General features: G+C 40.5%; 1 protein-coding gene and 1 pseudogene across 2 annotated transcripts; both read right to left on the bottom strand.

Annotated features, from left to right (window-relative positions):
• Window positions 1–1,819: 1,819 nt before the first annotated feature.
• LOC148038942 (uncharacterized) lies at window positions 1,820–8,356 on the bottom strand. 2 transcript variants are annotated; one of them, XM_087674814.1, is made up of 4 exons: window positions 5,683–8,356; window positions 5,225–5,535; window positions 3,431–3,779; window positions 1,820–3,223 (listed from the first exon to the last, which is right to left on the bottom strand). In XM_087674814.1, exons 1-4 carry the CDS (start codon window positions 6,586–6,588, stop codon window positions 3,032–3,034), a joined length of 1,758 nt encoding a protein of 585 aa, XP_087530940.1. In that variant the 5' UTR covers window positions 6,589–8,356; the 3' UTR covers window positions 1,820–3,031. The 2 variants fall into 2 exon arrangements, with proteins under 2 accessions (XP_087530940.1, XP_087530939.1); XM_087674813.1 differs by having other exon boundaries at window positions 1,823–3,223; window positions 5,225–5,538; window positions 5,683–8,351.
• Window positions 8,357–60,074: 51,718 nt separating this feature from the next.
• LOC148038941 (uncharacterized) lies at window positions 60,075–129,710 on the bottom strand (annotated as a pseudogene).
• Window positions 129,711–144,179: the final 14,469 nt, after the last annotated feature.

The following is a 144,179-nucleotide window of genomic DNA, read 5'->3' as shown; positions in this document are numbered from 1 at the left end:
CAGGGCCCCCCTCCAATGGCCATTGGACACAGGCGACCAAGAAGGACATGCCCGCCGACAAGAAGGTCGATGGACAAAAACACAACGCGAGAAGATCTTGAGCATTGACCAATCAATGGCCATGAATGAAAGAATGCGCCGCTAGAAGTCTGTTTTTGGCCATTGTGTGTCCTCAAGGAGCTCTACCATGGCCCCCGCCCGGCGACGCCGTATAGAATGAATTAGAACCATTTTGGGGCATGGATGAGAGCAGAGCCAGCCAACTGGGACGTATGAAGAGGAAGGTTCTTTCTCACGTAGAAGCTCTTGCCCTTTTATGTAAGGTCAATGGATGGTACGAAGCTCGCCTAGGCTCCCATTTGGCAGCGTGGCCCAAAATCCACAAAGATCCCCGTTCGGGTAGGACTACTTGACTTGCCGATGTGGTTCCCCTTCTTCACCGAATAAAGTGGCTAGGCCCAAGGGAAAAATCAACGAAAGAAACTATTGATTAAGAATCTAAGAACCATCTCAATACCAAAGGCCTTTCAAATCTGAGCCCATCTAAAACAATTAAAAAATGGCTCTACTAAAATTCTTTGGTCCCTTGTGTATATTTGTAGAAAATCAAAACCATGAGATCAATCTTTAATCAAGAATCTTAGAAATATCTTGTTGTTCATATTTGGCACACCACTAACCTTGAAAATTGGAAGCAATAGCATGGCAATTGGTTCCCATATATACATCTATCCAATATGACACATGTATTGATCCCAGGAACCAATGGGTTGCTACTCTAATTAAAGTTGCTAACAAATTTGCTCTAATCTCAATTTATGCCAATTCTAAAAAACCCTCAAAAGGAATGTTTCATCTATCAAAGCAACGGAAGGAAAGAGAAGTGTACCTCTACTCATGGATGATGATGGCCACAAGATGCAATAGAAAGATTCCTAGAGCAAGCTGGAGCCCTCATATCTTCCCCAAGACCTCCAAATAGCTAATTAGGGGAATTCACAACTTCTCTAAACAATAGGCAATACTCTTACACAAATTTGTTGTTCAATTCAATAAATACTCTTACACAAATACATTCAATTTAGCATCCACGACTATATGAAGTGGAAATATATTTCTATCACCAAAACCTTTGCCAATATTCCCATTTCAATCAACAAGTCTTTCCCCTTGCTAAGAGAATTTTGGATAGTTAGGTTATAATGTAGGAATAAGGCAAGTTTCAACACAAGAACAAACTTTACAATGCCTTGGGCTACCTACGACTCTTGATTCAACCTATCCTATGGGAACATCCTAGAGGAACTTCTCCACACAAACTAGAGACTTTATTTTTAAATAATGAAATCCAACTTTGGGAAGATTTGTGGGATTTTGACAACCAATGGACTAGTCGAGAAGCTCTTAAGACAAAATATAAACTTAGAAGGGGTGACCATCAATGTCCTCATGCAAAGAATCAACATGAGGAGTAAGAGCTTAACAATAGCCATGCAAATGAGAGAGCAAATCAATATTGGGACCATAACGTGGGACATGGACAAAACCTTCTCCCTATGCCTAATCTCCCACCTACCAATTATAAACTCAACAAGCTAAACAATAAATGACACAAATCAACCAAGGGGCATACAAGTTTACACATACATCTGTTTGACAAAAATCTGAGCTTAAAAAACCCACATTGATCTCGCAAATACTCCATAAAGGGATTATGGATAAGAGAGCAAAAATGTCAATATTGTAAAGGAAACATAAAATCTAATTTACTAAGGGAGATTTTCTACCTACCTACACAAATTTAGACTTATATCATGGCATATTTTCTATGGACCATCTAGCTTAGAAGAAATGAAGCCACTATTGAAGGTAATTTTGTTTGGCAAACTGCTCATGTTAATAGAGGAATTGTGATCCCATATTTTCAATAGGCCATTTGGCTTCAAAGAAATGATGCAATTTTTAAACGTAAATTTGATTTTTTCCTTTCATAAACTTTACAAAATCCAATTGTGTGCCGGATTACTCATGTTGAAAGAGGAATCATGATCCAGTTGGCCAAACATGCAACCGCCGCCAAGAAGAAAAAGATACACCAGTGTTATCACTCAAAGGAAGCTTAACCCCAATTTACTTCGCTTCTTGAGGGGCTTTGCCTTGACCCTAAACACACTCTTAGAAGCTCAAGCCCGATTTACGGCACTTCCTGATGAGGAATACGACTCACCTTCACCCCGAGCGCAATCAAGGATGCTACTCGCTGCTTATTGACTCTATCCAATCAACAGTTCCTTTTGTATCAAGCTACCCTTGAAAATATTTAAATTGTGGCCACTCGATCCAAATGGGATTATGCCTCTCAGATAACATATGTACACGTGACAATTAACATAGCCCACCTCTGCTATCCAATGGTAACTAGCTATAGTAATGACTCCTGGGTTTTGAAAATTTTTTTTAACGATTGTCCGTACGTTGTAAATACTTGGATCAATACTTAGTCTACCAAAAAAAAGGGCGATGCCAAAAGCTTCCAAGGAGCAAATCAGGTGTACTGATTGTTGAAAGTGTCGTAAGTGCATGCACCTTCGTCATTCAAAGATTTCTGAAGCCAAGCCACTGCAGCCAGGTACATGTAACCAAAAGTGTGTAGTACTCCATCTTCCACTACATACTTAAACAGAAAGTAGATGTATAAACGGCTGTCGAAATAAATTTATACAAGGAATGTACCATGGAACGAACGTAAGGGAATGCACCCAATCCCTTTGGAAGGAGTACCTGGCTAGGACATCTAGTGAAAAATGTCATCGGGGGCTGGATGAAAAGCCTTTGTGTGACGCACTACCACGTCACGAGTGCGTGGAAGATTCCAAGCGCTGGAAGTATGGTAGCAGATGCTCGGGTTATCAAAACTGCGAACGACAAAAAGGCTGTCCGAGCTTGAGCCTTGACGAGAGAGAGAGAGAGAGTGTGTGTGTGTGTGTGTGCGCTTGTGTTGGGGTGTTTGAATGTGTGTTAAATTTCTGTGTCAAAGCCTGAGGGTGAGATCCAATGTGGCGTTGGTACTGCCGCGCAAGTTGGCGTATCCGCAGGATCGAGCCGTGGTAGTGGTGGTAGTGGCAGTTGTTCTAGCAGTGGTGTAAATGCTGCTGGGGGGTTTGCTCGCGTTATGAGCGTCCCCGGACGAAGACCCCGACAATAGCATGTTGGGGGCCGATTCCTGTGACACGACTAGTGATCAGAAAATTAGCAATCAAACAATCACGACTCGCGAGCCTCCAATTAAAATTGTAGTTATAGCAATACGCCATTATGCATAACTAAGAAAGCAAGAAACATTGGTGGCGCTTTAAGCAAATAGCATCCGGCACTACTTCTACATGGCTACATTTCCGGAAGGTGATTAAGCCTTGGATGAAATGTGTACCGAATTAGAGGTTGGGGGGGCAGGGGCCATAGCCGGCGGCCGGTCGCCACCAGAGTTGGGCGCGCTCTGGAGATTGTTGTGGTGAGGCCAGCTGGAGGGATGTTGAGTGGACGTAGTGATGGCGAGGGAGAGGAAGTTCCGATGGCTCTCCCCGCCACCCTTTCGCTCTTCCTCTTCGTCTTTTCCTTGCCGCCGGTGCCTCCTCCTGCCATGTCGCGTCACGTCGCTGTCGAGATGCAGACTGAGTGTGGTCTCCACGCAGACACCCGGCGGCCTCAGCGACAATGCACACATGTCTTCCACGCCGTCCCCCTCCTCGCCCTTTGACGATGGCGGTGTGCAGCCATCCCTGTCGACACATACACACATTAACTCATTATGCGGTCCTTTCCACATGTCAGCGATCATTGGCCGGGAATGATTCCTTTGAAGTTTGATATTCATGCAACTCAATGACTTTGACAATCTCGTAAGCTTCCCATCGCTCCTTTTGTTGTCTCCTATTCCTTCACACGAGAAAGAGCCCACCCGCCGTTACAAAGAAAAAAGGCCAAATTCACACCAGGCCATTCATTCCCACGGTTTGATTGACGAGCGCACAAGGCGCAGTACGTGGGTGCCCACAGGCAATGCCCATTCCCAATTCCCCTGTTCCTTCATGCATGACATGGTTCGGTTTTATGAAGGCCTATAAGCATGCCAGGTTTCAACCCACTGTGATCCCCATTGATGGCATGCTGATACTCTACATCAACTAAACAATTAAGATCCTTCTGACAATACAGTTAACCACGTCGTGACATCTCAAGCTTTTGCTTTTGAGAAGCCCGTTTGACAAACTTCCATTTCTCCTGAACAACTCACGTCCTACATGATTGCTACAAGTCCTATCTTCTATTAACAATGTGAACTCTTCGCACTAGTCAAGAAGGGTCCTAGTCTGATACTGGCAACATAAGGAACAGGTGACCAAGTCCCCACCATCGGCAATAACCAAAACAGTGTTGAGCCTTTGAAAACGAAAGACTAAAAGTCCGTGACTGGGGAGTTAGGCTTGGGTTCATATCCACAAGCTGTGCTGGGGAAAATACAACATTAGGGGATTTATCATTAAAATATCCACCAAAAAAGCCGAGTTCCATAAAGGCAAACTTGAATTTCAATCAGTTTTTTAAAAATCCAGCAAGTACACTGTTAGCACTGTTCGCAAGGTTGATGTTCCAAGTCTTGTTTGGTTCACTACATGCACACCTACCGGCGAAAGCTTCGTGCCTTGACATCTACGGGCGAAAGCTTCGTGCCTTGACACTGGACAGGGTCATCGTTCCAGTGTTGCATTTTATACGACCAAAAGGAAAAATGTCAACGTGGTTATTGCCTTGCTCACTGTTTCGATAACAGAAGCATGTATATGTGCCCTTAAGGGCTTGATGAGCCTCACACGTGAATACTCGCCAACGTGTCATGCTAAAGCTTAGCAAAAGGTTGGATGTTGGAATTTCCATCATCAGGAAACTGATGATAGATGTCTACAACAGATCAGCTCAGTGCTCACATTCTAGTGAGTCTTAACCAAAACTCACTGTAAAAGACGTCTCTGACGACATGCAACGATGCAGCATCTTATAACCCTAGGCCCTCAAAGCGTCTTCGATATTCGGTAGACTCGAAATCAGAAGCCTCCCGAAATCAGCGTGCCCAGACCAGCAATCCGACAAAATTACTCGCTACTAGAGGGTTATGATGCATGTCATCGCCACAACTATGCCAGAGCCAGCTTGTGAACGAAATTACCTGAGGGTAAAGCTGACATGCTCAAGGGCGGCGAAGTCGTGATCACCATCCTCGTCCTCATCATCGTCGTTGTCAGCGAGGGAACCGCTGCCTAAGAGTGCGCCCGCTGTAGGTGTCGATGATGGGCTTCTCCAATTCTCAGGAACAACAGCGCAAGCTCGCCTTTTGATGCGTCCGGCCTGCATCTGCTCGCAATCATCGATGATATTGTTGGCGCCAGCAACAGCAGCCGATGACGCAACCCGATGCACGCTTTGGAAAGAAGAGAGCTCCATCATTCGCTCGAGAGATGGTGGAGGCGGAATTCCAGCCTTCTGCGACAAAATCCAAAAACAGACCGATCAGCACTTAATCGTGCACTTCTTTCGCAAATACCACTACAACATATACATACTGCACCAAAAGAAACAGGCAACCAAGCCAAGTAAATGAAATGAATACAAATAAGTGAAAATTACCTTGTAACTCACTGATGAAGGAGAAGCCTGCTGTGCAGTTTGGCGTTGAACGAGGCTTCTGTCCGGAGGAGGTATGGCACCGCTAATGTTCGACCCAGGAAGGTCGATTTCTCTCGCAGACGTGTGGATAGAGCCTGTGAGGGGCTGCTTGCGGTTAGAGTCAGCGTTGCCGGCATGATCTGGCAGCTGCACGCAACTGCGCGAGACTGAACTCAGAGAACGAAGATGGTCCAACCCTGCATTTAAGCTATCCAAGTGGTCCATCGTGGACAGCTGGGGATGAGGAAACAGGAAGTCTGTCGACTGGACGTCATGGACGCAGGAAAACAGGGGAGGACCCCTGAGGCCGACATTAAACCTGGCTGGAATTACACGGGCGGAGTCGAGAAGGGACGACAGGGCCGGAGAATTAGATGCAGCAGCAAAACGATTAGCTGGGAGGCGGTGATCGTGATGGATGACTGCCGCGGCAGGATCGCGGAGCAGCTGGACTCCGCCATGGCCTCGCTGACGGAGCTCGACGGAATTAAGATTGGAGACCGCCGTCGCAGCATGAGAGATGACATCGGTCGCCCCATTGATTGGGGCATAGAACAAACTTGTGGTTGAGGTGCCGACTGGGCCAACGCACCCTTGATGCTGGAGCTGCCGCAAGGCTGCCAGATGCTCCTCCGCCCGCCTCTGCTCCTCCAGCCGAATCTTCTCCAGCTGCGCCACTCCCAGCCCCCTCTGCGGCTGCTTCTTCTGGCCCTTCTTTCCCCTCCTTGACTTAGCCCTCTCTGTCCTTAACAGCCTCCTCTGCGCGTCCACCTGCAACGCCACGTGTGTCAAACTCGACAGCAGTATCTCGCCTTCCTTAGGCCGATGGTCAGGAGGAGGAGGAGCGCGAGATAACAGATGAGCCATGTGCACGATCGAATCCACCACCAGTACCAGACCTGCGTATCGCTAGAATCCAGTTGTACTACCTGTTATATGCATGCGATGTTCGTCCTGGCTAGAGAGTACAAGGAGTGCAAAGGTGTGGGGGCATCAGCGAAAGGGCTGATTCGATATGGAGGCTACCATAGATTCAAGGCGGGCGACTGAGGCAAATCGACCTTGCCATTTCGGTTACAGAAGCGACACACAGAGACAGAGAGAGGGGGGGGGGGGAGGAGGGGAGGGGGGGAAAGTGTAATAACAAGCAGTTTTGGGAGAAAAAGGAGGACTAGGAAGCTTACAGCAGCCTCGATATTGTTGTGAGAATTGTGAGAAATATGGTAGGTGGGGAGTAAGGATTTGATGGGAGACTTCACACCATATCCTGCAACGAGGAGCTGGATGCTCTCTCTCTCTCTCTCTCTCTCTCTCTCTCTCTCGCTTTCTCTGCTGATAATTGAATCAAATCGCTATGGCACTGCCATGGCAGATTGTACAACTTTCTCCATCATCAGCTTCCTGCACCCCGCATTCCCTAAAGGCGGCAGGATGCAGGCAGCGATTCAATGGAGGAGAGGTGGAGGGAGATTGTGTGTGAGGCTTCTACAGCTCTGTGTGGCAACAGTGATGGCTCTCACGCGCAACCTTAAATAAATGAAGATGATTTCACTTCACTCAACCATACATACATGTGTGTGTGCGCGTCCATAGATATATGTTAGCAGCAGCATACACTATACGTAGTACGTACATTTCAACATCTAATTCATATTATGATGATGATGATATGACTATACACTGTAAGAATATACAGTAGTCTGAACCTGTTAGAAAGCCTAAGGCGGAGAACGGATCGACCGCCAAGGCTAGCTAGTGTGTCCCTTTTATTTTACAAAGGTTTATGTCGACGTTGCGTGAGTAGGTAACCTGGTTTCCGTTCCTTCTTGGGTCAGGAAGAGTGGGATTGCGTTGGGTGCTTGTCCCCCCGAAGAGACAGCACAAGGTCCCAACAAACACAAACCTGAGAGAGATAGAAAAAGAAAGGGACTAGGAAAGAGTGAGAGGCCTCCGGAGTTCCGGGGAAGCGCTTGTGAATGCGGGGGAGGGTACGTATGGAAAAGTCACAGCAAGTCTGGATGCAGCGTACGGCAATGGTTCCTTGCTTGTGTGGAAGTTGCAGGCTGCTATTACCACTAAATATTCACCTGGCCTAGCAGCAATAATACAAATAATAGAGTTAGCTAGAGCTACAATGAGTGCACTGCATCCATCTGTTAGCCACATCCAGCAGGCTACGATCTCGACAGGTTGGGTTTTGGCTGCTACACTAGAAGCTATATATCTGTATAGCCTATGCCTAAAGGTAATCTCGTTGTAATATATTAATATTGATATTGAGATCGATTGTAACAAATATAAATATTATAAACAGTGTATATCTACGCCTATGTACCCTACCTAGTGGAATTAAATTGGGTCTGTCGCTGTCCGGCAAGCAGATCGATATTTTTGCCCGGACGGCGGAAACTTCTGAAGTCCGTCGCCAAAACCGGGGCTCGATAATTGCCCTTCAAAAAATGTTTTCATGGCGCCAGTCCATCATCATCGACTCTCGATTCGCATGCGGTCCAGCACAACATTGTAACTTATAGGTGCCCCTCCCCCCCTCTCTCTCTCGCTCTGTCTCTGGGCCCATCCCTGATTGCGTTCGACGACGCCAACAATGGGCTTCAACGAGAGAAATCCGACCTGAGACCTCAGTAGAAGAAATGAGGGTTACCTGTTTGAGAAACTTCAAAGCTCGGACCCTAGTAGAAGAAATGAGAATGGACTGTTTTTACAACTTCAAAGGTTCACACCCCATAAATGAGTAAAAAATTGATCATTATTGCGATCCGGGTAGCACCCATATACTAATATCCAAAAATGCGGATTGTTCTAACTGGACAACCTTTGTGAGCGAATCCTGCGTCCTGGATGTGCGGCCAATACCGTCGTAAAGACCCACACGATCCTAGCTTTTTCAGCCTTGCGATGGAACCAATTTGTATAAAGGCTAGTTAAATAACTAGGATCCCCGCACATCCGAATTATTTACCAAAACATTAAAGAATTCACATAAATAATTACGATCCCCGCACCTATATATCCTTCGTATTATTTATCGAAACAGTAAAAGAATATCGAAACGCAAGTGGTTAACGTTTGACGCGGACGAGAGAGAACACGGCCGCCTTCGACTTTACAAACAGTCCTTCGACTGCGGGAGAATTCAAGGGGCTATGGGTTGACAGAATCCCATCAAAAATTAAAGTAACTCGGCTAACATAGAAAATTGACTAACGTTTGACAACATTAGCATCAAAAAGTTAGTAGGTCCACAAGCGACCGGAGACATGGAAAGCCATGTCCTAACAGCGCGTGGTTTGTGGGGCTTACAAAAGAAGAGGTCCTCCATCATGATGATGATGATGGTGAGGAGGAGGAGAGTGGGTCCTCCTTCCAAATGATAGATTGAGATTCCACTAACATAAGCTGTCACACGCATTATTCACTTGCTCACAGATGTCTCCACATGAATCATGATACACACAACCTACGACTCTATCGATTATAAGTACTTTGCTGCACACTCTTGGAATCGGATAAGTGTTCATTTTTGCAAGTACCCTCGGTTTCATCATGTGAAAGGCTCGTTAGCAAAGTGCCTTTCCTGTGGAAAGGCTTTATCAAAACTTTGCCCTTCGAGAGTCGCCTGTTCTAAAATTTGCCTTTTTAGCTAAAATAATACTATTTGATAAACTCCGGTTTAATCCATGTACAATCTACTTGAGCTATTTTCTCACCTTTTTATGTTCATTATTCTTTTCAAAACTAGAATATCAACAATGATACAATAAAATTTTCTAAACTTAGTATACCAATCAACTAATGATTTTAAGCATAACAAAATAAAATTATAAATGATATCATGAGAATAAAATATAGTGCTAGGAGCAAGACTAGAGTTCAATTAAGCAAGATAGTTCTACAATAATCCATGGTCACATATCAAAATAGCAATACAATCAAAGCATACCATTCCTCATGCTTTCTTACAACACCAACTTTGTTGCTGTCACATTAACACTACGGTGAGCTTTCAATCCATCCCACGTGGCATAGATGGCATCCCAATCAACATCCAAAGGGTCTTTAGCACCATTATATGAAAAAAACATGAGCTGATTCAAGGTCCCCAATGACATCCTATTGCAATCATTGGACTTGATATGACTCATTTTAGAGAATCCTCTCTCACAATCAACTGTGCTTGTAACAATAAGTAAGCATGAATGCCATAACTTTTTCATCTCTCCAAAGGTTTGATTAAACTCAATATCATATCCACATAATTGCCATGCAACATGAATATTTTGACATGGACATGTCTTTTTTAACTTCACCATAAAGTCTCCATACTCAAGCTTGCATGTATCAACATCAACAAGGCTCCCAAACTTTTCTAATAAGGCATTTATCCAAATCGCACCCATTGTGAAGCATCCACAGATGTCATGTGGGTAATCCTTAGGGCTATATATATTTGCAGTCTCAAATAGCTTTAAATAGGCAAACCTCACATATAGTGCAAATATAACTTTATGTACAAATTGCTTGCCGATTGGCTACATTTATCCTTAGGTCCTAATTGATTATTATGAAGAGCATGCCTTTCCATAGCTCTAGCATCATTGATTGGAAAATGCATGTATTCATCTTTGACTTGCTGATAAAAGTTTGTGAGATATTGTGTTCCATTACCAAAGTCTCCCAATAAGATGTGTGCCTCCAGAATATCTAAAGTGACCATAAGCTCTATTCCTATTGAAGTTATGTCTACTTGTTCAACTTGGAACTTTTTATTCAAAAGGTTTAGGTAGTGTAGCACATAAGCTCTAACAGATGCAAGAGGAATTCAACCTTGAATGAGGTGAACAACATGTACAACTCTGCATTTTTTCTCATCCATATATGCATTAAAGCTTACATCAATGTAACAAGCCTTTTCACTACTTGTCCTCTTGAGAGCCAACGAATCTCATGTACCTTAAAGAGCTCATGAACTGGTACATCAAATTCAATTGCTAAATCATTCATTTTTCCATGCCTTTTGTAAGAAATATTGAACCATTTGTAAGACATTCGAGCGGTCATTTCTACTATGTCAAAGATAGACAATGTAGACAAATCATCCTTAGTTGCTAATGCATCTCCATGTGATATACAATGGACTCCAACTAGATGTGGTACGTCTCGTGCAAATTGGTTGACTAATCCATTTTGCCCAAGCATCACACTGCATCCACCAATGGAAAATCCTACAAGCTTAGATTTTGATAAACCAAAGCTTTGTAAAAACTCTGAGTTGACTAATCCATTTTGCCCAACCATCACACTGCATCCACCAATGGAAAATCCTACAAGCTTAGATTTTGATAAACCAAAGCTTTGTAAAAACTCTGAGAGCCCATCATACAATCCCTTTGTTGTTCCATTATGTGTTTTCAATAATGAAACAAACCTATTACGTACATATCCATTGCCCTTATCACATAAATATGTGATACATACGATCATGTGGTGATCATTAAAAACATCCGCGCTCTCATCCTGGTGCGCAGATCGGTCGTAGAATGCTCACGTAGTGAATCCCGGAAGGTCCCCAAGAACAATGAACTCTACCTTTTTGCACAAAAAACCATGTAAAAGCATGAACGACAAGAAGCAAGAGACCAATTGGGTTCAATCTCCCCCCATGCCTTGTGTGAGCGCTTCACAAAGCATGTATTTTATGTATATTTTCATCTTCATGCTCAATAATAGCCCAATTTACAAAAATATGACAAGCTTTTAGCTTTTGAGTTTGCTTTCTACAAAAATAGGAAAGTAAAGCTAATGGACGGTGCCCATAGAGTCTGGCACGCCCAATCTCAATGTCCAAATAGAAATAACATATCCGTGCGCATAGGCACATACAAAATAATAATCAATAATCGATGTCTCAATAGACATAACAAAATATAGGCATGGCGCCTATCAAAATATAATCCAAAGGTCAAATACTCGCTAGACTCCAATGCTTTCCTCTGCCACTGCTGCTATCTCTACACATCAACTGAAGCATTCACAATCGTTAGTAAATTAATACAATTAAACCGACAAAAGTGAATACCTAGCAGTCTTTAGCTACATAAATAAATCAACTGGTTAGAAATAAATCCTAACCTTAATTTATTACGAGTGCGCACTCTAAACTCATAAACGTTTATTAATTTAATATGCATTTTGCGGAATCACCCGCTATGGAATCACCCATGTACACACTAAATTAATGAAACGCCCAAAAAGGACAGGTGTCCCCATCAACTTCTCGCACAAAGAATCCTCTTTGTGTATGAGCCCCGGTCATCTAAGTTTACGGAATCCACCGTAAAACCTCACGGAATCCACCGTGAAATATGCCTCCTGGCATCATACCCCCGGGGTGGGATAGCAATTGACCTCAATTGCTATTAGCTCAATGTGGAGCTAACAGAGTGGGGAAAGCATTTAAGTCTCTAGCGTGCATCCATTGTGCTTCCTCTATAGGATGGTTCTTAAATTTTACTAGATATCTAGAATACCTTCGGCCAGTTCTAGTGGTCATGTAGTCAGTGTCTATGATGGCTTCTGGTTCAAGTATTTCAGTCTCTTCCTCTAATAAAGGTGGGTTTTCATAAACAGGGTGGATAGGTAATTGGCCTCTAAATGGTCTCAATAAACTAATGTGAAATGTATCATGAATTTTCCAATGAGATGGCAATTCTAACTTGAATGCGTTATCATTAATCTTATGAATGATTCTAAATGGTCCATAGAATCTAGGAGCTAATTTGACAACTGGATGTCTATCTACACTTTGCAGTCTACGCTTTTCTATTCTAAGCCAAACATAATCATCAACTTTGAAATTCATGGCTTGTCTTTTCTTGTTGGCTTGTTTGGTATATGATTGTTGGGCTTTAGCAATCATATCCTTAACCTCATCAAAAATACTATTATGCATAGTAGCAATATCATCAGTACTCTGAATTCTATTAGACAAAGATGCAACAGGTGTAGATAATCTATATCCATAAATGACTTCAAAAGGTGCTTTCTTTGTAGATGTGTACTGTGTATTGTTGTATACAAACTGTAATAAATGCAAATGAGTGTCCCATGTCTGAGGTTTAGAGATAGTATATGCACGTAAAAGATCTAAAATGGTGCTGTTTGTGGCTTCTGTTTGTCCATTTGTTTCTGGATGAAATGCAGATGAGAAATCAATCTTTGTATCTAGATTTGCAAAAAGTGTTATCCAAAAATTGTTACAAAATCTAGAATCACGATCTGAAATAATCACTTTTGGCAATCCATGGTTAGTAAAAACAATTTTAAAAAATAACTGTGCTGCTTGTGATGCTGTTAAAGTTTTCTTACATGGAATGAAATATGCTTGCTTACTAAATCTATCTACAATTGTCCAAATCATGTCATGGTTAGATTTAGTATTTGGTAAACCAGTAATGAAATCCATAGAAATATGTTTCCAAGGTTTAGATGGAATAGAAAAAGGCATTAGTAATCCATACTGTTTACCATGATGTCTCTTTATTCTTTGACAAATCAAACATTCAGAAACGAAATTAGATACATCTGCATCCATATGCGGCCAATAAAAATCTTCAGTTAACATGCGTAATGTAGATATGATACCTCTATGACCTTGATATGGGGGACAATGAATTTCATTCAAAACACATAGTCTCTTTTCAAAAAACATAAATCCATCATTATATGACAATGAATCAACAGGAATGAAATTGTTTTGAACTAATTTTTGCCAATTAGAATGAAAAGTAATATCCTGGTGATATGTATCTTTCATAGCAATCAAAGAATCAAAAGATATGATAGAAATATTATGAATTGCAGGTCTTCTACTCAATGCATCAGCAACTACATTTTCTTTTCCAGGTTGGTATTGAATAATAGGATGAAAACTTTGAATGAAGGAAGCCCATTTGATATGACGGTCAGAAATTTGGGGTTGGCTAAGTAGATGTCTAATGCTTTGCTGGTCGGTCTTTATCATGAATTCTGAACCCATTAAATAGTGCTTCCACTGTTTTAATGCTTGTACTACTGCTAATAGTTCTTTGTCATAAGTGGAATATTTCAGCTCAGAGGGTTTCAGCTTAGAACTAGAATATGCTATTGGATGATTGTCTTGTATTAGTACAGCTCCTATTCCTGATCCGCTAGCATCGGTCACAACTAGAAAGAATGGTATGTTAAAGTCAAGCAATTGTAGAACTGGGGCATTAGTTAATGCACGTTTCAGTAAGTCAAATGATTTCTGCTGAGTTTCAGTCCATTGATAAACAATTCCTTTCTTAAGAAGTTTGGTTAACAGTAAAGCAAGTAATGAAAAATTACGTACAAACTTCCTATAGAAACTAGCAAGACCAAGGAATGAGCGTAATTTATGTACATTTTTAGGAACATGCCAATGCAATATTGCATCAATTTTCTTAGGATCAACTTTAATTCCTTCTTTTGATACAATATGACCTAAATATTCTATTTCTGTCTTAAAGAATTCACTCTTTTCAGGATTTGCAAACAAATTGATTTTCTTTCAGTAATTGAAAAACTAATGATAAATGCTCATAATGCTCTTTTTCACTTTGACTAAACACCAAAATATCATCAAAGAAAATAATCACACAATATTGATATTTCAAAAAGATACGGTTCATCATTCTACTGAAAGTAGCAGGTGCATTGGTCAATCCGAATGGCATGACTAAGAATTCGTAATGGCCAAACTGTGTCCTGAATGCAGTCTTAAATATGTCGGATCTATCTAGCCTCCCCTGATGATATCCAGACTTAAGGTCAATTTTACTAAATATAGAAGATCCTTGCAGTTTGTCCATAAGGTCATCAACTCTAGGTATAGGATACCTATTCTTGACAGTGATCTTATTTAAAGCTCGGTAGTCAATACACATACGATAGGTATTATTCTTTTTCTTGACTAAGAGTACAGGTGCACCGAATGGAGAACTGCTAGGTTGAATTAAACCTCTATTTAGTAATTCTTCAACTTGACTCTGGATTTCTTTTTGCTCTATTTGATTGTGCCTATATGGTGCTTTGCAAGGTGGTTGTGTGCTAGGGATTAAATCAATCTTATGGTCTTCTAGTCGTGAAGGTGGTAAACCTGGTGGTAGGTCTTCTGCAAAACAGTCCTTAAAATATGTAAGAAATTTCTTATGCCTAGGGTGTATATGATTTTCCTTTGCTTGCAATTCATTCACCCAAATGAGATATGATTTAGTATTCTTGCGTAGTGCACGTTTTGCTTGAGTATGCGAAAGCAGTGGAAAAATACTAGATGCATGCATACCATATAATGTAATAGATTTTCCTTGAAAATTAATATTCATTGTGTGTGTGGAATAATCTATATTTGGATTATGCTGGTGTCTCCAAGGCATTCCTAAAATAATGTCGCTTGACTGTAATGGGACAACTAAGAAATTTCTTCTTTCAATATATGAACCAATTTGAATCTCTAAATATTGTACTTCTTGTGTGCCATTGTACCTAGTGCCTAAAAATGCAGCTTTTATGCGATAATGCGTAGGTACAGTCTGTAATTTCAATTCCTTTACCAATTTTGCTAAAATAAAGTCATGAGTACTACCGTAATCATGCAAGATAGTTCTTTCCTTTCCATGCACCAAACATTTCATAGTCAACAATGAATGTGGAGTAGGCATACCTGGTAAAGTGTCGGAAGTAGTAGTAGTATCATCCTCATCTTTAGTGAAATCCGGCATATCCTCATGCTCGTCTTCGTCCATGGCTCCAAGATAGTTGATATGTGCTGGTGGCTTCTTTGAATGACAATTTGCTGCGAGATGCCCTGGCTGGTGACACATATAGCATACTATTGGTTTGGCTTTGGTTACATTATTTGCAATGGCTGGAAGTCTGGGTACATTTGGATTTGCTTGTGGAATAGGCTTAGGATTTGGATTGACATTGGATGGTAATGCAGGTGGTTTAGCCCAATTCTTGCGGAAAGATGGTGATGAGAAACGACCTGGATTAAACCTTCTAAAATTGGAATTGAATTGTTTAGATCCATAATTACCATTGGCTTGGAATTGCTGTGGTCGTCTGTCTCTTTCGCGTAACTTATCTTCAGTGTCGTGAGCTAGTGAGATGGCGTCTTCAAGGGTAGCAGGCTTGAACATGTTCACTTCAGCGTAGTAATGTCCAAGAAGTCCAGACATATACTTCCGCTTATGTGTCGTCTCTGGTACGTCTTCAAGTATGTGTAGCTGTAGAAGTGCATTCCAAAAACGCTCTATATACTGTGGAATAGGCTCACGATCCCGTTGTTGAAATAAATCCCATTGCTTGATAGCCTTCTCATGAAATTGCGGTGGAAGGAAATTCTGCATAAACTTCTTCTTGAAATCTTCCCAAGTAGTAGGACTTTCTATGCTCTTGCGTACTACAGTCCACCAAAGTGATGCTTTGTCTACCAGATGATTAGTAACACACTTGATTTTATCTTTTTCTGGATAAGTTTCCTCATGGAAATAGTCATCAAATTGGCTAATAAAGGATAAAACAGTCTTTCCTTCTCGTATGCCATTGAAAGTGCGAAATTTGAAACTTCGTTTACTTATCTTGGATTCCTTGCGAATGGTTTGTGCTTCAAGAGTGGCGTCGATGGTACGTCGAATCAAATCTTCAGCTTGAGGTTCTTCTTTTTCGGTAGACGCTCTTTGTAGTTTTGTCAATTGCGCTTGCAATGCTTGCCTAGCCCTTCGCTCTTCTTCCAATTGTAACATGATTAGATCCAGCTTTTGTTCCATGGTAGGTTCAGGTAGGTCGTCTTCAGTCATAGGATCATCCATATGTGGGGTCGTCATCCTGTAAAACTCAATAAACCTTTCTCACTCAAAATCAGGTTAGCGGGATGAGCGTAGCTCAAATTCGAGGTTACAAGGCTATGTATTTTTGGGTATTTCTTCCTCAATTTTCAGAAAATCTGCATTATTTCCATCTTCGTTTGCCGAAAATACTTCAGCGAACCTGTAGATAGATAGAACACCTTGCCACGAACAACTTTCCAGTTCAGAGTTTTTGCATAGGAACAAGCCTTCTAGGAGTTTTGAGCATTAGTCAGTTCTGACTCCAGTTGACTAGTCTGACTTGCAGAGTTGCAGACTTAGCAGACTTACAGAGTTGCAGACTTGCAGAACTTAGGCCGACTTGATGAACTTGCAGGACTTGATTCCACTTGACTTCAGAAGTGCGAGACCCGGAGTTTGGTAATTTTGTTGCCCTGTGTGACTTGCAGAAAGCTTAGCTTGATTTAGGAGATTAAGCTTAAAGAGCTTAATCAACAGTCGTCGTGATTTCATGGGGGGGAGGGGCATTTTTTTCCACGTCGCGAAAAACGCGGGCCTCCTCTGATAACTCGATGTGAAATTTTGAAGCTTATTAAGCTTCTTAAGCTTTCTCTTAAGCTTTTTGAAAGAAGTAATGAGAAAAATAATGAAGCTTATCTCTGGTTTTTCCACGACTTGATGAAGGAGATGGATGCGTGGTCCTCCGCCTGCCTGGTCCTTCGCGATCTAATAGTAGAAACAGGGGTTCTTGATCGCCAGAAGTCTGCCTGTATCGACGGTTCGCGATGAGATTGACTATAGAGCCCGATCGTTCTTGGAGCTCCGCCTTCGCCCGAGATTGGTAGCGATTGGAAGCTCTTGATCTCAGCTCCACTCTGATACCACTGGTGCGCAGATCAGTCGCAGAATGCTCACGTGTTGAATCCCGGAAGGTCCCCAAGAACAATGAACTCTACCTTTTTGCACAAAAAACCATGTAAAATCATGAACGACAAGAAGCAAGAGACCAATTGGGTTCAATCTCCCCCCATGCCTTGTGTGAGCGCTTCACAAAGCATGTATTTTATGTATATTTCCATCTTCATGCTCAATAATAGCCCAATTTACAAAAATATGACAAGCTTTTAGCTTTTGAGTTTGCTTTCTACAAAAATAGGAAAGTAAAGCTAATGGACGGTGCCCATAGAGTCTGGCACACCCAATCTCAATGTCCAAATAGAAATAACATATCCGTGCGCATAGGCGCATATAAAATAATAATCAATAATCGATGTCTCAATAGACATAACAAAATATAGGTGTGGCGCCTATCAAAATATAATCCAAAGGTCGAATACTCGCTAGACTCCAATGCTTTCCTCTGCCACTGCTGCTATCTCTACACATCAACTGAAGCATTCACAATCGTTAGTAAATTAATTCAATTAAACCGACAAAAGTGAATACCTAGCAGTCTTCAGCTACATAAATAAATCAACTGGTTAGAAATAAATCCTAACCTTAATTTATTACGAGTGCACACTCTAAACTCATAAACGTTTATTAATTTAATATGCATTTTGCGGAATCACCCGCTATGGAATCACCCATGTACACACTAAATTAATGAAACGCCCGAAAAGGACAAGCGTCCCCATCAACTTCTCGCACAAAGAATCCTCTTTGTGTATGAGCCCCGGTCATCTAAGTTTACGGAATCCACCGTAAAACCTCACGGAATCCACCGTGGAATATGCCTCCTGGCATCACATCCACTACCATTAGTGAGTACAATGGACTTTCACAAATCTTTGTTTTTCCTTTCTCATACAAGTATTTGTAGCATGCCTTCAAAAACATATGAGCAAAAGATGAAGAAAGATAGGATGCATAACTTGCTTGACTAGGTATATATAGTGCCCCAAAAAATACTAATTCCTCAACATTCTTTTGAAAGTCTAAAAGAGGCTTATCCCTGATCACAATGAAATACATCACTTGAAGCAACACTCTGATCCGTGCAACTCTTTTGTCTATCTCTGCTTGATCCATATTATGTGAATGTGTATCAAGAGGTAAAGTTGATCTCTGCTCTTTCTCTGCCCATAAGAACTTTGCTTTGATATGTTCTTTGGACTTTTCATGCATCTCCAATGATGGTCATTGGAGAAGTGTGCTACCAATATTAGCAAAAACATTGCTCATCTTAAAGTGTGTACATGCCTTACAATGAATTCTTTGTTTGCAATATGTGTTATGTGTAGTATAGGTCCATGGAAAATACACCTTCCAATGTTCATGATACACAAGTTAGCTGTTTGCTTTTTTTGACATTGAACCTTCATAATCTAGAACTTCATCCACATGTGCCTCATATTGTTCTCTTACTTCATGAATGCTTTGTAGTACATTCACATTTTGTTCCATGTGAATGTTATCTTCCTCCTTTTCTAACCTCACATTGAGGTCCACACTCACATTCCTTGTAGGATGTGTGTATGCACTAGAGCTTGCATTTGGAACATCATTGTCCCCAACACTATTGGGCATATCCTACGTTGATTTTCTCTTTTGCATAAAAGCCATTGAGAGGCTTAATTGTTGAGAATCCTTTTTAGGGTGCCTGTTAATTCTCAAATGAACAAGGTGCAAAAGCTGAAAAATCTAAAGTAGAAGACAAGGTCAAGGCAAAAGTGAAACAGAAGAAGAAGGCGCACCATGAAAAATATGGAAACACAAGAAGTGCAGAAAAGTCCTAAATAAAGGAAAAAGGCGCACAAGAGAAAGCTCAAGTCAATACTTTTGTAAAAGAGTGCAAGCGTATCATGATTTAATTTTAAGAGTGCTGGGCTCTCACCCGTGCAATTTGTAAATGTAGATGGGCGATGGAAGAAAGCTAGGAAGATAAGAGGACAATGAAAAAAAGGGCCTAGGCCATGGCCGACCGTGTAAAAAAGGGGATAAGGGGATGACCACCCAAAATGGATTTAGGGTTTTGTTTATAAAGTTGAAAAGTGAATGAAAAGCTCATTCTTGTGTGTGGCCAAACCTGATGCTCGATCCACACAAGTGAATGCTCAAAGGGAAAAAAAAGACATAACCACTTCCGATTGGTCTAAGGACTTGACACCACAATCCACCAATAGTGGCTAGCCCACTGAACTAGTTGCTACTACTCCCAATCAGGAATCACAAAAGTCACAGCCCTTCACCATGACAATGCCCCTTGCAGAATGTGTCCTTAGCCATTCATGTGTGGAGGAGGTGTCCCAACCAATGTCCTTGACAACTCCAACACTTCCAAAGCACCTAAATCCTAGGCTTGAGTAGCTAAACAAAGGAGAATTAGCTGAAGAGCTAGACTCTTCAAAAAGAGAGGCAGTTGTATCCTCACAACCTAGCAGGGCTGTTCAGCAAGCCGCAGCTATGTCCCATGAAGACACACTAGAGAAAGAGAGTGCTAAGGCACATCCAAGCACATCAACGATTGACCTAGTTCACGATCTTGAGTCCTTAAAGGAGACACTACAATTTCCCAAGAAAAAAAGGACAAAACAATGAAAATAACAACGGCAATTGCAAGTAGTTGTAGACCCCAAGAAGATTGAGACCAAGAGTGCCGAAGAGCTAAGGAATAAAGCATCGAGTCCATCCACCAATGAGCCCATTGCCATCTCTCCTAACAGCAGTGAAACCTCAGACACATTCATGTGCTCTAAAAAATCAAAGCAACCATTACCATCAACAGTTGGTTGCAACACTCAATCCATCGACAACAACAGAACTCGCATTGACCAATCAAGAGTGGATACAACACTATCACAACAGGGTGACAAGACTATACCAGTCACATCCAAGGAGAACCATGACACAATAGCAGCAAGGCCTCAAGAGAAACATGGAAACCCCAAGAGTGTAAGTAATCCTAACTTTGACCAATCTTGCTCATTTAGGCCTGAGCCCCCAGCTATGCTAAAGCCTAGGGAAACTCCTAGAACCTTGCATGAGATAGCAACCGAGCAAGCCCTCATTGAATATAGAAGTGTCGTAGAATGCTTAACTAAGTTGGATGCTAAGCTCAAAGTATTTTCATGTGTCTATGTCCTTGCAGACATGGGCACATTCCCTAGGGAGCAACTTGAAGAACACTTATCAGTTCCCCTATCCTGGGAAGAGCAAGAACATCTTGACGAGCACTATGATAGGCTCTTGCATGAATGCATGCGACTCACCTTTGACGAGGAAGTCAATGAACTACGCTTAACTGTAACATTCAATGATGTGCTCTGCCAACTAAATCTCTTAGAGATAGAGCAACTAAAGTGACAATCAGAGGGTCAAAGTCAATTTGAAAAATGTTATTTTGAAAACTGCATTGCAATGGCCAAACAAGGAGCCCAGATTATGACAGTCTCAGAGGAGCGATTGGCTAAATGGTGTTCTTAAAGAGACCAACTCTATGTGGCACCGAATTCCTTTTGAGTACTGATTGCCATTCGGGGTATGGGCCAAGAGAACTCTCTAACTGATAAGGTTCTCACTAAGGAGGAGCTACATGTTGCAAGTAGACTCGGACAAGGTACCATGATACTTGACGCTGCAAAATACCTGATGTTATTAAGAAGGATACCACGTGTACAAGATGTATGTGCCATGCTCGAGTACAATCCTGAGTTCTACAATTGGTTTTTATCCTTATGAAGTGACATAGATTCATAAATATGTACATAAATAAACAATGAGTTTTGTGACCTTGTATAGATAATATCAACACACACAAGCAATGATAGTCAAGCGCAGGGAGAAGAGTTGGGTTTGATAGGCTGAGCTCCTCAGGTCCTCCTCTCACCACACATCTAGAAGTCGCGTGACCATTCCCGCCTGTAGGTGGAGGGCATGCAACCTTCATTACCACCATAGGAAGCCCTGACCAACATCTTTGATGCCTAGATGGGGCATCCTCCCCTTCTATAGACCTTTCCCCTTTTCGGTCTATCTTTCTAGGGACAAGCCCTGCTCCACTCCATGACAACTAGTCCATATAGCTTAGCATAAGCCAAGATTTGCTATAGTTGGAACACACCTTGCAGTTAAAGCAGGACGAATATCATCATGGGGGCCGTCTCTCTACAACAAACACTACATGACTCACCTCACCGCACTCCTCCTCATATGCGCTTGATAATCCACTATTTAATCCCTTCCATGAAAATAATTCTACCCTGCCTCAAAGCCTAAAAACCTTGGTACACATTTTGCAGATTCCTCTATAGTAGCTGTCATGGAGCACCCACTGCAATTGGCTTGCAAGGATACTATCCACCGTCGGAGGGAGCATGCGGCACAAGCTCCTCTGCCAGAACGCTATGTACCTATCCTTAAGAGGTATATAAAGAAACAAGGCCCCAAGTGATGCCCCCTTGGACGTGAGCCAAAAACTCCCTAGGCTAGGAGAACAGAAGCTCAGGGGAATGCTCGGGGAGTGGCAACCTCGGCCGTGCGGGCCCTCCCGAGAAGCTTGGGCAGCACCAAGTGCTCAAAGGAAGATAAGGAAGCTAGAAACAAGAAGAAATTTGATGAATTGTTTAAAAACATTCTCGAAATAGGTATAGCTAGGGACTACACCATATGGATCTCGCCCGATATCCTCCCTGGCCAGCCTGACAGGAGCCCACTACCGGCACAGCCCTAGTCGTCCTGTAACATGGACTCACCTTGTCTCACACAAATAGAATAGCCCCATGTTGTATAAAAGGCTTATCAAATGCTACCTGGCCATGATTGTTTGTCTTTAAATGGTTAAATGCTGACAGGTTTCCCAATTATACAAACTTTTCATATCTGTGTTTAATATATTTCACGTCTTTAGCAAAAGAAAAAGATAATTAAGCATATGTGATAAGTATCTAAGTCAACAACATGGAATTCAGATAAATGATGTCTCCTTGCATTGCACTTGTTTATTATAGTTGCAGCATATGCCGTGCATGTACTCTCACGAGTTGTCAAGTGGATGCAGGATGACATAGGTCTCTATATGAAAGTGTTCAATGCCCAAGATGCCACAGGACCACCAACCCCACTAAACGCTATCACAGAAAAGGCAAGAGAAATACTAGGAACAAAGAGTCTCGATGGAAGCCTCACTGCTGAAAGAGAGAATCACCCTTGCAGACTGTCCACATCGCATGGCCCAAAGCATAGTCATTGGCTATGCTCTCTTTCTAGGTCAACCTCTACATTTGGCTCACGGAAGTTGTTACCTCAATTGTACTGACATTGCGTGTTGCAAAGAGGGTTGCAAAATCTCAAGTGGGTGTCCCCATCTCAATAACTGTTTCTCTAGCAATGAGGCTAGGACATAATCATCGATGTAATATCCATTTCCTGAGCCTTCGAATTTCGACATTTCCCAACCCATTGAAAGGCTAATAGCCTCATATTGCAATGGTTATACTCAAGCAAGTCCAAAAAAAAAGAACAAGAAAAAAAGAAAAGAAAAGAAAAGAAAAGAAAAGAGACGAAAAGATAAGAAGCATCCATGATCGCAACACAACACTTAGAGGTCCACAAATTAGGTATATCAAGTGATCTTGGTCGGTTGGCTCCGTCCCTAGTCCCCTAGCCCTTTAGCATCGCCCACAATTGTTTAGGGCACATTAAGGGTAGGACATACCTAGGGAGCTTGTCTTGCCTATGGTTAGACCTGTCACCCTGACCCATTAGCACTATTCCTTTTTTTGCACTCTGCCTTAATACCATTGCAATCAATTGTGGTAAGTAACGCACGAACATCTATGGAAAGTACACCGTATTCGTCAAGCAATACAAGTAGCTATCAGCTACCGAAAGTTCGGTGTCAATGTGTTCAATTATGCTACATCGTGATGCCACAACGTAAAGGATGTCTCATACATCTTCATGTATACTTCTCCTCAACATGGATAACTTTGCTTCATCGATTGTTATGAGGAGGAACCAACCCACGGTCTTTTAACTATGTAATATCTAAGTATACACGATCACTCACATAAATATCTGCACCAAAATATATACACAATTTGGGTTCTTAAGTGTAAGACAATACTCTTAGCTTGCTTGGAGTTAGACCTGTCTCCCAAACTACTCACACTATGTCTTGTGCATGATAAGAAGACTAGATCTACCCCAGGAAGAGACCACATATGAAAGGTTTTCAATTGTAGGTATTGTAAACTCCAACAAAAGTATCGTTCGCTCTTGATCAACACTCAAATTTGAATTCTTATCCTTCATCATCGTGCACTCCCACCAACGAATCATCGCTCGTCCCAGAATCCCCAGAACATCAATATCTGTGCCAACCGATAAGTGCAACTCCCAATAAATGCCAACCCTATCCCCCACTTCAATAACCCTATCACCAACCACCTAGGCCAACAACGTGCCCCAACGACCTTTCTCCGCACCACCACAAAAACTTCATTGATGATAATTTGAATACACGCTATTCTCCAATGCTTCCCACTGCCACCACTGCTTGCTCTACACATCAACTGAAGCATTCACAATTGTTAGAAAAATAATACAATTAAACCGACAAAAGTGAATACCTAGCAGTCTTCAACTACAAAAATAATTTGGTTAGAAATCAAATCTAACCTTAATTTATTACGAGTGCGCACTCAAAACTCATAAATGTTTATTAATTTAAATATGTATTTTGCGGAATCACCCGCTATGGAACCACCCACTATGGAACCACCCACTTACACATTAAATTAACAAAACGCTCGAAAAGGATAGGCGTCCCCATCGACTTTTCGCACAAACAATCCTTTATGTATATGAGCCCCGGTAATAAAATTTTACGAAATCCACTGCAAAACCTCACTGAATCCACTGTGGAATATGCCTCCTGGCATCATACCCCCAGGGTGGGATAGCAATTGTCCTCAATTGCTATTAGCTCAATGTGGAGCTAACAGTGTGGGGAAAGCACTTAGATCTCTAGTATATATCCATTGGGCCTCTTCAACAGGATGAGTTTTAAACTTGACCAAATATCTAGAATATCTACGGACATTTCTAGTGGTCATAAATTCAGTATCTATAATAGTTTCAGGCTCAAGGATTTCCATTTTATTATCTAGCAAAGGAGGATTTTCGTAGACAGGGTGTACAGGTAATTGGCCTCTAAAAGGTCGTAATAAACTGATATGGAAGGTGTTGTGGATTTTCCAATGTTGTGGTAGTTCTAGTTTAAATGCATTGTCATTGATTTTGTGTATGATCTTGAATGGTCCATAGAATCTAGGTGCTAATTTGACAATGGGGTGTTTATCTACACTTTGTAATCTGCGTTTTTCAATTCATAACCAAACATAATCATCAACTTTAAAACTCATAACCTGTCGTTTCTTGTTTGCTTGTTTTGTGTATGATTGCTGGGCTTTGGCAATCATATCTTTAACTTCATAAAAAATAGTAGTATGCATATTAGTAATATCGTCAGCAGTTTGAATTTTATTTGATAATGATGTAACAGGTGTAGGCAATCGATATCCATAGATAACTTCAAATGGTGCTTTCTTTGTAGCTGTATGTGGTGTGTTATTATATGCAAATTGAAGTAAATGTAGATATGTATCCCATGTGTGTGGTTTTGAAATGGTGTAAGCACGCAAAAGTTCTAAAATAGTACTGTTAATAGCTTCTGTTTGACCATTTGTTTCAGGATGAAATGCAGATGAAAAATCAATCTTTGTTCCTAAGTTAGCAGACAAGGTAATCCAAAAATTATTGTAGAATCTAGAATCACGATCAGAAATAATAACTTTTGGTAAACCATGGTTAGTAAAAACAGTTTTAAAAAACAATTGAGCAGCTTGAGATGCAGTTAAAGTTTTCTTGCATGAAATAAAATATGCTTGTTTGCTAAACACGTCTACAATGGTCCAAATCATATCATGATTAGCTTTAGTGTTAGGTAGACCAGTGATAAAATCCATTGAAATCTGTTCCCATGATCGTGATGGAATGGATAATGGCATTAGTAAACCATATTGTTTACCATGGTGTCTTTTAACTCGTTGACAAATTAAGCATTCAGATACAAAGTTAGATACATTAGTGTCCATATGTGGCCAATAAAAATCTTCAATCAATGTACGCAAAGTAGATATAATTCCTCTATGACCTTGATATAGAGGACAATGAATTTCATGCAAAACAAATGATCGAAATGGAATTGTCACACATAATCTTTTTTCATAAAACATAAATCCATTAGTGTAAGACAGTGAATCAATAGGAATCCAGTTATTTGCAACTAGTTTATTCTAATCAGCTTGAAAAGTAGGATCCTGATGATAAGTATCTTTCATAGGAATAAGGGAATCAAATGATATCACAGAAATATTTTGAATTGTCGGTCTTCTACTCAAAGCATCAACAACAACATTCTCTTTTCCAGGTTGATATTGTATAAGGGGATGAAAACTTTGAATAAAAGTGGCCCATTTAATATGTCGGTCATATATTTGTGGTTGACTAAGGAGATGTCTAATTCTTTGTTGGTCAGTTTTGATCATGAATTTAGATCCCATTAAATAATGTTTCCATTGACGTAAGACTTGTACTACGGCTAGCAATTCCTTATCATAGGTAGAATATTTAAGTTTAGATGGTTTGAGTTTACAACTAAAGTAAGCTATGGAATGAGAATCTTGCATAAGGACTGCTCCAATTCCAGATCCACTAGCGTCAGTAACTACTAAGAAGAATGGTCTATTGAAGTCAGGTAATTGTAATACAGGAGCATGAGTTAAAGCATGTTTCAACAAATCAAAGGACTTTTGTTGATTGTCTGACCAGTTATACACAATACCATTCTTTAAGAGTTTTGTCAAAGATAATGCAAGTAATGAGAAATTTCTCACAAATTTTTTGTAAAAGCTAGCAAGACCTAGAAAAGAACGTAATTCGTGCACATTTTTGGGTATGGGCCAATTTAAAATTACTTCTATCTTTTTAGGGTCGACTTTAATACCTTCTGATGAAATAACATGTCCTAGATATTCAATTTCTGTTTGGAAGAATTCACTCTTTTTGGGGTTAGCATATAACTGATTGTCTTTTAACAACTTAAAAACTAAAGACAAATGTTCATAATGCTCATTCTTATTTTTACTGAAAACTAATGTGTCATCAAAGAAAACAATGACACAATGCTGATGCTTTAGAAATATGCGATTCATCATACGACTGAATGTGGCTGGTGCATTAGTTAAACCGAAAGGCATAACCAGAAATTCATAGTGTCCAAATTGTGTTCTAAATGCAGTTTTGAATATATCAGATTTGTCCAATCTTACTTGATGATATCCAGATTTAAGATCTATCTTACTAAATATGGCAGATCCTTGTAGCTTATCCATAAGATCATCTACCCTAGGAATCGGGTATCTATTCTTAACAGTAATTTTATTTAGGGTATGATAATCAATGCACATGCGATAAGTATTATTTTTATTTTTTACTAATAAAATAGGTGCACCAAATGGAGAACTACTAGGTCTAATTAATCCTCTGTTAAGAAATTCTTCTATTTGATTTTGAATTTCTTTCCGTTCAATTTGGTTATGTCTATATGGTGCTTTACATGGTGGTTGTGTTCTAGGAATTAAATCTATCTTATGATCTTCAGGACGTGAAGGTGGTAATCCAGGTGGTAAATCAGTAGTAGCAAAACAATCTTGGAATTGGGCAAGAAATTGTGTATGCCTAGGATGCATCTATTTTTCTTTAGCTTGAAGTTCATTCATCTATATTAAATAGGATTTGCTACTTTTACGTAATGCATGTTTAGCTTGAGTATGAGTAAGCAATGGAAATTTATTGGAAGTGTGCATACCATGCATTGTGATTTATTTTCCTTGAAAATAAAATTTAATTGAATGCGTAGAATAATCTATATTAGGATTGTATTGATGACGCCAGGGCATTCCTAAGATAATGTCACTAGACTGCAAAGTTACAACTAAGAAATTTCTTCGTTCAGTATATTCACCAATTTTTATTTCTAAATTATGCACCTCTTGTGTTTCATTATATCTCGTACTTAAGAATGCAGCCTTGATGCGATAATGTGTAGAAACAGTGTGTAAATTCAATTCTTTGACTAATTTTGCAGAAATAAAGTCATGTGTGCTCCCATCATCATGTAAAATAGTCTTTTCTTTACCATGCACAAAACATTTCATGGTTTATAAGGAATGGGGAGTTGGCATACCTGGCAAAGTATCCGAAGTAGTACCAATGTCGTCATCGTCTTCCGTAAAGTCCGGCATTTCCTCACGTTCTTCATCTTCTATTGCTCCCAGATAATTGATATGGACGGATGGCTTTTTGGATTGACAATTGGCTGCTAGATGTCCAGGTTGATGACATTTGTAACAAACTATGGGTTTGGCTTTGGATACATTATTGGTAATGGCAGGAAGTTTAGGAATGTTGGGTTTTGGCTGAAGAGATGGCTTAGGGTTTGGATTTGTGTTTGATGGCAAGACAGGTGGTCGTGTCCAAGATTTACGAAATGAAGATGGAAGAAAATGACCTTGATTGAATCTTCGAAAATTTGAATTGAATTGTTTGGAACCAAAGTTACCATTAGTTGGAAATTGTTGTGGTCGCTTGTCTCGTCCGCGAATTTTGTCTTCATTGTCATGGGCCAAGGAAATTGCATCTTCAAGGGTTGTTGGCTTGAACATATTGACTTCCGCATAGAAATGTCCAAGTAGGCCAGACATAAACTTGCGTTTATGAGTTGCTTTAGGTACATCTTCGAGCATACGTAGTTGCAATAGGCCATTCCAGAAACGTTCAATGTATTGTGAAATAGATTCGCGATCCCTTTGTTGTAGAAGATCCCATTGCTTGATTGCTTTTTCGTAGAATTGAGGAGGAAGGAAATTCTGTAAAAATTTCTTTTGGAAAGTCTCCCAAGTAGTGGGATAATCAACGCTTTTGCAGACCACAGTCCACCATAAGGATGCTCGGTCAACTAAATGGTTAGTGACACATTTAATTTCGTCTTTCTTAGCATATGTTTCTTTATGGAAATAATCATCAAATTGACTGATAAAAGCAAGTATAGTTTTCCATCGTGTGATCCATTGAAAGTATGAAATTTGAAGTTTCTTTTACTTATCTTTGTTTCTTTTTTAATAGATTGGGCTTCAAGTGTTGCATCGATGGTACGTCGTATAAGATCTTCAGGTTGCGATCCATCTTGGTCAGTGGTAGATCATTTTTGCAGATTGGCCAATTGAGCTTGCAAAGCTTGTCGTGCTCTTCGTTCTTCTTGAAGCTGCATCATAATCAAATCCAACTTTTGCTCCATTGTTGGTTCGGGTAAATCACCTTCAACCATAAAATCTTCCATGTTTTGATCAGTCATCCTGCAAAATTCCAAAAGACCTCACACACTCAAAACCTTGTTAGCGAGATGAGCGTAGCTCAAATGCAGGTTTACAAGACTTGTATATATATATATTTATTTGGCTTTTGTAGTCTTTCTCGATGGTGAAATTCGATGTCACAATCATCTTCAAAGAAAGTAATTTTGTGTGTAGACTATGTATTTTTTTAATTTGGCTTTTGTAGTCTTTCTCGATTGTGAAATTCGATGTCACAATCATCTTCCAATAAAGTAATTTTGCGTGTAGACTGCGTATAGTCTGCGTGTGAACTTTTGCTTTTGCTGAAACTGGTTCAGCAAGACTGCAAGTGTGAACAGGGACTTCCAGAGTGAGTCGCGTGTTGCTGAATACGAATTGCCGCTAATATGGTAATCGTTGAAGATGACTTGTAGGACCTTCATGACTTGGGCAACTTAGAGAACTTAGAGTTTTAAGCTTTAATGACTAAGCTTGATTTTTGTGGACTAGGGGATGTTTTTGGCGGAATTGACGGTGACCAGTTCATACTGCCCCCGGAGGCGGATTAAAACGATTAAGTAAGCTTTTTAATAAGCTTATTCTTTGAAGCTTATAACTTATCCCTTAAAGCTTTTGAAAGATTTGAAGCTATGGAGGAGAATTTCTTATCTGTAATCAACGACTTGATGAAGGAACTATCCGCGTGGTCCTCCACCTACAGAGATTGGTCCCTTGCGTTCTGAGTGTACAGCAGGGGGTTCTTGACTGCCAGGAACACGCTGGTATCGACCGTTTGCCATGAGACTGATTATAGAGTTCGATTGTTCCAGGAGCTCCGCCTTCGCGCGAGATGGTAAGCGATTGGAAGCTCTCGATCTCAGCTTCGCTCTGATACCACTGGTGCATAGATCGGACGACGTATGCACGCGTAGTGAGCGTCAGAAGGTCCCCAAGAACAAAAGAACTCTACTTTTTACACAAAAACCAATGAAGAAAGCTTGTACGACATGAACAAGAGACCAATTGGGTGCAATCTCCCCCCATGCCTTGTGTGAGTGCTCCACAAAGCATGTATTTTATATATTATTCATCTTCAAGCTCAAAAAATAGCCCAATTTTCAAAATAGCACGCTTTAGCTTTTGTGTTTGCTTTTGTGCCACTAAAGAATTAAGCTATTGGGCGCCCAAGAAGTCAAGCGGTACCCAAATACAATGTTCAATACAAATATTTAAATCGTGCGCCCATGTGCATACAAAAATAATAAATGAATATCAAATGCTTTAATAAATAAGCGCGGCAAAATATAGGCACCATGCGTAAGATACACGCCCATAAAAAATTGATGATAATTTGAATACACACTATCCTCCAATGCTTCCCATTGCCACTGTTGCTTGCTCTACACATCAACTAAAGCATTCACAATTGTTAGAACCGACAAGAGTGAATACCTAGCAGTCTTCAGCTACAAAAATAAATTGGTTAGAAATCAATCCTAACCTTAATTTATTACGAGTGCACACTCAAAACTCATAAATGTTTATTAATTTAAATATGTATTTTGCGGAATTACCCGCTATGGAATCACCCACTTACACATTAAGTTAACAAAACACCAGAAAAGGATAGGCGTCCCCATCTACTTCTCGCACAAAGAATCCACTATGTGTATGAGCCCCGGTAATAAAATTTTACGGAATCCACCACAAAACCTCACGGAATCCACCGTGGAATATGCCTCCTGGCATCAGTGAAACGAAAGATGAAGGCGCGCCATGAAAAATATGGAAACACAAGAAGTGCAGAAAAGTCCTAAATAAAGGAAAAAGGCACACAAGAAAAAGATCAAGTCAATACTTTTGTAAAAGAGCACAAGCACATCATGGTTTAGTTTTAAGAGTGTCGAGTTCTCACCTGTGCAATTTGTAAATGTAGACAGGTGGTGGAAAGGAAGCTAGGAAGATAGGAGGACAATGGGAAAAATGGCCTAGGACACGGTCGGCCATGTAAAAAAGGGGATAAGGGGATGACTGCCCAAAAGGGATTTAAGGTTTTGTATATAAAGTTGAAAAGTGAATGAGAAGCTCATTCTTGTATGTGACCAAAAGTGGCTCCTCTTCTTCTTCTTCTTCTTCTTGCTAGCTTGAGCTTGTGCTTGAGAGAGGGAGTGTGAGAGTGTGAGGGTGAGGGACCGGGGAGGAGAAGCTCTCCATCTTCTCCTCTCTTCTTCTCTTCTCTTCTCTTCTCTTCTCTTCTCTTGCTCGTGGCAATGGAGCTTGAGGTGGAGCTTGCTTGAAGCTTGCACTTGGATCGTGGAGCTACCGGAGTGCGAGGGAGAGGAGGTAACTCGATCAACATGGAGGTAAGCTCACTACACTCGTAGATATGGAAGGCATGTCGGCTATGTAAGAGGTAGCCATTAGTGCTCGGCTTGGAACCCTTGAAGCAATAAGCGATCAGTGGGTCTTGGTGGTTGAGTGAAAGCTCCCACAACGCCCAATTCTTGTTGAGAGAAGGCCATAACTTCAAATGCAATTGATGACTATCAATAACAATAAGCTCGTAAGCTTCAACTAAAGAAATAAAATTTTAAAGCTCATATAAACTATTTTATGTCATACATATATTAGAAAGATCAACAAGGTTTCACCCATCCATCTCAAAGAAAAGTTGTTTCATTTCTTAGACAAATTGGAATTATAATACCATGTTTTTTCAATGAAAAAAACAAACAAAAGAAAAATGAGGATATCCTTGATAGTAAATATAGAGAAAAATGATTTATTATTTGCTCAACTTATGATTGAGGTCCCACCATGAAGAAAAATCAACTTTTTTGAAGACATAATGATGGAGCATACAACTATAAAGTGTATACTAGCACGTGATTATTCCAACTTATTTTTCTAATCTCATGAATGAGTTTAGAAACATGATGGCATGATACATGATACATATATATGTTACTACGCAATAGTCAAACTTATGCATAATCGAGATGGTTTCTACTATAAGGATTTTCTTATCGAAGCCACCATGTGACTGATTTGACTGAGGTCACCAATCAAAAGATTTCGAGTACCTATGTTTTGGGGATACATGTAAAGATTTGATGATATATGAAAGTCACTCTAAGGAGTTTTCCTAATATCTCTTCTTGCTAAGCGATTTGACTACTAAAGATAGTGACTTTCATAGTTATGTCTTCTAGGTTGACAAAGGTTCTAACTCCATATTTCATCCCCATGTTGTGTAAGACTTTGGTCTTAGTGTATTTGGGTTTTTTCTTGATAGTATAGTTCAAAGGACCTAGAAAAACTTTTGCATCCATAGGGCCTATGTTACACTTAAATAAACTAACATTAGTTCAATCCTAAACATTGAAATATATGCCTTCTCTCTCAACCAACTTTAATTGAGACTATCTTAAAGTTGCATAATCATATAACAATTGATGACTAGTTTAGATGACTCACCTGTCAAATCTTAGATGACTTGATTAACAATCAACTTGCAATCTAGATCTACACTAAAGTATGTTGTCTCTCTCACTCTTGTTCAATAAACTTCAATAATATGGATGCTCCAATAGACCCATGCAATAAATTTATAGCCATTTTTAGTATCAAACCTTAATGATAAGAAATAATTGCTACAACAATATCTAAGTAAGTTTTTTTTTTGTTCTAGACACATCACTAGATGCCAAACATTCCCAGCACATAATGTCATAAAGATTAGTAATTAACTACTAGTAGTCTGAAAATCAAGAGCATGTATATGGTATAAAGTAAATTCAAGAACTCCACTTGGATAGTCAAATCAAGTGGTTATAATGAATCAAATACTTAGATTTGGGATGGCAGAATTGGTCTTGTTAATTTGCACTTAAACAAACTTAAAAAATCAGAATTGGCTGATTTAGATGATGGGCTATTGTGGAGTGAACTGGGAGCCTAGAGCCTCACCAGTTTGGCACTTGAGCCGGGAGCCTGGCTGGGAGCTTTTCGACTAATTTGGATGGCCAATTTGGATGGACTAATGCACCATAGAAATGTCTAGTGGCCAGGCTCTTGGTTCAAAGCACTCAAGTTTGATGCATCATACAAATGTTGGAGTGAACCATTGCAATTTACATGTGGCTCAGCTAGTAACAACACCCTCAGCCCTCAATCAAAAGCATGGATAGAAATTTGGGGTCAACCTTGTAGTCGACTCAAGATTATCGAGCCTTTCATTTCATCTATCTCCTATTAAGGATGATCCTCCATGGCACATTGGCAAGATGCATCATGCACAATAGCAATGCCACATGTGCCAAATCAACTTCAAAGTTCCATGCATCATGCGCAGGCCTGAGGTTGCAACAGAAACGTGTGCCAAATCTATAGTGTAGGCAATGAACATTAGCATTTTAAAGTGTTATAATGACAAATCATGATTGTCAAGGAAGCTTTACCATTCATTATTCTGAATATCACTATTTTGTACAGCTTTAATGTTATCAAGATTTAAGGCCTTAGGCTACTGTGGCACTGCCTCACTATTGCACCAAATTCCAATGAGTCACCATACCTAGGATGTTGAGAGGAGATTCAAGACTAAAGTATTTGACTGAGTTGGACCGACGGCAACAAGAAGCATGCTAGCAAGCAAAATCTTGATGGAGATATAACAATATTGAATAGAGACTCGACTCTCGAGAGGCAAAGCTGGGCCTTCAGGGATTCACATGTCACTACCAAGTTTCCTCATCTCTCGTACTCATGACTCTTGAGAAGTTGACTCCTCACTTGAGTGTATTGCCTTTAGGTTAAAAATCAGGGGTTTCGAATTCCAATCCTTGTGAGACTTCAAAATTTGGCCTTGGTTTTTGGGCAGGTCAAGAGTCACAATAGCTAGGCCTTGGCCCTTGGCTGTTCAAAAGTCCAAATTTGGCTCTTAGAGCATAATACTATAGTGATGATAAATAAATAATAATACATTAATTAATTCTTTTAAAAAATTACCCTTCTAAAGCAAGGTTAGAAAAAACTTGCCTTTCATGTGATGAAGAAGGGAAATTTTTTTCTCTTGGCCTTCTATAACAAGGCTTTAAAAAGTTTTGCCTTCTCTTGAAGGTCAAAATGCTTATAGAAGGGCTCAATAACCCTTTTTAAAAAAACCCAGACTTGGATCCTGTTATAAGATTCGAGATACATGCTGTACTTTCTTATATACTTAAAATATATATGGTGAATGTTATGCTAGCGTAGAGAGAGAACATATGAGAGAAAAGAAAGATGTAGAGAGAGAGAGAGAGAGAGAGAGAGAGAGAGAGAGAGAGAGAGAGAGAGAGAGAGAGAGAGAGAGAGAGAGAGAGAGAGAGAGAGAGAGAGAGAGAGAGAGAGAGAGAGAGAGAGAGAGAGAGAGAACACACTAGGGACTGGAAGATGGGCCAATCCCCCCCTTGTGGAGTTATATTATTGACAAGGAGCAAGCTCCTCCATTACACAGGAATCAGTTCTCACTTATAGATCTTGGAAACAAGATTACGGTTCCTTGCATGGTATACAACCGAATAACACTTGCACAACTTGGAAGTTAGCACCTTTTGATCCTTCTTGAGTCTCTCCTTCTCTCCTACACAATATGTGTAGGGATCTCCTCTTGGAGCTTGATTTCAGCAAAGCTTCCGCATCACTTGCATCTTCTCTTCTACACAATATGTGTAGGGATCTCCTCTTGGAACTTGATTTCACCAGAGCTTTCACAGCATTTGTACCTTCTCTCTTCCTCTTGGAACTTGATTTTAGCAAGGCTTCTGTAGCACTTTCTTCTTCTCTTCTCCTCTTGGATGCATGTAAAGTGATGCTTCCTTCACCCCCCCACACCCAAGGAGAGCCTCCTCTTTTATAGGCTTTCAAGAGCTTCTTTTCTTGGAGAGAGACTTGAGTGCCAAGATTGGAAAGGTTGATCTTCATGCAAGATGTGGTTGTTCCAGGATCTACTCTGTAGCACCAATTTCGAGATATCTCTTTGTGCGTTGCTCAAATAAAAAAACGTCCAACACAAAAGTTGTAGATCTCATTGGGTTGGGGGTAAAGGCGCCTTCGCCTAGCCGCTCGTGTATTACTACATTGATAGTACCCACCACTGCACACTGCACGTGGCAGGCATCCGTCATAGTCACTTATTCTTTATTCTTTTAGTGACAGTTTGAATAAAGGAAGGCCCGGCCACACATTGTGGTTATTGGAGTTTCCACTTTTGAGTCTTGCTCTCTCTTGCTCTTGCTCTCCATCCACCATAGCTCTCACCGCCAAGCTTCTTCCTCTTGGATTCTACTTTCCTTTCAATTGGTATCAGAGCAAAGATATTGGAGCTTGCGCGGCATTCTCTTCAGCCTAGATTTGAAGAGCTTCAACTCGAGCTTCAATGGCAGCCATGGCACCTTCATTCGCAGGTATGTTTTGATCTCCCGCCTCCTCCTCGGCCTCCTCCTCGACCTTTCGGCATTCATTTGGTACCTCGCAAGGCTGCATCGGAGCCCCCTCATCATTGCCAAGTGCTCAGTAGCACTGCTGAAGACCCCCCAGCCCCTAGGAGCAGCCAATGCAAAATGTAGTGCATTTGTAGGGGGTTGGAATGATCTCCTCCTGGAATTTCCAACTCCTTCCCCGGCTTCCCGGCACTGTTTGCAACCTTCTCGATCATCTTCGAACTCCCTGGCATTGGATCTTGGCTCCCGGCGATCAATACAAGTGCTTCCACCTTCAACCATTGCTGTTTACATAGTCCCAGGATTGTCACAAATAAGGTAGCACTTGACATTTAATGTTTGATGCTTCTTGGCATTACCGTTTCATGCCTATTGATGCCCGGTGATGCCCGGATATTATGGGATTCTATGTCTATGCTTTGGGATTGATTTGGAGCAGATTTGGGCATTGATTGAGCTTCATTTGACAATGAATATGCTGCTATTAATATAGTGGATTGAAGCTCATTTACTTGGTCTATGCATTGGTTCTTGGATACGGGGTGCTTACCGGAGATTTGAATGATCATATTGATGTATTTAGAGATTATCAAATGACATGCATACTAGAAATATGCATAAAAAGTCTGGTAAGAAACGCATGGGTGAGCCCTTGGCTCTTGTGCACTCATATGTATGTGGGCCCATGCCCTGTCAATCACTTGGTGGGGCAAAGTATTTTGTTACTTTCATAGATGATTACTCAAGTAAGTTTTGGGCTTATATCCCATAAAGAGAAAATCTGATGTCTTAGATACATTTCAACATTGGCTTGCATTACTAGAGAACCAATCTAGGAAAAGGCTAAAATGCCTAAGGTCCGATAATGGGGGTGATTATGTATCACATGCTTTTGAGCAGTTTTGTGATGACTGGGGTATTAAGAGTCAGTTGACCGCCGCCCCTTACATCCCTCCCCAGAATGGTATGGCTGAATGCATGAATAGGACCATTCTGGAAAGGCGCTACAAGGATATGGAGGTATAGCGACGACAGTTTTTGACGCAAAATAGCGGTGTCGCTATTTGTGTTGCAAATGCGATGCTAATAGTGACGAAAATAGCGACGGTATTCAGACGAAAAAAACATGGGACGAAACCCGAGCACATTATTTTGTGCGCATATATGAAAGAGAGAGAGAACATCTTGCATTTAAGAGAGAGAGAGAGAGAAAGAGAGAAGAGGGAGAAGGAAAACTTCTCACCGTTGCCGTCGCCATTTGTGAAGAAAAGGAGAAAGTGTACGGAGGGTGAAGAGGAGCCGCCAAACCCTTCTTCGAGCCTTTATGGTGAGTGCATTGTTCCTTCTTGCTTTGTTTTTGTGTTTTCTCTTTCTCTTTTACTTGTTTGGTTAAAATTCATGTGTATTGAGACTCTCTCTCTCTCTCTCTCTCTCTCTCTCTCTCTCTCTCTCTCTCTCTCTCTCTCTCTCTCTCTCTCTCTCTCTCTCTCTCTCTCCCTCCCTCCCTTCCTCTCTCTCTCTCTCTCTCTCTCTCTCTCTCTGCCTTCTTCCTCCTCCTCTCCTCTCTCTCTCTCTCTCTCTCTCTCTCTCTCTCTCTCTCTCTCTCTCTCTCTCTCTCTCTCTCTCTCTCTCTCTCTCTCTCTCTCTAAAAAAAAATATATATATATATATATATATATATATATATATATATATAATAGGGAAAGAGAGAAAGAGAGGGAGAGGGAGAGCGAGGGAGAGAGAGAGAAGGAGGGAGAGGTTGTTTTCTTGTTTGTTGTAGTAGTAATAGTAGTTTTTTTTTTCTTTTCTTGTTTATTGTTATTTAGTTTTCTTGTTTTTTTTTTGGTAGTAGTAGTAGTAGTTTTTTCTTCTTTTCTTGTTTATTATTGTAGTAGTAGTAGTTGTTGTTGTTGTTATTGTTGTTTTTTCTTCTGTTCTTGTTTATTATAGTGGTAGTGGTGGTGGTGGTGGTAGTGGTAGTGGTAGTGGTAGTGGTAGTGGTAGTGGTAGTGGTAGTGGTAGTGGTAGTGGTAGTGGTAGTGGTAGTGGTAGTGGTAGTGGTGGTGGTAGTGGTAGTGGTTATTGTAGCAGCAGTAGTAGTTTTTTTTTTCTTCTTTTCTTGTTTATTATAGTGGTAGTGGTAGTGGTGGTGGTGGTGGTGGTGGTGGTGGTGGTGGTAGCAGTCGTGGTCGTCATCGTCATCGTCGTGGTCGTGGTCGTGGTCATGGTCGTGGTCGTAATCGTGGTTATAGTCGTGGTCGTGGTTATGGTCGTAGTTGTGGTCATGGTCGTAGTCGTAGTCGTGGTCATGGTCGTGGTCATGGTTATGGTCGTAGTCCTAGTCATGGTCATAGTAGTAGTCATCGTAGTCATGGTTATAGTAGCAGTAGTGGTTTTCTTGTTTGTTGTTGTTGTTGTTGTAGTAATGGTTTTTTTTTTTGTTTTCTTGTTTATTGTTGTCTAGTTTTCTTATTTGTTGTTGTTGTTGTAGTAGTGGTAGTAATAGTAGTTTTTTTTTCTTTTCTTGTGTGTAGTAGTATTAGTAGTAGCAGGAGTAGGAGCAGGAGCAGGAGTAGGAGCAGCATGCCGCTGCGGTTTTTAAAGAAAATAAGAGAGGGGGAGGAAGAGAAAAAAGAAGAAGGAACGAGAGAGAGGGAATAAACATACAGCATAATAAAGAAAGAGAAAAAGAGAGAGAGATAGAAGGAGAGGAGATAATGAATAGATAAAAAACAAAGAGAGAGTGGTGGCAAGGTCCGGTACAACACCATGAGATGGGAAACACTCTAACATATGTTAATTTGTGGGTGGATGGGTTGAGACTTAAGATACGTTAAATTTTGTTGAGTTACAAGAGAAGAAATCCCTTCTGATAACAAAAACAAATTGTTTGTCGTAACATAGACAAAATGGAAAATGATGAAGGTCTTGATGTTCAAGATCACGAGGCGTATCTTAATCAGCGTGTCCCATGTCCTTGCTCTCAATGCAAGCTGGCAATTCGATGAAAACGTGGATTGTCTATAGAACATGTACGACGCTTCGGCGAGTTTCAATATGAGATCATTGATCAGGCGATCTTGGATTTTCAGCAAACGGTAAGAAAAGTTAATATCAATTATGCATTGTACTCACAAGCTAATTGAATACCATATACAAAAAGATTGGGTGTGGCAGACAAATTTTCTATCCAGGGAGGTGACGTCTCCAGAAATATGCAATTGCAGGATGCCTTACTCCAGAGATACATGGGGCCATTTACAAGTTTTTGACTTTAGTGCAATGGATCTCACAGAAGGAGATTAAGACATCCTCTATTGAATCCGCGAGGCGGGGAGCAGTGGAGACGGTCTGCCTCTTTGAGAAATACCTACCTACCAGCATGCTCACGATACAAATCCACCTTCTTGTGCATCTTGTAGATGAAGTGGAGATTACTGGACCTGTCCATACGTGATGGATTTTCTTCTTGGAGCGCTTCATGAAAACCCTGAAAGGCTTTGTGTGATAACAAGCTTGGCCAGAAGGTGGCATGGTTAAAGGTTGGTTGGTGTCTAAGGTGCTAGTGCATATTTCACAATGGCTACCAACAGTCGATCCAGACAATAGTATGCTATGGTCGTTGAAGGACGATGATAGACTAACTAGAGATGTGGTGGTTGGAAATGGGGTAAAAAAAAGAATGGATGCTGCAATGGAGAAGAAAGTGAATTACTTTTGTATGTTGCACCATGCCTCTATTGAGATGTGGCTCGCCAGGTACCAGCAAGCTAAGCAAGATTAAGAGGAAGTGCAATTTGAATTTTGACGTAGTACGTACCATTGACCGATTCGATATCCCGAGGGCATGGAGGAGATGCCGCGGTTTATGTCAACGCGATGGTTACATGGAGCTTTGACCACAACATCTCGTGAAGGGGCGGAGGTCTCAACCGAGGAGTGGGAATTCTCGAGGGGATGTAGTCCAAAGGTGATGATGTGTTTAGGATTTGCCATATCTATATTTTATATGCGACAACTAATTGAGTGTTTCAATGTATAATACAAAATATATAGTGCAGCATGGTTGCATGGATGACATTTTTGCGTGGAGTGTATTGACAAAATGCACTCCACAATAGACTGTGGTATCATGGTAAGGTTCAAGCAAGAGAACCGCGATGAAGAACGGATCCAAACACAGTTATAGATGAGATGGAGTATTTTGGAAACTTGCAAAGTATTGTTACGGTGGATTACCGTAGCTTCTCCATGATACTATTCGATGTGCAGTGGTTCAAAGTGGTACTTGAAGGAGCTGGAGCAACAGTTCGACGAGCTCCATCTGGATTTCTCAAAATAGATTCCAAAAAATATGGACAGATTTGCGCGACACCTTTGTGTTGCCGGCCCATTGTGAACAGGTGCATAAACTCATTTGTTTGTTAATTGTATTACAACATGGTACATGTCATAATAGTTAAATCTCTCTTGTACGTGTTTGTGAACATGTAATCTTCTATCCAGACCCCCGACAACCTCGATGGTGGTATGTTATACTTTCAGCTCCCCAAAGTGCAAGAGTATATGATCAAAGTGATGTTTCGAGCATAGATGAGGACAATATGCAAATAGAGGGGTCGATATTGCAATGATTGGAGGCCACCAAAAGCTTAGAGCATATAGAGGAGCCAGCATCAGGTAACAATGATGGAAATACAAGAGTCTAAGAATTCTTTGAGAATGAGGTGGACTTATTATTTTGTGGTGACATGTCTATCGACCTTCCAGTTTATGCCAAGTTGTGTTAAGAGATTGACATGGGACTATAGGATACTTCATACTTGGAGCATCCACTTACTCAATTCATTGACGAATCACTTATAAGGGTATATAAGATATGCATTTTAAGTAAGATCAATTTTTAAATATTTATATTACCGTGCTTTGTATGATTTAAATTGATTATGCTAACATTATTTTTTGTCTGTGCAGGTGACCTTTGTGGATACTTAGATCATTAGGATGAGTCGAGGTATGAGCGATGAGGAGTTGCAAGATATCTTCACGCATATGTCTCTAGATCAGATGGCGAGATTCAGAGATATGGCGGACCAGGAGGTGTCTTGAACATCGTCAAGCCGCTCTATTAGATCTATTTCGGCGCGATCAAATGCTTCAGCTCTTCAAGCAGACGAGGTTGACGCTCCAGACTTGGGCCAGATGGAGGGAGTGCTTTAGGGTCAGGGGGATGCTTCAGAGATACAGATGCAGTGAGTCTGCGGTCGGCTCAGGATACATGTACTACTCCTTGTTCTCGTGGTGGTTCCAGAGAGTGTGGCTTAGGTGGTAACTGTGGAAGCACGAACGCGGGGTCTCCGTCTCATCGTTCTGCTAGAGTTGCGTCACCTCCGAGATTTGTCACACATGTGGGAATGTCTACTCCAGTTACTCCGGATTTTGCTCAGCCCTCTATAGGTGGCACCCCTATGGGTGCTACTCTGATAGATACTACCCCGGTCGGTACACCAGATGTATAGGGGTCTCCTGGATATGCCCAGGAGCGTGGTCATAGGTGGGAGGGGACCCATCTTAGGCATACCCCGGAGGGGACCCATCTTAGGCATACCCCGGAGGGGTATGCCTATCTTGTCGATGATAGGTCACGAGCCATCAGCATGAATGATGAGGGGAGGAGGGTGATGGCTTGCATGAGAGAGTTGTGCCAACAAGTTTTTTGGCACACCATCTTGGATCATTGAAAAAACATACCGGAGGGGAGCAAGGACTACATAGTAGCATCCTTGCATGAGGAGTTTCCGATACCAGCCACAGTAGATAGGTTTTCTACGAGCTGGATGATGGAGTGCATGCGTACATATATGTCACACAGATGATTGGATGCACGCAAGGCACTCAAGAGTGGGGCTGCAAAGCCCGAGTGGCTAGATGCAGATGACTGGTGCCGACTGAGGAAGGAGGCTACAAATTCTCGAGGACATTAGAGTCAGCAATGAGAGGCGGTGAGGGCACGACTAGAGACCAGAGTGGTCCATCATCTTGGGAATGGCAGTCACAGGACATATCTGGAGGACTTTGTAAGTTTTTCTTTTGTTTTGCTTGCTTATTTTTTTGCAGTATCCTTTGTACTGACAATCATGTTTCTAACAGTTAGTATTTTGTTTACTTTGCAGCACTCTTACAAATCGCGATCCGACTGGCCTTGAGACTTGATATGCAGAGAGGCACGGTCTCATTGCATTGATCGATCGATTGTATAGACACGGCGGCCCTGTAAGTCACTCATCTTTTTTGTCCATAGTTACTATGTTTAATTAGAATGCATTATTGTATGGTGGACTGATGTGTAGTTGTTTCTTTTTTTGCAGAGTCCGTTTGATGCTCCTTTGTGGCGGGACGAGCTTTCGAATGGCAAGGATGTATAGCTCGCCCTTGGATCCCTGGAGCTCACACACCCATCTTTTTTGGTCACCTGATATGCGTAGACATTTTCTATGTAGTAGTGATATCTTACCATGATTGTACTAGTCGCTTTCGTTATGCGATCATGTATTTATTTCATGTATTAGTGTTATGATTTAAGTACACTTTGTCTTTATTTACACGAGCATTGTACACAGTGCAGAAACTATTTTGTATGGCCCAAATAAAGCACATAGTGCTATATGCTTGCTGCCCTGCCACAAATGTTTTTTTTCCATATTATTGATGCTATTAGCATCACAAATTTACCTGCACGTATTGTTATTGGCATTGTTATTAGCATCACAAAGCGTCTTATCAACGTCGCTATTTGCGTCGGTATCAGTGCCACAAATTGTTATCAGCGTCGCTATTTGCGTCGGTATCAGCGTCACATTTGTGATGCTGATACCGACGCAAATAGCGACGCTGATAACGACGCTAATACTGATTGTTCTATGGCATCGCCAATAACGATGCTTTTTGCAACGACGGGGGTAAATTTCTTTATTTACATTTTTGTCTCTTTTTGTTAGAAATCAAGCTCCACCCGTTAGTTTGTCTTGGTGTGTAATCGACATCTCACAGCTAGGTGTGTGATGTCTCCATGTGATTACAGTGAATAAGTCAGGTTTGTGTTGATAGGTGACCTGACTAGAGATAGTCAGTCTAGTCAACACTAAGACTAGGTTACTTTACATTGTATTGTGTGTTTTTTTCAGTTATGTGTGGAATATGAAGAAAAGACTTTGAGAGCCTGAAGGCTCATGGATATGGTGTTTCCTTGTCTCTCTCTCTCTCTCTCTCTCTCTCTTTGAACATGGTATTAGAGCATTGCCAGGTTGAGCTCTTTAGAGCAGGAGGAAGTCAAGAAGACTTGCAGGAGTGGAAGATCAAAGGTTCTCAAAGATAAAACAAGATGTCATTGTGATGGAAGGTAGGCATTGGGTGATTGCCTACTCTATGGTTCAAGCTACAGGTTGTGGCTTGTTTAGAGTCTTGTGAAGGGGATATTAAGCACTAGTGTGTGCTCCATCATCATCACCATCATTAAATCGAGCTGATGGAGTAGAGGACAAATTTGCACAAACTGCGCCTATTTCTGCAGACATCTTTGTGGCTAGAAACATCATATGCAAGTGATATGAAGTGGCTAAATGCCTGACAGAGACTAGGGGAAAGTACTTGAAGAGTACAAGGTGTGAATGCTTATGTGAGAGCTCACTTATGAGTTGAAAACAGAGATCACAGGTCTGTCATAAATAGTGGCCTACTGTATACAGCCACTACAAAGCATATACACTTGTCTGGCATGAGCTTGAAGCACTCATACATATACAGAAGCATCACTGGAGCCAAGATGTATGTCAAGAAGCCATATGTATCGGATGTAATGCATTTGAGCTGAAGTTGCTCACTGAAATCACTCAGATCTGAAGTATGTTAGTGGCTAAAAACTGTCATACACAGTCAATGACAAGCATTGTGTATTACTGAAGCAATACAGTACATCTTGGGGGTTCTATCATCTATATAAACTGTCCTATACATGTTGAATGTATGGAGGATTGAAGCAAGCAATGAGCATCATTGAAAATTGAATTCTGAAGCTGAAGTAAATGCAGTTACACTGTCTTGGTTAATTACAAATAGTTCATGAAGTTTATGCCATTGGTCAATGAAGACAGGTTGTCTATGCCTACTCAGATGCTCATGTATTGAACTTGCCACTACAAAGTAAATGTATGACATGATTGGAAGACATTTTGGAACTGCTTGGAGCTTGTTATGCTGAATTTTGATTGACTGCAACCTGCAACTAAATTTGTTGACACTTGTATGTGCTGCTTATGCACTATTTTGTGCCTCTATGCTCATGTCTTGACTACCAAATGTACTAGCAGCTATCTGGAAAATTTTGGAACATGTATGACATGATTACCACTTAGTTTTGGACTTGAAATTGCTGCTGGTTACTCACAGTTTACAGTTTTCAGACTGCATGTATGTATCCTGGCAGTGAGGTTACAGAAGCTGAAGCAAACACATAGCTTATGTATTGACAGTTATACCTACAGTTGAGACCACTTGTTTGTGGGTTGTTTTGAGGTGTCAGTGGGCTGAAATACCCTACTTTTTCCTACAATTTAGTGCAGAAAACCGTTATAAACTATTACGGACTGAACTTAGTCAGTCATACTTATTGGTCTACAGGGAGTCAGACACTTGATAGACAGTCTATTGCATCGTGGCTAATGCACATGGGACTGACAATATCACTTAGATAGTTGGAGAGAAGTTGGACAACAAGAACTTTGTATTATGGAAATTCAGAATGAAAAAATTTCTAGTTGGCAGAGTTTATTGGGATCTATGTACAGGAGATGAGGTTGCTCCTGAGTTGCTTGCACAGAATCCAACTAATGAACAGAAAAGAGCTTACAGGCTATGGAATGAAAGAGCATGCAAGGTGCTGCATTGGTTTTCTCTATGTATATCTGATGCTATGGTAATTCAAATCACTAGATGTGAGACTCTGAAGGATGCTTGGGACATACTGATGAAAAATTATGGAACCATGACACATGCAAGGAAGATCCAGTTGAAACAGCAGTTCAACAACATGTCTAGGAATGGCAAGAGCATCCAGGTGTATACCACGGAGATTAAGATCATAGCTAATCAACTTGCTACCATTGGCTCAAGTGTATCAGAAGATGATATGATTGTTGTTGCCTTGAATGGCTTAGGCAAAGAGTACAAAGCTTTTGACACTTCCATTTTTGTCAGAGAAGAGCTCCCCAACTGGGAAGAGCTAGTTGCTTTGTTGCTGCATAAGGAAGTCAAACTTGGTTTGAATACAGACTCCAGTGCATATCAGAGTAGAGACATTGTGTTATACTCTAGCCAGCGTGGCAGAGGATCTAGAGGTCGTGGTTCATTTTGAGGTCGTGGTGACACTCGTAATGCTTATGGATAGCAGCAACAACAGAGTAATTGGCATGGTGCAAATACACAAGGCCAGCATGGATCTAACGGGTTTAGAGGCAGGGGGAGATTACCCCGAGGTAGAGGTGGTGGATCTGGTTCATGGCAGTCATCAGATCAGTCCAACAAGGACAAGGATTGCCATTATTGTGGCCGGTATGGGCATATTGCAAAGGATTGTTACAAGAAGCAGGGAGATATGAAGGCAAAGGGCAGACAGCATGGGCACTATGCATCTTCCAGTGGTGCTCATGATGAGCCAATTGATAGACTCTTTGCCATGTAGCATGTATCCAGAAATGCATCGAGACATGATAGAGATGATAGATGGTACATTGACTCTGGAACGTCAAACCACATGACACTGCATGGAGAGTGGTTTGATGAGATGGTTGCAGGTACACATGGTCATGTATGTACTGGGGATGACACCCAACATGACATAAAGCATAAAGGGATTGTTCCTCTTATGATGCCTGATGGCAAGAAGAAAGGCGTGCATGATGTATTACATGTACCGACCATAACAAAGAATCTCTTGTCTGTGGGTCAAATGGCAGAATAGAATTTGCAAGTGAAGTTTAACAAAGATGGGTGTTTCATTGAAGAGTATGGAAATGGCTGCAAGTTAATTGCCAAGGGCAGAAGGGATGGCAAGATGTTTACATTGGATGCGACCATTCCGGGACTTAAGGAAGCCATGTTTGCTCATGATGAGAGTGCCATTCGGGATCTAGTACTTGGATTACCTAAATTCAAGTATAATGATTTTGGTCATGTATGCCCTGCATGTCAGTTTGGGAAGCAGGCACAGTTTCCTTTCATGAGACATGTAAAAAACAACACTAGGCCTTTACAGTTGGTGCACTCTGATGTCTGGGGTCCTTCACATAATGCTTTCTTTGGCGGTGCATGGTATTATGTCTCATTCATTGATGATTTCAGTAGGTACACTTGGCTTTATATTTTGAAGCATAAGGATGATGTGTTTGATGCATTCAAAGACTTCAAGAAGCATGCTGAAAATGAATTGGGCTGTTACATATCATGTTTGAGATCAGATGGAGGAGGTGAATATGTCTCAAATTATTTTGATAGGTATCTTGCTAAATATGGGATCAGAAGATAGCTCACATGTAGTTATACACTGCAACAAAACGGTGATGTAGAGAGGAAAAATAGGGTTTTGGTGGAGTCAGCTAGAGCTATGCTGAATGAAAAATGTCTGCCAAATGGTTATTGGGCTGAAGCAGTGATGACTGCTATCTATGTGCTGAATTGAACCCCTACAGCAGGGATGCATGATGTCACTCCGTATGAGCGGCTGTATGGTCATAAACCTAATATTTTACACTTGAAGGTATTTGGTAGCATTGCATATGTGCATATATCGAATGAGAAGAGGAAGAAATTGGATCCTAAGGTAGTGAAAAGTTTGTTTATAGGATATGCACAGGAATGGAAAGCTTATAAGTGTTATGTACCTTCTTCGCATGAGACACTCATAAGCAGAGATGTGGTATTTGATGAGTTAGCATCCTGGTATGGGAATCCTGTTGCAGTGCCTACTGATGGCTCACCCAGTATGAGTCATGCTGAAAGTACTCCTGTAGAGAGTACTTCCATGAGTGGTCAGACAGGTGATGTATCATTTACAATGAGTCATTGGACAGGATGATTGCGATGTCGCACTACTGCATCCACTGACACGGATATGCCAGTGAGGGGGAGAACAGATAAGGGAAAATAAAAGGTTTTTGAAGATGTAACAGGTCCACTCAGTGCAGGTTATGATTCATCTAGCAGTGACAGCTTAGACAGTGAATTGGGGATTCCGTCTGTTATGATGCCAGGTGCTAGGCAGAGCCGTTATGTGCCACCTCATGAGAGGCAAGTTCACAGTGAGCCACAGCTCCGGAGATCAGAGAGGGTCAAACGACTTGTTGACAGGTATACTTACACTAGATATTCAGCCCATCATTATGCTTATATGACGAAAGTAACAGGTTTTAGAGAACCAAGTAAGTTTGATGAGGCAGATGAGAATTGGCGTGCTGCTATGGATGAGGAATATTCAGCTTTGGCTGAAAATGGCACATGGGATTTAGTACAGTTGCCTGAGGGCAAAACACTTATTGGATGCAAGTGGGTGTATAAGGTGAAATGTAAATCAGATGGATCATTGGAAAGATACAAGGCCAGGCTGGTTGCAAAAGGGTATGCGCAACAGTATGGTCTTGATTATGAGGAGACTTTCAGCCCTATAGCAAAGATGGCTACAGTTAGAACTATGATTGCTTTGGCAGTAGCTAAAGGCTGGAAACTATGGCAGATGGACGTAAAGAATGCCTTTCTCAATGGAGAATTACAGGAACAGGAAGAAGTTTACATGGAACAGCTTGAAGGCTATGTGCATCCAGAATTTCCAGCACATGTATGTCGGCTGAAAAAGGCATTATATGGGCTGAAATAGGCACTGAAAGCATGGAATGCTCGCATGAGCAGTTATTTGCAGCAACATGGTTTCCGATTGGGAGATGCTGATCATAGTCTGTTTGTGAAGAAGAGAGATAGTGGCTATGTTTTCCTAGTTGTCTATGTTGATGACTTAATCATTACAGGAGATGATAAAAGTGGGATTGCTGAAATAAAGACATGTTTACAGGCTGAGTTTAAAGTCAAGGACCTTGGAGAGCTGAAATATTTTTTGGGGATTGAGGTTGTCTCTACACCTCAAGGCATATGGCTGCTACAGAAGTGGTATGCTCATGACATGTTACAAAAATATGGTATGGATGATTGCAAGCCTATGGATACGCCTTTAGAGTAGAATGTCAAGCTGTAGATTGATGTTGGGACAGAGATTGAGAATGTTACTATGTACAGACAGATGGTAGGCAACTTGATCTATCTCACGATCACTAGACCTGACTTGAGTTATGCTGTGGGGCTGATCAGTCAGTTCATGCAGAAGCCTCGCAAACCACACTTGGATGCAGTCACAGTAGAATTCTGAGATATGTAAAGAGTACCACAGATCATGGGCTGTTTTATTGATATGGAAAATCCCTTGACTTGATGGGGTACACTGATGCTGACTGGGCTGGTTGCACGTATGACAGGAGGTCAACCAGTGGCTATGCATTTGGATTGGGTAGTAGCATGATCAGTTGGCAGAGTAAGAAACAGCCTACAGTTGCATTATCCAGTATAGAAGTAGAGTATTGTGGTGTGGCCTTAGTGGCCTGTGAAGCTAAGTGGTTACAGAAGTTGCTGAATGACTTGGGAGTACACTTGGACAGCAAAGTCAAGATGTATTGTGACAATTTGAGCATTGTCATGCTAGCAAGCAATCCTGTATATCATGAAGATTGAAACACATTGAGGTTCACTACCATTTCATCAAGGAAATGGTTTTAGCAGATCAGATTGACTTGGAGCATGTGAAGACTGAAGACCAGGTAGCAGACATCTTTACCAAATCACTTGGTAAAGATAAGTTCATTCACTTTAGACAGCTACTTGGAGTGATGCAGATGGTTTGAGTTTGACGGGGAGTGTTATAAATCAAGCTCCACCCGTCAGTTTGTCTTGGTGTGTAACTGACATATGTGACAACTAGATGTGTGCTGTCTCCATGTGATTACAGTGAATAAGTCGGGTTTGTGTTAGTAGGTGATCTGACTAGAGTTAGTCAGTCTAGTCAACACTAAGACTAGGTTACTTTACATTGTATTGTGTGTTTTTTTCAATTATGTGTGGAATATGAAAAAAAGACTTTCAGATCCTGAAGGCTCATGGATATGGTGTTTCCCTGTCTCTCTCTCTCTCTTTGAACACTTTTAACGTCAGTATAAGGCCTATATCTTGTAGTGAGGGTCCGTAGCATGCTTAGCCATGCTGGATTACCACAATACTTTTGGACTGAGGCAGTTACTATTGCAGTGCATCTCATTAACAAGTCACCTAGTAGTGGTATTGACTTTCAAGTTGCTAATGAAATATGGGTAGGCAAGCCCCCCTCTTATGATCATTTGCGTATCTTTGGATGTGAGGTATTCTGCCATGCATGTGCCCAAGGACAAATGCAATAATCTAGATCCTAAAAGTGTCAAATGCATTTTCATTGGCTATGGAGATGTAGGAGAGATGGGTTACTGTCTATGGGATCCGCAAGCGTGGAAAGTGATCCGCAGCCATGATGTCATCTTTCATGAGGACAAAATGCATATACATCTTGAGAAAGTGGTTGAGGTATGCAGAGTTATCTTTCAGAAGGAACCACATGCTCCCGTATAGCCAACTCCACGGCTAGCTAGATAACGTGCAACATTACCTGATGCTCATGGCCCAGATGTTAGACATGTTGATATTAGACATGATGTTGGTTAGGTAGCAGAGCCTGGGTTGAGACGTTCTACTAGAGATAGATGACCTCTTGACCGTTTTGCGCCCTCTATGGATTATGTACTGGCTATAGATGCAGGAGAGCCTCTCACTTATGATGAGGCTATGCATAGGTGTGATTGTCACTCTTGGGAGAGGGCTATACAGTCTGAGCTTGACTCATTGCATAAGAATCAGACTTGGGATTTGGCTTCCTTGCCTTAGGATAAGAAGGCTCTGCCATGCAAGTGGGTGTACAAGCTGAAAATTACCTCTGGACACCCCAAGCCAGCATACAAGGCTCAATTGGTTGCTAAGGGCTTTAAGTAGGAGCATGGTGTTAAATTTGATGAAGTCTTTTCTCCAGTGATCAAGATGACCACCCTATGTTTAGTCTTGGCCTTGGTTGCATAGCTTGACTTGGACTTCTACGAGATGGATATCGAGATGGCTTTTTTACATGGGGACTTGCATGATGAGATTTACATGGAGCAACCTAAGGGCTTTGCAGACCCTCGCAGGGAACACCTAGTGTGTAAGCTAAAGAAGAGTCTATATGGCTTGAAGCAAGCACCTAGGGAATGGTACCATAAGTTTGATGCATTTATGTAGTCACAGGGTTACAACCACAGTGCTATGGATTCGTGCTTATACACAAAGAAAGCCCGTGACGGTTCTTTACTGATTTTGGTACTCTATTGGATGACATGCTTTTAGTAGGGATAGCTCATAAGGAGCTAGATGCTCTTAAGGCTCAACTCAAGAAGAGCTTTGAGATGAAAGATCTTGGATAGGCCTCTCATATACTTGGTATGCGCATTATGTGCGACAGATCTCAGGGATTACTCTATGTGTCATAGAGGGAGTACATTCATAAAGTCCTTGAGCACTTCCGTATGCAGGATGTTAAGCCTATTGACTGTCCATTACTTTCTCATGTGAAGGTTTCATAGGTCGATTGTCCACATGCAGATGAGCAGAGGACCGAGATGGCCAAGATTCCCTATGCATCAGCCATGGGCAGTCTTATGTATGCCATGATAGCCACCCGTCTAGATATTGTTTTTGCAGTTGGGGTTGTGGCACGTTATATGGCTACACCTGGCAAGAAACATTGGGATGCCATGAAGGGTATTATGAGGTACTTGAAGGGAACAACATATATATGTATTTGCTATGGCAGCCAGGATACAGGAGTCGTGGGGTACACTGGCTCTGATTATGCAGGACATGCACATAGTAGGAAGTCCACTTCTGGCTATGTGTTCACTTATGCTGGAGGGGCTATCTCTTGGATGTCCAAGGCACAGAAGTGTATATCTCTTTCTACTACAGAGGCCGAGTATATTGCATCCGCAAAGGCTTGCAAGGAGGCTATTTGGCTAGGCCGTTTGATTGCAGACCTTGATATGACAGATTCTATGCCTACACTGCATTTGGATTCTATGAGTGCCATTCAATTGGTCAAGAATCTGATCTTCCATGCGAAGATGAAACATATTGAGGTGAGGTGTCACTTCATTCGTAAGGTCATTGAGTATAGGTCTATTGACCTTGTCAAGATTCCGATTAGGCAGAATCTTGCAGACTTGCTCATGAAGAGTCTCACTATAGAGCGCTTTGCCTTCCTCAGGAGATTGATGGGCGTTGGATGAGATGACATCTTTTTTTCCTCATTCTGTTGTACATGTGTACATGTTGTACTGTCTTTTCTTTTCTTTCCTCTCTCAATGGGACAGATTCACCTTTAAGTGGGAGGTTGTTGTTGGGGGTAAAGGAGCCTCTGCCTAGCAACCCGTGTATTACTACACTGATAGTACCTGTTGCTGCCCTTTCTATGCAAAATACATAAAAAAACAGAGAATACTTCATGAAGCAAATACCTAATCTCACACCCAGAAATCATAGAAACTCGGAACTAACCATATGAAAGCATAGATACACTATATTCAGCACTACTAATAAGAAAATAGAGAATGAATCACACAAGACATGCTACAAACGAGATCAAGACTCCAGCCATGATGGCGCCAACTACCAGATCCTCTTCATAACTAGGTAGAAACATCATACATCAGGCATAATCATCATAAGTGATCAGATAGACAAGAAGAACACACAAAATGCCTCATCACGTCACGTTTTTGCAATTGTCCCAAAACTGCACTTCATGAGGCAGTGAACTTCATAAGACATATAAAGGCTGCTTCACATAGGAAATAGTAATAACTACGGTAATATACCATTCTAAGGGTAAATGTAGTGTCAAGCCAACGGCTAAAACGTGGCATAGCTCGGTGGATGGCTGGCACAGCCATGAATCGAACCCTTGAATGATCCATGAAGTCAAAATGCCTTATCCAAAACCCGACATATCTAGTGAAAAAGAGTATGCCTTACCCATAGCCTTTCACTATGAAGTAAGCCACAGAGAGTAACCATAAGTAGAGCCTCTCTAGTAGGATACTTATAGCCCTCTACTGCAGTTGCATAAGCCCCTCAAGAGACAGTCAAAATAAAACATAAAGGCATAATCCTAGAGGCATACATATCAAGTATGATGTAAGTATGATGAACAAAAAGTGAATCAGATCTGACAGTTCTACACCAAAAGAACTTATGAACTATGAGGCTCATGAGCATCATTGCAATCCGTAACAGATTGCTCCTGGACATGATGCTCCTGAAATCCAAAAGATGCAATATCATGAACTGTATCAGTCATATGATCTTGAATCTTAACTTGCTGATTTATATCCTGTAAAATATTATTAATATCAGCTTTGACCATATCTACTGCATCCATGGACGGATTTTCAGAACCCTGAATTTGCTTAACATTCTGCAACCCAGACACCACATCCATCATCCTATGATAGTCAGCCTGCATAACATCCAACTTTTCCTTTAACATATATTTCTCATGAATCAATGTCTCCATGTTTTCAGACACAAATGTATGTTGCAAAACTGCATATGACCGAGAAATAACCTGAGACATCCTAGCAGCTATACCAATCCACTGATCATGCATAAATGAAGTCAATGTAGCTCTCATTGATGTTAAATCTTGCTGCATAAAAACAGAGCCATCAAGATCAACCTCCATATCTCTCAAGATTTGCTGTTCCACTTTAAGAAGACGTTGTAAACGGGCATCCAATAATACTCTTTCAGCCTTCAACTTAGCATTCCTTTAGCCAACAAATCCAATTCACCAACAAACTTATCTTGCATATTAGCTGTCCATTCCTTAAATGCAACAGAAGACAATTTGCATTTAACCAACATATTGGCATACTCATCAATTTTCCTTTTCAAAGCACCAACCTCATTCTCATGTAATTCCTTCATTTTTTCCATTTCAACATGCATAGAATCTCTTTTAGTTTTCATGGACTCTAACTGCTCCTGCAAAGATTGCACCACATTTAACTTAACGGCACCATTAGCATGCATATCCTTCATGAACAGATGTAACCCTACAACCAAAGAGCAAGCTTCACCAAAACTTTGAGGAACATATACATCATGAACAACTTCCCTGTCCTAAGACAAACCCATATGCTGCTGCATAGCATCAGTGTGCTTTGGTATAGGTATAGTCTCCATCTTCAACTTGGAGAATCTAACCTTCTTCTTAACCCCTATAATGAGCACATCCTTATGAACATTGTCATTCTTAACATCATCATTTAACCATGCTGGTATATCTAAAGGCACAATACATCCTAAAGTACTAGCATGTGAAGCTTCATGAGATGAAAAATTCATAAACAAAGGATCCACAAACTCCTTTGACTTGACATTCTCAAGATCACCCAATGCATGATCATGAGACAAATCTTTATCATAGTAGTCAACCATTATCCCATCCACTAATTTCTGCCTTTTCAATGCAGTAATCTTGTCCATACTCGGAGATTCCCAAAGAGACGGATGCAATGTTGGACATACAATCTGTAGATGAGCATATAAACCAGCCAACATAGGTCCAAGTCTACTTTTCTGCTGCTGCTTGTGCATTGTTGGCACATGAACTTCCTGTATCAATTTGTCATATAGAGTTCCTGACCAATTTGGAATTCCAACATTTTTTGCATACCATAAAATACCAAAGGTGTCCTTTGTTATTACATCAGCCTTTATGAACAATAAGAATCGTTGCATGAACCATTTGATGAAAAACCTCCTCTTTGCATCTGCATGCCTTAACACATACTGATTTCTAACACTTGTAGAAAGCCCAAACTCTTGCTACATAGCTTCATCTGTGCACTGCCAATGCTTTGGCCGATCATTAAGCTCAAGAGAGAAAACATGTGCTAGTAGAGCAGGAGTAAGCTCCAATTTTCCACCAACTTTGCCACTTTCTCTAATCATAAGTAACTGCTGCTGCGCATGTGTATTATTTCCCCAAGCATCCCATGGTAGCTCCGCGAAATCAAGCAACCCAATTTGCCTTAACCAGCCCCTGGTATTGGGTTCTTTGGTATCCATGAGTATAGAGCAATCAAGCATAGGAGTAGCCAACTCACCCTCATCTTCACTTGACATAATGGAAGACGTTTTTGGTGTGGAGTCCTTGACTTTCGATGGCGTTGCGTCAGGTGGGCTATCACTAGAGTCTTCATCATTCTCTTGGATTGCTCTCGGCTGCTACTATGCCCTCTTGACAGGGAGTTTGAAATTCTTCCTTTGCCTTGTCTTCACCATAGCTGCATCATCGACGACCTGCATATTAGGAATGAAGAGAGATGGAGAAAATGATGAAGATTGATGATGTGAAATCGCAGGGAGACACTGTTGAATTGGCGCAGGCAATAGCACATGACTCTTCTTAGCCATAGTTTGCCCTTTTTCCACTTGCCTTACCTGACTATGAGTTAAACTCCTTGAAAAAAAAGATATGGTAACATATTGATTGCCACTTGTACTCCCTGTAAGTTGAACATGAGAATCTTGTTGCTTCAAACCCACCTCATGCAACTGAAACTTTATAAGTTCACACAAAGAAAATACCAATAGAACTAGAGTTAAAGACAGTTGATCTTCTAAACCATCACATAAACATACCAAGTTGAAAGGTAAATATCTTTTCAAAGCACAATCTTCCATGGCCATGATACCACTTTGCCCAATCATGATCGCAGGACAAAAAACTTTAAAAAGATAATCCTCACAAAGTAAATTCCAAGAGCCAACTTTGAATGTCATATATTTCCACTTCTTCATGTAGCACCATTGAACCTTTAAAATGAGATAGAACAATTGCCAAATAGCTTGCACTTCATAGAGCACTACTGAAGTCTGCATAACTTCTTCATGTACACCACAAGTGATATACAAGATAAAATTATCTGCTAACAGCTCACAATAAAAGAGTGGTTCTTTTTGCCAAAAATCAAGCCAAGAAACCCTAAAAACAATAATAAGACTCATAGAATCATAAAGTGCTCCATGAGGTAAAATGCCACAGGTTACTCCATGAGGCAACAGTGTTGGAATTTGAACCAAATTTAGTGCAACTGTAGGTTCCTGTTCAACTTCATAGAGTACCTTATCATAATCCGGTTGAACTAACCTTCTTAATCTAGATCCATTCACTGCAGGCTTAATAATTTCACCCTGTAAAGTAGTCAACACAAAAGTGCCTTGACCGACATCTTTCAAAACTTCATAGGGACCGGTGTACCTTAATTTTAACTTCCCTGGATGCTTCCCAAGCTGTGAATTATACACCATAACCAAATCCCCTTCTTTGATTATCTTCTTTTTAATATGCCTATTAACCCATGCCTGTCTTCTTGACTACACCACCCCTTGAAGGTGGTGAGCTATAATCCAATATTCCTCTAACTGCAACAACTTCTGCAGCCTATCATGAAGTGATTCTTCAAGACACAACCTATAAGCAACCGCTATCCTCAAACTAGGCACTAAGAACTCCATGGGGACAATTGCCTCAAGTCCATAAACTTACTTAAAAGGAGTCAAGCCTGCTGACACCTTATATGCTGTACAAAGGACCATAATACCGAATCTAACTTTCTATCCCAATCCTTACGGTTATCAACAACAATTTTTTTAAGAATTCGGAGTAAAATCTTATTTGAACTTTCAGCTTGTCCATTTGCATGAGGGTGATAGGGTGTAGACTTATTATGAAGGATCATATACTTAGCAGTAAGCTCTTTGATTACTTCATTCAGAAAATGTTTACCTCGATCATTTAACAATTCTATGGGGCATCCAAAATGGGTCATGATATTAGAGTACAAAAACTGAGCTACACTTGCCACTTTATTATCCCGTAATGTTTGGCTTCAACCCACTTAGCACAATAATCGGTACAGACCAGAATATACTAATTCTTACTCTGACGAGCAGCTGGCTTGATGGGGCCCACAAAATCAATACCCCACTTTTGAAATGGTTCCAAAGGTAAAACTGGATGATCTTGCATTCGATCCCGAGATTGAGGTTGACCCTCCTTCATGCAAGTAATGCATTCTTTAGCATATTGATGAGCATCTTTGAGTACAGTTGGCCACCACAATCCCGCTTGAAAAACCTTTCTAGCTGTAATCTGACCAGAGAAATGCCCTCTAGTGATTCCTGCATGTGCTTCATGGAGAACTGCAGGCTGCTCTTGAACAGTTACACACCTTCTTAGCACATTATCAATGCCTCTCCTGTAAAGAACTCCCAAAATAACTTGATAACTCCTGCTTTGTAATGCCAATCTTCTACGGTGGTCTTTAGACAAATCTGCAGGCATCACTCCATAAAGAAAAAACTGTAACATTTGATCATAGAAGGAATTGAAATGACTTACTTGAACATTGAATAATTCTCCATCAGGCAACTGACCATTCACCCCCAATACAGGGTCCATCGACTCAATTCTACTCAGAAAATCAGCCACCACTACATGCTCTTTACGTGGTGTATGTATTATTTTGTAATCAAACTCTTGCAATAATAACATCCACCTTGCCAATCTTCCTGTAAGCTGCGGCTTGTTAATAAGATACAATAAAGCCTGATGATCCACATGAAAAATAACTTGGTTCCCCAACAAGTAATGTCTAAATTTTTGCAATGCAAAGATCATCCCCAAAGCTTCCCGTTTAGTAACAGTATAATTCTTCTCAGCTGTTGTAAGCCGTCTGCTTGCATAATAGATAGGTCTGAACCAATCAACAACCCTTTCCTGCATCAAGACTGCACCTACTGCAATATCAGATGCATCCACAAATACATGAAATAGAATATACCATTGTGGCGATTGCAAAATTGGTGCTACAACCAACATCTTTTTCAATATAGCAAAAGCTTTATCCTGGTCATGCCTCCACACAAACTGAACCCCTTTCTTGGTTGTTAGTGGAGCACAAATATGAGCTAGATACCTCAAATACCTGCTGTGCCATTTGACCTGCCCCACAAAGCGCATCACTTCTTGAACTGTTGTAGGTACTACAACCTTCTGAACTGCTTTAATCTTCCTTAAATCAATAGCCATACCCTCTTCTGAAATGATATGCCCCAATAGAACTCCTCTTTTAGTAGCAAAAACAGATTTGAAAGGATTAAGGGACATGCCAAATTGACGGCATCTTTCAAAACAAAGTCTAAGATGCTGCAAATGATCCACTTTCTTACCAAATACACAAAAATCATCTATGAAGACCCTCATAAAAGATGTAAGATAAGGATCAAAGGTTTTATGAGCTGACCCTAAAATTCTGGTGGTCCATTCTTCAAACCAAAATTCATGACAGAACTCATAAATGCACCCCATTTGATTATGAAAGCTGTCTTATCCATATCTTCCGGATGCATGCGAATCTGATTGTAGCCAGAGAAACCATCCAAAAAACTATAAATCTCATGGCATGCCACATCATCCAATAAAGAATCTGTGAATGGAAGAGGGAATGGGTCAGTAATAGTTGCTGCATTCAACTTTCTATAATCTACACAAACTCGTATTTTGCCATTCTTTTTAGGCACCACCACAATTGGTGACAACCAAGTCACTTCATTAACAGGGTGGATAAAACCCACTCGAAGAAGTTTGTCAATCTCTTCCTTCACCTGTTTAGCATAATTAGGATTCATACGATACTGTTTTTGCATAACCGGCTTTGCATCTGCCTTTAAATTAATTCTATGTTGACACACCTTTGGATCAAAGCCCTTCATATCTGTATATTCCCAAGCAAAAATATCCTGAAAGTCCTTACACAACTTAATTAATTGTTGTTTGAAGTCTTCCTCAACGAAAATAATCACCTTTATCGGCTTAGAGCCTATTTCAGCTTCCAAATACACTTCTTGGACATCATCCTCAAAGACTCTAGCTAACTTGTGCATGGTATGCTCATATTTCAGCTCTGCATCTATAATAGCTTGCTGACTCGCTTTGTCTAAATCCTCATCTACATCCAAAGAAGGCTTCTTTTGGTCTTTAAGTGTTCCCAAATCAGTGTTTTTACTTCCCTCAGAAGTAACATTACTTTCCACCACCAAATTACTATTCTGCTGCATGAAATCACTACTTTTCTCCATGAAGTCACTGTCCTGCTTCATGGGGCAAACAGTTTGCTGCATCAAATTACTCTGCTGATGCATGGGGTAACTGTTCTGCTTTGAAGATAAAACCACTTCTGATGATAATACCTCTAGAAATACCCTATACTAAGCCAAAATTTTTTGAACATCCACTTCAAAAACTGGCACAACTGTGTGGTTAGCTTGCATAAAAAGTTCCTCCTCATCATCCTCAATCTCAGGTGTAACATTAATTGTCTGAGCAACTAACGGACGGTACTTAGGTTCCAAAATTACCTGAGTACTTGTGGACAACTTGACCTCCTTACTTCCATGAGGAATAGTCGCTGTATTTGAGCCGCAATCCTGCTTCAACTTGGCTAGTCTAATCCACGGTCTTCCCAACAGCATATTATATGAATCCCCTAAACCTTCCATACGAAGAACAACAAGACTAATCTCCAGCTATCCGAATAAGCTGATTCTTTAATACTCCCAATGGCTAAATTCTTCTTTGATCTGCCATTTTAACCTGAAATGGTGCTGTCACAAGTCCTTGCAACTTATGTGCCAAATACATCTCTTCAGGAAAAATATTAACTCCAGAACCTCCATCTAGAAGAACATCATCAAACTTGCTACCCAAATAGTCAACTTGAATAGTTGGAACCTTATAGTCTACCACCTCCATCTGTGTGGGAATCACCGCTTGACAGTTTGAGGTCTGCTCTCAATCCATAGCGTAATGCTTAAACACTTCATCCTCATTTGACATAATCTTAGCTAAAAACTTTTCTTTAAACCTTGGAATTAAATCAAGGATTTGTTCCAAAGTCAATTGTAATGAAGATTTGGTTAGTGCAGCAAACAACTCATGAGAACCATGCAATGCCTCATAAGACTTCAAACTTTGTGACAGTTCACTAAACTGCATTCCTGACACAAGCATATCCTTTTGATTTTCCTCATGAAGCAACTGACTGTCTTGAACTTCATAAGGCAATTCTGCAACTTTAAGCTGTTTTGAAGACTGTTTTTTCAGGTACTTCATAACTTCATTGGAAGCCACTTCCCTAGCCTTTTCTTGATCTTCCCAATTAATCTTTTGCTCTGGTAATGGCCAAAACTGCTGTCTTATCTGGAAAATCTTCCACAACTATGCAATTTGAGCAGTCATAGCCCACCTGCGGCTCTAAACCATGCTTAGTAACATTTAACACACCCTTACATAGCACTTCTTTCTATAAAGCTTCATGAACTTGCTGGTTCTTTTGATGACTTATTGCCTCGCTCTACATGGCTTCTGCAGGTAACTCTACTAGGACTACTGCTGCAGGTGCCGGTGGTTGCTGCCCACGGGGTAGTCCTACCGGTTGCATTTCTTGCTACTCCTTGGTCTGCATTCCCCTTTTAGTCCTATGGCGTACCCATAACTCACAGTTAGGTCGAGACATGTGTCCCTTCCTGCCACAGTAATAGCAAGGTCCTCGCTGCCTCTATTGAACATTGTTCCACTGCCTTGGCTGGTCATTACCCCATTGCTTAGGTGGTTGACCCTTCCTACCAAAGCCTCTAAATCCTCTTTGCTGCGCCAATTCAGGTGCAATTTGGTTAACTGCTGCCACTGGAGATGCTGTTTGCTGCCTTGCATTCCCTACAACTGGATTATACCAGCATTCTCTAGCCTCATGGCCCACTTTCTGACAAATGGTACATGACTTTACACTTCTAGAAGTTGTCAATACTCCCATCTCCAATAGTTGCTTCTTAATTTTCTTTTCCAACCTTTTTTCCAAGGCCGTTTTTTCCTCTTTCTCTTTCCCCTTCTTGCTATCCTTAGAAGAGGTTTTATCTTTCCTGGATTTCTTTTTGTATCTCTTCTGTCTCCGCTTACTTCGATCATCATCTGAGTCACTTGATTCGGTTTCTGACTCAGAGCCTAATGAAGTATCTTCCTCCTCACTACTATCCTCTGAATCAGAACCATGAGAGTCAGAGTCTGAAGAGTCATGCTTACTCTTATTCTTGGATCTACTCTTACCAAGTCTCTTTTCCACCCGCTGGGCTGCTTCAACCAGCCGATCTATACTATTATTGTTTCCAATTTCTGCATTAGCAATTGCTGCTACAATAGCTTTGTCCAAACCCTTAACAAAATAAGAGTATTGTAACTCCATAGAAGGTCTATCTTCCTAATTCAACCTGTTTAATAGATTTTTAAATTTCTGTGCATAATCTTGCACTAACATTGTCTTCTGCTTGATCTGCTTCAACCTTTTCAACACATCAGTAGCTGTCTTATGCTTTCTAAACCTACTTAAGAAAGCGGTTTTAAGGTCACCATATGTTGTAAAGTATCCAGCATCATAAGTACTATACCAATCCATAGCCTCACCCTTGAAAGTTGTCGCAAACTGCTGTAATTTGACTTGATCCCCAAACATATTGTTGAAGCCACTGGCCACCCACCTTGTCTCAAACTGAGTGACATGACAATCCGGGTCTTCTTTCTTCTTTCCTGAGAATTTAGATGCCCTAACCTTAGGGTTAAGTGGTGGATTGGGATTCATAGTTTGAAACTTCTTCTTCTTTAATGGGGGCAAGGGATCAAAAGTTAAAGACTTCCTAGCAGTACCCACTTGTCTCCTCAATAGGACTGCACTTCCTAACACCAAATGCTGTAATTGCTATGTTGCACGATCCGGAGGAGTTGAAAGAACTTGCAAGTTAGGTACTCCTTTTGCTTCATCAGGAGAGCTTGAGGGACATTCGTATCAACATCCTGGAACTCCTCTCCAAAAGATGGAAACTCCTCCTCATCTAGGGTGTCAATTCCTCCTGCTTCCCGGCTGTCATTCTGCACTAACTCCCTCTGTCGTCCTGCCAATAACTCCCGTAATTCTCTGGATTTGCTTCGGGTTAGAATAACATTTGATCGGTATGGGTAATTCTCTGACATATATGCAGAAATGCAAAGTTAAACCTTTAATCTGCATCATGTTGCTTGAAGCAATATACCACTGCCCCAAGAAGCAACTAGATTTTCAGATATATATCATCAAAGAAAAGTACTTCGACTATGGTTTAGCATCCAGAAATAGAGAACCACATAAAAAGAGTTGAATTGTCTTGATTCTGGTTCTTCTTCTTCATGCAGAAAAATTCTGCTTCACACAGAAAATTGTTGCTTCATGCAGCAACTTCGAACATTTGGGCTTAACCTTCATCGTTTTGAATAATGTTTTGACACAGAGGTTCCAAGAAGGCAATGGCAGGATCGCCAAAGTGTTGCTGCCCTTTCTATGCAGAATACATAAAAGAACAAAGAATACTTCATGAAGCAGATACCTAATCTCACACCCAAAAATCATAGAAACTTAGAACTAACCATATGAAAGCATAGATACACTATATTTAGCACTACTAATCAGAAAACAGAGAATGAATCACACAAGACATGCTACAAACAAGATCAAGACTCCAGCCATGACGGCGCCAACTGCCAGATGCTCTTCATAATTAGGTAGAAACATCATACACCAGGCGTAAACATCATAAGTGATCAGATAGACAATAAGAACACACAAAATGCCTCATTAGGTCACGTTTTTGCAACTGCCCCAAAACTGCACTTCATGAGGCAGTGAACTTCATAAGACATATAAAGGCTGCTTCACATAGGAAATAGTAATAACTAAGGTAATACACCATTCTAAGGGTAAATGTAGTGTCAAGCCAACGGCTAACAGTACCCGCCACTGCACATTGCAGGTGGCGAGTGCCCTTCACAGTCACATTCTTTACTCTTTTAGTGATAGTTTGAATAAAGAAAGGCCCCGCCACACATTGTGGTTGTTTGAGTTCCGACTTTTGAGTCTTGCTCTCTCTTGCTCTTGCTTTCCATCCACCATAGCTCTCACTGCCAAGCTTCTTTCTCTTGGGTTCTACTTCCTTTTCACGTTGCTTTTGATAACCCTACGAGCTGTTTTTAGAGATCGTCTTTCTATCACGAGATATTTTAAAAATAGATTCACCATGTCTATTTTAAGAAAAATAGCTTTTTAAACTCTACTCTTAACTTGTGGTCATACAACCACCTTGAGCCATAGATGAGGAGAGTTCATTAGATTGCCTTGGGCCTCAACCTTAAGATTGAATTCCATACAAAAGCTTGTGTCATCTTAGACCTTAGAAAGAGAAAATCACTTCTTTCCTCACTTCTAGAGGATCATATCTCTCGTCTTTCTTAGTGAGAAATTTACCTCTCTCGTCTTTCTTAATGAAAGACCTTAAAACATTGACTTCTAAGGGAGAGGATGACCCCAATGAATGCAATGCTCATTGCACACAAGTAAACGTTCCCCGGCATCCCCGGATGCACATATAAATACATATACACAATGCTAATGCACTTTCTTTTCTTAGAACTCAATCCATCTTCATTTATGTGTAACTCCTTGGTTCTTGTGTACACTCTTACACTTGGCAGACACCTCTTTCCCCCTTCATAACTTGTACTGCATGTATCAAATATCCTCGTCACAGTGCTCTGATCACCCCATTGAGTGATGCACTAGGAATACTAGTCTCATGGCCATGCTAGATCATCATCAACACTTAAAGAAAAGTGAGTTATTAATTTATTGACATAAATTTATTAAATAGAGAATGTGTAATATGGAATTGATTTAGTGATAGATCCTGTTGCAAAAAAGGCAGTCTAGCCTTTTCAACCTGTATCTATTGTTAACACGCCTTTGCAAACTAGCAAATCGAAATGAAGGATGCTTAGCAAGCCCTCCTACCAAGTGCAAGCTTTGCAAGTTGTCACATTTGTAGTGTTTAAATTTCAACTCCTTTGGGGTGTCATGGATATTTTGGGCATCAAAGGACATCTAAAAACTTTTACCATAACACAATTAGAGGTGAAACCCATTAGAATTCGGAAGGTATCATGGATACATAGATACAAAAAAATTTGATACATACATGTACAGATAAAGTTTGTGTACACAATGTATAGATAAAAGGCATGTAATTTTTATCGTTAGAGTCTTCAGAAAGAGAGTACAAGTTTTTAAAATAGCTCCAAAGGTACTAGCCAATTGCACTTGAAGCTCTAAAGCTCTTTTTTGTGTTTGAGGAGATTTTGAGGCTAATGCCTCCTCATCATAAACAAGCATGTAACTACTATTTGCATCTCTATTTAATACAATCATTGCATTATAAAATATATGTAGTTAAAGTTTTCCTACACATTGCAGGCCTCCCCCATAATTTGAAAATCTTAGAGAAGAAAATCCCTATTACATGAGTTGAAGGAGTTAACATTTTCTTTTGTCTTTCTCAACTTTTAGGATATGATTTTCTTATATCAAACTTATGAACTCAAATCCAATATATTACTACCCTTCACATAGAGATATGATATCATGAGAGAGAGAGAGAGAGAGAGAGAGAGAGAGAGAGAGAGAGAGAGAGAGAGAGAGAGAGAGAGAGAGAGAGAGAGAGAGAGAGAGAGAGAGAGAGAGAGAGAGAGAGAGAGAGAGAGAGAGAGAGAGAGAGAGAGAGAGAGAGAGAGAGAGAGAGAGAGAGAGAGAGAGAGAGAGAGAGAGAGAGAGAGGACCATTTCATGTTTTGATAAAAGTTCAATTATAGAGTAGAGATTTTTGAAAGAGAGAAGGATGAAAAAAATGCATTGACAAGTGATAATAAGACCCATTAAGGGATTTTTAGGTGTTACTACATCCATTTCCATGTTAGGGAGAGGTGGCTACATGGCAACCTCTCCTATGCAATCTAGCAATTGTGACAAACAAAGTGTTGAGGATGGCAAATTGTCGATGTAAGCATAGAAAGAAGGGCGAATTGAAGATTTAATGAAGCTTTACTACCTAGCAACAACAAAGAATGATGAAGTCAACATGGACAAGGTAGAAGGAGGTTTGCAAAGCACTCAATGCTTTCTCTAAGAAGAGAAAAAGCCAGATTTCAGACAACAAAAGGTTTCTCATGTGCTAGTGGTGTTTTGCTACATAAGCTTAAACAATAGTATACTAATTTTAGCACTTTGTGGATCTTCTTCTTCTTTCTAGAGCGAGAGTACCTTTCGAAAGCGAGTTTGGGAGGTGGTTCTTGTTGACCTACTCAATGAGACCAATACTCCAACAATATTCTTACTTAGCAAGGGATGCTTTAAAACAAAAACATGACTCGATATTCTAATCAAACAATGGATATAAAGGTGAATTTGTCTACAATTTTTTTTGCTCTCCTTGTTTTTACCCTTCTAATATTGTAACATGCTTATGTTGAGAAATAGACAAATGATGTATGCTCCAAGAAGAGCTGTCATGAATCCCATATGCATAGTGAGGAGAGTGGAACAACTCAAAGTCTATAAAGCATTGTATTTGACTATGAAATGAATAAAATGTCATGATGCTTTGTACCTTCACTTAAGTGTCTTATCATTGTCAATTCTACACAAGATTGTGTTTATGAGTCCAAGCTAATCTATCTTGGAACCTAATTCACTTGTGTAACAATTTGTCTCTACTTGTCCATGTCATTATGAACTTGGTCTTCATCTTTGATCCACCATAGCTTGTGTCATGCTCTAGATCCGCATCCTTGAACATGGTATTAGAGCCTAGTCGAGCATGGCTTAGATTATCTCCATCTCTTCCTAGCTCAGGTTGAGTGTTCGATCTCATCCTCAACTTCATTTGTAATTCTACCTTCAATAAAGCTTCCATGGCAGCCATAGCCAACGGTAACCTATCATCTTGAAGCTTTTATATATCTCTCCAAGGTCTCTTCTAGGAAAACCTTCATGAACTCCAAACAATTCTACTTGGCACATAACAGTCAGACATTGGCCCCCAACCACCCATCATTGCAAAAATTGGACGATGCTATCTGATTTGCTCCGGGTTCCATTCATGCAGTTTGTTCTCCTTCCATGCAGCGCAATTTCTACCGTGATCATGGGGCTTCTGTAGAGCTTGAAGAGAGCTACATTTCCATAAAAAAACTTTTGGAAATGATCCATTGTAGCTCATGAAATCAGTAAAAAACCAGACTTGTGTCTAAACCCTAATCTAGGAAGCCATAGCCAAAGCTTCAAAATTTGACATTCTTCACAGGTTCTTCTCATTGAAGTCATCAACAGTGATTTTAATCACTTAGCAATACTCTCTGAAGTTCATTACTATTTTGGAAGTGCCCAAGCAAGCTCAAAAGCCATCCATGAAGTTTGTGAGAGAGAAAGCAGATCAAGCAACGACTAGTATCCATTAACACTCAACTAGTGTCAATTTGACACTGATTCTCTTGTGTCTCTTGACACATTAAAATACAAGCTTTTACTGGTTAACTGAAGTTTAGCAACATGGCAGAGCTTGAGCAAATAGCTAAATTCAATGGTGAAGGATTTCATGCATGGAAGGAGAAGACCATGTATCACCTGATGCGAAAGGACTTGTGGGACTTGTTTGAAGATGATGCAAGCAAGGGGGAAGATGATGAAGACAATTTCGTTGAAGAAGACCGGCTCAAAACCAAAGAATGGAAGAAAATGAATAACAAGGAAATAGGCATCATTGCCTGGGGACTAATTATGATGTACTAGATCATATATATGGCATTAGAAATGCCAAGATTGTGAGAGAGAAGGAAGGAGTCTCGCTTGAAGCTTTCTTGCTTGCACAATGGGGAAAGACACACAAGGGTGGAGGCTGAAAACAGTTTTCCTCTTCTTAGTTGTGTAAGCCAAAAGAACTCTAGTACAAAGAAATAAAAGAACCCTATATATGGGTCTCAAACCAAACTCAACTAACTAAGGTGGCATACTAACTGAGCCACGAACTAGAGTAGATAAGGATAGCTATCATGTAGCTATTATTCATGGGCGGTGTACCAACCGCGTTTGCAACTGACAAGTCGGTGACATAAATATACAACGGTCACCCTGGCGTATCACGAGTGGAGCTCGATATCTCAACACTCCCCCTCGAGCTCAATCCCAATTCCTGCACACCAAGCAGGTCTCTGAACTTGCGCAGCTTCTCTGCGCCCAATGCCTTCGTGAATATGTCAGCTACCTGATCCTCTGTGCTGACATAAACTAGATCAATAAGACCTAGTAAAACCCTCTCTCGCACATAGTGATAATGCACCTCAATGTGCTTTGTTCTAGCATGATAGACTGGGTTATTTGCTAAGTGTATACTACTCATGTTGTCACAATAAATGACAACTGGTCCATCTATAGACTGATGCATATCATAAAGTAGCTTATGCAACCAAGCTACCTCACATGCAGCCATTGCTGCACCCCTGTACTCAGCCTCTGTGCTCGACAAGGCAACTGTAGGCTGTTTCTTGCTGCTCCAAGTGACTGCAGCACGCCCAAAAGAGAACACATATCCACTGGTAGATCGTCTATCAGAAATACTACCAGCCCAATCAGCATCAGTGTATCCATGCAACTGTATCTGAACCCCAGTCTCATAAAATAGTCCATACTGTAATGTGGACTTCACATACCTGAGTATGTGTCTAGCCGCATCTAAATGTGGTTTCCTTGGAGCCTGCATAAACTGACTTACCAATCCAACAGCATAGCTCAAATCTGGCATGGTAATAGTCATATAAATCAAACTTCCTACTATGCGTCTGTACATAGTAGGGTCTTCTAGAAGCTCACCTGCATCTGTGCTCAGCTTCACATTCTGCTCCAAAGGAACTGAAATAGGCTTACAGCCTGTCATCCCATATTTGGACAGCATGTCCAATCCATACTACCTTTGCAAGAGGTGTATCCCACTTGGTGATCTAATCACCTCAATGCCCAAGAAATACGCAGCTCTCCCAAATCCTTCATCTCAAACTTCTGCTTCAATAGCATTTTCACATGAAGGATATCTTTATCACTGTCACCTGTCATAATCAAATCATCAACATAAATGACAAGTAGCATAATATCTTTCTCTGTTTTTCTCACATAAAGTGAGAAATCTACCTTGAAAATCTGAAAGCCAATAGTGACAAGATACTGTCCTATCTTGTCAGACCATGCTCTAGGTGCTTGCTTCAAGCCATACAAGGCTTTCTTCAACCTGTAAACAAACTCAGGATGAATAGCATGCACATAACCTGGTGGCTGCTCCATATAGACCTCTTCTTGCAAATCACCATGCAAGAAGGCATTCTTTACATCCATCTGATGTAAAGACCATCCCTTTGATGCAGCCATAGCAATGACTGCTCTTACGATTGCCATCCTTGCAACCGGACTAAATGTTTCTTCATAGTCAATGCCATATGTTTGTGCATACCCCTTGACTACTAATCTTGCCTTGTATCTGTTCACAGAACCATCTGCATTGTGCTTCACCTTATAAACCCACTTACAGCCAATTGCATTTTTACCTTTAGGCAAAGGTACCAATTCCCATGTAGCATTTGCTTCCAAGGCATCCATTTCTTCATCCATGGCTTTCTCCCATTTTTCTTTTCCCATGGCTTCCTCAAAAGAAGTGGGTTCTGGTTCCTGTATCACTTTAACCATATATGCATAGTGAATGGCTGTAAATCCATCATATTTCAGCCTATCCACAGGATATCTAGTTCTCGTAGACCTACGCAAAGTAGGTTCACTCCCAGGTGCTCTCAAAACATCCCTGGTCTTCCTTACTCCAGGTGTAACAATAGAAGGAATACCCAACTCATCATCAATGCTCTGTTCTGAGCCACTGGATTCACCATCCACATAAGAGTGACCTGCATTCACATCAAACATGGGCTGATCAACCTTCTCTTTTCCTTTTCGTGATACCTGCATACCACTATCTGCATTACTTTGAGAAGATTCTCCTGATCTCAATCTGCCTATCCATGGCGAAGAATGTGAACCACTGCTAGAGGACGCTCCAGGTCCACTAATATTTTGTGACTGCTGCTGTGAGTTTTGTGCAGCATTACCATTCTGTGCACCTACATCATCAATCACATTTACTGGTTTATACCAGCTACTCATCTCATCAAAAACAACATCTCTGCTCACTGTAAACTTACGAGTAGAAGGGTTATAGCATCTATACCCTTTTTGCTGCAGAGAGTAACCAATAAAGATGCACTTCTCAGCTTTTGGATCCAACTTGGATCTCAACTCATCTGGCACATGTACATAGGCAATGCAACAAAAAATTTTCAAATGAGAAATATCTGGTTTCCTACCAGTATACCTCTCCTCTAGAGTCATTCCATGTATTGCTGCAGTGGGAGTCCTGTTCATTATGTAGACTGCTGTAGCAACTGCTTCAGCCCAATAAAAATCTGGCAAGTCTTTTTCATTGAGCATGGCACGAGATACCTCTCCAATATGCCTGTTTTTTCTTTCTGCAATTCCATTTTGTTGTGGGGTATGACTGCATGAATATTGCTGCTTTATGCCATGCTCCTGCAGGAACCTTGCAAACTCATTTGAGAGGTACTCTCCCCCTCCATCTGAACTTAGGCATTTTATCTGCAAGCCTGTTTCTTTTTCAACCATAGCTTTAAGAGTTTTGAAATGCCCAAAAACTTCACTTTTCTTTTTCATAAAATACACCCAAACTTTTCTGCTATAGTCATCAATAAAACTGACAAAATAATGACAGCCTCCAAGAGATGCAGCTTTAGTTGTCCACACATCAGAGTGGATTAATTCCAATGGCTTCTTACTCTCTTGAACATGTCTAGGAAATGGTTTCCTTGCCTGTTTTCCAAACTGACAGGCTTCACATACCTTATGCATTTCTGCAACCTTGAATTTCGGCAAACCTGCAACAATATTTTGAGCCTGCATTGATTTAAGTCGCTGTACATTAACATGACCAATGCGTTTATGCCAGATATCAATATCTGCGACTACACCGGTCCCATGTGCAAACATTGCTGCACTCAATTTAGACATGTCTGCATCTAATGTAAACATTCTGCCCTTCTTCTTTCCTTTTGCTATCAAGCAACCTTTATTTTTCATATCCTCAACAAAGCATCCATGAGGATTAAATCTGACCTGCAAGCCCTGCTCAACCATTTGACCAACAGAAACCAGATTCTTGGTGATATTCGGGACATGAAATACATTGGACATGTATTTCTTTTTCCCATCCTGCATAGACAAAGGAATTTTTCCAATCTGCACAATAGGATGTGCAGTATCATCACCAGTCTCCACAAATCCTGGTTTTTCCATTTTCCTTGCATCCTCCATCCATTCTACATGACCTGTCATATGGTTTGATGCACCTGAGTCAACATACCATACATCGTTGCTTTCTTCTGCACTTGTCACAGAATTGTTCATGTGCTGCACCATAAACAGATGCTCATTTCTGTCATCACCCTGTTTACTAGAGGATGCATAATTTCCTTGTTGCAGTTTTCCATTCATGATGTCATTCTGCTTTGTATAGCAGTCTTTAGCCATATGACCCATTTTACCACAGTAGTAGCATTCAACATTACTGTTTGCATTTTGGCCTCTTTGCCATCCACCACGACCACTTTGGCTCCCCTTGCCTCTAGAGTTACCACGTCCTCCTCCATAGGACTGGTTTTCTTGAGTTTACTGCATATTCTGATTTCTACCACGGCCTCCATATCGGCCTCCTCTACCTCTGCCTCTACCTCTTCCAGCATTTGAGTAGAAGACAACTTCTTTTGAAGTTCCTCCTGAAGAAGATGCACCACCATTTCTTTGCTCCTCAGAAATTAGAAGAGCAATGAGCTCCTCAAAATCAGGAAATCTTTCACGAACTGAAATGGATGTCCGAAACTGTGCATAATCCTTTCCTAGACCATTCAAGGTCACAGAAACTAAATCATCATCTTCCACTGGTGACCCAATGGAAGCAAGTGCATCTGCAATCTTCTTCACCTTCATGTGGTAGTCGTTGATGCTCATATTTTCTCTTTGCACATTGTGCAACTCTTGCTTGAGCTGCATTTTCCTGGCTTGCGTATTTGTGCTATACATTTTTGACAAAGTATCCCATGCCTCCTTTGGCATACTTGCATCCTGAATATGCACAATCATAGAGTCTGAAATGCTGATAGACAGCCAATACATAACTTTCCTGGCTCTCTCATGCCATGCTTTAAATGCCTGCATTTGCTGTTGATTGGGAACATAAGGAAGAACTGGTTCTTCTTCATTTCCTGCAACAAATTCCCAATATCCTTTTCCCATAAGGAAATTCGTCATTCTAAACTTCCATGCTTGGAAGTTATTCTTGTCAAGCTTTTCAGTGACAATCTGTGAAAGAGAATCAGATGCCATTACAGAAGACTGCAAAAAATTCTGTCACTGCAAAAACCACAGCTTTACCCTCACAAGGGAAAACCTGCAAAACTGGCGAAAGTAGTATTTGACCACATAGTCACTTCCTAGTGACGATTTTGCATCAACAGGCAACAGGGATGATTCTGTAACTCCCAATGTCTCTGCGCACAAGCATACAATGCAATTTTTACAGTAACTATTCACCGACCTGTAGAACGGTGGCTGCACAGCATAAAATTGGGCCTTTTCTTGAGTGTGTGCAGAAAACTTCCGCCTCCAAAACAGGCCCTGAAATGGCCTCAAATAAAAAAAACAAGGTCGCCAAGGGCCAAAGCCCTTTCCCGCAGCATATACTGCCCTCTTGCTTCACCGCGAAGGGTGTCTCAACCTGAGACAATGCACTCCTGCACTTTCCGGCTGTGCTACCTGCAGAGATCTGCTCCCAAAACAGAAAATGAAAGCAACACTGCTCCTCTTACCAGAACACCGCGAGCTTGGCTTGCTTTCTTGAGCTCCTTACCACGAACAAGGCTCTGATACCATGTCAAGATTATGGGAGAGAAGGAAGGAGTCTCGCTTGAAGCTTTCTTGCTTGCACAATGGGGGAAGACACACAAGGGTGGAGGCTGAAAACAGTTTTCCTCTTCTTAGTTGTGTAAGCCAAAAGAACTCTAGTACAAAGAAATAGAAGAACCCTATATATGGGTCTCAAACCAAACTCAAGTAACTAAGGTGGCATACTAACTGAGCCACGAACTAGAGTAGATAAGGATAGCTATCATGTAGCTATTATTCATGGGCGGTGTACCAACCGTGTCTGCAACTGACAAGTCGGTGACATAAATACACAACGGTCACCCTGGCGTATCACGAGTGGAGCTCGATATCTCAACAATATATGGCATTAGAAATGCTAGAACCGCTTGGGAGGAACTTGACAGAATGTTTGGTACCCAAGCAAAGAACTCAAAGGTAAAACTCCTCATGTAGTTTTATAAACTAGATATCAAAGACAATGCTTCTATGACCTCGCACATTAACAAGTTCAAGAGCCTAAAAACCTAGCTTGCAACTCTTAAGAAGAATATTGATGAAGATGAAGCAATAGTTGTACTGCTTGCAAGTGTAAACAAGGATCCATATGAGAACCTTGTGTCCACTCTAAGTAATGTTTCGAGTTTCTCACTCAAAGATATCGAGCATTCACTGCTTGATGGAGAAAGCAAATTTAAAAGCAAAGATGTAAAAGAGACCAGCTCAAGGGAAAACCTCTTATACACTAGAGGAGCTACTAGACCTAAAGGAAGAGGTCGAGGATTCAACACCGAATAGAAGTCGGATGACATGTCACTATTGTGGTAAAACTAGCCATATTATCAGTGAATGCTTTCATAAGAAAAGAGCACAGCAGATGCAGAATGACCATCACCAAAGTCAATTTATGAATGAAGAAGAAGAAAAAGATACTTTCGCTACCATCAACAACTCTGGCAAGTTGTTCTAAGGAATTTGTTCCCATAGTGGATCTCGATGTTTCCCTTAGTGGATTTGATTTGGTTTGATTTGATTTGTAAAACCCTTGCCAAAGATGTAAAGTCTCAAGCTTTAACTTGACTAGGCTACCTATGAGCTAGTCTTTCGGGCCATGTTATCATGAAGGGGGGGGCAAAAGCCAGCAAATGTAGGGACTCATCATTTGAGGGGGGTGTTGAGAAATAGACAAATGATGTATACTCCAAGAAGAGCTGTCTTGAATCCCATATGCACAGTGAGGAGAGTGGAACAACTCAAAGTCTATAAAGCATTGTACTTGACTATGAAATGAATAAAATGTCATGATGCTTTGTACCTTCAGTTAAGTGTCTTGTTGTCATTGTCAATTCTACATAAGATTGTGTTTATGAGTCCAAGCTAATCTATCTTGGAACCTAATTCACTTGTGTAACACTTTGTTGTTGGGGGTAAAGGTGCCTCCGCCGTGCCGCCCCGTGTATTACTACACTGACAGTACCCACCACTGCACACTGCAGGTGGCGGGCGCCCGTCACGTCACTTTATTCTTTATTCTTTTAGTGATAGTTTGAATAAAGGAAGGCTCGGTCACACATTGTGACTGTTGGAGTTCCCATTTCTTGTCTCTCTCTTTTTTTGCTCTTGCTCTCCCGCCATAGCTCGCGTGCAAGCTTCTATCCTTCTCACCTTTCAACTGGTATCAGAGCTTGGCATTCTCTTGCTTTCCCGAGCACCTTCCCAGCCTATTGAGGCACCTTCAAGGCATTGATACTGAGGTATTTGATCATTCTTTCAGGGTTTTATTTCAGTCTACAGGTTGCAAATAGCAAGGGCAGCCATGGCTTCAAACCCTTGAAGCTTATTCCCCTCATATTGTGCCTTACACCTATCAAGGCTCAAAGAGGCTTGTCATAGGCCTTTGATAGGCCCTTCTTGAGCCCCCCATTACCCCCTTTTCAACCCATGTGGAGCAGCAGCAAGTTCAGCACCAACTGGGCAGATTGCATCATTTTTTTCCAGGTTGTGAGCACTCATCTACTTCAGCTCCACACTTGGCCATTGCTTCTTGCTCTCTACCTTGATCAAGAGGGCTATAGACTTCATGTTTGATGTCATTCAAGCTTTGGGCATTGGTCTTGATCATTCGGGGCTGATCTCTTCAGATTTGGGACTGTCATAAACTGTCATAACAGGCTGAAAACAGGGCAGCACCATTGGCATTAGCATTTGTTGCTTATACTCCATTCCGGTTGTGCTATTTGATGCCCGTATGCGGTCTACATGATGCCTAGTGCCTTGGGAATGTATGTACATGATTATGCCATGATTTTGGCTTGAAATATTGGCTGATTTGGGACTGTTATTTACTGTTATACAGTGCTGGAAACAGGGCAGCCACACTTGGCATTGGCATTTGATGCTTATACTCTACTCCGGTTACCTTATTTGATGCCCGTATGCGGTCTACTTCCTATCCGGATGTATTGGGGATGTATGCATTTGGTTTGACCATGATTTTGGCTTGAATTCGGGGCTGAAATCTACTGTTTAGAATAGTAAATACATGCCGGAATAACAATGGGCTGAAGGTACTTTACATGCTTTGGCACTTACCTACCGATACCGGATGTATGCTTTGAGCTTTGGCATGATGTCTCTGACATTTGGGGACGACTTGGAGCATATGTATGAGATTATGGGATGCTTTTGAGCTTCGCATTAGCTCCATCTTCACTGGCATTTGGACCGACTTGGCATGCTCGTGGACCGCCTATGCCTCATGTCTCTGCTTGACAGTTAGGCTTTTACATTACATGCTTTGGTTCGTGACATATGCTATTTGGTTCGTGTATGCCATACCGACATTTGGAGCTTGGATTTGGATGTATTTGAGCATTCCCGGCTTACTTGATCACTGATCTTGGTTGCTATTTGGATGTCATTGAGTTGACCGAGAGCTTATTTGGGCTTATGTATTGCTTCATGGTTAATACGACCGGTGCTTCATGTATGTCATGCTCTCTTGGATGCGCTTGATGCATTGACAGGGTCACTTATCACTGGTGCTTTCTCTTGGGTTATTTGAGCTTCTGAGCTCGCTTTGTATGCCTTTTGTGCCAGTGGGAGCATTTTACATGCTTGCTTGACCTTTGACAGTTGCATGCTATTGGAGCACTTACATGTATTTGGAGCAGTTTATGTCTTGAGCAGCTACATACGCATTGAGACTTTGGGATCATACTTTGATCTTTATGGATATGCATTGATGTACTCTTGGTTCACAGGATGCTTATGAGTTGAGTCTCATATTTGGATCTTTCTCTTTGAGCAGACACCTATTTGTGTCAGGTTTTGGCAGTTACAGGAACACTTTGCCTAGAGTGTCTGGGGGTGTGCCTTTCACTGGCAGATGTTATTTTGACATGCTTCGGTGTTGAGCTCATGTTCTTTTCACTGTCATTGGCCTTGCTTATGTCCCTTTCATGCCGGCTTTGGACCTAGCATTGTTTGCTTGACATTGGATCCTATTTTGGGACAGTTTGCTCTCTAGATTGCATACCTACAATTTATTATAGCAAGCAGTTATTGGTGGACTGAGGTGTACTTTTCATGTTGAAATATCCTGATTTGGTGTACTGCACCTAGTACTAAGTGGGCAGCAACTTTTGGCACACTTTGCTCGCCCTTTGGACCCCGTTTTGGTCATTTTTGGGCAGTTTCTGCAGTAAAATAGCAAGCAGTTTTTGGACTGTTTGGGCATTTCCAGCCTGCATAATGGCGTCATCTTCGCATGATAGTGCCATCTTTAACATTACAAAGTTGGATGGTACCAACTATTCTTACTGGAAGAGTCAAATTTGGCAGGTCTTGGTGCAGAAATCTCAGATTAAGCCACTTCAGTTGAGTGGGGAGCAGCCTGAAACTATGGACAATGACGACTGGCTTGAACTTGATGAGCTATGCAAGTCCACGATTGTATTGTCTCTCACTGAACAGGTACATTATAATGTATTTGAGGAAGCACAGAGTGCATGGGATCTATGGAATAAGATAAAAAATCTTTATGATAAGAAAAGTCCGGCAAGTCAGATGTACTGGTTGAAGCAGCTTATGGATCTGCGCGCATGAAGGATAATGCGACTATGTCTGCTCACTTAAGCCAGTTCCATGCTATACTGAAGAACTTGACTTTGCAGGATATCACCTTTGGAGAGGAAGTAACTCCTCTTTTCTTGATTGGGACTCTGAATGAGTCATGGGATGTATTCCGCACTGCCCTATGTGCCTCTAGTGCTACTCTAAAATTGGCAGATGTTGAGAGTGCTCTTCTTCAGGAAGAGGTGAATCGCAAAAACTTGGATGCCTCTCGTGATACTCATGCTTTGACAGTTAGAGGCAGGAATGACAGGTATGACTGTGGTAATGGCCAAGGCCGTGACTCGCAGAAGGGTCGGTCTAAATCTCGTGGTGGCAAGTCGCGTAGTAAGTCGCGTGGGTGCAATGAAAATGTCACTTGTCATCATTGTGGGAAAAAGGGCCATATTAGACCACAGTGTCATGAGTTGTGCAATGAGAAGCGCAAGGATAAGGGGAAAGATAAAGTGCAAGAGAAGTCCTCTGATCGCAGTATAGTACCTACGAAGTCCAGCGTCAAGATTGAGGAAATTAATGTCACATAGACTGAGGAGTCCGATGGTGGTGATGAGTTTATACTTGCAGCTAGTTCTTCTGATGCTTCACACTTGATTGAGACACCTAGTATGTATGCACAGTGCTGGTTATTGGATTCAGGTGCGTCCTTCCATGTGACGCCTTACCGTGAGTGGTTTCACTCTTACCGTACTGTATCTGGATCAGTCAGACTTGGAGATGACAGGTCTCTTGATATTGTGGGCTGTGGAGATATTCAGTTGCAGTTTTCCACTGGCAGTTCCTTTTTGCTAAGGGATGTACATCATGTACCTGCACTTACGTGCAGTCTTATGTCTGCAGGACAGTTGGATGATGCAGGGTTTCATGTCTGTTTTGGGGATTCTGCCTGGAAGATCACCAAAGGCAGACTTGTGCTTGCTAGAGGTGCCAAGGCTGGCAGCCTCTATCCTCTTGTTGTATCTGGGTCTTCTGTAGACCATGTTTTGGTAGTGGGCTCTATCCCACATGTATCACTTTGGCATGCCCGTTTGGGGCATATGTCTTTGAAGGTAATGAAAATGTTATCTAGTTTGCAGTATCTTCCGCCTTTGGATTATGCATGTTTTGACTCGTGTGATCATTGTCTTTATGGTAAGCAGAATAGGTCTACGCATAAGAAATCAGGTAGGCCACGCATGAGTGAGCCCTTGGCATTGGTGCATTCCGATGTTTGTGGGCCTATGCCTTGCATGTCTATGGGTGGCGCGAAGTACTTCGTTACCTTCATTGATGATTTTTCTAGGAAAGTGTGGGCTTATCCCATAAAGCAGAAGTTCGATGTCTTGGCAGTTTTTCAGAGATGGCTTGCTCTTGTTGAGAACCAGACTGGGTATAGGCTGAAATGCCTTAGGACTGACAATGGGGGAGAATATGTCTCACGTGCTTTTGAGCAGTTTTGTGATGACAGGGGTATTAAGCGTTAGTTGACCGCCCCTTACACCCCACCCCAGAATGGTTTGGCTGAGCGCATGAACAGGACTATTCAAGAGCGTGTGCGCTCTATGCTTAGCCATGCAGGCCTACCCCAAATTTTTTGGGCTGAGGTAGTTAGTACGGCAGTGCATGTCATAAACCGATCACCTTCCAGTGGATTGGATTTCCAGGTTGCAGAGGAAGTTTGGGCTGGTAAGCCACCCTCTTATGCGCATCTCCGTGTCTTTGGATGTGAGGCATTCTGCCATGTGCCTAAGGACAAGAGGAGTAAATTGGATCCAAAGAGCATTAAATGCATATTCCTTGGCTATGGTGAGTCAGGAGAGATGGGCTATCGCCTATGGGATCCGCAGGCGCGGAAAATAGTACGCAGCCATGATGTCGTCTTCCATGAAGACAAGATGCACAGGCATCCTGAGAAGGTGGTTGAGATCCGCAGAGTGATCTTTCAGGAGGAACCTAGAGCTCCAGCACAGCCAGTAGTAAAGCCTGTAGCAGTTCCTCCACAGGGCCAGGGTGTTGGACAGGCAGCAGAGCCTGCGGTGAGACGGTCTGCTAGAGACAGACGTCCACCTGACAGATTTCAGCCCTCTATGCATTATGTTTTGGTTACAGATGCAGGAGAGCCTTTCACTTATGATGAGGCTATGCGTAGGGGTGACAGTCACTCCTAGGAGAGGGCTATGCAGTCTGAGATAGACTCCCTGCATAAGAATGAGACTTGGGATTTGGTTGCCTTGCCTAAGGGCAAGAAGGCTTTGCCATGCAAGTGGGTGTACAAGCTGAAAAGTACCCCTAGACACCCCAAGCTGGCATACAAGGCTAGATTGGTAGCAAAGGGTTTTAAGCAAGAACATGGTGTGGACTTTGATGAGGTCTTCTCTCCTGTGGTTAAGATGACCACCCTGCGCTTAGTCTTGGCTTTGGTTGCACAGCTTGACTTAGATCTATATCAGATGGATGTCAAGACGGCTTTTCTACATGGGGACTTGCATGATGAGATCTATATGGATCAGCCTAAGGGCTTTGCAGAACCTGGCAGGGAGCACCTAGTGTGCAAGTTGAAGAAGAGCTTGTATGGCTTGAAGCAGGCACCTAGGGAATGGTATCATAAGTTTGATGCCTTTATGCAGTCACATGGCTATAGCAGGAGTGTTATGGATCCGTGTCTTTACACGAAGAAAGCCCGTGATGGCAGTTTTCTTATCTTGGTACTCTATGTTGATGATATGCTAATAGCAGGGAAAGCTCATGATGAGCTAGATGCTCTTAAATCTCAGCTGAAGAAGAGCTTTGAGATGAAGGATTTGGGATAGGCCTCACATATACTTGGGATGTGCATTAAGAGCGATAGGCATCAGGGGCTTTTGTATCTCTCACAGTGGGAGTACATTCATAAAGTCCCTGAGCGCTTCCGCATGCAGGACGTAAAGCCTATTGGCTGTCCATTACCTTCTTATGTGAAGATATCACATGCCGATTGTCCGCAGATAGATGAGCAGAGGGCTGAGATGGCCAAGATCCCTTATGCTTCAGCCGTGGGTAGTTTGATGTATGCCATGATAGCCACTCGTCTAGATATTGCGCATGCAGTTGGTGTTGTGGCACGCTATATGGCTACACCTGGCAGCAGACATTGGGATGCCGTGAAGGGTATCATGAGGTACCTGCAAGGCACAGTAGATGTGTGTATTTGCTATGGCAGCTAGGATATAGGGGTCGTGGGGTACACTGACTCCGATTATGCAGGACATGCAGATAGTAGGAAGTCCACTTCTGGCTATGTATTCACCTATGCTGGAGGGGCTGTCTCTTGGATGTCCAGGGTACAGAAGTGTACGACTTTGTCTACCACTGAGGCCGAGTATGTTGCAGCCACTGAGGCTTGCAAGGAGGCCATATGGTTAGGGCGTCTAGTTGCTGACCTTGGGATTGATGCTACACCTACACTGCATTCGGATTCTATGAGTGCCATTCAGTTGGCTAAGAATCCGGTCTTCCATGCGAAGACGAAACACATTGAGGTGAGGTATCACTTCATACGTGGTGTCGTGGAGGACAAGTTTGTTGACCTTGTCAAGATCTCCACTGACGAGAATCCTACAGATCTACTCACGAAGAGCCTCACTATTGAACGCTTTGCCTTCCTCAGGAGGTTGATGGGCGTTGGATGAGATGTCTTTTCTTTTTTCTTTTCTCTCTCACTAGGGCAGATTCGCCTTTAAGTGGGAGGTTGTTGGGGGTAAAGGCGCCTCCGTCGTGTCGCCCCGTGTATTACTACACTGACAGTACCCGCCACTGCACACTGCAGGTGGCGGGCGCCCGTCGCGTCACTTTATTCTTTATTCTTTTAGTGACAGTTTGAATAAAGGAAGGCCCGGTCACACATTGTGACTGTTGGAGTTCCCATTTCTTGTCTCTCTCTTTTCTTGCTCTTGCTCTCCCGCCATAGCTCGCGTGCAAGCTTCGATCCTTCTCACCTTTCATTTGTCTCTACTTGTCCATGTCATTATGAACTTGGTCTTCATCTTTGATCCACCATAGCTTGTGTCATGCTCTAGATCCACATCCTTTAACATCTTATTTATTTATTTAAAAGGAAAAATTATAAACACTAAGAGAGGGATTAACTAGCTTGATATGTGCAATCACATGGTTGATTTTGAATAGTTTGGAGAAGGACACTTAAGTTTTTGTTGTTAAGAAATGAAATTTCGAATGGTGAATGTGAATTTTCTACAAAGAAAAAAATCAAATTCAGGTAAGACATCCTAATCATGGATATTAAAAAAGTAGCAATTTTTTTGAAGGTTATTGGACATTTGGTTGGAGTTCGAGGAATGATAAATGTACTTAAAAATAAATGTTTTAAAAGACATGGATCATGTAGAAAGTGGGGTAATTTTACTTATTTATTTAGTGTCAAGCATGGAATAGATAATCTATAACATGTTGCTATTCTAAATCAAGTTTCTTTTCTTTAAAAAGTGATATTTTTTACATCTCACTATATGTTTGTATAGGTTGTTGCAGCCTGCAATAGTTGCAGTCTTTTTTAAAATCATGTCGTGCTCCAAGTTCTAGCCTTCTCTATACTACTGACTATAGCCTCAATGCTAATCTCAAAATTATCTTTGAATGGTTAGCAGGTTTGGATATATTTTTTCATTTTTTAGATAGGTTTTCTTTTGTATTGATGGTGTCCTTTTTCAATATTCAATGTGGGGCCTACATAGATCTTGTCATTTTTTTGCATCTAATGCTATAGATAAAGTGCTTGGTTTTGTCTCTTTGCATTTTTACTTTTGAATTGGTTGGTAGATGTTACTTGGAGTTGGTATTGGATGATGTAGCTATGCTTGAGCTAGTATCAACAATTGTAATAGCTGAGATTAGTGTTCCGATGCCATTTAAACTTTGATATCTTGTTGGTTTACTTGACTCTGCTCTTTTGTAAGAAACATTACTATTGTTAGAGAAAGTCTTTTGTTTTGGGTTAAATATATTGTGAGTTTTAAAGAAGATATATTGTAAGTACTTTCTTGGGAGGGATACAATAGCACTGAATGGATTGCTTTGGGTGCTATGAATTATGTTGTAGACCTCTCTATTAAGTAAGTACATGATCTTTTTTATGGTCAAAGTAGGCTTTTCATGGCTGTGAGTATAGTCATACTTTGCTATTTATTTTTTAGTATTTTGTCTACTTCATCTTTTGTTACTTCTGCTAGGACCTCAAGTGAGATGTTGAATTCATAGTGTAGGATCTAGAATGTGTATGGGAGGATACAATTTATTTTAGTGTCTAATAAGATTGGGGTAACACTTGTTTATGATGGATTGTCATCTATATCTTCATAGTGGAGTTTGAATATGTTAAGTATGTGTTTTAGAAGTCTAGTATATGAGATGCGTTTATATTAGTGGGACTAGATTCTAAGGAAAAAGAAAGTATTGAAGATAATAGCAATGTCTGTACCATTTGTGATTCTGTTCTATTCTTGAGACATGTTTTTATTGAGTATATGCTTGGATGTCTCTATCAAGTTTCAGAGATTGTTGTAGTTTGTGAAGCCCTCAATGTATGACAATGGTCTATAGCCAACAACATTTGCCATTCTCATCTGGTTCGTTATCAAATACCTACATTGTTGTACATCAACAAGATGATGCTCAATTTATTATTGGGTATTCTTGTAGTTTTGAATGTATAGCTTGAACAGTTGCATGCATAGTTTGATGTGGTTAGATGAATTTATATTGTTAGTTTTTTATAGATTATAAATAGTATTGTTTGTGTTATGTGTATCTCATCTAGAGTCATCTTTGCATTTGCATATGTATACTTGTAAAGAAGAGTGGAAAGTAATTGTGTTACATCTAGAGTCATCTTTGCTTTTGTGGATATTGTATACTTGTAAAAAAGAGTGAAAATTTTTGTGCTAGTATATTCAAAAGGATTCTAATACAATTCAATGTGGCTAGATGAATTTATATTGTTAGTTTTTTTAAGATTATAAGTAGCATTGTTTGTGCTATGTGTACCTCATTTAGAGTCATCTTTGCATTTGTAGATGCATACTTGTAAAGAAGAGTGAAAAGTAATTGTATTACATCTAGAGTAATCATTGCTTTTGTGGATATTGTATACTTGTAAAAAAGAGTGAAAATTTTTATGTTAGTATATTCAAAAGGAATCTTAAAAAAGCGATAATCTTTAGAAAAGGAACAATGAATCCTACTTATTGGAAGAAGTCTAGGCAATGTTTTTGGGACGTATGGTGCTATTGTTGGTCTATGTCCAATTCTGCTCAAATGTATTGTTTGTGTGTATGAGTCATAGTATTGTGTATGGTATTGGTGCAAAGGAGGATGAGTCTGGAAGTCCAACTGTATGTAATTTTTTTCTTTCAATTATGTGAGAGAGCATCATATAGACTAATCTAGGCATGAATGTGCTCCTTACACGTAGAAATGCTTTTTAGGTGACTTTAGCTCGAAATTTATGACCATTGATTACATACAAAAGTATTAGTGAAAATAATATTTTTTGGCACCACTTGCTATTTAATGCCTTGCATTGGTGCTTGCTACATTGCAATGTTAGTTGTTGGTTGACATATTGAATCATGACTTGGATTCTAGAGATAATATCATTGTTTAGGGTCAATTTTACATGTGACACCTATAGTATAATTGATGTTCTCTATTATCATCACAATCGCTCCAATTGGTATTTCTTTTATCTCATGGAAGTTCTTATCTTGTAACCAATTTTGCAAAGTTGGCTCTTTAGTTGCGTTTGTTTGAAGTTTGATAGTGTGGATCTCTTCAGATGTGTAATATTTATGTAGAAGCTACTTGTTGTACTTCCAAATGTCTTTCTTATGTATATATATAATTGTTGCTCTAGTCTATGAAATCTAGGATCTCCTTCTCGTCAATGATACACTCATGTAGGCATTGTTCTATCTCTTCCTTGGTTGGATACCAGTGCCTAAACACTTGCACGAATGGTAGAAATGGTAGGTGATGAGCATGTTACTCTTAAGTGTGGAGGGTGTGGTGTTGTGTACATATCCAATATACTGACAAGGTGATGTGATATTTTTGGAAAAACTCAATTTGATGGTTGCAAATCATTGGCATTTGTGCAAGGTTATTGAACAATATTATGACATTTTCGTTAAATGGATTGAGTAGAGAGCCTTAGAAAACACTAACTATCTGGCATACTGTTAAGTCATATGTTATTTGTGTCAACATCAACATCTCATCGATGATGACTATGTTTGTTTCTCTTATTGTGATATATTGCTCATCTATCTCTTTCAATGATACATGCTATTAAGTCATATGTTATTTGTGTCAACATCAACATCTCATCAATGATGACTATGTTTGTTTCTCTTCTTGTGATATATTGCTCATCTATCTCTTTCAATGATACATGCTATTATTGTGCATGCCTTAGTATCTTAAATTGGTAGTGGACTATGGTGGAGAGGCTGGATAGTCTAGCTATGGCTACTCTTGTACTTGCTATTAGCACCAAACTTTTATTCTTAGCAATGAGATTATAATTGTAGTAATGTATTAGGAAGCTTGTCCCATTGCTTGGTGTGTTGCTGATGATGTGTAGGCTAGATGTTACATTGGTGAGTTAATTGTAGATCGTTTATTGTTTTGTTGTTAAAGTACTGTGAGGTATTGTTCTAAACTCTTTTGTCAACTACAACATCTTGGTTTGTGTTGATGCAACACTATTCTAATACTCGATTGATGTTGGAGCTACGGTGAATATTGCTGGGTTGCCTTTAATGAATGGGATTTTTTAGATAATCATATTCTTTAGTTGGTGGGTTGGGTTTGATGTGAGTGAATTCTTTTGCATATACTTAGTAATATACATTTTGAGGTCTTCCTCATTCATGATGAGATCAAGGAGTTGGCACTCTACGTAGTGTGATTGTGTTGTATTTTCATTACTTATCATCTTGTTCTCAAATCTAAATGTTGCACAATAATGTGTTGAAGAAAAAACCTTCATTTTGGTAGCCCAGATAAAAATCAGTGAATCATACTAGTCTTTCGTGATGTTGAATGATGTTTCCATAAGCCTATCATAGATTTCTTCAATATCAGGTGTAGATGTATGAATAGTGACGTTGTAGTTTTTATTGTACTTGTAGAATGTATGGTTGTCTAAGCATGATGGTTGGATGTAGTATAGGTCGATGAGGTGCATGATTATATTCCTATCGTTGTGAGCTTTTGTTGTCGCATGCCAACAAGGGAGATGTTTATGTATTCAATAGTCTTGCTTCTTATTATTTTTAGAATTTGCATGCAGTTCAAGGCTATTTCAATAGCTGATATTAGCTTTGAAAATATTGTGACTAAGACTAGTTTTGTATTGTTTGAATCTATAGAGGCGAGCTCAAGCTCAACCACCAAGACTCACAGACCGCTTATTGTTCAAGCGTTTCAAGCCGAGCACTAACGACTTCCTCTCACATAGTCGACACACTATCTCTCTCTACGAGTGTAGTGAGCTTACCTCCATGCCCGATCAAGTTTCCTTCTCTCTCGAGCACTTCGGTAGCTCCACAATCCAAGTGCAAGCTTCAAACAAGCTCTATCCTCAAGCTCCACGCTCCAAGCTTCATTGCCGTGAGCAAGACAAGAGAAAATAAGAGAAGAGAAGAAGAGAGGAGAAGATGGAGAGCTTCTCCACCACGGTCCCTCACCCTCACACACTCAATCCCTCACACTCCCTCTCTCAAGTACAAGCTCAAGTAAGCAAGAAGAAGAAGAAGCCGAGAGCTACTTTTGGCCACACACAAGAATGAGCTGCTCATTTAGTCTTCAAATTTATATACAAAACCCTAAATTCCTTTTGGGCGGTCATCCCCTTATCCCTTTTTTACATGGCCGGCCATGGCCTAGGCTCTTTTTCCCATTGTCCTGCTATCTTCCCGGCTTCCTTCCTACCATCCATCTACCTTTACAAATTGCACGGGTGAGAGCCCGGGGCACTCTTAAAATAAATCATGGTACACCTTGCTCTATTTTACAAAAGTATTGACTTGCAATTTTTCATATGCACCTTTCTCCTTGATTTAGGACTTTTCTACATTTCTTGTGTTTCCAATTCTTCTTGGCATGCCTTCTCTTCCGTTTCACTTTTGCCTTGGCCTTCTCTTCTGCTTTAGATTTTCTGGATTCTCCATCTTGTTTGTCTAAGGGTTAACATTACCCTCTCCTAGACAAGTGCCAGTCCCATGGCACTCACCATCGTAGGTAGTAGGCTTTGGCATGCACTGAAGACATGGGTGGTAGGGACATTTGTGGTTTGCCGTGGAGGAGTTTTGGTGGTGGTGCGAATGAAGGTCATTGGGGGCACGTTGTTGACTTGGTTGGCTAGTGGTAGGGTTGTTGGAGTTGGTGATAGGGTTATTATTTGTTGGGAATTGCATTGATGGCTGGCACAGGTGTTGGTATTTGGGGATTCTGCACGTGACAATTCTTTGGTGGGCTTGCATGATTATAAAGGATGAGTTTAAAGTTGAGTGTTGATGAAGAGCTGACAGTACTTTCGTTGGAGTCTTCAATACCTGCAATTGAAAAGCTCTCATATGGTCTCTCCCTAAGGGTTAGTGCTAGTATTCTTATCGTGCACAAGACGTAGTTTGATTAGTTTAGGAGACAGGTCGAACTCTAAGCAAGCTAAGAGTATTGTCTTGCACTTGAGGACCCAAACTGTGTATAGATTGTGGTGAGGGTTCAATGGGGTGGAAAAAATTGTCGATGCTGAGGAGAAGTATACTCAAAGACTTCTTAAGACATTATTTGTACTTTTGTCGACATGATGTAGGATAATTGAGCTCATTGACGCCGAGATTAGATTGTGGAGGCCCAGATTAGATTTGATCGGGTGGTGGGGGCCTTCAATGTTGGTGGTGGTTTATCACCATTATTGAGTATACCTAAAAAAAAGAAAAAGGAAGTGCACTACGTGGGGGTGCATCTACCTCATTGTGTAGTGTTGCATGGTGTTTATGCTAGTAAAATTGGGAGTTGGGTCAAACCTCACGAAAGCCTATGGTGTTGTCCCATACTTTAGGACCTAGTTTGTGTACAGGGGAGGTGCTGTGGGTGTCACTTAGGGAGATAGATCTAACCATAGGTGAGAAAAAACTCCCAAGGTGTGTCCTACACTTGATGTGCCCTAAGTGTGAAGTGGGGGGATAGGAATGGCTAGGGGGTTAGCCACAGAGCTGTCGTGACTGACCAAGGCCATCGGACATGCCTAGCTTGAGGACCCCTAAGTGAAGTGTTTGTGGCACTTTGATATACATGGAAAAGCTCATTATTTATTTCCTTTTTCTTTGAGTGGGTCTTTTTTTGTTTTCTCTTTTCTTTTTCTTTTTCTTTTTTTTAATTTTGGGGATGCATTGGGAGGGAGCACTCTAGATGTCATCCTGATTCTCTACAGTAGTTACATTCCGAGGGGGCCGAAGAGATTTACCAAGGAATGCATGGCTTGGCATGGAGCCCTTTTCTCTTATGACTATAATTGTTCTATCCACAAAGGGGCTGGGTTCTTGTAGTAATTCTTTATTTCATTGATTTGATTTAGAGTCATGTCCTTCTTCGTGTACCATCCAGTGGCTCTTATTGAGGCGGCCACATTTATTGCTTTGGCTTCCCAAACCACTAGCAAGGAGAGTTCCTGTGAGTTCATCTAGTTGAGATTAGAGGAGCACATTGCTCCTCTGCTCCTAAGCTAGTGTTAGACTTAGGTATCATGGCATGGAGTCCATGTTGCAATGATGTGCCAGCTTGTAGGCTAAATCTTTGATTCCATCTTCATTAGAGTAATCTCCTCCTCCCTTTTTGCCTTACTCATTCTTCCTCCTCTTCTAGCATTTGCTTACGCTCTTCTTCTAATCTCTTCGATTCCTCCTCCACCCTTTGCAGCTCTCTATTTTCTTTGGGAGGTGGATCAAGTTTTTCTTATGGGGATTTTGAGAGTGTGATCTTTCCTTTCCACTTGACTTGAAAATTTTTGAGCCTTGGTGCTCATGGCGGCATGCGTGATTTTGCCAATCACTCTCTTTATCTTTTTTCTTTTTATAAAATCTCCAAAACTAACTAAAACATCACTTGTATTTTCTTTTAAATGACATCCAGTTCTATCGTTTTATGATAATATCTAAAATATATTAGTTTTTTTGCCCAAAAATCTAATATCTTTGGACCATCCACATAATACACGTTAACATTAATGAATAATATGGCTCATAACTCTTATTCAAGTTGTAACTTCCGTGAAGGGTGGCTATGGTCCTTGTTAATCCGAGAAAAATAGTGGATTTATGACTCTTGATTTTTTAAATAAAATATTTTTAATTAAATAAAAATGGTTAGTTATTAATGTTAGTTAGTTTTTACCTTAGTTAGTCTTTAGTTAGTAATCTTACTAACTTATTAATTGACTAACTAACTTTCGAACTAACTAACTAACTTTTATTGCATGGAAATATGACATCTATCAACTATTGTACATAGAGCATATGCTCGAGAGAGTGGCTGGCAAAGAAGACTACAGTTTCCTAGACGGCTTCTTAGGTTAAAATCAGGTGCAAGTGCATCTTGATGACATGCATAAGACCATATTTTAGTATCAAGTGGGGTGTCTTTGTCCACATAGTCATGCCCTTTCGATTGACAAACATACTAGCCACGTCCAATGGCTCATGTGTGCCATCTTCAAGGACATGCTTAGGCACGAGCTAGAAGTGTTTGCTGGTTCACTCGACTCGGAGGGAACACCTAGACAAACTCTGTGCAGTCTTTGAATGATGCAAATTGTATCGTCTCTTATTGAAATTCCTTAAGTGCCAATTCTGGGTGAAGCATGGATGCATCCTATGGTATATGGTATCCAAGAATGGCATTGCCACCTACTTCTCAAAAGTCAAGGTTATTGTCAACCTTCCACCACCAACCAACTACAAGGGAGTTTAGTGCTTCCTAGGACACACATGGTACTATCGGCGATTCATATTCAACTATGCGCTAATCGCTAGACCAATCTAAAAATTGTTAGTAGTATTCAAATGGTCCTAGGAATGCCAATGCACATACAAAAATTTCAAGAAATCTTTGATAACCATGCCAATCCTAAGAGCTCCAGATTGGACCATAACCTTCCACATACATATTGACGCCTCCAAGTTTGTCGTGGGAGCTGTTTTGTATCAGCCAGGTGAACACAACCTAGACTATCTAGTGAGCTTTGCTAGCAGACAACTCAAGGATATCAAGATAAACTATTCCACAACTAAGAGAGAAGGTTTGGCCATGGTGTTTACTATGAAGAAATTCTGGCATTATCGTTTAGCTATGCCTTTCACTTTCTTTGTAGACCATCAAGCTCTGCTGTATCTCGTGAACAAACCTTGCACTACTGGATGCATAGCAAGGTGGCTACTAATTCTACTAGAATTTGACTTCTCTGTAGTTGTACACAAGGGGAAGTAGCACTACATGGCCAATCGCATGTCCCACATGCCTAGGAGAGAAGCCCCTAGAAAGGGTATCATAGACGACTTACCAGAAGTGAATCTTCTTAACCTATCTAGTGAGAAGAATTTATGTAGAGCCGACTTGACGCCATACTGGGCAGATGACATAGTCCAAGTGCTAGAGCATGGACTATCTAAAAGACCTATTGAGAAGGCCTAGCTTAGGTGACTTGTCCTCACGATACAACCCTATTAGTTTTGATAGCCAGTCAACTCTATAGATTGGGGTAACATGGCTTACTACGACAATGCGTGTGCAAACATGAGATGCATGACGTACTTACAGAGGCACATGACAAAATCATTGGAGGACATTCCAGTGGACATGACAACATGCAAAAAGTACTACAGTCTCAATTGTGGTGGTCCATGCTTTTCCATGTGATGCCCCACAATTTGTGAAGCACTGCGGTGAGTGCGAATGGACCAAGGTCCCCATTTGCAAGGACAGGATGACCAATCATCTTGTAAGACAACCGTTTAAAAAATGGGAGATTGAATTTGTTGGGTCGATGAGTCATGCATCACAATACTCTTAGGTTAGTCGCCATAGTGACTACCTCACAAAGTGAGTAGAAGCATGAGCCATTAGGAAAAATGACACTAGAACCACGAACAAGCTCCTTTGGGAGCAGGTGCTCTCATGATTTTTGGCTGCCCGATTGAACTAGTTAGTGACCAAGGCACTCACTTCATCAACAACTAAGTGATTGCCCACCTCATGTCTACCTTCTTGATCATCCATAGGAAATCTTTCACCCTACTACCCTCAAGCAAACAACCATGCTGAATCCAAAAATAAGATCTTAGTGAATGGTGCGCAGATCGGATGCTGTACGCTCACGTAGTGAATGCCAGAAGGTCTCCAAGAACAATAGAACTCTACTTTTTGCACAAAATTCAATGTAAAAAGCATGAACGACATGAACAAGAGACCAATTGGGTGCAATCTCCCCCCATGCCTTGTGTGAGCGCTCCACAAAGCATGTATTTTATGTATTAATCCTCTTCAAGCTCAAATAATAGCCCAAATTACAAAATAGCAAGCTTTTAGCTTTTGAGTTTGCTTTAGCACAAAATAGGAATAAAGCTAATGGACAGTGCCCAAAGAGTCTGGCGTGCCCAATACAATGTCCAATTACAAATAACATAATCGTGCGCCCATGCGTATACAAAATAATAATAAATATCCAACGCCTCAATAAATAGGCGTGACAAAATATAGGCGCCATGCCTAAGGTATGCACCCATCAAAATGTAAATGATAAATCGAATACTCACTATCCTCCAATGCTTTCCTCCGCCACTGCTGCTATCTCTACACATCAACTGAAGCATTCACAATCGTTAGTAAAATAATGTAATTAAATCGACAAAAGTGAATACCTAGCAGTCTTAAGCTACATAAATAAATCAACTGGTTAGAAATCAATCCTAACCTTAATTTATTACGAGTGCATACTCTAAACTCATAAACGTTTATTAATTTAATATGCATTTTGCGAAATCACCCACTATGGAATCACCCATGTACACACTAAATTAATAAAATGCCCGAAAAGGACAGGCGTCCCCATCAACTTCTCGCACAAAGAATCCACTTTGTGTATGAGCCCCGGTCATCAAAGCTTACGGAATCCACCGTGGCACGGAATCCACCGTGAAATATGCCTCTTGGCATCACACCCCCGGGGTGGGATAGCAATTGACCTCAATTGCTATTAGCTCAATGTGGAGCTAACAGAGTGGGGAAAGCATTTAAGTCTCTAGCGTGCATCCATTGTGCTTCCTCTACAGGATGGTTCTTAAACTTGACTAAATATCTAGAATATCTTCGGCCAGTTCTAGTGGTCATAAAGTCAGTATCTATGATAGCTTCATGTTCAAGTATTTTAGTCTCTTCCTCTAACAAAGGTGGGTTTTCATAAACAGGGTGTACAAGTAATTGGCCTCTAAAGGGTCTTAATAAACTAATGTGAAATGTGTTGTGAATTTTCCAGTGAGGTGGTAATTCTAACTTGAATGCATTGTCATTAATTTTATGAATGATTCTAAATGGTCCATAGAATCTAGGGGCTAATTTTACAGCTATATGTCTATCTACACTTTGTAATCTATGTTTTTCTATTCTCAACCAAACATAGTCATCAACTTTGAAATTCATTGCTTGTCTTTTCTTATTGGCTTGTTTGATATATGATTGCTGGGCTTTGGCAATCATGGCTTTAACCTCATCAAAGATAGTATTATGCATACTAGCAATATCATCAGCACTCTGAATTCTATTTAACAAAGATGCAACAGGTGTAGACAATCTATAACCATAAATCACTTCAAACGGTGCTTTCTTTGTAGATGTGTGTGGTGTATTGTTACATGCAAACTGTAATAAATGTAAATGTGTATCCCATGTCAGAGGTTTAGAAATAGTATAAGCACGTAAAAGATCTAGAATAGTGCTATTAGTGGCTTCTGTTTGTCCATTAGTTTCAGATGAAATGTAGATGAGAAATCAATCTTAGTGCCTAGGTTAGCAAACAGAGTAATCCAAAAGTTGTTACAAAATCTAGAATCACGATAAAAAATAATAACTTTTGGTAATCCATGGTTAGTGAAAACAGTTTTCAAAAACAATTGTGCTGCCCCAGTGATGCTATTAAAGTTTTCTTACATGGAATGAAATATGCTTGTTTACTAAACCTATCTACTACCGTCCAAATCATATCATGGTTAGCTTTAGTATTAGGTAAACCAGCAATAAAATCCATAGAAATTTGCTCCCATGGTCTTGATGGAATAGACAAAGGCATAAGTAATCCATATTGTTTACCATGATGTCTCTTAACTCTTTGACAAATCAAACATTCATAAACAAAGTTAGATACATCAATGTCCATATGTGGCCAATAAAAATCTTCAGTTAATGTACGTAAAGTAGATATGATACCTCTATGACCTTGATATGGAGGACAATGAACCTCATTCAAAACAAAAGATCTGAATGGAACTGTAACATATAATCTCTTTTCATAAAACATAAATCCATCGTTATAAGATAGTGAATGAATAGGAATCAAGTTATTTTGAACTAATTTATTCCAATCAGCATGAAAAGTAATATCCTGATGATAAGTATCTTTCATAGCAATCAAAGAATCAAAAGATATAATAGAAATATTATGAATGGCAGGTCTTCTACTTAATGCATCAGCCACTACATTTTCTTTACCGGGTTGGTATTGAATGATAGGATGAAAACTTTGAATAAAGGATGCCCATTTGATATGTCGGTCAGATATTTGAGGTTGGCTAAGTAAATATCTAATACTTTGCTGATTAGTCTTAATCATAAATTCTGAACCCATTAAGTAGTGTTTCCACTGTCTTAAGGCTTGCACAACAGCTAATAGTTCTTTGTTATATGTGGAATATTTCAGTTCAGAGGGTTTTAGCTTACAACTAGAATAGGCCGCATAGGATGATTGTCCTGCATAAGTACGGCTCCTATTCCTGATCCACTAGCATCAGTCACTACTAAAAAGAATGGTCTATTAAAATCAGGCAACTGTAAGACAGGGGCATGGGTTAATGCATGTTTCAATAAGTCAAAGGATTTATGTTGATTTTTGGACCAATGATAGACAATACCTTTCTTCAGAAGTTTAGTCAGTGGTAAAGCAAATAATGAAAAATTACGCACAAACTTCCTATAGAAACTAGCAAGACCTAGGAATGATCGTAACTCATGCACATTTTTAGGTACATGCCAATTTAATATTGCATCTATTTTCTTAGGGTCAACTTTAATTCCATCAAATGATACAATATGACCTAAATACTCAATTTCTGTTTTAAAGAATTCACTCTTTTTCAGATTTTCATACAGTTGATTATCTTTTAATAATTGGAAAACCAATGAAAAATGCTCATAATGTTCTTTCTCATTTTGACTAAACACCAAAATATTATCAAAGAAGACAATAACACAATACTGATATTTCAAAAATATACGGTTCATCATTCTACTAAATGTAGCAGGTGCATTAGTCAATCCGAAAGGCATCACTAAAAATTCATAATGACCAAACTGTGTCCTAAATGCAGTCTTGAATATGTTTGACTTATCTAGTCTCACCTGATGATAACCAGATTTAAGGTCTATTTTACTAAATATAGCGGATCCTTGCAGTTTATCCATAAAGTCATCGACTCTAGGAATTGGATACCTATTCTTTACAGTGATCTTATTTAAAGCTCGATAATCAATGCACATACGATAGATATTATTCTTTTTCTTTACTAATAGAACAGGTGCACCAAATGGAGAACTACTAGGTCTAATCAATCCTCTATTTAGTAATTCCTCAACTTGACTTTGAATTTCTTTTTTCTCTATCTGGTTATGCCTATATGGTGCTTTACAAGGTGGTTGAGTATCAGGAATCAAATCTATTTTATGGTCTTCTGGACGTGAAGGAGGTAAACCAGGTGGTAGATCTTCGGCAAAATAGTCTTTAAAATGTGCAAGAAATTCTTTATGCCTAGGGTGCATATGATTTTCTTTAACTTGCAGTTCATTCACCCAAATGAGATAGGATTTACTACTCTTGCATAATGTACGTTTAGCTTGAGTATGCGAAAGCAGTGGAAAAGCATTAGATGCATGCATACCATACAATGTAATATGTTTTCCTTGAAATTGAATATTAATTGAATGTGTGGAATAATCTATATCTGGGTTATGTTGATGACGCCAAGGCATACCTAAAATAATGTCACTCGACTGTAATGGAACAACTAAAAAATTTCTTCTTTCAATGTATTGACCAATTTGAATTTCTAAGTCATGCACTTCCTGTGTACCATTATACCTAGTGCCTAAGAATGCTGCTTTGATGCGGTAATGCGTAGGTACAATCTGTAACTTCAATTCTTTTACTAGCTTTGCAGAAATAAAATCATGAGTACTACCATCATCATGCAAAATAATCTTTTCCTTTCCATGCACTAAACATTCCATAGTCAATAAAGAATGTGGAGTTGGCATACCTGGTAAAGTATCCGAAGGAGTAGTAGTGTCGTCCTCATCTTCTTTGAAATCAGGCATATCTTCATGTTCGTCTTCTTCCATTGCTCCAAGGTAGTTGATATGGACAAGTGGCTTCTTTGAATGACAATTTGCTGCTAAATGTCCAGGCTGGTGGCATTTATAACAGACTATAGGCTTGGCTTTGGTTACATTGTTTGCAATGGCAGGAAGTCTAGGGACATTAGGATTTGGCTGTGGAATAGGCTTGGGGTTTTGATTGGCATTGGATGGTAAAGTAGGTGGTTTTTCCCAATTCTTATGAAAAGATGATGAAGAGAAACGACCTTGATTAAATCTTCTAAAATTTGAGTTGAATTGCTTAGATCCATAGTTACCATTGGCTTGGAATTGCTGTGGACGTCTGTCTCTACCTCGCAGCTTGTCTTCAGTGTCGTGAGCTAGTGAAATTGCATCTTCAAGAGTTGTAGGCTTGAACATGTTAACTTCAACGTAGTAATGCCCAAGGAGTCCAGACATATACTTGAGCTTGTGTGTCGCTTGAAGTACGTCTTCAAGCATGCATAACTAGAGTAATGCATTCCAAAAATGCTATGTGTACTGAGGAATAGGCTCACGAAAAAGATCCCATTGCTTTATGGCTTTCTCATGAAATTGTGGAGAAAGGAAATTCTGCATAAAATTCTTCTTGAAATTATCCCAGTAGCGGGACAATCTATACTCTTGAGAACCACAGTCCACCAAAGAGATGCTCTATCCACTAAATGATTAGTGACACACTTGATTTTATCTTTTTCTGCATAGGTTTCCTCATGAAAATAGTCATCAAACTGACTAATGAATGCAAGAACAGTTTTTCCCTCTTGAGTGCCATTGAAAGTACGGAATTTGAAATTTCCTTTACTTATCTTTGATTCCTTGCGGATGGATTGAGCTTCGAGAGTTGCGTCAATGGTACGTCAAATAAGATCTTCAGATTGAGGTTCCTCTTTGTCGGTAGTCAATCTTTGTAAATTAGCCAATTGAACTTGTAATGCTTGCCTAGCTCGTCGTTCTTCATCCAATTGCATCATAATTAAGTCCAGCTTTTGCTCCATCGTAGGTTTAGGTAGGTCACCTTCAAAACATCCATATGTGATTTCGTCATCCTGCAAAACTCAAAAGACCTCTCACTCTCAAAATCAAGTTAGCGGGATGAGCGTAGCTCAAGTTCGGGAATACAAGGCTTATATATTTTTGGGTGTGGCTTTCGCAATCTTTGAAAAATCTGCGTTTTATCCTTCTTCGTGCTGAAAATGCTTCAACAAACCTGCGTATGCGTAGAGTACCTTCCAATGAACAACTTTGCAGTTCGGAGTTTCTGCGCAGGAACAACCCTTCTATGAGTTTTGAACAGAAGTCAGTTTTGACTCCAATTGACTTGTCTGACTTGCAGAGTACCAGACTTATGTGACTTGCAGAGTTTGTAGACTTGCAGAACTTGGTTGCTTTATGTAACTTGCAGAACTTCGACTTAGAATACTTGCAGAACTTGGACTTTGCAGACTTGCAGAGTTGTAAGGCTTAACTGACTTGGAGCTTAAGTGATTAAGCTTATAAGCTTAATCAATCAGAAATAGTGAAATCGTGGGGGGAGGGGGGGGGGGGAGGGGGCGTTTTTGAAAGGCGGCGAAAATAATGGAAGCCTCTTGAGATACCACGCGATGCAATTTTGAAGCTTTAAGCTTTCTAAGCTTTAATACTAAGCTTAATAAGAATAAAACTTTTAGGCTTTTAAGCTATGGAGGCTTATCTCTGTGTATGAAGACGACTTGATGAAGAAGAGATAGGAGTGGTCCTCCGCCTCTGCAAGCTGGTCCTTCGCAGTCTGATGATGGAAATAGAGGTTCTTGATCGCCAGGAATCCGCATGTATCGATCATTCCAGGAGCTCCGCCTTTACACAAGATGGGTAGCGATTGGAAGCTCTTGATCTCAGCTTTGCTCTGATACCACTGGTGCATAGATCGGATGCTGTACGCTCCCATAGTGAATGCCGAAAGGTCCCCAAGAATAATAGAACTCTACTTTTTGCACAAAATTCAATGTAAAAAGCATGAACGACATGAACAAGAGACCAATTGGGTGCAATCTCCCCCCATGCCTTGTGTGAGCGCTCCACAAAGCATGTATTTTATGTATTAATCCTCTTCAAGCTCAAATAATAGCCCAAATTACAAAATAGCAAGCTTTTAGCTTTTGAGTTTGCTTTAGCACAAAATAGGAATAAAGCTAATGAACGGTGCCCAAAGAGTCTGGCGTGCCCAATACAATGTCCAAGTACAAATAACATAATCGTGTGCCCATGCGTATACATAATAATAATAAATATCCAATGCCTCAATAAATAGGCGTGACAAAATATAGGCGCCATGCCTAAGGTATGTGCCCATCAAAATGTAAATGATAAATCGAATACTCGCTATCCTCCAATGCTTTCCTCCGCCACTGCTGCTATCTCTACACATCAACTGAAGCATTCACAATCGTTAGTAAAATAATGTAATTAAATCGACAAAAGTGAATACCTAGCAGTCTTAAGCTACATAAATAAATCAACTAGTTAGAAATCAATCCTAACCTTAATTTATTATGAGTGCGCACTCTAAACTCATAAACGTTTATTAATTTAATATGCAATTTGCGGAATCACCCGCTATGGAATCACCCATGTACACACTAAATTAATGAAACGCCTGAAAAGGACAGGCGTCTCCATCAACTTCTCGCACAAAGAATCCACTTTGTGTATGAGCCCTGGTCATCAAAGTTTACAAAATCCACCGTAAAACCTCACGGAATCCACCATGGCACGGAATCCATTGTGAAATATGTCTCTTGGCATCAGTGAATGTCTTCAGCAAGGTGGTCTCTACTTTGTGTAGTGATGAATGGGACAACAAGTTGATGGTAGCCTTATGGGCCTATTAAACAACTTATAAAATGGCTATGGGATAGACTTCTTTTAAGTTGACCTATGGCACTAAAGCCATTCTACTAGTGGAATTCTTTGTCCCTAGCCTTAGAGTAGCCATCAAAGAGAGATGGGATGGAAAGGAGGCATGGACGGAATGCCTAGTTGAGATAGAATGCCTATCAAAGACTCAAATTGTAGGTATCCATGCACTAATTTGCAAAAAGGCATGATGTAAGAGCTGGTTTGATAAGCACGTCAAGCAACGAGACTTCAACCAGGGTGACCTAGTATTGTTATACTCAGTGAAAGGCCATAAACAAAAGATAAAGTTTAGGGGATTAGGGCATTTTAGAGTCTGCACCATCAGTCAAACCGACAATTAGAGATCAAGACCCTAGATAGAGAGGGCATAGGATTCTTCAATGGTAGTTATGTAAAGAAGTACCATCCTCCCACGCATCCACTGCAAAAGCCTCCAATGCTACATACAAGTTGCCACAATTACAGAGATGGAGGATGAAGACGAAGAAGTAGTAGCACCCAATTACCTATGCATGACAATCACCACCCAACAATAACCACATACTTTCAACACGTTGATTGATGAGAGGTTCGACTTTAATATCTTAACTCATGATCATTGGACTCTTGTTGGTCAACCACAATTGCAACCCACAAATGCTAAACTCAGGCCATTTGGGGGTCAATCATACATACTTTTGGAAAAGTGCAAAGTTACAGTCTTTATCGAGTCTGAGAGCATACCCATAATCTTTTATGTGTTGCCAAACACAAAGGATGATGGTAAGGAATCTATGTTAGGATACACATTTTAAAAAAAGGCATATTGCAATGTCAATTATGAGTTGCAATGCATTCACCTTGCCATCAGCAACATACACATAGTGACAGCTTCCAGCAAAGGCAGTGTAGCTCCATCAAAGCCCGCAAATCCATCGATGGATAAACCTAGAACCAAGTCTAAGGAGGGGAATTGTGAGTCGTCATCACAACCCACCAAGCCTCAATGCCAGCAAAACGCCTAAGCACCAAGGATCCCCACCACCTAGAAATAAGCAGACATGAACTCACGTTGCTAGCAACTCATACTCGAGACCTAGGAGGTAGAGAAGACATTATAGACGTAGACAAATGGTCAAGCCATGATGGGCTCCTAGAACCCTATTGCAAGCGCAAGGCTATTATGAGAGCAATACCTAGACATGGGTACTAAAGCCAAGATTTCCAAGGGCATTGCTCAAGCGCCACCCTCGAACTTGTCTACGCAAGATTGCACAATAATTAAGGACCCAACACCATAGGAGACTCACTGTTGCGAAGCCTATAGAGCCCAAAAACCACTAAGCCTATAGAGCCTCCACAAGTTTATCGACAAAAATCGTGGCTTGCTACTTTGAACCCACCTCAACCTAGCGATGCTAGTGTCCCAAGGGCATCAAAAACATCAACCAACACAACATCATCATCACAAACCATTCCTCTCGTATAAGAGGTCAAACCTTGCCCTCAAGATCAATCAAAGTCGTAAACACCAGTTGTTGATCTATCTAGTCCAGTCACAAAACCCAACCTCCTGCAAGCCTTAAACCCTCTTATGAGCAGTGATCCATCCTTTTGTTAGCCTTTGACTTATTTGAAAATATAGGGGATGACTTGTCACTTGCATTCAATGTTTAGATGCTTTTTACCATGCTTGCTAAAAGCTATGAGCGCTTAGACTTATGTCTTTTAGAAGAGCCTTTAGAAATAGAAGTGCATACACTACCTTGCACCTGGGAGGAAATAGAATTCGTGTTTGTTAAGGCCCTCATGGCAATTGAAGAGTTAATTGCCAACACAATTTCTTGTGAGCAAGACTGCAAACACTGACTCATCACATCTTATGACAAGAGCACGGTCCCTGCCACAAATTTGGAAATCGAAGAGTTGAAAAACCTAGCCAACAATGACTCCTCTTTCTTTCAAAAATGGTCTGCTCTCCAACTTCAATGGGAGCAAGACAGATGTCAAATTATGATGATCAACACTGAGTAGAGACACACAATCAAAACCTCTGAGTATGACCCAACTTATGTAGCTCAAACCTCTTATAGGAGGGTATTGGACATTACTTGCAACCAACCTCTAGAAGAGCATGCCATGACCCACCACCCCTATTTAGATTGCATCCTTATTTTGAGGAAGAGCTACACATTGCTAGCATAATCAACTCTGATGACTTCCTAATGGATATTCTCACGTACATTACTCAAGTAGGCATATGACCTTTCGACATGGATCACTATGCTAACTTTGAGTACAACATGCACTTCTACGTTTAGATCATGTGGAAGTAAAGCACCCCAAACTTGCGTTGAATGCCCTTAACCCTTCAACCTATAATCCTCATAAGGATTCACATCATTCTCAAGGGGGAGGGGATAAGGTGGAAACCAATTGGAAATCAAAACATCAAAAATCAAAATACAAAAAAGCAAACAAAATAAGTACGGAAATGAAAAGAAACAACAAGAGAACCTCAAAACTAAAATCCAAAATTGGAAAGAAGAGAAAAGTGATTTTTATACTTAAAAAGAATAAGAAGGAAATGCTTGCTTGGAATAAATGAATTCCTTAAAGTAAAAATTGTGTTGCAATCCCTTTGTCTTCTTGTGGAGAAAACAATCTTGCAAATGAACTAATGGAAGCTTGCTGTGCTATGATAGGAGCTAGAAATTGCACGACAGCAAGACCACACCCATCAACTTCCGTTCATGGAAGAAGAGAGAAGATGATATAGCATTGCCCTCGAGAACCAAACCTATAATTAGCTAAAGTTTAGGACCATCCATAACATCGACAAGGTAGTGGCCGAGGAGGAAGCAACCAAAAGAATCATAGAACAATGCAATCTCGCAAAGTACATTGAAAAGTTTGGGCAGGAGGCCAATTACAATCAGTGCATAGAGTTCTTGAGAACCTATGACTCTTATAGAGTATGGGGTAGCGTGACTGTGGGCAGAGGAGAAGAGGCCAAATAGGTGCAGGTAGAGCTGAGCAAGGCCTTGGTGGAGAAGGCACTGGGGTTAACACACAAGGTGGGGAGGAGAAAGGGATGTCTATGCCATGCTCAACATGAACAAGGACCAGGTCCTAACAAATGATGGCATTAGCATCCACGATATCCTTGACCCTAAAGTGATACTCCACAGGCCAAGGTCATCCATACATTGTTTTCAAGCCAGAGGTACAACTCACTCATGCACAGGATTTGAGTGCCTCTATTGGAGAGCATGGCAGTGCATTTGCCCAATGAGATTGATTGGAATGGCTATGTGAAAAAGACAAATGATCAATTTGCTAGAGTACTAGCATTGGGGAGTAGGCCAGTTGACGGAGAGTCCCTAGCATCAAAAGCTAGATCAAAAAGAAAGAAACTTGCCTCAAAAGCTTCATTCATAGGGTTGATGGGAGTACTAAGAGCCCTCATCTAGGAGGCAATGGGAGAGGTGGTACGTGAAGAGGAAGCGTGAAGAGGAAGTAGGAGAGACACTCGAGAGGACATTGTCTAATGAAAGAACAATAAGCGAGGGAGAAGAACAACAGACACGATCTAGACAAGGAGGGCTTAAAAACCCAAAGAAGAAGACTCCTCATGCAGAAGCAGTAGCAAGAAGTCGGGGAGAGAATGACCAAAAAAGAGAAGGTCAACTTGCAAAGGATAGAAAAGAAGAAGCCAAATTGCAAAGGATACAAGAGGAGTCTAAGAGAGCCAAAGAGGAAAGAAAGAGGAGAGAAAAAGAAGAAGAAAATGAGCTACAAAGAAAGGAAGATGAAGACATGGCTTGAGAAAAACACATGTCAGTAGAGCATCCATTTAGGCAATAGGAGTTGGCTGCCATGAGCTTGGGAGGAGAAGAAGACCCAAGCACTAGTGCCCAAGTGCTAGAAACCACAGCACCACTAGCAACAAAAGGCAAGGGGGACAAGAGCCCGTTATATCCAATCCTAGCTACTCTTGTGCCTACTACTCTAGTTGCCACATCCACCCAATGCACCTCAACTAGAGTGGATGAGAGCAGTCTCACGGCGTGGGTGCAACTTCTAGTAAATAAGGTGCAAGAGGTAGCCCAAAATTCAAGTGGAGGAACCCTGACAACTGGAACAAAGAGACCAGCAGCTGCACATGCTAAACGAGTCAAGACAAGACCCAAAGAAGCAAAAATAGAGGCATCCACAACGTCCATTCCTACATTAGTGCCACCAACAATCAGCTATGATGAGTACATTAAAGAGCTCCTTTCATAGCTAGAGAGCGCTAAGGAAGAAAAGAAAACAAAAATGGCTGAATTGGAAGTGAAAATAGAAACATTAGCAACCTTTCCAGCTAGAGAGGATTCACTAAGTGGCCGGTTATCAAAAATAGATAAGAGAGCTGAAGGCAAAGCTCAAGGCCAAAGAAAGAGATGAAGAGAGGTGGCAAGAAAGGCTTGCAGAAGAAGCACAATAGCTAATTTGGATTACAAAGATAGTACAAGATACTAATCGTGCAACACGAGGACCTGGCAGTGGGGAAGATGAGAAGAGTTCAAGAAGTCATGGATCAACTCGTAGTAGGAGAAACATAGAAAGCTCACATAGGAAAATAGCATCAAAGAGAGATGGAGGAGATGAGTTATAGACTGTTAATGGAGATAGAGGAGTAAGGAAGGCTAGAAAGAGAGATTGAGTACTTGGAAGAGGAGAAGGAAAAAGTGACTCAAAATTGGAGAGACCAAGAGCCAATGATAATGGACTTAGCCCAAAGACAGTTGCACCATGACTATGTTAATGATGTGAGTTGTCCTCCTTCCATCCTTTTGCATGGCCTTACTAGAGGACATTAATTATAGCCAATTCACTAGGTGTAGTCATCCATTTTTTTCAACAACTCCTCTAAATGTATACATGAACCTAAAATAATATATGCAAAGTAAGAAATTCCTTAGTAAATCGCTTAAGGCCGTAGCCTCCTCTCACGATTCAGAATCCGAGGATTAGTTCCTCCTACATATATATAAAAAAAGGGAAGAACAAGAAAACACGAAAAAAAGAGAGAAAGAAAAGAGAAAAAAGAAATAAAAGAGTAAGAAGGGAAAGGAAGATCAAATGAAAAATGAGAAAACAAACCTCACTTGATGAGTACCACAATTAGTGTACCCAGGGATCCTCTAGTTATTTGCATCTTGTGGCCTCAATCGACTAGCTTCGTGTCTAATCCCCTAGCCCATTTTTTTCCCCACTTCATGCTTAGGGCACATCAAGGGTGGGACATACCTAAGGAGTTCATGCTTGCCTATGGCTAGACATGTCTCCGTAAGCTACACCCACCGCACCTCCCCTATGCATGAATTGGGTCCTCAAGTGTGGGACAACATCCCAAGCTTGTTGCTTGCGGTTTGACAACCTAGCTTCTAGTTCCACTTGCTTGGACACAGTGCACCATAGGGTAAGGTAGACACATCCCCTAGGCAGTGCACTTTTCTTTTCCTTTTCAGGTAAATACGTATACGATCAACCATCAACCTCCTTTGGGCCCTTCGTCAACCACTCAAAATACCCTTGGTCTCCACAACCTCAACCATTTTGACATGCTTCTCTCCCATGTCCAATACCCACAAAATCCCCATCACCAATCCACAAGGTAAACCTTTAGCAACTCGAGCCCTTACCCACAAGTGCCATAGGACAGACACTCGACTAGGAGGGGGATAATGTTATAGCCCATGCAGCCTAAAAAGGAAGACCAAGGAAGCCCAAGTCAGAAATGGAAGATGGCCCTAGGTGAAAAAACCAAAAAATAATGCAAGATTAGAAAAAAATATAGAAAACAAAAATAAAAACAAAAAAGGAGCATTAATACAAAAGAAAGTGCGTCGAATATTCTAGCAAAGTGCACTAAATATTCTAACAAAGAAAGCACAGGGCGCAATATAATTCATTTTGTAAAAGAGCACTAGGCTCCCTCTTGTGCAAATTGTAAATGTAGAAGGGCACGGGTGAAAGAATCGTGAAAGGAGAAAAGACACGAGGAAAGAGGACCTTGGCTAAAACAACCGGTTATGTAAAAAAGGGGATGGGTGCCCAAAGGGATGAGGGTATGTATAAAAGTCAAAAAGTGAATAGAGAAGCTCATTCTTGGTGTGTGGCTAAAGTGGCTCTCTTCTTATCTTATTCTCTTCTTCTTGCTTGTGCCTGTGCTTGTGTTTGAGAGAGGGAGTGTGAGGTTACCGGACTCTGGTGGAGAAGCACTCCATCTCCTCCTCTCTTCTTCTCTTCTCTTTTATTCTCTTATCTTGCACACATGGCTATGGAGGATGGAGCTTGAAGGTAGATGATTGAGCTTGCTCGAGCTCGCATCTCAAATCGTGGTGTTGAGATGACAAGCTCAACACATGTGGACATTAATGATGGACCGCCTCGTTAGATGGGTCCACACGTCTACACTTAGCACGTCGGTGGTCATTATGACTCTCACATGGCCATTGACTCATTACTTATTATATTAAGTTTGTTACAACTATTTACATCTGGCATAGTTATAGCACCAGTTAACTAGTGTAGTCGGTTATGCATTGTTTGACTTAGTAGGCCACTTTTCTTTATGTTTTATCTTATCTATACGTTGTGTACATTGTAAAGAGTGTGGAAGAAGAAGAAGAAACCAGCAAGAAAACGTTTTGGCCTCCATCTCTCTTCTTGTCTCTTGAGTGAGCTTCTCCTTGTGCATTTTGTGTGTGTTCGGTGCAGCATCTTGAGCAAGTCCCCCCCACCACCGATTCTAGACATGGTATCAGAGCCGCGCCACTAAGAGAGGCTGATTTCGAAGGCTGAAGTGAAGGAGAAGAAGCAAGGTTCGAGCAAGCAAGCCACGGGTAAGAAGCTCTCCCATTCTTCCACTCTTTCTCTTGGACAGTGCCTGTGGAGGCACCAGAAGCAAGGCTGAGCAAAAATCTCAGATTGTAGTGAGATTTGTTGTGCGCGAAGAGCATTGTGTATTATGCAGATAAGCCCTTTAGGGATTTCCCGCTGCTATTTTGGCCATCCGAGGTCATTTCAGGTCCCGTTTTAGAGCTGCAAGGTTGCGGACAATAGTTTGAGATACCCTACAATAGTGCGCAGATCGGTCGCTGTATGCTCACTAGTGAATCCCAGAAGTTCCCCAAGAACAATGAACTCTACTTTTTGCACAAGTTACAAGGTAAAAAGCATGAACGACAAGAGCAAGAGACCAATTGGGTTCAATCTCCCCCCATGCCTTGTGTGAGCGCTTCACAAAGCATGTATTTTATGTATATTTCTTCTTCATGCTCAATAATAGCCCAATTTACAAAAATATATCAAGCTTTTAGCTTTTGAGTTTGCTTTTACAAAAATAGGAATAAAGCTAATGGACGGTGCCCAAAGAGTCTGGCACGCCCAATACAATGTCCAAATAGAAATAACATATCCGTACGCATGGGCGCATACAAAATAACAATAAATAATCGATGCCTCAATAGACATGACAAAATATAGGCGTGGCGCCTATCAAAATATAATCCATAGGTTGAATACTCGCTAGACTCCAATGCTTTCCTCCGCCACTGCTGCTATCTCTACACATCAACTGAAGCATTCACAATCGTTAGTAAAATAATACAATTAAACTGACAAAAGTGAATACCTAGTAGTCTTCAGCTACATAAATAAATCAACTGGTTAGAAATAAATCCTAACCTTAATTTATTACGAGTGCGCACTCTAAACTCATAAACGTTTATTAATTTAATATGCATTTTACGAAATCACCCGCTATGGAATCACCCATGTATACACTAAATTAATGAAACGCCCAAAAAGGATGGGCGTCTCCATCAACTTCTCGCACAAAGAATCCACTTTCTGTATGAGCCCCAATCATCAAAGTTTACAGAATCCACCGTAAAACCTTACGGAATCCACCATGGCACGGAATCCACTGTGGCACGGAATCCACTGTGAAATATGCCTCCTAGCATCATGCAATTTCAACTTTGTTTGTCGTATACAGGTGCACAGGTTACATATTTCATATCTGTAAGTTCAAAGGTGTTTACCAGTGAATAAACACAAGGTTTATCTACAAACTGGTTGCAAATTGCATGTATTGTTAAGCAGACAGTGAAAAAGGCTATCTAGTGTATTGCTGTGCACTATAGGTCGAGGGTTGCAGAAGATTTGCTTGCTGTTTGGTATTAGTTTTGTGATAATGGCAGAGAACAGTGGAAACCCCATCATTGAGAAGCTCGACAAGAACAATTACCCTTCATGGAAGTTCCGTATCATGAACTTCCTTATTGGAAAAGGCCTCTACGAGTTGTGTCAGGTGAAGAAAAGGAACCGGAGGTGAGTGATCCTCCAACTACAGAAGAGACAAAGGCACAGAAGGAATGGAATGCAAAAGACAAAAAGTTCATGTATTGGTTGTCTAGAGTAATTGACAATAATATGCTAGGACATATGAGAAATGCAGAGAATTCATATGCAACTTGGACCATACTTGAAAGTATGTTTTCCATAAATACAAAGGCACGAAAGTTTCAACTGAAGCAAGAGTTGAATACATTGAAGAAAGGGAAGATGTCTATTAATGAGTATACACTGAAGGTAAGGAGCATTGCAGATGCCTTGGCAGCGATTGATGCAATGCCCGATGATGATGATTTGGTGTCGCCTACCTTGGGTGGACTTAACAATGAAAAGGCCGGGAAGTCTTTTGTAACTTCCATATATGTCAGAAAGCCATTTCCACATTTCGATGAGTTGGTCTCCCTTATGATCACTGAAGAGATCAACATGCAGAAAGAGGTGGTGAATAGGTCCAAGCTTTCTACTCCAGTTCAGGAAGGGGACGTGGCAGGTTCTCTTCAAGAGGCCATGGTATTGGACGTGGTAGTGACAACCAGCAAAACATATTGAATCAGCAATTTGGTGATATGCAGGTTTCAGGAGGTCTTGGTAACTTTAGAGGCAAGGGGAGCTTTAGAGGAAGAGGTAGATGGCAGAATAGAGGTTCTCACAACTCTGATATTGTGTGTCACTACTGTGGCAAAACAGGTCATATTGCAGCCCAATGTTATGCTAAGAAAGATGATATTCGCAGTGATAAGTTGCAGCAAGGAAACTATGCATCGTTTTCATGACAGAATGAAGAAAAAAATGAATGTCTGTTTGTTATGTAGCATATGCTGAATGTTGTTACAGGAAAGGAAACACATGATGATGTTTGGTATGTTGATTCAGGTGCATCCAATCATATGACCAGCCATGCAGAATGGTTTGGAGAGATGTAAGATTTGCAAAATGCAAGTTATGTGCACACGGGTGATGATTCATGCCACCCAATTTTACACATTGGAAAAGTCCTTGCATGATGGTAAGACAAAGAGTCTTTCAGATGTATTGCATGTGCCATCTATTACAAAGAACTCGGTGTCAGTCGGTCATATGGTAGAGCAAGGGATGCAAGTCGGATTTAATGCAAAGGGTTGCTTTGTAGAAGACTTCAATGACAAGTGCAAGTTGGTTGCAAAGGGAAGTAGAGTTGGACGTATGTTTACTTTGGATGCTGGAATTCCTACTATGAATGCTGCTATGTATGCTAAAGGAAAAGGAGTTGTTGCAGATATTGAAATTTGGCACAAATGCATTGGACATGCAAATGTACAAAGGCTGAAATTAATGCAGTCCAAAGGGTTGGTTACAGGTTTGCCTACATTTAGAGTTGTAGAATTTCATAAGGTATGCGAAGCATGTCAGTTTGGTAAGCAGGCAAGACAACCCTTTTCATATGAAAGAGATGTAAGCAGAAATATCCTTGATGTTGTGCATACAGATATTCGGGGGTCTACACAAAATGTATCTCTTGGAGGCAGTTCATATTTTGTCACATTCATTGATGATTGTTCTAAAAAGCTATGGGTATATTTTACGAAGGAAAAGAGTGAAGCGTTTGAGCACTTTAGAACTTTCAAGGTTGTAGTTGAAAGAGAAACGTGCTTGAAAGTAAAGTGCTTGAGGTCAGATGGAGGGGGAGAGTACCTCTCGAATGAGTTCTATGATTTTCTGAGGTCTCATGCGATAAAGAGACAGTTCACATGTAGGTATACCCCACAGCAAAATGGTGTTGCAAAAAGGAAAAACATGCATATTGCAAAAGTTGCACGCGCCTTGATGACTGAAAAGAATATGCCTAAGCATTTTTGGTCTGAGGCTATTCATACTATTGTTTATATTATGAATAAAACTCCCACAACTGAAGTTCATGGGATGACTCGTGAAGAATGCTTTACTAGCAAGAAGCCTGATGTATCACACTTGAAGGTATTTGGCTGTGTTGCATATGTTCATGTGCTAGATGAGCTACGGAAGAAGCTTGATCCAAAGGTAGAAAAAGGTATCTTTATTGGATACTCTTCAGAGCAGAAAGGGTATCGCTGTTATAACCCTAGCACATGTAAGTTTAGAGTGAGTAGGGATGTCATCTTTGATGAATTGAGCAGTTGATATGCATCTAGTGGTGATGCATTGGATGATGATGATGATCATGACACTCATGTGCAGGCTGAAAAGCAAGAATCACAGACTCTTAGTGGACCAGAGACATCATCTGGTAGACCTTGGTCTAGGAGACTAAGGAGTAGCTCTACATCTTCAGGTGCATCTAGTAGCACTACAGGTAAAGACAAAGGAAAGAATAAAGTGTTAGATGGAATTGATGCAGTTCTTGATGGAGACTCCAGTGGCTCAAAGAGCTTGGATGATGAGCTTGGAATTCCTTCAGTGAGGACTCCAGGTGTGCAGAGAGCACGTGTTAATGCAAAGACTCCATTGAGTAATCCAGTGGTACGCAGGTCTAGCAGGATAAGATACCCTATTAAAAGATTTGGTTTTGAAGGTTATGCAGCTCACCATTATGCTTATATGGTGAAACTACTTGAGGATGTTGAGCCCACTTGCTTTGAGGATGCTGTTGGTCATACTCATTGGGATGCAGCAATGGATGAGGAGATGGCTGCATTAGAGGCCAATAAGACTTGGGATCTAGTATCATTGCCGAAGGGAAAGAAAGCTATTGGATGTAAGTGGGTTTATAAGATTAAGCACAACGCAGATGGTTCTATTAGTAGGTACAAAGCTAGGCTGGTTGCAAAAGGCTATGCCTAGACATATGGCATAGATTATGAAGAAACCTTCAGTCCAGTTGCTAGGATGGCAACTGTCAGATTTGTGATTGCTTTGGTAGTAGCCAAAGGTTGGAGGTTGCAGCAAATAGATGTGAAGAATGCCTTCTTGCATGGTGATTTGCAAGAAGAAGTGTATATGGATCAACCAGCAGGTTATGAAGATTTAGAGCATCCCACGTATGTGTGTAAGTTGAAGAAGGCACTCTATGGGATCAAGCAAACACCTAGAGCATGGTTTGACAAGGTCAGAGTGTATCTTGTCAATATTAGCTTTTATGTTTCTGATGCTGATCACTCACTTTATGTGAGAAACGGAGATGCAGGTTTGGTCATCATAGTCATCTATGTGGATGACTTGATTATTACAAGTGATAGTGATAGTGGGATTGCTGAAGTCAAGGACTTTTTGAAGAAGAAGTTTGAGATGAAGGATTTAGGTGAGCTAAGATACTTCCTTGGCATTGAGGTGATTAGATGTGATGATGGTATATGGCTGTCTCAAAGACAGTATGGCTTGGATATGCTATCCAAGTGTGGTATGAGAGCATGCAAACCACTTTTAGTCTCGTAGGAGCAGAATGTAAAGTTGAGTGCTAATGTTGGGGATGAGATAGAAGACCCTACTATGTTCAGGAGGATAGTGGAGAGCTTGATCTACATGACCATTACAAGGCTCGACTTGAGCTACGCTATTGGTCTTGTGAGTTAGTTTATGTAAGTACCTAGAAAGCCACATTTGGATGCAATCAAACACATATTGAGATATGTGAAATTCACATTACATTATGGACTTTTGTATGAGGCAGGTACAGATGTACAGGTGTTTGGATACACAGATGCAGATTGGGCTGGTAGTATGTCTGATAGAAGATCTACCAGCGGATACATGTTCTCTCTTGGTAGTGCAGCAGTTACTTGGAGCAGCAAAAAGCAATCTATAGTTGCTTTGTCGAGTACAAAGGCTGAGTATAGAGGTGCTGTTGTTGCAGCATGTGAGGTAGTATGGCTACAAAAGTTATTGGTTGATTTAGATGTGCAGGTGGAAGGTCCAGTTGTCATTTGACAACATGAGTAGTATACAATTGGTTAGGAACCCTGTGTTCCATGCCAGGACAAAACATATTGAGGTACACTACCACTTTGTGAGAGAGAAGGTACTAGCAGGTGAGATTGACTTGGTGTATGTCAGCACATAGGATCAAATAGCTGACATATTCACGAAGGCATTGGGTACATAGAAGCTTTAAAAGTTTCAAATCTTACTTGGAGTTGCAGAGATGCAGTTGAGCTTGAGGGGGAGTGTTGAGATGACAAGCTCAACAAATGCGGACATTAATGATGGTTCACCTAGTCAGATGGGCCCACATGCCTACACTTAGCACGTCGGTGGTCATTATGACTCTCACATGGCCACACTGACTCATTACTTATTATATTCAGGTTTTTACACCTATTTACAGGTGGCATAGTTATAGCGCCAGTCGACTAATGTAGTCGGTTATGCATTGTTTGACTTAGTAGGCCACTTTCCTTTATGTTGTATCTTATCTATACTTTGTGTACATTGTAAAGAGTGTGGAAGAATAAGAAGAAACCAACAAGAAAACGTTTTGGCCTCCATCTCTCTTCTTGTCTCTTGAGCGAGCTTCTCCTTATGCATTCTGTGTGTGTTCGGCGCAACATCTTGAGCAAGTCACCCCACCACGCGATTCTTGACATGTGGAGCTACCAGAGTACTCGAGGGAAGAGGCTAATCAATTGAGCATCAGGGTAAGCTCACTACACTTGTAGGATCGAGAGCCCGCATGGTTAGGTGAGAGTTAGCTATTAATTGCTCACTTAAAATGCTTGAAGCAATAAGTAGTTTCCGTGGGGCTTGATGGTCAAGCAAAAGCTCCCACTTCACAAATTCTAAATAGTCGGGTGAAATTCACCTTGGGAGAGGTGCTTGGCATCGCCAAGTGGGTATTTCATGATGAAATAATTGACATAATTAAGAGGAAGCATTAGTTTCTTGTTGATACCACTAGTGTATTGTTGTAATTTGAAGAGAATTTTGTTTGTTAGGCATTTGGGCTGAATATGAACATGATGTAAGTGCTAGTTTATCTATGCACGATGCTACTAATGAATGGATAGCATGTGGAAAAGATAAGAAAGTGGCTAAAAGTGAATTTTCTTGTAGCAATATGCATGGTGGAGTAAGGCAGATGCAAGAATATAGGAAAGAGACTCCAGGATTGATTCCTCAAAGTCATTACACAAGAAATCACTAGGCAAGGGCTACCACTAAAATGGTAGTGAAAATAGGGCAGCGTGAAACTCCTTGTGTTTCTTTGTTTGACCACGGGTCCAAGATTAATGTAATTGAGTATGGATTGTATGAGAATGGTGCATGGCATGTGGACGCTAATCATGGTTGGCATATAATGATTGCAAATAATTCTTTGGGGGAGCTTTATGGTGCATGTCCTACTATAAAAGTGATGATTGGTGATGTACAAGAAGAGCAGCAGTTCTTTGTGCAAGATTGTTCCTCATATGTGGTGATTTTAGGATAGCCCTATATTACAGGAGTGCATATGGAAACAAAGGTGCTTGATGATGATTTTTCTTATGCAAGAGTTAGCGAAAGGACGGGAGGAAAGAAGTCTAATTTCTTACCATTTGTGTTAATCATCCTAGGAATCGATATACGCTGCAAGAGTCTCCTTTGCCTCCAAATGCAAGGGAAGTCAAAGACTTGGATTTTCATTGAGTACTACTATAATACCGGGGGGCTACAGTAGCGTTGTTCAAAGGATGTACTTGCCTTTTGATGGAATGAAGCATGTATTTACTACAGGTTATTTTGAGTTTACAACAAACACTTCATGTTGGTTTAAGCCTATGGAAGCTATGTAGAAGGCTAAACTCATATCTATGAAATGGGCTACTAAGGAATTGAGAGCATTGGGTTTGTTAGCTAAAAATGAAGGCATTTCAAGCCTCTTTTATGGGCTGAATATTAACAACATAATGGCTCAAATTTCAACAACTATACATGTAGAAAATGAGGTTTAAAATAGAGTGTTGTTAGAATGTTCTTTGGACATGTATGGTGTTATAGCATTGTTTTCTCAATAGGAAGGATTACAATGGGTTGAAGCAATCATAGTGGAGACAAAGTATAAGATGGTTGACAAAAAGGTAAACCCAGTTGCTTTGCAGCTTCCATTAGATAATGAGGGTCTGTATGAGAAAGTGTCGAGGCAACCAACTTTACAGGATCCTAAAGATATAGGTCATTAGTTTACATTAGCTGAAACATTACACGAATTCAAAGTTTTGCATAAGGGTTTCTTTTGCTATTGAACGAGTCAGTTTTATGTAGACGTTGACTAGGCATGGGAAAGCATTTGCATTTTAGCCAGTTAAAATAGGTTGTGCGGATCCAAATGTTGTCTGATCTAGGGTAATATCTATTGTGCCACATGTACCATGGAGCTTGAGGCCTATTCCAATGCCTAAAGCTTACTTGTTGCCAAAGCTTATGGATTTACTAAATCAAAATATTCACATGAAGATCATGGAGCCCTCTTTAGCCTCACACTCAAATCATTGTTTTAATTTTCCCAAAACAAATGGGGCTTTGAGATTTATTCAAGATATGTAGGTGGTCAATAAAGTGACCATAAGGAATATGGGTGTAGGTCCGTGGTTAATGAATTTGCAGAGGCTTTTGCAGGCAAAGCGATGTATTCTTTGGGTGATCTTTACTCAAGGTACGATTAGTTTCAGCTTGCAGTTGAGAGTAGGAATATCAAAACCATGAAGACTCCTTGGGGTTAGTACAGATGTGTAATCTCATGCAGGGTGCAATGAACTCGGTGGCACACATGACAAATGCTATGAATAGGGTACTCAGGGATTTTATACCACAACTAACAATGCCCTTCTTGGATGATGTTCCAATCAAAGGGTGTACAAGGGATGAAAAGAATGAAGAGATGGATGCTCATGGGTGCAGACACTTTGTTGCACACCATATTGTTGATTGTGGAAGAATTTTGACGCATTAAGAAGAGGTGCATTTAACTCTTTCTGGCAGTCTTTGGAGTTGAAGAGGTTTTGATTGTTGGGCATATGTGTGGGCCCTATGGGCAAAGATTATCACCAATGAAAATAGATGGGATTGATAGAATGCAAGATGTATGCTTGAATGTATCTAAGGTGCATAGATTCTTGGGTGCATGTGTGTTCTATTTGATAGGGATCCCTCATTTTGCACATGTAGCTAATGCTCTATATCAGCCCTAGAGGAAAGGTTAGAGGTTTCATTGTGAAAGGAAGCATTAGAAAGAAATGAAGAAATTGAAACGGCTCTTGAAATCTACTCCTACATTGAGAAAGGTTGATTATTCACATGGGAAGTCTATCATTATTACTATTGATACAAGCCCAACCAATCAGGATTGGATGGGCATTTGGGAAAGATGATGAGGAAGAGAAAATATATGTTATTTAGTTTGGTGCTAAAGTATTGACTGAACGACAGAGAAGGTAACCTTAGGTAAAAAGAGAATTATGGAAAATTGTGACAGTTCTTGAATGTGACAAGGAGTATTTTATGTGTGCTCATGTAGTCATTGAGATTATTGTTTGTCGGTGTCGGAGGGGTTCTGTTGAAAGGTTGTATCATTATAAGTGGGTGATGGATTTAGTCACAATCCCTACAGGTCTTTGGCAAATGAGATATCTAGTGCTTGTCCGTGAAGACTTGACTAATCAAGTGGAAGGGAGAACTCTACGTACAAAGACAACAAATGCATTGTGTACTTTTATCTTAGAAGAAATTTTTTGTCAATATGGCTATCTGGGAAAAATTACAATAGACACAGGTGAATTAGATGTAGATGAAGCCCATGATTTCTTTGCATGGTTGGGCATAAAGATTGCTTTAAGTTTAGCTTATAACCTTGAAGGAAATGGCAAAAGTGAAAGATGTCACCCACATATTGTGAAGGCATTCTCAAAAGCATATGGGGAGAAGGTAAAAGAGTGGCCATGATTGCTTCCTTATGCTTTGTAGACTGACAAAACAACTCATAGTACTGTTACAGGATAATGCCTACTAAATTGAGGTATGGTCAAAAACCTATCATGTGGATAGCATGGAGTATGCTACCTTGGAAAGAGGAGTTGAATCAAGAAGAGTTGTTGGCCTTACGTATTAGATAATCGGAAAGAAAATTAGAAAACATAGAGGCATCAATTGCAAAGTAAAGGGCACTAAGGATACATAACAATAAACAGTTTGACAAAAGACATAGATTGAGGTTGCAAAGAATCATACAAGATGGGGATTGGGTGCTGGTTTATAACATTAGTTTTGACAACTAGCATAGTTCCATGCGTAAAGTCTCCAAATGATGGTTCAAACCCTATGTGGTAGGACATGTGTTTGATTATTCTTCTTATGCATTAAATGAGTTGGATGGGACAGCCATAAAACTTTTAATAGTAGAAAAAAATCAAATTATTCAAGAGGAAGGAATCTATTGCATATGAGTTGCCAAAAATCGAAGAAAATAGTGGCCAGAAACAAGGGCTAGCCAGGAAGATGAAGAAGCATAGGATATGGTTGTAGAGGATGAGGACTCAGAATCTGGTGACAACTAGGACTTTGGCACATATTGGAGGATGTGCAAATTTATAGGGGGTGGATGTCATGCTGCTATACGAACACAATGTGAAAAACCTTGGAATGCATCATTATTAAGCTTTCTTATAAATCTAGGGAGTCAATGTCATCTTAGTCATTAATGTTAGTATCCATAGTATGGATGGTTCAAAAATACGAGATTTTTGAACCAAATTTAGTCTATTTTTATATTATTTCTTGTAAATATCTTAAAAAGATGTAGAAAATTCTAGAATAGGGTGACATGCAAAAAGCAAGTGGCATTTCAACTAGTTTTGGGAGATCTCATGTAAAAATTGGGACTTCCGAATTTGCATAGTGTGTGATTGTAGTTTTCCAGTAGCAAACATCACTCCAAAATGGGAAAAAGAAGAAAGAGAGATCCAAGGGAATTTGAAGTAGGTGTCCTTGGGTTTTACCCCCCTTTCAGTGCAACGAAACCATGAGATTTGTGGTCTGAGCAGTAGAGAATAAGCTAATATTTGGTACACACTTTTGGTCTATCAGGAGAGCTCCAGGAGATCTAATGCTTGGAGATTGCTTCTAAGTAGTCCTAGACAAGGATTTTCTTTATCTTCTTCTAGGGTTTTATTAGTACATAGTGCTTTGATTCATTGAGCTTTGTCTATCTTGTGTACCTCTTGTCTATTCTTGTTCTTCTCTTTTATCTCCTATTCATTACTTCCTTCTCTCTTTGATCCCTAGTGGATACAACCTTTTGACTAGAACCCCTTCGACAATGGCTCCAACATTTCCAGTAGCTTCTTTAGCTCTTGCAGCTCACTTGAGCTTCTTCTTTTGATAGCCATGAGGAATGCAATTTCTTAAAAACGTTTGACTAACTTGATCCAAGGATGGGGTTTGTTTATGGTAAGTAAGGGGGCATTTGAGAAATGCAAGGAACCTTCCTCTTCTCTACCCTCTTTTGCATTAGGGGAGTTTTGATGTCTCGCAAAATGCCCTGTAAGAGATCCTAGAGAGAGAAAAACATTTAATTAAAAAAAAATTATAGAATTTTTAAAATTTTATATTTTGGTGAGTTAAAATATCAAAATTCGTTAATAAGTCATTGTCGTGATATTCTTGTGGTCACATCAAACCTAGAAATCTAGGTCGCCATAAAGTTGGCAAGGTTGTCATAATGAAGATCTTACCTTTCCTCATTAAAGTGAAAAGTAATATTCAATTTGAATTTTGGTGGATACTCGATTGCCTCCCTCCATCGTTTCTCTCTTATTTTTTTCTCCTCCTTAGTAGTCTCTTCTTTGTTTTCGTTCTTGCTTCTAATCATATCCTTAACTATGGATCAATCACCCAATGATCTCTGTAACTCAACTATGGATCAATCATCCAATGATCTCTGTATCTCTCATAAAAGACCTCTCTATCATCTTCATATTGAGTTGGATAGTGAGTATGAACCAATAAGAAAGAGAACAAAATCTATCACAGTTACAAAGTCTATGAAACATGTACTGAGGCTTGAAGGAAAGAAGAATATTGATCTTTGGTTAGTTGGAAAGCTATATCCCAAAGATCCTAGTAGAAATAGCACTCCTCCTTTCTATAATAGCTCATCATTAATGAGGTTTATTGGTGATGGCTACAATGGATTTTTAGGTTATACACTTAACCTTGTTGCAGAAAAGGATATCCTTGGACTAGAGAATCATCTTTTGATGAAACACAATATAGAGTTGTTGCAGAAGCTAGAGGATTGTCAACAAAAAATTCATTCATTGGAAAAGCGTATCAAAGCTTATCAACGAAAGCAAACTTTATTAGGCCTTCGAAATCGACAAAGAGCTCTTAAAAATATTGAGAATCTCAAACGAGGAGGAGGAGGCTGTGGTAAAAGAATCCAAGAAGCAAGGTATATTTTTTTTCACTTGAAAAATCTTAAATATGGCTTTATTTAAGTTACTTGCATTGATTTGTGATGTTAATTTTTCTTAGATCTCTTCTATAACCAAATGCAAGTGAAAGAGATTCTTTAAAAGTAGCTCAGTTTTATTATCATCTTCTTCCTTCAGTAGTTTCAAAGGATATTTTGGAGAAGAAGAAATTTAAAAAGGAAAAGAAGCAATGCTTGGAGTCATTTGTAAAGGATCATTCTTTGGATTCTGAGTTAGTACAGAAGACACTGGATAGTATTGGTATCCGTCGAGATGCTTATATGCAACTTTTCTAGCTTTTACAATCAAATATGAAGCAAGGATAGGTACACAATTGCATACTTCTGAAGCCATTTGTGGTTAGGACTATCAGACAGAGAGTTAATAACAAAGTGATGGGGATTCTAGGTGAGTCTTTTCATATCAAGGCTAGCTTCAAGGGCAAGAAAAAGGAGGTTACATTCAATGAATTTAACAATATTTTCATTGACTTGCCCATCCTACAATGCTTAATGATCAAATTTTATGACTTGTCAGTAGAAGCAGAGGCACAGGGAGTGGCTATATTTGTGATTAAACTTGATGAAAGTGAGATTCTGAAATGTAAAAAATTGGAGAGAATCTCTATCACCTTGATGAATAGAGAACTTTCGTCAGGTCATTACAATCACTCAACATCATTTAGTGTTCAATTTGAATATAACATCTAGTGGCTAGGAGCATTTGAGGTAGATATTGAGAATTTTGATATATTATATTGGGTTTTTTATCAAACATCAATACCTAATGTTATTCAAAGGTAACAAGCAGGAGAAGAGCTATTTGTTGAAGGATTTGGGAACTACAGGATTGAGTGGCACATAACTGGTGAACTAAAGACACTCAAATGTATGTATAATGTATCAAAGGGAGCCAACTCAAGATCTCCTTGCTTATACTGCATGTCACTAGCTGTAGAGTTAAACTCAAGCAATTGGAATAGAGCTCCCTCTAGGCACAATAAGGATCCACAATTTAAACCAGTCTTGGACATTCCTTTAGCGAATGCCCATATTTGTACACTTCATGCACTTTGCAGGATAATTGAAAAGCTTGTTCATCTCTATATAGGATTTGCATGGAAGCTGAAGCCATTATCAACTAGAACAGATGCTATAATAAAAGTTGAAAAAGTTCTCTGCAATTGGTTTGCATGGTGGCAATGTTGTTATTGAACCAGATCTTCAGAAGTCTAAGAATGGTAATTGTGTCCCAAAAAAACCATCTATTGATGGAGTGAAGGCTAGAAGGTTTCTAGGCTTTCATGGGAGACTTGGCAAGATAAAGTCGAGAAATGGTGGCTCAACTATTAAATTTAATCAGTGTAAATCCCTACATAATGCAGTTAAGGATCACGCTGATAATGGACAAGCTCGGAATAGAAAAGCTAAAGTTTGGGAAACACTAGACAAAGTGTTTTTTTATTGTGATAAGACTGAATGGAATGATGATGATCTCAAAGACTTTAAAAACCAATTAAACCTTTTCAAAAAGGTGATGACAGAAGCTTGGGGTGATCAACACTTTACTCACTATATGGTAAGAAGTTTGTATATGTTTGTTTCTTTATTTTCGAACTCATATAATGTTTTTTAATAACTTTCTTTATTTGTTGACTATGCAGTATATTCTATACCATGCTCGCAATATGGATCTCTATCTATCTAGTCAACCCAAGGTATGGAAAAATCACATTATCAAGCAAGAACAAAATATTTCAGACACACAAGACATGGAGGTGGAAGACACAAAGCCAACAGTTTATTAGAGGTCTTTCAATGGTTCTATTGACAAATTTGACATAAATTCAAGCTTAAAGATACAACCACATCAAGCAGTACATCATCTTTAGCAAGGATTATACAAATTGTTATCCAAAGAAGAAAATATCGATATTTAAATTCTTGCGCAAAGCAAAAATTTATAGAATGGTTACAAATCAAACAAAGAGTTGGGAAAATATGGATTTCAAGAAACCCTTAATCTTTGGCATCTTCTAGCCTGATTGTGTTGCAGAAGAGTCCTTAGTTTCAGGCACCTCGACAGGGCCTCCAGAGGAGTCCTTAGTTTTAGGCACCTCAACAGTGCCTTCAAAGGAGTCCTTGGTTTCAGGTAACTCGACAGGGCCTCTAGAGGAATCTTTTGTTTCATCCCACTCAATAATACCTTTGTATTTCAAAAACTCCTATTTTCGATAGCTTGGAAGAAGCTTCAAATTCTTACTATTTCCTACATAAGAGAGCAAATAGGAGCCAAGAACTCCAAAATATCCGGCTCTAGATCCATTGTATCCATGCATGAAGCCAAAAACTCTTATGGCTTCTTCCTTCTCCACTAAAATGATCTTGTCTAAATCTCTGTTGAAAACTTGAGATCCAATTACCTTTGAGATAGCTCTCAAAGCCATCATTGGTAGACTTGGAGAGCTTGACAATCTACTATGATATATTACAATTGTTTGATTGTTGAAGTTTCCAATATAATGGCCAAGGCTTTGATTATTATCAAGCTTCATTGGCCTAGAGCCCTTGGCCCTTCCAAGAAAGTTGTCCAGATCTTCAATCTCAATCTACACAATAAACTACAACAGTATAATATATAAGATATTTATCTATAATGCATAATAAAGTCTAACATAAACTCAATGGGTAACTTCGAATTATATTTCATACCTTAGGGTGTTCGTCTTCTTCGAGAAGACTATTATCATAAAGATTTATTGAACTCTTGGCTTTCTCATCTGATGGAGACTTCAATCTCTCTTCATACCCTACATCATCAATATGAAGTTTCTTCTGGACCTGCAAGAACTCTTCTTCTTTAGGTAGCCCCCCCCTTTGCGTATTCTACGATCTGATTAATACATGTATGTAAGGCTATAGAGCTGTCTTGGAAATTCTCTCCCTCAACATCAAGACTTGCTAGTGGTTCTTGTTCATAACCTATAAAATTCATTTCATTTTTGCCCCAACCTGCAAGGATTGCTAAGCAATAATCTTCTCTAAGATCAAAAAGATGTTGAATATCACTTAGCAACACATATCTCTTCTTGTTGATAAGATAAGTGGGAAATGTTGGAACACATGCAAGAGGACCTTCTTCATCAACCCGTGCACTTGGCTCCATCTCCTTTTCTTCCACCGTTGTGATATTGTCACTCTTGAACAAATCTACATCAAAACCTTGGACAAGTTGATTCTCAATATCTTCTTGGAACATCTCCTCCTTCTCTTCGACCTCCTTATCCATACTTGCAATATCCTCTAGCTTTCCCTGTTGGTCTATATCTGGAGAAGAATTTTCCATGTATTGAAGATACACAGTAAATCCAACATCCTTGTGGATCAGAAGGCATTGGTATTGATACCTGTGGAAAGGGCAACATGTTTCTCTCTTTCTAAATTCCTCATCAATGAGGTTGAACCTGCCTCTAGCAAAGTTGACCTGGATGTACTAGTGGCTCCCATGACATCACTATAATAAACAAATCCATTGACTTCTAAACCTTGCATATGTCTATCATAAAATATCTGTGCTCCTTAAGTTTATCTTCAAGATCCTTCAATAACTCCTTCAAATCAAAAGGAACATTGAAAATTTCCTTGATATAGCTAAACTTGGAAGAATTTCCAGTTGTGTGTAAGAAATCAAAGAGCCTATCATTAGAAGTCTCCATTAGCTCCTCCTCATCCATTCCTTCCAGAGATAGCTTTCTCTTTGTCATCTTGACCAACAAAAGATTTATCCCTAAAAATAAAGCAGAATGGCAACAATGTCCAATAAAACAATATGGAACCATGGAAAGAGGCCCCAAAATTGCATTTTTCAAGACAAAAAATCAAAAAAGGAGAAATTTTTTAATTGACCACGGTGAAACGCAAAAACAAGGTGTTCAAGGCCAATGCCAGGTGAAGAAATCGTGTTTCACCGGACACTACTTGAAGATGAAAGTTATTTGAAGATCTCACCAGTGAAACGCGATAGTTAGCAAAATACCACTAAACAGAGACATTATTTCACGTTTCATTGGTCAAAAGATGCAAAACAAGAAGAGAAACATGAACTATGAATTAATTCTATTAAAACACAGAGATTTATGATAAAATCCTTTCTGGAAGTGCTATGCTCCTTTTAAAAGATACAAAGCACATGACATCTGTAACTTTTCAAGTGTTATTAAAAATTCTTTCTATATTAATCAAATTGATTTTGTTCAAATACTTGTAATAGAAAAATTTTGTTACCTATCAGAAATTGTTGAACTGCTCTTCAAATAGGAAGCAAGGACCTTGAAGGGAAGTCAAAACAAGATTTCGGGAGAAAGGAAGACAATATTGGAGATAATAACTTTGAAAAGCTTTTATATTGATTGTCAAACGTGTGTTGATAGTTCCAACGAAAAAGTTTGCGTAATAATGGAAAAATAAACGCGACCGCAAATTTGGACAAAATTTCCAATATTTTTGCACGCACGAAATACCTTAGAATACGTGCGCACGTGTCTCACTCAACACACCGTATCAAATTTCTCAGAAGACGTGCACACTACATTTTTTCAAGAATACGTTGCATGTGTTTTACTTAACACTTCGCCAAGTAATGCATGTACCATCAAAATCCCCCAATAAAGGGAAGCAACGACCAAATTCGTTTCATATTTTTATGGCCATGTAGCACATTTTTGTGGTCATGCAGTAGGGTCTTCGAGCATATTCTCGTGGTCATGCTGTGGTTGTGAAGAACGTATTCGAGTTTCACCAAACCTATTGACAAAATTGGTTCTAAACAGATTTTCCCAGCAAAGCGCTGTCGAAGGATTTTCAGAAGCAAAGTCGCGACCACGGAGGTCCTTGACTAATTCCAAGATAGAAGATCAATCAAGCAAGATCAGGTTATGCTGGACAACTTATCCGTTCTCTAGGCTCCCACATTTAGCATACATATCAACAAGAGCATTCCCAAGAGTAACATCTGAATCCAACCCAAAACTTAAAATTTGTTCGTGAATCCACCTTCCCAACTCTATTGCATTTACATTGTTAGATGCCTTCAGCAAGGTCAAAAAGGTGACTCTGGAAGGTTTTCGGCCTTTTTCCTGCATCCTCTGATACAATTCCAGAGCCTTCTGAGTTCTATCAAAGTTGACATTGATTGCAATAAGCGCATTCTAAGTGTAAATGTTAGGCTTTGCAACATGAAAGAAAAGTTTTTTTCTTCTTCTAGGCTTTGAGAGCCTCTTGAAAAAGAGAGTTGATGAAGTCCTTTCCAATAGTGAACCGCCCCACCACCGACATATATGTAGCACTATTTTGCACCTTACCAAACCTTCCCTTGCATCACGACTGTTCCTGTGAATTTCATGATGAGAAGAAAGAACAGGGGGAAGATGAGAAAGCCGCTACATTGGAATGGGCCAAATTTTTCCAAGAACACCCGGTCGATCTGTCTGATGGTGAAGAAGATGGAATTGTTGATGTGCAAGTTGAGGATAGTGCTAAGGACAGTGATTCAGAAGATGGCATACTCGAGGAATATGAGGTAGTAACAAGTGAAAAAGAAGCATTGAAAAGACTGGCAGGAAAAATATCAGTGTACGAAAATTTGAAATTCTCTTGGCCACCATATCTGTTTCAATCTAGCCACGAGTTTTGATGCAATTTACTGGGTCTGATCACATACTTTCATGCGAAAGCAGCTGCAGTGGAGGAAATGCATGCTCAATCAATCTCAATGGCTTCTTCAAGGTCACTGCATTTGCTTGCCTCTTCACGCATTCGCGGTCGTCATCTTCCTGTGGAATTTCTCTCAAATATTTCTGCAGGACCTCGCATCTACTTTTCCTCTTCACGCTTTTTTTCTCTTCCGCTGGTATAGAACTCCTTTTCGTCTGGTTCTTCCGCTTTTTTCTTTTTCCCTCCTTCAAAGTTGCAAAACTCCCCCCCTTCTGATTAGCGAAAAATCTTCCTCCCTTTTTGCCTTCCGTAGCTCTGCTCTTCCCAGTTTATTCTCATTACTAAAATTACCAGTGGCAGCATCTTCTCTGGACTATTCTGAGCACACATAGTTGTAGTTTGAACCACCCTCCTTAAATCCGATTCATCACATATCCTACACAATTTTGGGTCTAAGAGCTCCATAAGTCATCCTTCAGCCCCACTAGAGGAGCTGCCCATTCTACTATAGTGTGCTTCTGTCCAGATCCAAGCTTCGCAATTGGTTTCCTACCACTAACTAGTTCTAGCAATAAAATGCCAAAAATGTATACATCACAACTTTCTGAGACCTTGCCCCTTAGTGCATACTCTGGTGCAAGATAGCCCAAAGTTCCTTTCACTCTTGTTATAACATGACTTGCCCCTTGTGGAATGAGTTTTGCAAATCCAAAGTCTGCATCATGCGCCTCAAATTTGGAATCCAGGAGGACGTCGCTGGCCTTCACATCTTGATGAATGATGTGGGGAGATGCATAATGATGAAGATACGCAATGCCTTCAGTAGAGCCTATCGCAATTCGCATCCTTTTGTCCTAGTCCAGATTGTTTTCTGTAGCATATTTTCCATGAAGATGAGGCAGAAGGCTCAGATTTGGCATGAAGTCATAGATAATGAGACATTCTTGCCCTTCTAAACAATATCCCTTTAAAGATAGAAAATTCTTATGTCGAACTCGTCCTAGTACCTCCACTTCAACAGCAAACTCCATCTCTGCTTTTGAGCTCAGTACTTTCAACCGTTTTATTGCAATCTCTGAACCATTAGGAAGTTGGCCCCAGTAAACACTGCCAAAAGCAGTATCCTTTTCTAGCCCTTCTTTACTATATTACCCACGTAGAATAAAAATGCAAACATAACGACTAAGTATGTACAAAGTATCAAATCCCACACACACAACTTTTGGGTGGATTTCACACCTCGGATGCGCAGCAATACGACATCCACCCCCTCTAATCCTGTGCATCCTCTGGATGGGCCAACTATCCATGAGTATTATCATCAAGATCCACAAACAGATCAATCTCTTCATTGTGCATTTTCGGTATATCAACAAGATTATCTGTTATATCGTATGTCTCTTCTATTGGAGTTTCTTCTCTTTGCTCTTCTCTTGCGAATTCTTCCAATGCATAATCCTCATCATCTCTTTTCTTGAAAATCTTGATTCTTTTTCCTGCAATAGGCACTCTAAGCACTACCCCATCCAATTCGATCAGCTCATATGTTGCATTATCAAAGACATGTCTAACTATGTATGGTCCAAACCATCTTTTCACCATCTTTCGAAGTGCAGTATGCTAATTTTCAAGGCTGCTATCAAAGACTAATACCCAGTCTCCCTCTTCTATTGCTCTAGGCCGCAAGCGATGCCTGATGTCAAACCTGTCCTTATTTATTAGTCTAGCAACCTTCAACCTGTCAATAGCTAGCTAAATATCCTCTGGTCTTCTCTCCAACTGTCGAATCCGAAGAGCTAAGAGCTCCTCTCTCGTCAAATCCTCCTGCCAAGGTAAAACAGACCAAGTCAAAGCACAAGTCTCAGTCCGCATAACCGGTTTCTGACCATACATCAACTCTGTGGGCATATATCTTGTGGTAACATTGTGAGTCATACAATCAGCCCACAAAGCAAATGGTAGAAGTCTCGGCCATTCTCCAATCCATCCTCTGCATGCTTTGGCTAATGCTTTCACTATCGGCGGATGCCCTCTTTCACTCTTCCCATTTCCCTTTGGATTGTATGCTGTGGTTAGAGCCAACTTGATTCCAAGTTGAGAGAAAAACTCCCTAGCTTCATTTGCATCCAATTCACCACGATCCGCAGTGATCTTACCCACACAGCCATACCTGCAGAAAATCTCTTCGAATAAGAACTTACACATTGTACTAGTGGTCTTCATTCTCAAAGGTCTGCTCTCAACATGATTGGTAAGATACTCTCTAGCCAAAACAATATACCTCATCTGCCATAGACCCATAGGCATAGTAACCAAGTCAACTACCCACTTATAATGAATGCATAGCGGATAGGTCGGATGAAGCTCATCTCGATGACGCACTACCGAATACATCTGGCAATCTCTGCAAGTCTCTACAAAGTGAGAAACATCTCTATACATGCCTTTCCACCAATATTTCTCCTTGATTTTCTCATAAGTAGCCCACACTCCTCTATGACCAGCCCAAGGACTCTCATGAAACTCCCTCATCACGTGTAACTGTGTCTCTCTATCACAGACAACCCGCAAAGGTAATCCACCTCTTTTCTTCGTATGCTTCCAAAGAAACCCGTCCTTGAGAAAATAACCATAGGCTTTTCTTCTAATCTTCTTGAACTCTTTATCTGTCCATTCATCTCTTTTACTTAGTGTACTAAGGTACTTGCCAATCTGCAACCAATCTCCAACATAGAGTTCTTCTATGAAAGCCACAATATCATAGACATGGTAAACATGATCAACCATAGCGGCTGAAATTTTTGCATCATCTTCTTCTGCAAGTAGTGTCTCCTCATCATCTTATCTGGCTCTAGACATCATATCTGCCACCACTAGATTATCCTTCCCTGCTATGTGTTTAAATTCTGGATTTAATGACTTGATGTATGCAATCCATCTCAGCATAGCTATATCCGGAGTAGAGCAACTCGTAATCATACCTATCAATGGCAAGCAATCTGTCTCTACCACAATTGAAGCTCCAATAAAGTACTCCTTGTCACATTTGAGAGCCGGTAACTCCCTCTTGATTTGCGGATATCTCCTCTGTCTCTCGTTTAGGACTTTCGCCCCAAACTGAATAGCATACCTATTTCCATCTGCATCGTCTTGACCCATAGCCCAACCTATGCCAATTGGACTAGTGTCAACTATCAATACAATAGGTCTTCCGCAATTATAATTCGCTTTCCTAAGAGTAGGAGCAATTTGCAATAACTTCTTCAATTTCCTCATGGCTCTAGTGTGGCTCTCATCCCAATAGAATTTCTTCCCCTTTCGAAGCAACTGATATAAACAATCTGCTATGTGTGCAAAATGGGGTATCCAAATCATGTAAAACACACAAGCTCCAATGAATCTCCATACCTCTGAAGTGGTAGAACAATACTCCGTCATCTTGCCTATAGCATCCACCTTCTCAGGTGAGGGTTTCCTGCCATAATATCCACACATATGTCCAACAATGACAACCTCATTTACTCCAAAAATAGATTTTTGCCCTGATAGTGTCAAGTTCACTTCTTCTAACCTGGCCAAAATCTTCTCACAAGCTGAAATATGATCAGCCACAAAGTATCTGCATCCCTGCTCATTTAAACTCTCATTCTTCTCTTCTTCTGCACACCCCTTAATGGGCACATTATCCAAGAAAGGCATGGTAAGCTGAGGTATGTAATCACGAAGGACCTTATGCATGGCATTCATCATATGCGCAACAAAATTAGTGGCACCTTGAGGCAAGGTACACATCCTCACAAGCCCAATAGGAGTTCTCATAGTGGTTATGTCCCTGTTTTCCAAAGCTAGCTGAAACTGATCATATCCCGAATACAAATCACCTAAAGAATAGATGGCACGTCTAGCAAATGCTTCTGCAAACTCATCCACAACTGGACTTATACCAACATTCCTAATAGTAACTCTGTTTACTGGCTGCATGTCCTGTATAAATCGGAGAGTACCATTCTTCTTTGGAACCGTAAACCACCTATTTGAATATGGTGCAGATGAAGGCTCTAGGATTCCCATCTTGATTTTCTCATTCAACAAGTCAATCAGCTTTGGCAGGTGTGCCTTAGGCACTGGAATAGGTCGGAGGTTCCATGGAATATGAGGAATAGTAAAGATCACCATAGGAGCAACAATATCTGGATTCACACATCCAATCTCATGCGGGAAAAAAGCAAACCCCCTTCCATGTCGCTCAAGCATCTCCTGAAAGCATTGCTTCTCTGTGGGTAGCAAGAAATCACCATTTCCAATTTTCAATTGAGCAAGAGTCTCTGCTAAAAATTTATGGCCTATATGCTTTGGATTCCTCAAAATTAGCTATTTGGCAGGCCTCTCTATTTGCTGATCACTGTCAGGTGGAAGCGGTACAGCTACCGGCTTCACCTTCTTATCCACAGTTTTGTATTTCGTGTCAACCCTTGCTTCATTATGATCCTTTGCATTACTCAAATCTTGCTATAAATTAGCAATTCTGCACTCTAGTGGGGCTGAATATCCTTAGCCCTGTGCTCTATGGACTGCATAGGAACATCCCTAAACTCTGGATGTTGAAATATTTCAGCAGTAAACTCTGTTGGCTGAAAGTTTTCAGCCCTCTATGTCTTTGTAAGCTGATCATAATCAACCGGAAATTCTGTTTGCTGAATTTCTTCAGCACTCAATACTTTTTGCTGAGTCACCTCAGCCTCTAACTCTATCTGTGACACAAAATCTGCAATTTCATGAAACATGTCCAGGGATTGCACTGATACATTACTGTGACAACTCTGCATATCAGTTTTCAGCATTTTTTCCATCTCTATCATCGTATCTGCATAAATCATACTATCATATATCCCATCTATATGTTCATCATCATCTAAAATACTTGCATTTTTAAAAATTTTCTCCTTCCTGCATATGTACTGCTTGGCAGCTCTAGGCAACTTAGAAGTCTTCTGATAGCTCATCGAACTGTTTGCTAAAATCCCAACAAAACTAGAGGAGAAAACACTGCTACCAGGAGGCGAGAACTCCAATCTCCTCTACTCGGTATCACCGTCGTCTCGCGAAATGGTGGTACCTAATGAAAACCCGAATCCCTCACAGTGGGCAAAGGTGCATCTCTAAGAGTATCTCTATTTTAAACATGTTTCACACACACACACTCATAAACTAAACTGTTCTCATTCCATCTTTACTGCGAATCCGTGCATAAGCAGATCCATCATCCATTACCTTTTTTTCCATGCGCATCTCTGTGATGAGTGGCTGTCCAAGAATTATGGGATAAGAGCATGAATCGTGCACAAAGAAATGAAAATCCTCCTCTACATCTCCAATAGAAACCTTGACAATAGGATAGGCAGCATACAAATCACCTGCAGTGTTGTTGGCGGCTCTCATATGCCACCCATGCTCTACATCCATAGGCCATCTGTTACTTTCATAAACTCCACGAACTATGAGATTAATCTCTGAACCATGATCCACCAAAGCAACACAAGGCACCTGTTTCTCTCCAATTTTTACCATCGTCTCTGTAGTTGCCCTAGCCCAATGACTCCGCGAAAAGTGGCTACGCGGTATCAAGACAGGCTCATGAGTTTCAACATAATGCATAGGCTGAACCCTCTTCTCTATCTGCGGAAAAACAGAAGCATTCTCAACCATAACCTCATCCTCATCCTCATCCAACTCCCCAATCAAAACTCCCTGTGTATCAGTAGTAGGCAATGCATGTCTTTTCCTCTACAGGACCTCTTGAAAGTGATCTTGAAACTCTCTTTTCGAGATGCCCAAAACCTCAGAAATAGTAAAAGTCACCTCACTGCCAAGTATCTTGTCATTAAAGATTTTCTTCATGTCCGTAGATGTCTCAATATCAGACATCAATCTAAACCCTGGCTGCTTTCTCTCTCTAGGCTCCTGCCTCTTTTCTTTCTTTTGAACATCTTCCATCTGTCGTTCTGGCCTTGGTCTCAAAGACGGTCCTGCAGTAGGTGGAGTAACAAACTCACCTCCTCTAGTCTTTTTAGCTGCACTTGGATTTTCTTCATCCCTCTTACGCTTCTCCTCAACAAGTACATCTGCTCCCTGAGACTTAGCCAAGTAGGCATAAATAGTCTACCTGTCAACAGGCGAATCCCAACGTGTCTTAGATCTGATGCTAGAGCCTGCACTAGTCAAAACAATTTGCTGAATTTTTCCCTTGTTTGCCGTCTCCATAGCATAAGTCCATAATGCTGACTAATTCTCTGATCCTTTCTCAATCTGGACTCCATATGCAGAAGCATCTCCTCTAGCTGCCACATAAGAAGTACGCGCAGCCATGCCATCCACTAACTTCTTCATTCCGCCTTTCCCAAATTTGGTAGCAAGCGGAGCTCCTGTTTCAGTCAACCAAATCTTACCATCTTGTCCCCAAAATACCAAATTCTTCCTCCTTGCATCCTGAAAAGATTCACAATCCCTGCAATGCTGATGGTCCGTACTATCACACCAAATACATCTTCGATCTCTCCTAGGTGCACTAGGAGAACTCCTAGGTCCAGTAGGAGCACTAGAAGAAATAGTAGGTGCAGTCGAAGCAAACTGCTCTTTCAAATTTTCCACCAATTCTGCTTTAATTGACTCTAGTGTCAAATCCATTATGCCTTTGATTATATCATCAAGAGAGGAAGGCACCGATGGAGTGGATGGTTTTGGAGCAGAAGGAGCCGGCATCGGTCTTGGAACAGGAGGAACAGGAGGAGTAGAAATAGTAGGCACTGGCATAGGCCAAGAAACTGGCTGAGGAAGAGAAAAAATAACAGGGATAGAAGCACGCATAGGAGCAGAAGACGGCGTCGGTGTCATAGATCCATTCTGTAGGCGGGTCTTCCATATCCTCCTCTTGGTCAAAGTCGAGACTGCATCTTGGGCATCTTGCCAATCCGTTTTAAGACCCATAGGCTTCGTGCGATCCTCAAGAAGCTCTCCCAATTCTTCCTGAAGAGCAGGATCTGCAGCTTACAAGAAAAGCTCAGCTTTCTCAACATCTAATGCTCTTTGTTCAATGGCATCAAGCTGACTATACCTCTCTTCAAATTCTCGTATCAACTCTGAAGCAGCTAGACGTTTGTTTGACATGTAGACCCACTCTCAGAATGACCGCCGTGTAGCCATCCCAAAGTCCTCAAGGAAATACTCTTCTTTCAGGGCCTTCTTAAAATCTTGCCAATGCGAATGTTGAATAAAAAGATAAGTCACTTTTGCTCTCAAGGCGGGTGTGACAAGACAAAGGAAATACTTACTCATAAGTCCAGCTGGTACTCCAAAAAACCCCATCTTGATCTCATATGTCTTGAAATATGCTGAAACATTACGGCCATCCAATAGCTTTTTCTCATTCTCAACTGCTTCAATCGCCTTAGTCGCACTGATTGCATTCTCTTGCTCCGAATATAGTTGCCTTTGCTGAGACAAATGTTGTTGATGAAATTGTTGATGCTGCTGCATATACAATTGTGTCTGCTAATTTTGAAGCTGCATTTACATAGACATATTCTGCAAAATTTGCTTTAGATCATCCGTTGAAGTACTTGAAACAGTAGTCAATGATGGAGCTGTAGTAGAGGATGAAGTAGGAATTGTAGAAGAGGCTGAAATGGATGCTGAAGTATCTCCCATCCTGAAATTTATGCGACGCTTTCACATCGGGTTCACCAAAGCCATCGAAGGATTTTCAGAAGCAAAGTCGCGACCATAGAGGTCCTTCACTAATTCCAGGATAGAAGATCAATCAAGCAAGATTAGGTTATGCTGGACAACTTATCCGTTCTCTAGGCTCCCACATTTAGCATACATATCAACAAGAGCATTCCCAAGAGTAACATCTGAATCCAACCCAAAACTTACAATTTGTTCATGAATCCACCTTCCCAACTCTATTGCATTTACATTGTTAGATGCCTTTAGCAAGATCAAAAAAGTGACTCTGGAAGGTTTTCGGCCTTTTTCCTGCATCCTCTGATACAATTCCAGAGCCTTCTGAGTTCTATCAAAGTTGACATTGATTGCAATAAGCGCATTCCAAGTGTAAATGCTAGGCTTTGCAACATGAAAGAAAAGTTTTCTTCTTCTTCTTCTAGGCTTTGAGAGCCTCTTGAAAAAGAGAGTTGATGAAGTCCTTTCCAATAGTGAACCGCCCCACCACCGACATATATGTAGCACTATTTTGCACCTTACCAAACCTTCCCTTGCATCACGACTGTTCCTGTGAATTTCGTGACGAGAAGAAAGAATAAGGGGAAGATGAGGAAGCCGCTACATTGGAATGGGCCAAAATTTTCTAAGAACACCCGGTCGATCTGTCTGATGGTGAAGAAGACGGAATTGTTGATGCGCAAGTTGAGGATAGTGCTGAGGACAGTGATTCAGAAGATGGCATACTTGAGGATTATGAGGTAGTAACAAGTGAAAAAGAGGCACCGAAAAGACTGGCAAGAAAAATATCAGTGTACGAAAATTTGAAATTCTCTTGGCCACCATATCTGTTTCAATCCAGCCACGAGTTTTGATGCAATTTACTGGGTCTGATCACATACTTTCATGCGAAAGCAACTGTAGTGGAGGAAATGCATGCTCAATCAATCTCAATGGCTTCTTCAAGGTCACTGCATTTGCTTGCCTCTTCATGCATTCGCGGTCGTCAGCTTCCTGTGGCATTTCTGTCAAATATTTCTGCTAGACCTCGCATCTGCTTTTCCTCTTCACACTTTTTTTCTCTTCCGCTGATATAGAACTCCTTTTCGTCTGGTTCTTGCGCCTTTTTCTTTTTCCCTCCTTCAAAGTTGCAAAACTCCCCCCCTTCTGATTAGCGAAAAATCTTCCTCCCTTTTTGCCTTCCGTAGCTCTGCTCTTCCCAGTTTATTCTCATTACTAAAATTACCAGTGGCAGCATCTTCTCTGGACTATTCTGAGCACACATAGTTGTAGTTTGAACCACCCTCCTTAAATCCGATTCATCACATATCCTACACAATTTTGGGTCTAAGAGCTCCATAAGTCATCCTTTAGCCCCACTAGAGGAGCTACCCATTCTACTATAGTGTGCTTCTGTCCAGATTCAAGCTTCGCAATTGGTTTCCTACCACTAACTAGTTCTAGCAATAAAATGCCAAAAATGTATACATCACAACTTTCTGAGACCTTGCCCCTTAGTGCATACTCTGGTGCAAGATAGCCCAAAGTTCCTTTCACTCTTGTTGTAACATGACTTGCCCCTTCTGGAATGAGTTTTGCAAATCCAAAGTCTGCAACGTGCGCCTCAAATTTGGAATCTAGGAGGACATCGCTGGCCTTCACATCTTGATGAATGATGTGGGGAGATGCATAATGATGAAGATACACAATGCCTTCAGTAGAGCCTATCGCAATTCGCATCCTTTTGTCCCAATCCAGATTGCCTTCTGTAGCAAATTGTCCATGAAGATGAGGCAAAAGGCTCAGATTTGGCATGAAGTCATAGATAATGAGACGTTCTTGCCCTTCTGCACAATATCCCTTTAAAGATAGTAAATTCTTATGTCAAACTCGTCTCAGTACCTCCACTTCAACAGCAAACTCCATCTCTGCTTTTGAGCTTAGTACTTTCAACCATTTTACTGCAATCTCTGAACCATTAGGAAGTTGGCCCTGGTAAACACTGCCAAAACCAGTATCATTTTCTAGCCCTTCTTTACTATATTACCCACGTAGAATAAAAATGCAAACATAACGACTAAGTATGTACAAAGTATCAAATCCCACACACACAACTTTTGGGTGGATTTCACACCTCAGATGCGCAGCAATACGACAGCGCCAAAGAAGGTATTCGTCCTTCTCAATGCCTAGGCATCCATTCAATGCATTTTTTTGATACATTTCCTTAATTTTTTATATTATTATGAGCTTATAAGCACTATAAAGGATTTTTTTCCATAGTGTGAGCATTCCTTAATGTTGTGGAGATTTTAGGTAATGGTAATGTTGTGGAGATTTTAGGTAATGTTGTGGAGATTTTAGGCAATCCTTCAAACTTTTTCCTTAATGTTGTGGATATTTTAGGTAATTTTAACATCATTCCTTACATCAACATTTTGTTTTTCTTCATTTTATTGATTTCTTTGCTATTTATGTGTTGTCCGGTGAAAGCGAAAACAACATGCTACAAGGATTCCTCTTGTCTGAAACTTGTGTTTCACTGGACACACTGGACAAGAAGTCCAGTGAAACGTGAAAACAACATGCTGCAAGGAGGCCTCTTGCCTAAAACTCGTGTTTCACTGGACACACTGGACACACTGGAAAAGAAGTCCGGTGAAACATGAAAACAACATGCTGCAAGGAGGCTTCTTGTCTGAAACTCGCGTTTCACTAAACGTACTGGATAAGAAGTAACATGTCTTTTTTTGGCTGATGGCTAGGACTAAAGCAACAGAAAGAAAGGAGAAGATTGATCCTAGGGGTTTAACATCAAAGATGCATGAATCTTCAAAACCTCCAAAGATCTCTAGAAAGTCAAAGACAAAGAGAAAGTTTTCTCAAAATGTCAGGTGCCTAAGGGAGATTAGGAAGGCAATAAAGGCTCTTGAGAATGCAATTCCAAAGTTGTCTTTTCAGAGGCTTGTTAGGGAGATTTGTGACAAATATAGTTTGGATAGTTTCAGATGGACAAGAACATCCCTTAATTGTATACAAGAAGCCACGATGATTTTTTAGTTGAGTTTTTTCAAGATGCCTATATTTGTGCTGCTCACGCTCATAGGCTCACACTCATGGACAAGGACATGGTAATTCTTAGGAGGCTAAGATATAGATTTTCAAAGGTCCTTGAGCCAATTCCCCTCACTGATGAGAAGACATTTAATATCCTTAATGTGCCCCCAGCTAAGAGAAAGAAAGATGATTCTGGTCCCAAGGTTGAGGATGTCACCCATGAGAGGGATACAAGGCAATATGAAAAAGAGGAGAAACCTAAAGAGGAACATGCAGATAAATGGAGAGAGTATAGGAGGCAAAGGGCTGAAGAAAGGGAAGTAGAGCAACTAGAGTCCTTTGAAAATGAGTTGTCCACCCTTCTTGAAGCAGCTAATCCAAAAGGATTCAATGTGTTTTGTTTCTTACCTGGTGACTTAGGTAAAAGAACTAAGATTATCTCCTTTGATGCTACATGTGTTTAGATTCTTAAGGATAAAAGAAGAGAAATAAATGACAATATTATTCTTGTTGGCCTAAGGTATATCCATCCATAATTACTTCTACTTTTTGATATTTTGTTAACAATAAGATTTTTCTTGTTTATACTCACTATTTCTATGCCTTTTCTAGGTGTGTAATGCATAAGTTTCCTTTGAATATGCAACAAAAAATTGAGGTTCTTGATCCATCTATCTCATTCTTTATGAGGAACGAGCTTGATACAAGTTTTGTTGAGCAGTGGTTCAATCTGATTGACTTTGATACTTTTGAGCTCCTTATAATTCTATATAATGAAAAGTAAGTGATTCAATATTCTATTAGAGCTTTTGAGATTTAATCCTACTAATTTGTTGAGATATGATTGCTTTTAGTTCTCATTGGAGCTTGATTGCAATAGACAGTGTGGATAAGCAATGTTTTTTAATCAACTCTATGAAAGGAAGATGTGGAAATGCTAAATTGTAAGTTATATTATCCAAGGGCTCCTTGATATTTGAATTCGTTTTTTGTAAAGTACTCTAAATTTCAATATATTTTATATATAGATGTGCAAAAAGATTAATTGAAGAGCTAGAGAAAAGACCCCCTTTGCCGTCTGATTTGCTTGCAACAATGCAATACAGACAAGTTACGGTAAGTTATTGATTAAAATAATTGAAACATAAGTTTATTCAATGAACAACCATTCGTCCTCTTTATAGTTTTACTTTGTGTTGGTGGTTGCAGTGTCCTCATCAGGATGATAGCCATTCTTGTGGTTGGAGGGTGATTGCAAATGCTAGAAGAATGGTTAACTTTGTTTATCTTAATGATGATAAATATGTAAAGGTAATATGAAAGATGCTAAAATTTAAGATAGATATTAATTGCAAATAGTCCATTGATGATAAAAATATAGTCTATTGTAAGAACAATAATGAACTAAAACTCTTTTTTCTATAAATGTGTGACAGTTTTCGAAGGATTGCTATGCATCTAAGCATGTTTGGTATGTTAGAGCAAAGCTCTTGAAGTATATAATGGTCAATTGTATACAACCAACAATAGAGATTGGTGGGGATTTGCACCATGAAGGAGATGCGGTGCCTATAACCACGGAAGGTGAAGCCACAACTTCAACACCTTTACCCACACCTTCTATACCCAAGACATCAAAGAAAGGCAAAATGACTCCTAGAAAGGATAGTTCTCCAAAAAAGAAATAGCTTTGCCATATCGCCTTGTAAGCCTTCATATATAGAAATTTGCCCTTTAGCCCTTGTATATCTCATAGAGATGGCAGATAGACATCTACTACAAAATTTATACATATATTTTATATTGATAGTAAAGATATCTTTTCTTGAATGTCCTTGTAGTGTATATTATTTTCTCTCCTTTTTGATATCTCCAAAAAATAAATTACAAATGTTTGTTAGTTAGAAAGTGAGATCTTGATATACATCTAAGTAGATATAATATGATGTGAAAACTTACTCATTTCTTGTCAAGTTGGAATACAAAGGAGCATGGTAGTTCAATGTCTTCATTTTGTAAATCCATCCTCACTTGATGTAGCGTACATGATTTTCTGATATTTAAGATTGCAATAATATCCTCGTTGAACCAAATATCAATATCCACTATAGGATCTTTGCTGAAATCATTAAGATTATGGTCTAAAGCAACTAGACTAATACCAAAAAAATGCCATCGACTATAGTAAAAGCTAAGGATAAAATTTTGAGTAGCAATCATATATTTACAAGCTATAGAGTCTTGATCTATCTTATATATAATTTTTCCTTTTGTCCTTGTATCCCATCCTTCATCAATAAATTGTATGATATGATCATATGTTAGTCTCTTCACTGAAAGCATGGTTTTTATTATTCTTATCTCCATATTAGAGAAGAAATCAATAAATATATTAATAAGCATAAACAAAGTAACTTTGCTTAGCCTACTTGAGATATTAGATTTTAGTACTTTCTAGATCTTAGAAAATATCTTACATCTATAGCCCTCATTAGTAGCTGGACTTGGCAAAGGCCACTCAAAGCTTGAAAAATCTGGCAAAGGAAGGAGGTTTATTGATCCCCATTGGTAACGCCACATAGGAATAACATACGAATGGTCATAAAAGAATATTCCATTCTCTGCAAGCTCTGTCTTCTTTCTGCCTCTATACATTTCTTCTCCAATTGAACCATGTATAACATCAATAACATCAATAATAGACTCCATTGGTTGCCATTCCTCAAGATTAGAGGGATAGACATCTACAAGGTAAACAAATATTATAATGGAAAAACCTAAACCATGTTTAAGAAAGGAAAAATTTTAAGAATCAAATTCTTACAATTTGGTCTATGCATTGGAAGCTTTGAAGATCCACGTTTCAAACACAGCTCTCTATGCATGAACACATGTTGCACTAGTACCTCTTTGATGCTATTCTTATTTGCTCCAAGCTTAAAATCTCGAATTCTTCCCTTTCAAGCAGAGATAAACGAGCCCTCATGTCTTTGCCTTTTTCCACGTTTTGCTTGTTGCATGGTGATCCAACTACATTTGCTAATGATAGTAGGAATCCATCTTCTATCAGTTTGGAATGAGTTAAACACTCATATGGATGTGATTTGGGAGCTTGGATGCCTTGTTGAAGGTTGAATTTCTGTATCCATGGTAGAAGAGAGAGAGACATGCACAGAGAGAGAGAGAGAGAGAGAGAGAGAGAGAGAGAGAGAGAGAGAGAGAGAGAGAGAGAGAGAGAGAGAGAGAGAGAGAGAGAGAGAGGACTAGGATACCATAACTGAGGGAAAAATAATAGAGGAATAAAAGAAAGGAGGGAAAAAACTGAGCGCCATGCTTTTCACTAATTTGAATTTTGATTACATCAGTCATTATCATTAATCTAGAAACATCATTAAATAAAAGTAGTGGAGACTCTATGCCATTAATGCAAAAGATGTCATAATCACGAATATAAGAGACTAAAAATAGATAATAAAAATACAAATTTGTAATATTATTATATTTATATGTTTTTGTAAAATTATTTTTTATTTTAAAAAAAATAGAAGTTCCGTTATGGAGGCTTTGCTCTTATTGGTCTAGAGCACTCTCTCTCCACATCCTAAAAGGCATTTTCGAGACCTCAAAACTCCCCTAATGCTTTGGTCTCACCCCTTCCCATCTCTCTTTTCTCTCTCTATCTCTCTATTTCTCTTCTCTCTTTCCACTTCTCTTCTCTCCCTTCTCTCTCTCTCTCTCTCTTCGCACATACACACACACACACACACACACACATTGGAAGCAATATCGTAGTATTGTTTTCATTTCATAATGTAAGAGGTTGTTGCCTTTTATAGGTTTCGGAGGGGGGGGGGACAAATAGTAGCCCACTTGGGTGTCATCACTCCCTCGTACTTGTTATTGCTTTGATATCTGTGTGGCCATAGGGGGTGATTTGTTTGATCAAAAGGTTAACATTCAAGCTGATGGTGTTGTGTAGAAGCATTAACAAGGGTACGTGAAGAGACGATGTATAATGACGGCCAATTCATCATAGATAAGCTTTTATTTTAAGTTTTGAAAGTTAAATTTATTTCCTATAAAGGTTGCTTACTAAGGTTTTAACTTTAGCCCTTGTTCATGTATAGGGAAAATGAAATATCAATCGTGAGAGTCTTTATTCACTTGTGAGGTTGGTAGGAGAAGTAAATTCCAATGTGATTGGAAGTCTGGGACTCCAAGTGAGAAGTAGTGCTTGTGTGCAATGTTTTTTTTTTCAAAACCTCCAGCCATTGAGACATTGCATCCTCTTCCCCTTGGAGGACTTGAGATGTCCTCATCTTGAATGAAATTGGGGATATTGTTCACCTAATACATTTTCATCAATCCAAGTGGCATCCTCTTTGGGATAGTCCTTCCATTAGATGAGACATTCTTTAAGGATTCTACTTCATTAGATTCTCTCTTTTACTTTAAGTACCCTATCAGGTTGGAGAATCAAGGACTCCTTGGCTTGACATTATAACTTGTTGGTCATGAAGAACATGATCAAGGTTTGCTACATAATCTTTTAATAAGCTAACATGAAATACATTATGAACCTTCTAGTGTTTAGGGAGTTGTAGCTTATATGCATTTGGACCTAGATACTTGAGAATGTTGTAGGGTTCACAATATCTAGGACTTAGTTTCTTGCATTCTCCCAATGATGAGGAATGGATAGATGTCGACAAAAACCATATCTTCTTTCTTGAAGATCTGTTCATGTCTCCCTAGATCAATGTATTCCTTTTTGTGATCCTTGGCATCTTGAATGTCTTACTTGATATCTGTAACGTGTCCACTAGAATCATCCAGGACACGTCTTAGCAGTCCATCGGAAAGGATGTCTAGAAAACTCCACCCGGCACTCCTACGGAATGTTACGGGTTTCGCAATCTAGGTCTTTCCGTGTCTGCCACGTAGCGGAAGTATCCTGGCCGTTCCCACTTAGGATCGACCGGAATTTGGGTTTTCCTGTTTGGTCATTAACTAGCAGCAACTAGCGTCAGACCCGAGCGAACTACTTTACGCAGAAACGCCAGGTCCGAAGCGGATTCACGCTGCACTTGGTTCAAGGAGAATGGGAAACGAGAGGGATGCAAGGCTCAACCTCTCTGCCATAAGGCATAGTCCCATTCCGTTCCCCTAAAACAGCGTAAATTGGGTAAGATGTACCTCTAGGTCATCGTTCTCGTTATTTGTTTTGATGATGATGATCATCCTGTTGTTTTTCAAGATTTTTGAGAAAAGTTCCCGGCTAACCGGGACCACCCATCCATAGGACGGACCCATGGTCCATCCTCCGCACTTTCCTCGGTTTGTTTTAGTTATGTAATTACCTAACACATTAATTTGACATATAACAAACAGCTCCCTTGATTAATCCCGTTAAGCACTGGTTCCTTCACGTAATCTTATCACGTGACATAGAAAAACAGTATCAAACAACTTCTTTTTTATCATATCATCATTTATCTTTGAAATACAAGGAGTTCCGCCCGTAGGCTTGTCTATAATCCGCCCGAAGGCTTATCCAGTAATCCGTTAGGGATCACTATTCCAAGCTTCTGCCTGTAGACTAGTATGCGGGCCTCGAGATCCAATCCCGAGTCACGTTAGCCTCTTGTGCAGGACCCGGAAGGCGAGGGATTTACGGCCAGAGCCCCCCCTGGCACCCAAGCGTCCTCCTGCTCCAAGTAGAGCTCAACGGAAAGACCTCTCGCGGCGGGTTCGGTCCACGTTTCCGGCGCGGTCAACAACCCCCTTGGTTAGGGTCAGGCAGGCAGTTGGGGGTAACTGAAGCTGCCCCTCCCTTCAGGCCTTCAACCTGAAGCATTTATATATCTTTTCATCCTTTAGTTCATTGAACAAACAATGCAAACAGTGCTTTCTAAACTGTTACAAGCACAATCAATTCCAGTGGTCGTTTAGTTGGCAAACTGTTAAGGAGTGACTCCTTCTCTTCGAATGCATCCCGCATTCGATCCAGAATCAATTGCAACTTGGCAAGATTCCTATCGTCCTTAGGTTAGGGTCATACCCTGTTAACCCAACTTAACCAATACCTTAGGTTCTACTTATAGTAAATCCCGGCGGCCATGTCGCTTTAATTTATTGATTAATCATTTGCGTTCGAGCAACTACCTAACTTCCCTTAACTTGGCAAATTTTCCCTAATGATGGCGATGTAACAGGATGACTAACCATCCCCTTGCAAGTTAAACTTGCGCAAGAACCTGCCAACCTCATTCCAAGGATTGGCGAAACTTTCTTGTGATCGAACCACAAGGCTATGCGACGTTGCAACTTGTTGCACAAGTGTCGCCTCCACTCCAAGAGATCATTTCACTTTTGAATGGTGTTTTTTGGTCAAGAATTATGATTAGACTCGAAGTAGGGTTTAGGGCGTCTTCTCACTCACCCAATCCTAATTGCACTAGACCGACAACGTTCGGTCCTAGGGATTCCAACTCAAACCAAGTTCTAGCACTAGGTCGAATGGTCCTTAGGGTAGAAACCCTAGATCATTATTTGCGTGCGTGTCCCATTGGCTCAATTTCTCCGGGAAGGTGGGTAGGACCTTTGGGTTTGAGGACTTCGACTTGGTGTCCAATTACGTTACTTGGCCACATCTCTAACGTGCCAAGCCCTAGCTAGTACTTGAGGTTTTTATTGAATCGGCTAGCTATGCCTATACGAAACCCTAGCAGTCGTGATACTACAAATGACTTGGGTAAATTGACCTACTTGTCTTTGACAAGGACAATTCTTTCCTAGAGATGATATACTTTATCTAAAGTAGGAAAATAGTTGCAAAATGCTACAATACATGTAAACCTGTAATACATTACTTTCACATGCCATAAGATCCGCAGTAGTCCTATCCCTTCCTTTTAGTTAAAGTCAAAAGGCAAGATAATTTGAAGAGTAATCTACATAGGGCTTACTAGGATTTAGGTCAAGGGATAACACCTACAACCTTGTGTCTAAGTATTTGCATTTCATGCTTTTATAAGCCATGCAATCATTCCTAAATGTTACATGATGAAATGAAATTTGTGAAAGTAAAAGTGCGACCCTTAGATACAACAACATCGTGAGTGAAGTTCATGCAATACTAAGGCAAGAGTCGATTTAATCTATTTGCAAGCATCATTTTCCATGCAACTTATAAGATCGGGGTTCTTTATCGTGCCGTGAAATAGAAGTTAATAAATCCCTCACGCGAATCATAATGAAGGGAGTTATTGACTAAATGCAAAATACTCCTTTCCTACATGATCAATGCACTTTAACAATTTCCCCTTTTACCCTAGGCCATATGTGGCTTTCACTTTGAAAATGCACGACAAGACAGTTTGCAACTAAGTTCATAGGGAGAATAAGTGCTTTTCATTCATAACTTTGTAGATGCATGATATGCACGGATCCTTTATCTATAATTATCGAATGTACTATTATCACTACCCATGAATTAATGATAACGTAGTATGAATTTCCCTATGGAGTTAAGCGTATTTAAAACATCTCTTCATGTGGAAATATATTTACGGAACCTGGATTTGTGGATCCGCGATGATATCCACGTGTAAGTCCGGGGAAGAACCTCCCGCAGGTGCGCCTTGCGTCTTCTTGGGAGCCATCGTTAGCGTGCCTACGGACTTCCGGTTTGCCTTTACCCTTACTCGTTCGGTGAGTCTTCTCCAACTGTTGCGAGCGCTTCAAAATTGTACGCCGGAGATCCCTTCCAAAGTGCGGATCCTTGAGAGTACCGGCCTCACGGGTTTTTTTTGGGTTTATGGAAGGCCCGGTTTTAAGACTGAGAAGCCCGCATAGGATCAAGGCCTATGGCCTTAACCTTAGAAGCTTCTTAAAGAAGCTTCTAAGAAGCTTCTGGGAATCAGCAGCGACGTCGGGGCAGGGGGGCGTGTGGTTACGATCGTGGTCCAGGGCCCGTTCAGCAGCACAGGGGGAAAGGTAGGCTGAGATGTTCTCCTGGGTGGCGGCGCAGTAAGTCAGCCCACGGCTATCATTGCAGCAGAACGTAGGGGGGGACAGCGCCGATTGGAGAGCCCAGACAGCGTCTGGCGACTATGGACGAAGGCCCAGGGGAGGGGTGTGCAGTGCATCGAGCGTGGAGGGAGGGAGCCTTCAGTTGACGGCCTGAAGGGCCCTGCAGAAGCTAACGAGGGGCGGTGATGTGAGTAGAAGGGGGGCGTCGCCTCTTATCTCCTCGCCCTTCCTTCCACAGCACAACGAATCATCCTCCACACGGCAGTAGTTGACGCAGTCGTCTCCCTCACGGACTATGAGTATCACCCTCTTCCTTCCCCAACAATGGCGTCGTAGCAGCATCCGATTTTCCTCATCCCCCTCCTTCTCTCCTTAGAGGGAGTATATATAGGTAAGGGGGGGAGAGAAGGGCTCCACCACGTGGCCCCTTGCATGGGTTCCCCCCCCTCCCATGCAGTCCACGACTCTTCCATGACCCATCCCCCCACACTCCCTCTTCTCCAGCTATGCATCGGCTGGGGAAAAGGGATAAAAATAAAAAAAATTGCCTTCATAATATTCAATTTGCCCCTCCCAAGAGTGTGTTTACACGTGAATTTCGGTTTTGAACCCTCGGCTTGCTTTGTCAATGCGGATGGTCTCGATTTCTCACGTGTAGGTCACAGATCACACTGCCGGTAATTCCAACAAGAAGGATAACCTTTGCACGAGGTTTACGCGGTGTGTGGGAAGTCAATATTCGCGGTTGGGAATATTACATTCTCTCCCCCTTAGAAGAATCGAGATGTCCTCATCTCGAGATAAACTAGGGATATTGAAGATAGAGAGAGCTTTCATCCATCCAGGTAGCATCCTCTTCGGGATAATCTTTCCACTGGACGAGGCATTCTTTCAAGGTTCTAGATCTCAACTGTCTCTCCCTAACATCTAAAATCTTTTCCGGTCTTAGTTCAAGGACTCCTTGACTAGGCATTACAATTTGTTGGTCATCGAGTACATGATTAGGGTTGGGCACATATTTTTTTAAGAGACTAATATGGAATACATTGTGAACTTTTAGGTTATCCGGAAGTTGCAATTTATAAGCATTGGGTCCCAGGCATTTGAGGATTTTATACGGCCCACAATACCTTGGACTTAGCTTCTTGCATTCCCCTAGAGATAGAGAACTCCTTTTCGGGTGTACACGAATGAAGACCATGTCTCCTTCTCCGAAGATCCTCTCTTGGCGTTTCAAATCCGCATATGCCTTTTGTCTATCTTTGGCTGCTTGTATGTCTTGTCTTATTGACCTTATTTGGTCATCCATGTCTTCCAACATTTGTCTTGAAGCCTCAACTCTTAAGGTTGGATCAGAAAAGTTTAGGGGACTTCGACAATCCTGACCATACAATGCCTGGAAAGGGGTCATTTGGATGCTTTGCTGGTAAGAAGCATTGTAGGCAAATTCTACTAACGGCAAGTATTGAATCCACCTCTTCGGCTCTCGACAGCAGTAAGCCCTAAGCATATCCTCAATGATTTGATTTACTCGCTCTGTTTGTCCATCTGTTTGGGGATGGTAGGCAGTGCTAAAACAGAGCTGAGTTCCAATAGCTTCAAAGATAGCTCTCCAGAAGTGTGAAGTGAAAAGAGAATCTTGATCGCTAATGATCCTTCTAGGTAACCCATGTAGCTTGAATATCTCCTTGATAAACACTCTTGCAATGTCGGAGGCTTTATAGTTTGTCTTTACTGGAATCAGGTGTGCAACCTTAGTAAGCATGTCAACTACAACCATAATGGAGTTGTATCCTCCTTGGACTTGGGGTAAGCCCACCACAAAATCCATACTGATGAATTCCCATTTCATTTGGGGAATGTCAAGTGGTTGCAATTTTCCTGGCATCATGACATGTTCAGCCTTGATACGTTGGCAAGACAAACATTCAGTGACATATTTGAGAACGTCACCTTTGAGCCTCTCCCAATGGTAGCTCTTCCTAACTGCGTTAAGAGTTTTTGCATAGCCAGGATGTCCTGCGAAAGGGGAATCATGAGCTTCCCATAATATCTTCTGCTTAAGTGACTGGCTTGTTGGTATACATAGCCTTGTTCTGTAGTAGACAAGTCCATTATCAATGGAAAATTCCCGATACTTAGCTTGTGACTTCAGATTCTGCTCCTTGGTAGATATTTCTTTTATCATGGTTTGGTAGGCCAAATCATGGCATGCTTCCTCTTTAGCTAGTTCGAGTATAGGGTTGCTTGGCATAGATACCTTTGTAGCCAGAGATCTGGCCGTTGATGGATTCTGCAAGATTAGGGAATTTAGGAATGCCTTGTGACTGAGTGCATCGGCAACTACATTCTCTTTCCCTGGTCGATACTTGATTTCAAAATCATACTCCTCCAATACTTCAATCCATCAACGTTGCCTCATGTTGAGCTCGTTCTGGGTAAAAATCCATTTGAGACTCTTATGATCGGTTACTAGAGTAAACTTGTTACCCAACAGGTAGTGTCTCCAAAGCTTTAGAGCATGGATGACAGCTAATAATTCCAGATCATGCGTGGCATAATTCTTTTCATGACTCTTCAATTTCCTTGAAGAATATGCTACTGGATGACCTTCCTGCATAAGTACACACCCCAAGGCAAGAATGCTGGCATCAGTTACTACCTCGAACTCCTTATTGAGGTCAGGAAGTTTTAGAATAGGTGTTGATACCAAACATTGCTTCAATTGGTCGAAGCTATTTTGTTCGGGAGTTGACCATGTAATAGAAGTCTGCTTCTTTAGTAAGTCGGTAAGAGGTGCTGCAATCAAAGCATAGTTTTTGATAAAGACCCTATACCATCCTGTCAAGCCAAGAAAACTACGTATTTCTTTGACGGATACTGGTATTGGCCATTCAAGCACATCTCTGACTTTGGCTGGGTCTACTGATATCCCTTCTGATGATACTATGAATCCTAGATAATCAATCTGACGTTTGAAGAATGCACACTTCTTCATTTTTGCATACAGCTTATGAGACCTCATTGTTTCAAGGACAATCCGAAGTTGAGGTTCATGATCTTCTTCCTGTTTAGAATAAACTAAAGTGTCATCGAAGAAGACAAGCACGAAATCATCAAGATATGGTCTAAAAATATCCTGCATTAATCTATTGAAGGTGGCAGGTGCATTTGTAAGCCCGAATGACATAACCAAGAATTCGAAGTGCCCATATCTTGTATTGAAGGCCGTTTTTGGAATATCTTCATCCTTGATCCTAATTTGATAGTAACCTGACCTGAGATCAATTTTGGAGAAGATCTTTGCACCTTGAAGACGATCAAGAAGCTCATCTATTCTAGGAATAGGATACTTATTCTTGACTGTTGATTGATTCAGCCCACGGTAATCAATACATAGTCGAAGTGTCCCATCTTTCTTTTTCTGGAATAGTACTGGAGCTCCCCATGGTGAGTTGCTAGGCCGGATGTAACCCTGATCTAACACTTGCTTGAGTTGTTCCTTCAACTCAATAGCTTCTAGTATGGACATTCTATAAGGTCTCTTTGCAATTGGCGTAGCTCCAGGCATTAGCCTTATTTCGTGATCGACTTCCCTTGGAGGTGGAAGTTCAGTTAATTCCTCAGGGAATACGTCAGCGTATTCCTTTAGCCAAGAGGGTCCCTCATGAAACTCTTGCCTTTGATCTAATTTGTTGAGTTTGATCAGGTAAACATGTAATCCTTTTCTAACCCCTTTTATGATCCGCGATACTTTGGCTAACTGGATTCTTGGCACTCCTGCCTCACCTTGAGTTGTAACAAACTCTCTTTCAGAATTTCGAAAGGAAACTTGACCCTTTCCACAGTGGATGTGAGCGTCATTAGGCTTAAGCCAATCCATCCCAAGTAGACACTCATGGATACCTAAATTCATGACTCTGAATTTGACTGAGGTTTTCTTTCCTCCCAGATAGAACTCCTCCTTAGCAGTTTGCCTGGTACAAGTTACCTCACGACCGTTTGCCAATTCCACAAGTAGGGTAGGAGCTTCTACTGTGGCTATTCCTAATCTTTTAGCACACGCTGGTGAGATAAAGGAATGTGTACTGCCACAATCAATCAAGGTTTTGAAACCTTTACCTTGATAGTCCGACGGTGTTTGAATCAGCGAGAACTGGTGTTTCGGCCCCTTCTTGTGTAAAGCGGCATGGACTGTCGCTCTTTCGAATTCCGCTTCCATAGTCGGATCTTCCTCTTCTTCTGCCTCACATCTTTGCCTATTGGTAATGCAGGCAGTTCTCCCTCTTCCACGGGTGGCGGCTCCTTGACCGCGGCCCGTACCTTGATGGTGACCCTCGCTGAGCTTGGGACATTGCCTTTTGAAGTGACCGAGTTCGTTGCAGTGGAAACATCGGAGGTTTCGGCCATTACTGTGAGTAGGAACAAAGTTATTGACGTTATTTGTCCTTGCTTTCTTCCTTTGTCCCTGATTGTGGCCTTGAACTCTCTTAACTTGGGGTCTGAATGCTCCTCTATTCGGGTCGCTATAAGACCAATTCTTAATACCCCTTGGTTTAGCTTGCACTTCCTGAATTATAGGTGCCGCTCGAATGAGTGCATCCTGAAGATCTGATGGTCGCATAGATTCGAGACGAGTATTTACAGGTGGATTTAAGCCCGCACAAAATTTGGACACCTGCTGCGTCGTGTCCATTTGTGGCGCATACTTTAAGAGTGAGACAAACTTAGAGTAGTATGCGTCAAGGGTGAGTCCTAACTGTTTTGGCTCATAGAACTCATTCATTTTCTGTGTACGATATGCAGGTGGCAAATATCTCCCCTGCACGGCTTGCTTTAACTTCTCCCAGGTAACGGACCCCTCTGAAGTCCCTTGATCCCTGCACCATTGTTTCCACCATAATCTAGCTTCACCGGTGAGTTTTAATTTGGCGAGCATGGCCTGATTGGTGGGAGCAGTACCAGCTGCTTCGAAGTAATCCTCCATAGATTCAATCCAAATTTCAACATCAGACTGGACGAATCTGCCTTTCCCGTCAAACTCGGGTGGCTTTATCTGCTTGAGGAGAAACTTCTTCTCCTGGATCACAGCGGTACTTGATGTAGGGGGTGAATTTGGAACCTGTACCTAGGGTTGTGCCTGAGTAAAAGTTTTCTTAACATTATTGTATGATAATTGACATTAGCTTATCTTTAGTTCAGTTATCTCGTAAATCATGAAGCTACTTAACTTTTCGTAACAACCCTGATGCACAATCGGATATTGATAAAGGAAGTCCTTATTTATATTTACATGGGCGTAGCCTTATACAACATCTCGTGTGATGATTATCCAATCATTACATTTAGTTTGGGGAGAACAACATTGTATTGGATTTGTCTACA

Source organism: Lygodium microphyllum, chromosome 3 (assembly GCF_053477565.2).
Source record: "Lygodium microphyllum isolate KBCC chromosome 3, Lygodium_microphyllum_v1.1.10, whole genome shotgun sequence".
Classification (NCBI taxonomy): domain Eukaryota; kingdom Viridiplantae; phylum Streptophyta; class Polypodiopsida; order Schizaeales; family Lygodiaceae; genus Lygodium; species Lygodium microphyllum.
Note: the sequence above shows the minus strand (reverse complement) of the source record. Positions and strands in the feature narration are given on the sequence as shown.

What these genes read in the sequence shown, in the direction of transcription:
- LOC148038942 (XM_087674813.1), bottom strand. Translation starts at nt 6,588, where the DNA reads ATGGCTCATCTGTTATCTCGCGCTCCTCCTCCTCCTGACCATCGGCCT. An exon ending in CATGTCAGCTTTACCCTCAG is followed by an intron (nt 3,780 to 5,224) that starts GTAATTTCGTTC and finishes ATGTGTCGACAG; the next exon opens with GGATGGCTGCACACCGCCAT. An exon ending in CCCCCCCAACCTCTAATTCG is followed by an intron (nt 3,224 to 3,430) that starts GTACACATTTCA and finishes GTCGTGTCACAG; the next exon opens with GAATCGGCCCCCAACATGCT.